The 142,869-nt window shown below is 48.7% G+C and overlaps 2 protein-coding genes and 2 long non-coding RNA genes across 6 annotated transcripts in view; 2 read left to right on the forward strand and 2 right to left on the reverse strand.

Moving 5' to 3' along the window:
- Positions 1 to 7,377: 7,377 nt before the first annotated feature.
- On the reverse strand, positions 7,378 to 79,798 carry LOC125628885 (E3 ubiquitin-protein ligase TRIM39-like). 2 transcript variants are annotated; one of them, XM_075119751.1, is made up of 8 exons: positions 79,629 to 79,798; positions 26,277 to 26,372; positions 18,841 to 19,071; positions 18,509 to 18,531; positions 16,268 to 16,383; positions 12,604 to 12,663; positions 9,607 to 9,735; positions 7,378 to 8,290 (listed from the first exon to the last, which is right to left on the reverse strand). In XM_075119751.1, exons 1-8 carry the CDS (start codon positions 79,755 to 79,757, stop codon positions 7,779 to 7,781), a joined length of 1,296 nt encoding a protein of 431 aa, XP_074975852.1. In that variant the 5' UTR covers positions 79,758 to 79,798; the 3' UTR covers positions 7,378 to 7,778. The 2 variants fall into 2 exon arrangements, with proteins under 2 accessions (XP_074975852.1, XP_074975851.1); XM_075119750.1 differs by lacking the exon at positions 79,629 to 79,798 and adding an exon at positions 27,496 to 27,912.
- LOC142069227 (uncharacterized) lies at positions 19,419 to 25,777 on the forward strand. The gene is made up of 2 exons (XR_012665017.1): positions 19,419 to 20,393; positions 23,282 to 25,777. It is a non-coding gene; the product is annotated as an uncharacterized LOC142069227 (long non-coding RNA).
- Positions 36,137 to 72,883, forward strand: LOC125629185 (uncharacterized). Of its 2 annotated transcripts, XR_012664799.1 has the most exons (4): positions 36,137 to 36,195; positions 51,198 to 51,444; positions 59,402 to 59,459; positions 72,703 to 72,883. It is a non-coding gene; the product is annotated as an uncharacterized LOC125629185 (long non-coding RNA). The 2 variants fall into 2 exon arrangements; XR_012664798.1 differs by lacking the exon at positions 36,137 to 36,195 and having other exon boundaries at positions 50,915 to 51,444.
- Positions 79,799 to 122,311: 42,513 nt separating the features above from the next.
- Positions 122,312 to 142,869, reverse strand: part of LOC142069209 (zinc finger protein RFP-like) — a 20,941-nt gene continuing 383 nt past the window's right edge. Inside the window, exons 1-4 of the mRNA XM_075119720.1 lie at positions 142,480 to 142,869; positions 133,117 to 133,347; positions 130,432 to 130,454; positions 122,312 to 122,747 (exon numbers count right to left, since the gene is read on the reverse strand). The exon at positions 142,480 to 142,869 is cut by the window's right edge and continues 383 nt beyond it. Coding sequence (XP_074975821.1) covers positions 122,312 to 122,747; positions 130,432 to 130,454; positions 133,117 to 133,347; positions 142,480 to 142,809 — 1,020 coding nt within the window. The 5' untranslated portion in view covers positions 142,810 to 142,869. The remainder of the gene's footprint in view (positions 122,748 to 130,431; positions 130,455 to 133,116; positions 133,348 to 142,479) is intronic.

Here is a 142,869-nt window from a genome sequence, read left to right on the forward strand (position 1 = left end):
AAGCGGATTTAAATGATAGGTTACAGACTACAGTGAGTAGTCCTGCAATTTCACATTTGAGTTCCTGGTCCTGGTGACTTATTACTGTTTAGTTTCTCAATTTGTTCCAAAACCTCCTCTAATGACACCTCCATCTGGGACAGTTCCTCAGATTTGTCACCTAAAAAGGACGGCTCAGCTTTGGGAATCTCCCTCACACGCTCAGCCACGAAGACTGCTGCAAAGAATTCATTTAGTTTCTCTGCAACGGCATGGTGCCAGCTGCAGTGTGGACAGACCCCAAACAGGCCGGCTAACAGACGGGCTCATGAGGCAATCACAAAGACAGACTGCTGCCGACACCAGGGCATCCTTGCTGGAATATGTGAAAATATCTGGCTGGGATCAAACAACAGGTCATCAACTGATTTGTTTTCTAAGCCTTCTCTGGGCACATTTTCCAGCTTCCCATCAATCGCAAAGGGCTCTTTTAAAAATACGATTCAGCTGTAAGTACATAAGACTGGCAACACTGGGTCAGACCAATGGTCCATCTAGCCCAGTGTCCTGTCCTCCGATACTGGCCAGCGATAGGTGCTTCCGAGGGAATGAACAGAACAGAGTCAGTGTCAAGTGATCCATCCCATTCACACCCAGCTTCTGGCAGTCAGATGTTTATGGACACTCAGAGCATGGGCACAGGGGAGGGATAGCTCAGTGGTTTGAGCCTTGGCCTGCTAAACCCAGGGTTGTGAGTTCAATCCTTGAGGGGGCCATTTAGGGATTGGGGCAAAAATTTGGGGATTGGTCCTGCTTTGAGCAGGAGGTTGGACTAGATGACCTCCTGAGGTCCCTTCCAACCCTGATATTCTATTCTATGATTTGTGGTTTCTCGTTCCCTGCTCAGCAGCCCAACCCCCTGCCAGAGGCGGTGCCATGATGATAAAACCCCCTTAAACGCCATCAGCCCCTCCACCGCCCAGGGCTTCAGAGACCTGATCTGTGACGGACCCCACCCACCGGGCACCACCCACCTGTGACAGGCACCCAGCTGGGGTTGACAGGAGGAAAAAACCCTCCCTCCCCACACATACCTCCTGCAATCAAGAGCAAGTCGAGAATCCTAACAGGAGTGGGGAGTTGGTGTGCGGGGGGAGAGAAACAGGATGGACTGAATAAAATCAAGGCAATTAAATCACCAAGTCCAACGCCACAATTGAAATGATCAATTTTAATCAACTTTTCCATTTATACTTCAGTAATTTTCTAAGGCCAAGTGCCCACTCAGTGGGCGATAGAACCATTAAAACTTCATGTCCAAAACTTCCCCCACTGGGGGGGAGGGGGAAATTGTGCGAGTGGCCCTTTCCTTCCCCCTTTTTCATTGGGAACGCAGGCAGGGGGAAGATTCCCATGGCAGCCGGGGTTAAGTCCCAAGTGTTCTGCCTTTGTTTCCCAAGTGATAGTCCCAGTGGATAGTCCAGTGGAAAAGGTCTCAGAGTGAATCTCAATTTTCCCTGGCAGAGCATTCTTCTGCAGAGTCCAGCCCCATCACTACATGCTCACAGAAATACCAAGTCCCCCGTCTCCAGACAGACAGAACACACACTAGCCTGCTGGCTCATATGAGGACACCCACCTCACTTTAGTGTAACGCACTGACAGGATTTGATAGCATCACCAAAAATAAGTTTATTAAGAAAGAACAGAGATTTAAATTGTGCTAAACATGGACAATAGAGAAGAAAATTGCTACAAATAAAACAAAATAAAGCATGCTTTATAGTGGCTGGAACTGAACAAGTCACAAACAAGGCTTCAGGCAATTTCTCTCCAAAAAGCTGTACTTAGAGTCCTCAACCCATGTGGCTGGGGGATCCACCTTTCACAAGAGCATGGGCCTCTTTGTCCCTTAAGTGTTGAACAATGAAGCTGTCACCTTTTTTCTATTTTAAAGTACAGAAAACATTCGAAATCTATTCTTTGAAAACTAACCAAGGTAAAGTTCCTCTGCCCTGCTGCTGCGTCTTTAGGCTACAGGCGCCAAGACCCTTCTTTGTCCTCTGGTCACTTTGCTTTTCTGATTGGCTTGATCACTTTGTTTACCTTTAGATGTGAATGTACTTTTATTAGCCTTTGCTTGTAATCAGGTGATGTTATTTTCTCATCCACCTGTTAGCTTGATCCAGGCAGGCAGGTAAATCCACCTTCCTTTGTCTGGGGCAGGCTTGTTTATCAACTACCTCCACAACAACATATTTCCAGCACACACAAAACTCTTCATACAGAACATGTACATTCAGCAAGCAATGACCAGCATGTCACCAGTTTTTATAAAGCACCTTAGAAGACAATGTTTGGATAAACATTTGACAACAGTGTGTTGGGTGTGGTGAATTTGTCAGACCTGCTAGGATTTACTGTGACATGACATAGTGTGCAACATGACTCACAGATTGGGCATCCCGACTTGAACGTAGGGGGTGGGGGCAAAGAGGGGAGCTGAGCAAGTGCCCATATACTCACAGACTGCACCACGAGGCAGCCAGATGAGGAGGCAGATTGAGGTTCCACCACCTTCTTCCCTCCAGCATTTCCTACCTTTGGGAGTCGTGGCCCTGGGCACCAGCACTGAAAGCAGGGAGCCAGGCAGGTCTTAGGAAAGGCCAACCCCCAGGCAGATGGCCTGGAGATGGACTGGGACTGAGGATCCAAAGTGGGGGAAAGTCTCCACTGAAGAAGCACTAAGGAGCAGCAGCTTGGGTAGGAGCCATCCTGTTGTCTGATCCCAGCTTCTGGCGGTCAGAGATTTAAGGACACCAAGAGCATGGGGTTGAGTCCCTGACCAACTTGGTTCATAGCCAATGATGGACCTGTCCTCCATGAACTTGTCTAATTCTTATTATTTGAACCAATTATGCGTTTGGCCTTAACAATCTCCCCTGGCAATGACTTCCAAAGATTGACTGTGCAGTGTGTGAAAGAAGTATTTCCTTATGTTAGTTTTAAACCTGCTGCCTATTAATTTCACTGGGTAACGCCTGGTTTGTTTGTTAGATTAAGGGGTAAATAACCCTTCCTTAGTAATTTTCTCCATACAAGTCATAGTTTTATAGACCTCTATCATATCTCCCCTCAGTTGTCTCTTTTCTAAAATGAACAGTCCCAGTCTTATGGAAGCTGTTCCATACCCCTAATTATTTTGGTTTCCCCTTCTCTGTATTCGTTCCAATTCTTTTCTTTTTCTTGTCTTTTTTTTTTTTTTTTTTGAGATGACGGTGACCAGAACTGCATGCAGTATTCAAGGTGTGGGCATACCATTGTTTTATATAGTGGAATTATCTATCCCTTTCCTAATGGTGCCTAATATTCTGTTAAATTTTGTGACTTGCACTACACTTTGAGCAGAAATTTTCAGAGAACTAGCCACAAGGACTCCAAGATCTCTTTCTTGAGTGGTAACAGCTAATTTAGATCCCATTGTTTTGAATATTTTTTGTATTTTTGTATGTTTTCCCCAAAACCACCTCTATTGACCCCTCAATCTGGGACAGGTCCTCAGATTTGTCATGTAAAAAGAATGGCTGATGTGTGGGAATCTCCCACACCTTTGCAGTGTTGACCTGAATTTTATGGGCTAATGTGTTTACCGCTCAGCACTGATCTGATCAGAAGATACTTTAGGTTCTTGTCCCAGTTCAGGCTACAGGGATAGAGAACACAGAGAGTTCAATATTGTGGGAGGACCTTCCGGGTGTGTGGCAAGGACACTTATACTGAGGACAATACCAACTTGTTAAGATCTTTATTAAAATAAAAGAAAGAAGTATAAATGCTACAAAACACAGAGTCACAAAGAAGTAATACAATTCTATGACCCCTGGTGGTAACATTTCTATTCTAAAAGACTACTAAAGCTAGCATATTCACACCCTTCCCTGAAGACCTGGTAGTAGGAGACAGAGGATCAGTCTTGTCTCTGGCATGTCCGAGGAACTAATGGTCCAGGCTTCCCAAATTGGTAGGGATTAGGTTCAAGTGTTGAGTGGCTAGGATATATTGTGAAACTGAGGTGATAGCTTGATAGAAGATAGGAAAATGTGACCCCTTTGTATGGTTGTTTGCCATCTTATAGGGTCCTGGTACTGCCCACTGTCAGAATCTAGGCCCAACCTACCATGCCTAAATCTTATTTCCTCAACCCCATAAATCTTCAGGTACACTTACTCTACAGGTTAACATGTTATGCCATATACTCATATGTATTAGTATCGATTATCTCATTCCCGAAACCATTACCCCTGGCCTAACTCATGACTTCCATGTTCTGCAGTGTGCCTTGCAGTTACCGGTCTGCTCCAGACTTAAGGTTAGCAGATTCAAGTTTTTTGTTCAGTTCCCCAAAGCTAAGGGGGGCAACTGGTATGCCATTTATCTATGCCAAAGTTTACAAACACTTATACTAACTTACTCTAGCTAATCGTACAGGATACAGGCCTGAAGGTTACTTGCATTACAGCCAACTATTATGAATAACCATGAATAACCCTTATGAATAGCATAAACTGGAATTCCACATAAACAAAACCCCAGAAAATACTATGATTAATTAATAATAGGATATAACAAAATAATATGAATCAAACCAAAAGAAAACATATTACGCAATATGGCAAGCTAGCAAACTGACCTTATGGGCTACAGCAATGAAAACCTATGCAAAGAATATATTTTGCTTCTCTGCAATGGCCTTGTCTTCTGAAAGTGCTCCTTTGGCACCTCGGTTACCTTGTGGCCTCACCGATTGTTTGGAAGTCTTCCTGCTTCTGATGTACTTAAAAAAAATTCTGCCAGGGAGGAGTGGGGAGCCCAGTCTCTCAGTCCTTCTCCCCCCCCCACCCCCCACCCCACTGCCTCTCTTAAGTTGATGGAAGCATTCCTGGTAAGGATGCGCATGACTGACAGAAGGAGAGTAGTGTGGATGTGAATAGTTTGACTTACGTTTGTAGTGCAGACATGCCCTCAGTCTCTGAGGACCTTGAACTGCTTTCACCAAATGCCCACGCATGCCACCACCCCACAAGACAGGTAATCATAGATGCTGCATTCAGAGCAATAATTTTTACTTCAGCAGGATTTTGTTGTTGTTGTTTGTTAGTTTGTTTGTTTTGCAGGGGGGTGCTTATTGGCCTACATTTAGAGAATTAATGATATGGATGGTGGGATGAATTGCACGCTCAGCAAGTTTGTGGATGACACTAAGATTGGGGGAGAGGTAGATATGCTGGAGAGTAGGGATAAAGTCCAGAGTGACCTAGACAAATTGGAGGATTGGGCCAAAAGAAATCTGATGAGGTTCAACATGGACAAGTGCAGAGTCCTGCACTTAGGACGAAGAATCCCATGCACCGCTACAGACTGGGGACCGACTGGCTAAGCGGCAGTTCTGCAGAAAAGGATCTGGGAATTACAGTGAACGAGAAGCTGGATATGAGTCAACAGTGTGCCCTTGTTGCCAAGAAGGCTAACGGTATATTGGGCTGCATTCGTAGGAGCATTGCCAGCAGATCAAGGGAAGTGATCACTCCCCTCTATTTGGCATTAGTGAGGCCACTTCTGGAGTATTGCGTCCAGTTTTGGGCCCCCCACTACAGAAAGGATGTGAAGAAATTGGAGGGCAACAAAAATGATTAGGGGGCTGGGGCACATGACTTATGAGGAGAGGCTGGGGGACCTGGGGTTATTTAGTCTGCAGAAAAGAAGAGTGAGGAGGAGGATTTGATAGCAGCCTTCAACTACCTGAAGGGGGGTTCCAAAGAGGATGGAGCTAGGCTGTTCTGAGTGGTGGCAGATGACAGAACAAGGAGCAATGTCTCAAGTTGCAGTAGGGAGGTCTAGGTTGGATATTAGGAAAAACTATTCACTAGGAGGGTGGTGAAGCACTGGAATGGGATACCTAGGGACGTGGTGGAATCTCCATCCTTAGAGGTTTTTAAGGCCTGGCTTGACAAAGCCTTGTCTGGGATGATTTAGTTGGGGTTGGTCCTGCTTTAAGCAGGGGATTGGATTAGATGACCTCCTGAGGTCTCTTCCAACCCTAATCTTCTACGATTCTATGAATGTTTGTTAGGTATATCTGGCTCTCGTTTTCCATCTCTAAACTCCCTCGCAAAGCTCCCTGATTTGCTAGCTCCTCTGGTAGTTAGGAGCTGCCTTTTAAAATTTCTGAGTTAGTCCTGCCCCTTCATGAAGGCCTTCAAAAATCACAGCTGGGAAATTAAAGGGAAACAAGCCAATAGAACTTTTTGTAGGCTTCATTTACATTAAGTAAATGTCAGGCTTTAAAGCAGCTGAGAAGATCTTCAGTAACCAGAACATAGGGGAAAATGTCCAAAAAATTGAAGCATAGTTCTTTTGAGGAACTAAAATGGCACAAATGTCCATGAACTAATGTATGAAATTAAAGAGTTACAGCTTCACTTTCAGTAACATTTTATAAGTCATCTCTCCCTCTCTCACACTCTCTCTTTCCTTCTCTCTTTACTTTCATTCTATCCATTTTTGCTCATAATCTTTTTTAGCTTTTGTTACCCACCCTGGTTTATTTCTGACTTCTCCATTCTCCTTTAGTCACTGTTAACTGATTATTTTTCTCTCATAGTCTCCATACTGTCCCCCAATTTTACCCCTTCCCCATTTGCTCCCCCTGGGTGTTTCCCCTCTCAAGAATGTTTTCCTTTCACTCTATCCATTTCTGTTTTTCACCCTTTTTCTAGGACTCTCCCTTTATTCTTGCTTCCTCTGCTCCCTCTGGTTAAACCCACTCTGTCCCTGCTTCTTCCAGTGTTCATTCCCTCTGAAGCACCTGGCATTGGCCACTGCCGTAAGACAGGATACTGGGCTAGATGGACCTTTGGTCTGACCCAGTCTGGCCATTCTTATGTTCTTAATTCTCAGAAAATCATGAGATTGACACACCGCTCGCCCCCCCCCCCCCCAAAAGATATTTTTAAAGAAGATTCTATAATGGTTTCTGGTCTGCCTCTTGGTTTTTAATTTTCCCCTGCCTATCCCCTATATCTGGGTGACAAATAGAGACATCCCATATCTACAGAGGAATGTGACTTTGGCCCCTGTTGCAGGAGCTGTCACTGGGGGGCCCCAATGAGATCTGATTAAAGAGTTTTGTACAAAATGCTCCCTGCTGGTGTAGAGGTTCCAGCTTCTCTCTAAACCCCAAATCCCAATTAATTAATTCTCTATCCCTGCTGCCACCACATCTGCCTGTCCCCCAGCCCAGCAATTACTTCTCCCACCAAAACCCTACATCCCTCCCTGCCCCGCAGTGACCCTCTGCTTCTCCTGCAGCTTCAATGGGTCTCCCTTTCTCTCCCCCCCCCCCCCCCCGCCTCCCAAAATCCCTGGTGCTGCAGAGATGGAGGGGGAGGAGATGGAATAAGGAACCAGAGGGTTGGGTACACGGGAGTCCTCCAGGGTCATAGAGACTAGCATGCCTGTGGCTAGGGAAGCCCATTTTTTAATTCCCCCCATGTATTAGTGACACTGTCTGACTGAAGATCCCCAGAGTCCTCCTGGACCATAGAAGATAGCGACAAACAGTCTAAATAGCTCCTTGGGCAATGAGATTGGCTTCTCCATCTTGATTACTTGCTTCTTTCTGTGGTTTCACAGTCCAGACATGAGACCCCAAGGACCCTCCAGGGTCATAAAGACTGGAGTTTGCAAGGCTAGAGAGGCTGATTTCAGGGTCCTCAGTGCAATATTTCACCCCCTGTGTCTCAGGGACACAGTCTGAGCTCGGATCCTGCTCCCACCCAGAGCCAGGGGTAGATTCTCTCCCCAGGGACAGAGGCTGGTGGGAAAGTGAAGATTGGGGCCTTGTTATCAGCATCGAAAAATGTCACTTGGCCCCATTCACAGTCCAGACAAACCTGGATCCTCCTGGGGACCTGGCTCAGGGGTAGTATGGTTGCAGGGGAGGTGAGAGCCTGGAACAGACCCAACCACTGCACAGCCCAGATCCCCACTTCAGGGTTAAAGCTGACTTCTCCCTTCCTCCTCATAGACTCTCTTGCCACTCCCACAGCCCAGAATCCTCTGTCCCCCACCTCCACATCCCAGCAATATATCCCTGAAGTGAATCCCTCAGAGCCAAGCACACAGGCCCAGGAGTCAAATCTCTCTGGATTGTTCGGCAGATGTTGCCTGGTGTCTCCCCATTTCACACTTTTCTGATCCTCAGACAGGATGAGTCGGGGATGAGCCGTGTCTGGATCCAGAATCACATTCACTATGGGAGAGAGAGAATCAGAGTCAGCCCTGGGGGAATCTGGGACCATTTCTCACACTCCCTAACATCCCTGCTTGGCAGTTCCTCAACCTGTGTAATGGGATCCACTTCTGTACTTTCTCATTTGAATATAGAGCCTGCAGCTCCCTGCTCCCCAGCTGGGGCTGGTTCATTCCCAGCAACAGAGACTTGGCAAGGAAGGTAGCAAAAGCTTGTAATTAGGAGAGTCCTGAGGAGGCAGGTACCAACTTTGAACCCCAGAGGGAGTCTCCTCCCATAAATGCATCCTCCACTGCCAGGCCTGGGAGCAGAGATGAAGACGCAGCACAGGGGAAGAGCCAATAGTTCAAGGCCAGTGAGCAGGAAGCAGGAGGTGGCAATGGGTGGGGCAGCCCCTTCCCAGCCCAGAGAGAAGGGAGGTCTGCAGGTGGCAGCACTAGAGAGACACCATCTCCCCAACCCACAAAGCAGCTGCAATGGCAGAGCCCAGCCCTGCCCAAAGGAGAAGAGCCATGGGGAACAGTCTGTCCCCCAGGTGAAATGGGGAAGGGTGTGACAACCAGGAGGCTCTCTCTCCTGACCATCTTGAAGGTAATATTGGAAAGACTTGTCAATGTCAATACAAATTCTCAGATCACAATTAAGGTGGCTTTAGGGCTGGGCAGTGCAAGTGTCTCTGGTTATTGCAGTGTGGGAAAGTTGCTTTCATGGACATTTTCTGTTAATGGAAGGAAAAACTCCCCCAAAGCTCACCCTGGATGTGTGATCCCAGAGATCCTCCCTTCCCTGCTCTAGCTCAGGTGGGAAAGAGTCTGGAGGGGAAAAGGGTCACAGAGATTAGAGCACAGCGTCTCTGATTTACAACACCAGCCTGGGGAGCTGCTTCTCTCTCCTGAATGCCTGAGAATAAGCAGAGATGCCCTGGCAGTTCGTCCCCCTGGCTGCTGAGACTTTCTGTGGTGGCTGCTTTTTCCCTCCTTCCCAGCTGCATCTCCCTACTCTTCCACACCTTAGTGTGCAGGTGGTTGAAGCCCCCTTGGTGCATCAGAGGATAGCCCTGGATGGTACAACCAGACTCAGAACTAGAGTGACTGGATGGAGCCCACAGTGCTCAGCCAGTGCACGGGGCTGCCCACCCTACATGTCCCCTCTTTTGTGTTCCAGAAGGTCAGGACAATCTAGCCTCTTGCTTCTCTTGCTTTCCTCAACCAGGTCCCGTGAGAAGGTGTTTCCCATCCATCCCTCACAGCTGGCCCTCTGTAACTCATCATCGCCTCTTGCACCACAAGCCTCCCCAGCCACCTTTGACATGCCACCTGTATTGGCTGAAGGACATCCAGCTGGTCCATCTCTGTACCAGTCCCCGAGAACATCTGTACATGCTCGTGCTCCACACCATCCACTTCCTTGCCTTTGTGTTCCATCCTGACTCCAAATGGTGGGACCTACAGGAGAGAAAATGAGGAACTGTGGTGGGCCAGCCTGCACTCCACTTTTGTTCCACAGCCCACTGGGGATATTAGGTGGTGTGTCAGCTTGCAGCCCCTTTTCCAGCTCTTTTTGAACCTCTTACTAAAGTTCTGGCTGCAATATTCCCTGCACCTCCTGATGTATACACACCCCATTTGTGACTTCGGAAAGTGGCAAGACCACCTTATTAATCTCCTCCTGGTGATGGCCAAGATGGCCACACATCACTGCAGGAGGACAAATCTGGAGGGAGGGAGAAGTGCTCTGAGACTGTGGCATGTATATCCATTCCCTTTTAAAATCATGTCTCCAGGCACCATTCCCCTGGGCAGTGTTCACTGACTCCTTAGACACCTTTGAGGAGCGATGGATGCTCTCTGGGGTTCTCTGCTTGGTGTCCCCTTCTGGCTCCCTCATTTTTAATTTCTGACCTCTCTCCTTGTCCTGGTTTCTCTTTCATTGTCCCAAATACTCCATTGCTCCCTGGGCTTCATGGTTTCTCCCCCTTAGCTGAGGGGACGGGCCTTTAGCTTTGGGAAGGCGTAGATCCACCATGTCCCAGTACATGCAAATAGCATCTCCCTGCTTTTCCTGCTGGAGCTTCTCCTCTGAGGGTTAGAGAGGCAGGTGAGAACCTGAAGTTGCAGGGAGGGGAGTTAGAGGAGGAAGGTAATAGATATAAACCTGGGGGAAGCTCTATACTGAGCCTGTCCTTCTCTCCCTGGCCTGGGAGAAGAGAAGGGGATGGGTATTGGGGATGATCCACTCAGGCCAGAGAGTGGCCCCTTCTCCAGCCCAGAGAGCAGGGAGGATGTGGCAACATCAAAGAGGGACCATATCTCTAACAGAGGAGAAAGAGAGCAACTCAAATGGGAGATCTCAGCCCAGCCCAGCTGAAGAGAAAGATGGGATGCTGGTGAAGAGCAATCGGAGCGAGCACCTCACATAGGGGAAAGGAAAAAAAGGTGGCAACCCATCTGAATTTAATATTTAAAGGGCTTACGGACATGTATGGAAATGCCAGGGTCAGCATTAATGACATATCTGTGTTGGTGAGGGAGAGTGTATCTACACAGCAGTTTAAGCCTGGGTCTGAGCCTGGGCTCAAGCCAAACCCTCATTGCATCCACACTGCAAATATGCTAATCTAGGGCTCTGATCCAGAGTCCCAGGACCCTGCAGGTCTGGAGGGTCAGAGCCCATGTTAAACTGGAACCCAGGGTCCAAGCCCTATTGGTTTCCTATGTGCATGCATCCGTGGCTTGACTTGGGTGTGGAAGTCTTCTGGGTATATCCTATAGTTCCTGGAGGCGGAGGAGCAGTGCTACAGGCAGCCAGCACAGCATGCCAGACACAGCATTACTACCTGGCCGAGAGGTCCCCCTTCCTGCTCCTCCCACAGTGGTGGTGGAAGTTTCTCCTCCATGGTGGTGCACGGAGCTTGCCTGGAGCAGGGAGCAAAGTTAGGAGGTGGGTCATCCTTCCCTCAGCCATACTGAGCCGAGAGCTCTGTCACTTCTTCTCCCTGCAGGGCAGCTGCTATGGTCCCTGCTCTGCTCACTGGCCCTTACTCCAGGCCCTCCTGCCCTCTCTTGGGCTGCAGGTGCAGGGTCACCTGGGCAGCATGCACTATTAGGGTGGTCAGTGGGAGCCAGCACCAAAACTTCTCCGCAGCATCCCAGAGGTCTGGGGGTGTGGTGATGGCAGGGATAAGGGATTCCCCAGGGTTGCTGGAGCACACTGCATCCCAAGCCTTGGGGATGGATTTTGCCACTTTGCAGCAAGCAGCAGCCAGACTGGAATGTGTGTGTGTCTTCCCTCTGACACCTTCATTTTATGTCAAACTTCAAAACAAACTGAAAAAATCAAGCAAGCAAGCAAAAACTCCTCACCTTCATTGATCATCCTATTTGAAAAATTAAGAATTACAAAGTTTCACTGTAATAGTTTGACACCGTGGAGACTGATGTCCTCATTATCCTTAGGACAGGCACAGGGGCATGTTTTTTGCCAATGTGACCGAGCCTGGAGCTGGAGAACCCAGTTATCCGATTAGACAGTAATTCAGTATAATGCCCTCTCAAATGGAGACAGCCACCAAATGAGCTAATTATGCGGCGTATGTACTCATGTGCTCCTTACGGGCACCCGCGTCCCATCAATAGCACGGCCACAGTTAGGAAACAGGATTGGCAGTCGAGTTTCCCCCCAGTGCAGAAAATTCTTAACCTAGAGTTAAAATGCAATGTTGATGCTCAAGCCCAGGATTCCCTGACAAGAGGTCAGCTGACTCAAATCCCTTACGCTTACATTGCTATGTAGGCCTAGCCTCAGAGTGTTTGTTGGTCAGGGAGAGAGTTTCTGTTCGTCAGTGGGTGCAGGGACTCAACACTAAGGATGGTATCAGGATTGTTTGTGTGATTTCGGCTTGGGAGCTCTTAGTATTTCATGTTTCAGAGTAGCAGCCGTGTTAGTCTGTATACGCAAAAAGAAAAGGAGGACTTGTGGCACCTTAGAGACTAACCAATTTATTTGAGCATAAGCTTTCGTGAGCTACAGCTCACTTCATCCGATGAAGTGAGCTGTAGCTCACGAAAGCTTATGCTCAAATAGATGAAGTGAGCTGTAGCTCAGAAAGCTTATGCTCAAATAAATTGGTTAGTCTCTAAGCCACAAGTACTCCTTTTCTTTTAGTATTGCATGTTTTTGTTTTTATTTTTATTTTTAGGGGTGTGTGTCATGGTCAGTGTTGGTTTGGTTTGTACATTTATCTAGAAGTTCATGAAAATGTTTTCATGGGATTTTCCTCTTTATTTAATGATAATCTCCACCTGAAGTCTCACCTGGTCTGTGTGATCCTAAGGATTTCCCTCTTATTGTCTCCAATTCAGATGGCAGAATGTCTGGAGGGGGAAAGGATAAGATAGATGATATTTCATGCTGTCATATTTGTGACATACTCACTCTTAATTGACATAATTGTATTTTAATTAAGAGAGAAAAACAGTTGAAGAGAGACAGAGACACACCCAGATTTTTAACAAAGGCTAATATGAATCATCCTATTTTCTCTTTCATTCAAGCGACTCAAATCAACAGAACCAATATCCATGAAGCCTCAGAACCACTCAAAGAGACACTATGTGGAAGACAGATTTTCTGTTCCCTCATCCTCCAAACCCAGCTGATTTCTCATTCTCCTTTTGCATTTTGTCATAAGCCAGGCCAGATCCTGCAAAGATTTTAGCATTAATGTAACTTTACAAACATTGGCCTCTTTCACATCAGTGGGATGCTGAGACTTTTCAGGATGAGGAGCCTGAATTGTGAGCTCTTTGGGTCTATTTACTCAGTATATGTACAGAGCTCAGCACAATGGGGCTTTCATTCTGCATAGACTGAAATACAAATAATATTAAAATTATTTCATAAATGCGGAAACTGAGTCAGGGAGAGAATTGGCTCAATGGGCCTCATTCACCCCTGCACTGGTAAAGGGATGGGGGAAACAGTTTGTGGTTCTCCTATTCAGTAGCTGCTGGGGTCAGTGCAGACATTGGCACAGGCTGCGGAAGTCCGGAGGTCCAGCCTGAGTTGCACCTCTGGTCCAGTGGCCCCTAGATGACTTCTCCCGGAGGCAGTGTCAAAGGCACAGCTTTACCCTGGCCACACCCCATTATTCCTGCTCCACCCCTTCCTCCTCTGCCCAGCCCTCAACAACTCCACTCTATTCCCTGCTTTCCCGGGAACACTCCTTGAGCCTGCAGCTGCTGTGGAGGAGCTAGAGACATAAGAGGCTCCTGTGCTGGGAGGATTCTCCTGGGTTTACACCTTCCCTACAGCCCCTTTGGCCCACACAAGCTGCCACACGGGGCCAGAGCACAATGGTGAGCTGGGTCCACATTTCAAAAGTGGCCTTAAATTGAGGGTTTACATTTTGGTGCCAACCTTTAGGCCTTGTCTACATAGTTTTGTCGGCAAAAGGCAGCTTTCGTTGACAAAACAGTGGAGGTGTACACACTACAATGCACCTCTTGGTGACAAAACTCTCCTGCTTTACTGACAAAATATAACCACCTCAATGGGAGGCATAGAGATTTTTGCAGCAAAGTTGGATCAACAAAGTGTCAGTGTAGACACTGTGTTTGTTACGTTGCTGTAACTGGCCTCCGGAAGGTATCTCACAATGCCCACCGTAACCGCTCTGCTCACTGTTTGGAAATCTGCTGCCATTCATCCAGCTATGTAGACATGTGTCCCTCCCCTTTCAAAGCCCCAGGAAGTCCCCCATACACAATTTGTCTCTCTCACATACACACTCCCCACACACACAGTCTCTCTCACGCTCCGCAAACACATGCTCTCTCTCTCTCTCTCTCACACACACACACCCCACACCCTATCACACATGCTTCCCCCACACAAACACACACTTCTGTGGGCTTCTTGTATTAGTGTTAGGGTTACCATATTTGAATATTCAAAAAAGAGGACACTATGGGGGGGGGGGAAGGCGGTATTTGCTCGCCCCACCTGCCCCCACCCCAACTCCACCTCTTCCCCGCCCCCATTCCAACCCCTTCCCCAAAGTCCCCGACTCTGCCCCCTCTCTGCCCCATTGGACCCCCCCCGCTGCTGGCTCCCTCGCCGCTCGCCTCTTCACTGCCCACCGCTGGCTCGCCGCTCGCCTCTTCACCCTCCCCGCCTGCCACTTGCCTCCTCACCCGCGCACCAGCCAGCCACTGGCTCCCTCGCCGCTCGCCTCTTCACCACCATGCCCCACTCGCCTACTCACCCCTCCTGCCGCAGGTCGCTCTGGCTCCTAGGATCAGGGGCAGCCAAGGGGTCTCCACGTGCTGCACCCGCCACAAGCGTGAGCTCCGTGGCCCCCATTGGCCAGCACCAAAGAAAAGCACCAATGGGAGCTGCCGTAGCCATGGAGTGGGGCTTACAGGTGCCGGCAGCACGCAGAGAGCCCTCCCCCGCCAACCCCTGACTCGACCCGACCCTAAGAGCCAGAGGCACCTTCCGGGGGGCGAGGTGGGGAGTCCCAGCGGTGCTTACCTGGGGCGGCTCCCAGGAAGCATCCGGAAGGTCCCTCTGGCTCCTAGGTTCGGGTCAGGTCGGGTCAGGGCGGGGGCGGAGGGCTCGCTGCCCGCTGCCGGCACCTGCAAGCCCTGCCCCCGCAGCTCTGATTGGGCAGGAGGCAGCACGCGGAGACCACCTCTGCCTCTGTGCCTAGGGGCCGCCCACACTGCAGGCTCCTGCCAGCGGGCAGGTGCCGGGAGCTGCCCCAGGAAGCGCCACCAGCCCCGGGACTTTGGTGTGTGTGGTGAGGTGAGCGGTCCCCAATATCGGGACAAAGGGTGTCCCAACCGATGTGGCAAAATCCCAGACGTTTTTGGATATTTAAAAATTCCTCCCAGATGGTGATTTAAGAACCAAAAAGCTGGACATGTCCGGGAAAATACGGACGTATGGTAACCCTAATTACTGTTCAGCAGTGTCAGTTTGGTCATATTATCAAGCGTTACTCTAAAAAGTGATCTAAGATGTGTAACTTTTCAGGCACACACAGAAATCATTACAAGGTTCATAGCACAGTGCAAAGAATCAATGCCAGGTTCAGCACACTACAGCAACACACGTTACTGTGGCTCAGTGTTAAAATGCTCCTTCAAGGCATCCTCCAGCCAAATAGCCCCCCATTGGGCTCCTCCTATAGCCTTGTGTTCAATACAAGCACAATACACAGCACAGCACAATACTGAACAGCAGGGTAGTATCCATGCTTTCTGACAGTGATGGCTGGGGTGCAGGTTGCCAGGGCAGTTGAAAAATAGCTGGCCATACAGTAGGATGCCCATGGAACAATGAGATTGAGAAACCTTCATCATGTGACTCTCTACCTGCCTGCATGAGGCATTGCAAACCCTTCACAAAGCACCTTCTGGCCAGGGGCACAGTGGGATAGCTACCCAGAGTGCCCTGCTGTCTGTGTCAATGCAAAGCTACTATTGTGGATGTGCTTTGCCGACACAAGGAGCACAGTGTGGACATGCAACAGTGGTTTTATTATAGCAGTGGCTGTTTGTTGGCGTAACTGGAATCGACAAAACTCTGTAGTGTAGATAGACAAGGCCTTAGGCACCTGGGGCCCGGAGTTCCTTGGTAATGGGCACCTGCAGATCCTACGGACTCCAGCTGCATATGGGGCTGCTAAACAGCTCTGGAGCACATGCCCTGTAGTTCTGTAGTTGGAAGAGAGAAACCGAGGTACCCCAAATTTTGTACATTTTTACCTTAATGATTGTACCAAAGTTCACAGAGTGAAATAATGTGAAAGATCCTGGCACCTGGGCCCTTACTTCATCTGCTCAGTTTGTCTGCTTTCTACTTGTTATTAAATAGGTACATAATCTAATTGAACCAGCTGCCCAGAGCCCATCTCCACCCATAATCCCAGAGACACACCCTGGTTTCCTTTCCTAGATCCCTTCTCAGTACCTTTGAACTTCCACAGAATCTCCATTAGAGCAATATTTCGCTGGGAGAAATCACTGAGTCTCTTTTCCAGCTCAGGAGAAATCTCCACTGGCTGGAGGAACTTCCCCTTCTCGCACCTGGAGAGGAAGAATTTCATGATATTATGTTTCTTTTAGTGACTCATTATAATTCCTTGCTAGTGGAAGTTGCTGCTCTTATGGGCCTGGAGTTAGAATTCCTCCACTTCTCCCAGTCTCAGAGCAGGCACAGCACTGGCCATGGCAGTGCAACCTTTCCCTAAAGGCCCCATTAATATTCTTCATCTCTGGCCTGGACAGAGCAGATCTGTACATCAAAGGGGAATCATGTTTTCATGACCAATTCACTCCTTCGCCTCCATGCACTAATACTAGTATGTTCCCATATTTCATGCGCACAGTGTTATCGGATTGTTCTTTCAGGAACTAGATTGAAACCTCAGGGGCCCCCACCCCCACCAGTTCCTTCCACACAGGTCTCCAAACAGTCCTGAGGTGGTAAAGACTCTTGATTTCTGCTGTCCAGGGCATGATTGTAACCAGTGCCTTGAGGTGAAAGGCCCATATTGATCCTCAGGGTTCTGAGGCAGCCAATTCCCCGGGGATGTAATATCTCTAGGAAATACTGTAGGCCAGTCTTTCCCACTGAATAGATAATTCAAGAGTCCTGTGTAAAAGGGTGAGGATTAAATGCATAAATGGGAATTACATTCAGAATGTGACCTTGCCCCATATATTTTGCTGCAGTGCCCTGGGGAACTATAGTAAAGAACAGAATTATCAGATACATAGATGAACATGATTTGTTGGGGAAGAGTCAACATGGTTTTTGTAAAGGGAAATCATGTGTCACCAATCTACTAAAATTCTTTGAGGGGGTCAACAAACATGTGGATAAGGGGGATCCAGTGGATATAGTGTACTTAGATTTTCAGAAAGCCTTTGATAAGATCCCTCACTACAGGCTCTTAAGCAAAGTAAGCTGTCATGGGATAAGACGGAAGGTCCTCTCATGGATTAGTAACTGATTAAAAGACAGGAACCAAAAGGTAGGAACAAATTATCAGTTTTCAGAATGGAGAGAGATAAATAGTGGTGTTCCCCAGGGGTCTGTACTGGGACCAGTCCTATTCAACGTATACATAAATGATCTGGAAAAAAGGGTAAACAGTGAGGTGGCAAAATTTGCAGATAATGCAAAACTACTCAAGATAGTTAAGTACAAAGCAGACTGTGAAGAGTTACAAAGGGATCTCACAAAACTGGGTGACTGGCTAAAAAATTTGGCAGATGAAATTCAATACTGATAAATGCAGAGTAATACATATTGGAAAACATAATCCCATCTATAGTTATAAAATGAGGGGGTCTAAATTAGCTGCTACCACTCAAGAAAGAGATCTTGGAGTCATTGTGGATAGTTCTCTGAAAATATCCACTCGATGTGCAGCGATAGTCAAAAAAGCTAACTATGTTGGGAATCATTAAGAAAGAGATAGATAATACAACAGAAAATATCACATTGCGTCTATATAAATCCATGCAAAATCTTGAATATTGCATGCAGACCTGGTCACCCCATCTCAAAAAAGGTTCAGAAAAGCACTACAAAAATGATTCTGGTTATGGAACAGCTTCCATATGAGGAGAGATTAATAAGACTGGGACATTTCATCTTAGAAAACAGACGGCTAAGAGGGGAGCTATGATAGAGGTCTATAAAATCATGACTGGTGTGGAGAGAGCAAATAAGGAAGTGTTATTTACTCCTTCTCATAACGAAAGAACTAGGGGGTCACCAAATGAAATTAATAGACAGCAGTTTTAAAACAAACAAAAGGAAGTATTTCTTCACACAACGCACAGTAAACCTGTGAAACTCTTTGCCAGAGGATGTTGTGAAGGCCAAGACACAAACAGGGTTCAAAAAAGAACTAGATTATTTCATGGAGCATACGTCCATCAGTGGCTATAAACCAGCATGGTGTTCCTAGCCTGTGTTTGGCAGATGCTGGGAATGGTGACAGGGGATGGATCACTTGACGATAACCTGTTCTGTTCGTTCCCTCTGGGGCACCTGGCATTGGCTGCTGTTGGAAGACAGGATACTGGTCTGACCTAGTATGGCCATTCTTATATTTTTATGAAATGTAGAGTCAATACACTCTCCAAGCCCTTTCACAGCATCGTAAAGAATGAGGGGAAGTGAAATAGAGCCACATACCTGCTCAAGGTGCTTCTGACATCCTAGAGAGGAAAGAGACAGAAAAACAATTTTAGTCCCAAATGCTGCCCACTGGGGATCCCAGAGAAGGGATTTTGCAGATATGGGAAAGAGAGGCCCTGTCTTGGCCCTAGGGCCATGGATTTGCTGAGTTAATGTCATCTCTAATATAAATGAGTCTGTAATTCTTCAAAGAGAAACAATAATTCACATTTCAGGAATGCACACACTGAATTACACTGTGAACTCTGACTGCTGGTCTCCAGTGCCCATGATTCAGGAGCTGTCCTGTCCCTGTGTTTGGATCAGGGATGTTTATAACTCAGTCTCACCTGCAGGAATTCACTTGCTGGCTTCTGACACTTCCCCTCCAGCTCACTGATCAAGTTGCTGAGACGGAAAATCTCCTCAGACATTTTAGTGACATTGTCATTCTGTATCTTCACAATCGCCTTTTCCAGATTTTCCAGCTGGCCCAGCAGGAGTTGCTCTTCTTCTTCTAGAAACTGCCGCAGTTGCTGAAATTCAGATACAACCTTCTGCCTCTTGTTTTGTGTCTGTATCTATTTTTTTTAAAAGAAAGAACAGGTAAGGGTTAGAGAGAGAGTCTAGGGTCCGTTCATGGAGTGCTGACTGTGCAGGAGAGAGAATTTCTTTGAAAATTCTGTGATGTCTAACACATGATTATACCCTGTCGTTAGTAGGGAGAGGATTTTCTACCACTTTCCCATTTGTCCCTAATATTTTATCATGGGATGTTTCTATGTCTGACATAGTCAGCACACTGTGTTAAGCCAGACCCAGAGCAGCAGCCAGCAGGACTGAGCACTACATTAACAGAGATGCGAGGGGAGAGAAATAATTAACAATGCAAGAAATGTCTGCAGACTCAGGCAGACAGCACTGCACGAGACATAGTCTGCTCACCTTGGGAGGAGTTTTGTGAAAGACACAAGGGCTAGAAATTAACTCATTAATTGGAATGGAAGCTTAGATTCTACAGAATATTGTTGGGAACACTGGGGCATGGCCACTAGGTAACTCGAGGGGATGGAAGACCACGAGTGTCGATGAAGCCCCCTCGCACTAGGCCCCGGTGTCCTTGGCCCCCCTCCTCCTGCCTGGAGGCACTCGCAGCAGCTCTGCGTGCTAGGCCCAAGTGTCCTTGGCCCCCCCGCCTGGAGGCACACACAGCAGTTATGCTGAGAATCTGCAACAGTATGTTGCAGAGTCAGACTGCCTGAAACTAAGCAAGGCCAAACAGGGGAGATATGGAAGAACAATGCTGAATAAAGCAGCTTTATGTATAGTTTAACAAATGATACAGAGAATCAGGGAACTAGCTGGGAACTGGATTGGCTGGCTATATGGATACTTGGAGCAGCTTGCTATTGGATAAGTATGCTGGGAAAAAGGATGTATAAAAGCCTGTGTAACTTCCTGCTCTGTTGTGCAGGATTTGAGATTTTATTCTCCCTGTACCTTTTTGCAGCTGCAAATAAACTTTTCTGCTTCTCCACCCCGTTGTGATTATTGAGTGTAGCACACCGGGTAACGAACCAACTCAAGCTGTTGTTCAGCCTCTCGGCACTGGGTGCCGGCAACAGCTTTTGGCGTCCCTGGGTGGGCGACGAGGCTGCAATTTAGCCTTGCCCGGACCCCTCCTGGAGGTCGAGGATTGCAGCGAGAACCGACGCCCAGCGCGCACCGGTGAGTTCATCGGGGGCCTCGGAGGAGACGCGATTTGATCGACCCCAGAGGGCACAACGGTGCAACGCACTCATATAGTGGAGAAGCTGTTGTGGACGGCGGTGAAGAACCGGTCCCTTAGACGTGGGGGAGGAGCAGCTGCAGGCCACGGTGAAGAACCGGACCCTTGGATAAGGTAGGAACCTATTAAAATCCGGATTATATGCTCTGTTGGAACCTGGGGACGCCCAGAGTTACCCTGTAGGTATGGGACAGGGACAGAGCTCAAAGGTTAGGGCACGGTGTACGCCCCTAGAGTGCATTCTAGCAAACTGGAAGGTATTTGGTGCGGATCCGATGACTAAGAGCCAATTAAAACGATTCTGTACAGTTGACTGGCCTCAATATCAACTAGAGGACCAGGAGTGGTGGCCACCAGGAGGGTCAATTAATTACAACACGATCCTCCAATTAGTTTTGTTTTGTCAGTGAATGGGTAAATGGAATGAACATATGTATGCGCATTTGTTTCTGACTTTATGTACTCGACCAGATATTTTACAGCGCTGTAATCTGACTCCGACTGGTTCGGTAGCAGCTAATGTTAGTCCCCAGACCCCCACCCCCACTGTAATGGCAGAGCCGGTGTCCCCTTCGGCCCCTACACCCACACCCACACCTTGTAAGTCCCCCATGGTTGGCCTATACCCCTTAATCACCGAAACTAAAGTCGCCCGGTCTGGATCAGACAGGCGTCCTGCCACAACTATGCAAGTTTAAACCCATGTGCCATTCAATCCAATAGACTTAGCAGCTTTTAAAACACAGGCTGGGGAATTCTCAACCAACGCAAGCAGGTTTATATCAGTCTTTGAGGGGTGCCTCAGTAGTCACAAGCCGATTGAGATGACTGTAATATCCTCCTGAGAACCCTGTTGTCTGAGGTGGAGAGGGATCAGGTTACAGCTAAGGCAAGGGGAGCGTCAGCTTTCAAGCGAAAGAAAGGAAGCTATCTGTCAAGTTCCTACCCCAAGTAACCGTAAGCGGCTCAGGGCATTTCTGGGTATGGCAGGCTTTTGCAGGATATGGATCCCAGAGTTTGGACTGTGGGCTAAACCCCTGTATGACTGTGTAAAAGGAGCGGATCATGACCCCTTCTATTGGACCCCAGAGGCTGACAGGGCATTTAAAAGTCTGAAAAGAAAATTGATGGAAGCCCCGGCTCTGGGCCTGCCAGATCTCTCTAAGCCGTTTCAGTTGTATGTACATGAACGAAGGGGGGTGGCCCTAGGAGTGCTTACACAGCTGTTAGGAGCATGGAAGCGTCCTGTGGCTTATTTTTCTAAGCAATTGGATCAGGTTGCAAATGGTTGGCCGGCATGTTTACGGGTGGTCGCAGCTACTGCCCTATTGCTTGAGGAAGCCGAGAAGCTAACATTGGGAGGGGTTATGCAAATCTATACTCCCCATATGGTCCGAGCCTTATTGGATGCAAAGGGAGGGCTTTGGCTCACCCAGGCTCGGATTGCTCGGTACCAGGCTAAGCTGTTAGAGAACTCTGAAGTCACCCTACAGCCTTGCCCCTCCCTTAACCCAGCCACTCTCTTGCCAGAAACAGAGGAACAGAAACATGACTGTTTAGAGATCATAGATGTCCAGTACTCCAGCCGTCCGGATTTAAAGGATGTACCTCTCCCAAATGCAGATCATGAGTGGTACACTGATGGTAGCAGTACTGTAATAGATGGGCAAAGGAGGGCGGGTTATGCTGTTGTGACCCTCCATGACACTGTGGAAGCTGAAGGTTTGCCTGCTGGGACCTCTGCCCAGCTTGCCGAACTAATAGCCCTGACCCGTGCACTTGAACTGTCAAAAGGAAAGCGGGTCAACATTTTTACTGATTCAAAGTATGCTTTTGGTGTGCTGCATGCTCATGCTGGCCTATGGAAGCAAAGGGGAATGCTGACAGCCCAAGGCTCCCCAGTCAAGTACGGGCCCCAAATCCTCCGGCTCCTAGAAGCCATACAACTCCCCTCGGAAGTGGCGGTGGTACACTGTAAAGCCCATCAAAGGGAGGATCAAGATGTGGCCAGAGGTAACGCCCGGGCAGATAGAGAGGCTAAGCATGCTGCCACCCTGCCATCCCCTCAGGCTGAGAACGCCCATATGCATGCCCTTATCCCATCAGAAAGGGAAACTTCCAACCCCTCAGTACTCTGTGGAGGAGAGACAGCTAACTGACAAACTCAGTCTCCGGGAAAAGGAGGGATGGCTCCATTCCCCAGAAGGGAAGGTCCTCTTACCAAAGGGCCTAATCCGGCCAGTGCTGCAGAAACGACATCAAACCACTCATGCTGGCAGGGAAACACTTATCCAGCTAATGGGAAAATACTTTATCACTTCCGGACTCCGACCCCTGGCTGCCCAGGTACAAGCGGACTGCTTAGTCTGCCAAAAGAATAACCCCCGACCGGGACATCCTGTGCCACCAGCTGCCCTAGAACCCACTCCGGGCCCCGGACAAGTGTGGCAAATAGACTTTACTGAGTTTCCCCGGACCCAAGGGTTCAAATATCTCCTTGTTATAGTGGATCGGTTCAGCGGATGGCCAGAAGCCTTCCCATGCTGTAACTGCACTGCCAGGACAGTGGCCCTCAAGTTTGTTAAGGAGCTCATTCCTCGCTTTGGACTCCCCCTGTGGATGGAATCTGACAATGGGACACACTTCACGTCAAAAATCATTCAAAGCATCTCACATGCCTTACAGATCCCCTGGAAACTCCATACACCCTGGAGACCGCAAGCCAGTGGTGTAGTGGAGCGTACCAATCAGACCCTTAAACGGCATCTCTCAAAAGTGTGCCAAGAAGCCTCACTGCGATGGCCTGATGCTTTGCCCCTCGTCCTACTCCGTATCCGCGTTCTCCCAAAGGGTAGATTAGGGCTCAGTCCCTTTGAAATTATGTTTGGAAGGGCATGGCCCATGAATGGCACCCCGGTTCTGTCAGGGGAATGGGAGTTGGGTAATGTTTTTTTGTCACAGTATATGTGTTCCCTGTCTGCTGTTCTCTTGTCTCTTCACAGGCATACCAAGGATTCCCAGCCTCTCCCCTTGGACTCTCCCGTTCACTCCTTACAGCCCGGTGACTCTGTGCTTGTTCGTACCTGGAAAGACGAGCCTCTCCAGGAAAAGTGGAAAGGACCCTATACCGTCCTGCTGATCTCCCATACAGCGGCAAAGATCGAGGGACACAAGAACTGGATCCATCACTCTCGTCTGAAGGCAGTACCTGCCCCCTCGTCAGCAGAACAGTGGACCGTCCAACCTGCTGACTCCTCATCTAGTGAAGATCTCGGGCTAAAGCTACTGTTTAAAAGACACAAATAGCGGGCACCTTAATGCTAAAATGGGCCCACCCAGGTATTGGAGACCTTGGGTTGGGAAGACTTTGGTAATAATTAATTGGGTAACATTGTTATTCTTTGTATTGGTATTTCCAAACTGTGCATATCGGGAGCATAACTCCTTTGTTTTGCTTGCGCACCATGTTGCTAATTTAACAAACCAGACTGATTGCTGAGTATGTGCTCCAACTCCACTATCCCCCAAGACGGGAATGCCCCTTGACATGCTGCCCTTGACCCTAGCAGAATTAGCCACCACCAAAGAGCAGGAAAGAACGAACTCACCGTTCTGGAACAAGACCTCTTTACAGCAAGCCACCTATCAGGACCAGGAGTATTCAGTTGCAGTACTCACTGAGGGAGTGTTATGTTTTACCCGAAACCAATCTGATCCCTATGGGCATCCTGTGGGAAAGAGCTCCTGTGTTATTACACAGTGGGCTGATGGGTATTGGATAAAGACCAACAGGGGAGGCCAACAGTGTGGGTGTAATGGTTGCTCCCCTTTTAGGGAAACACTTACAAATAATCTTACCACAAAAAAGGGGTTTGGAAATGTAACTTGCCGTCCAGTTAATATCTCCAATGTAGCAAGCCAATGGTGGGTTTGTAGTGGTCCCTATGGCGAGTGTAATTTGAACGGGACAATTAGAAATGCCCCCACTTGTACCCAATCAGGAGGATGGGATGCCCCCTTTGGGGCATATAAATTATTTAAAAAAAAACAGCCAAAGCAGCCCTAAATATCCCAGGAATCCCCTTAAGAAACAGTCCTTACTGGGCCCTACAGGGTCACTATTTTGTATGTGGCCGAAAGGCTTACAAGGTGCTGCCAGCCAACTGGACAGGTAGCTGTTATATAGCTCATGGAGTTCCTCATCTTTCCATAACTGCCACACTGCCCAAAGGAAAGATTAGAAATGCCCGAGACACCTCTGTTGAGTCACGAGAAAAGACCCTGCGGCGACTGACTAAGGCATTGGAGGGCAATATGAAAAATGCCCTCACAACCGAGAAGCTGGTAGGGTGCTCTGTCCTGGGAATAGCGCCACTGTTTACTGGGCCAGCCATGGCATGCATAGGCCGCTATACTATAAGGCTGCAGATGGTACTTGAGAAAGTGGCCTTAAAGTTAGAGGACTCGGTTAGTGATTTAGGGTCAGCAGTAAAAACATTAAATAAAGAGGTACAGCAGCTCAGGACGTTTTCCCTCCAAAACAGGCTGGCTTTGGACTATCTCTTGGCATCCCAAGGAGGGGTTTGTGCCCTCATCGGGCCCCGATGTTGTGTATATGTAAATGATAGCAGTTATGAGATCTATGAAAAGGTGGTACAGGCTGAGGCCCATGCCCGAGCCGGAGCACAGGTTGCCTATACTGCCCCAGAGAACGATTGGTTGCAAACCTTGTTTTCAGGCTGGGGTTTGTCGTCTTGGCTTGGTGGTTTATTTAGCCTGCTATTGAAATTTTTCTTTACTGTATTGATTGTATTACTGGTATTATGCTGTGCAGTATCATGTGTTAGGGCCCTTTTGCAAAAGTTAATAAGTCATTCTCTTCAGGGCTATCACAAAGTGCTTATGCAAAGTCATATTGTAAAGAAATAAGTAGCCCAAGTGAGAAAACTCAGAGCCAAGGCTGTTGAGTGTTCTCAAAGGGGGGAGTTGTTGGGAACACTGGGGCATGGCCACTAGGTAACTCGAGGGGATGGAAGACCACGAGTGTCGATGAAGCCCCCTCGCACTAGGCCCCGGTGTCCTTGGCCCCCCTCCTCCTGCCTGGAGGCACTCGCAGCAGCTCTGCGTGCTAGGCCCAAGTGTCCTTGGCCCCCCCGCCTGGAGGCACACACAGCAGTTATGCTGAGAATCTGCAACAGTATGTTGCAGAGTCAGACTGCCTGAAACTAAGCAAGGCCAAACAGGGGAGATATGGAAGAACAATGCTGAATAAAGCAGCTTTATGTATAGTTTAACAAATGATACAGAGAATCAGGGAACTAGCTGGGAACTGGATTGGCTGGCTATATGGATACTTGGAGCAGCTTGCTATTGGATAAGTATGCTGGGAAAAAGGATGTATAAAAGCCTGTGTAACTTCCTGCTCTGTTGTGCAGGATTTGAGATTTTATTCTCCCTGTACCTTTTTGCAGCTGCAAATAAACTTTTCTGCTTCTCCACCCCGTTGTGATTATTGAGTGTAGCACACCGGGTAACGAACCAACTCAAGCTGTTGTTCAGCCTCTCGGCACTGGGTGCCGGCAACAATATGATGTGGTCCTGCTCCTGAGAGAGGATTTCTCAGGGCCGGTTTGTGTAGGTGTGCAAAGACACAGGACTCTTAACACAGACATTCATGCTCATGAAGAAACACAAAGCCCACATTCCCCAAGTCCATGGAGGAAGCTGCCTACAAACAGATGTCCTACCAGGTGCACCTGAAAAGCGAAGCCAAGGGGCCTGGCCCATCCACTTTTCACCACAGACTCAGCCATCTCCCCCTCCTCTTCTCGCCGAGGTCCAGCCCCCCGGCCAGGCTGGAAGCTGGAGCCCGGCCAGGGTAAGAGGCCCAGGGAGCCCAGGCTGCTGGGAAAAGCCATGGGTGGGGGGTCCCAAGACCAGATTCCTGACAGATGGCCCACTGCAAGTCCCTGCAAGTTAATAACAATGGGCACCTACCAGATACTCCAGGCTTTTCCCCTCTCCAGTCACTTTAAATCTCAGAAGCTTTTCTCTCTCTTCCTTCAGAATCTCCAAATGGGCCTGAATCTTTTCCTGAAGAAACAGAAATGATGTTGGGAGGTTTCATTTTGAGAGTGCTTGGGGTGGGGTGGGGGGTTTCCATGTCAAACCGAAGACTCTGTAGGTGACTGTCAACCCTACCAGGTTTATGACATCAGGAACACCAAGGAAATGAAACCTCATTAACAGAGACAGGGAGTGTTTTATATTGAGACTGTTTTGAATTATTTGTCCCCTTTCTCCATAGATTTAAACCAGCAAGAAACTGGAGTCACATGATGGTGAATCAATTAACCTGTTTTTGAGAAGGTTTAACTCACAAAATGATACAAATCCCAGGTCTTATATGCAGCGTTGTATTTGTGTTGGTCCTGGGATATTAGGTGTTAATGGGCCATGGTGGGGAACAAATAAATCTATTTTTGAGAAGGTTTAGCTTACTTTGTGATACAAACAACAGGAACTACCAGGACCATTGAACTTCAGCCCTGAACCCCTGGGGAGCATACTGGTTGGGCAGAACTTGCTTAAGCACTAAAGCAAACCCTGCTAGAGATGCTGATTAGTGTTAAGAATGGCTGGAGTTTGACTTAGTGCTGTTCTAAACCCTTTCAGTGGCAATGCCCTCAGCGTCCCTGGAGAAGTGTCCAGAAGCAGTGGATTCTGGAAGATTTCAAAAGGCTCCACTCTGGCTGGTCCTTGCCCACATACACAATAAAACACTTCAGACTGGCACAGGACAGCTCTTCCCAGGTTAGTTTTGCGGCAACCCAGGCTAATGCCCATGGTGTTCGGCATGGACCTGCGCTGTCTGGAGCCCTTTTGTGTGTGGACTCAAGCTGCTTGGGGTCCACACAGGGTTTAGCACAGTGACCTCCTCTAATGCAGGCTGGCATCTGAATTTAATCCCTTATGGAGGAACACAGGAATTCAGAATCCCAGTGGGAAACCTCATCTCCCTGCTGGGCCTGAGGCCTTTATCAAGGAGTTGCTATATAATTTTTCATACATTTTTTTTCTTCACAGAGCTGAATGATGCAGATACATCAATAGCTGTAGGAGAGAGAGAATATGTGTGACTGGCAACTTGTGATTAAATGAACCTGCAACTAACATTCAAAATTATTTCCCATTAGGCTGGAGAGAAGTTCCCTACCTTGTATTCCTGGGCAGCCTCCTCTATGGGAACCACAGCGTGAGCTCTGTGAGCCTGGGATCTGTCACACACCACACAGATGGGGGTTTGGTCCTCTTCACAGAACAGTTTGAGAGGCTCCTGGTGCTCATCACACACACTATCCCTTCCTGACCCTGTTCCTGCCTGGAAACTCAGCTGTTTGGCTATTTCTACAACATTTGCCAGCTGCCTGTTTGGCCTGAGGTTTCTCTGCTGAGCAGTTTCTCTGCACTGAGGGCAGGATACTTCCGAGTCAGATCCCTCCCAGCACCGGCTGATGCAGCCTCGGCAGAAATTGTGCCCACAGTCTATAATCACTGGGTCTTGAAAATATTCCAGACAGATGGGACAACTAGCTTCATCCTGGAGATTTTCCATGGGGTTCTCTGCGGCCATGGCTCCCTCTGGACAGTGTAAGTGTAAGTTTCACTTTCCTGAGCTCAGAAATATGCCCCTCCTGCAAAAACAACTGGGTGTTTCCCTACCTGGCACTGACTCATGCGGTTTGGTGAGCTGGAAGGTGCCAGCTGGTAACATTATAGCCCCAGAGGCTTTTCTGAAAAATGAACCACTAGGGCTCTGGTGCTGCAACCAGCCCCCCCCCCGTGCTAGTGTGGAGGGTCACTGGGGCTTCACAAAGACACCAATGTCCACCTGTGATGGTGAGCTTGCAGAAGCAGGGTCTGTGTGTTTAAGGAAGGAAATTGTTAAATTCACAGGCTAAAAACTTGGTTAAGTTGGAGAGTTTCCAAGGACTGATTCTCATGCACGCTAAGGCTGTTCTGGTTCAGTGTAAAAGGGCCTTGCAGTGTTGCCAACCTTCAGGATTTTTTCATGAGCTTCATGACAGTTGATGTGTTTGTTAGAACCCCAAGCTCCCGGAAGCTTGTGATTAGGTGAGACTCTGGCAACTTCTATCTAAGCAGAGCCCTTATGCCTACAGCCCTCATAATGTACAAGAAAGTTTTAACATAGTGTTATTCCCCACCAACCTGGGCCCTGGCCATGTTCCAGGCACAAGCCATTTTTGCTCAGGTCAGAATTCAGGATTTGCTTTACACTGTGAGTGAGATGAACACACTCAGTGTCGTGTGTAGAACTCTTCTGTCAAAGGCAGTGTCCTATTGCCAGTGAATGATTTTAGAAGTGTGTAGCCAGGAGTGGGGTAGGTATTCTCTTTAAATCTATATTTCCTTCTATGAAGGAGAAGAGAAAGTGCCGACTGGCACAGCAGGGATCAAAGAAAACCTTTGGGTTCAGCTAGCCCTGCCCCGCTATACCTGCAGCCAATGCCAGGCCTGGAGGGAGGAGAAAAGAAGGGAGCCGGCTCAGCCAGGGGATGACTGGTGAGGGGACAGGAGCTCACTGTTTGCCTGCCTGAAGGGACGGAGTAGCGACTTGCCAGCCAACGCAGCCACTGGAGGCAAGTAAGCCAACGGGAGCCTGCAGATAAGCCCCAACTGTGGGGCAACTGGACTAGTGGGGCTGTGCCCCAAACTAAAGAGACTTTAGAAGGAAGCAGCCCGAGGAAACTGGTTTTGAAGGCCTCCCCTGCCCCCCCGACAGGGAGAGAGACTCATCTCCCCTGTTTAGGGGTTGAACCACACAGGGCCCTGGGCTGGGACCTGATGGAGGGGGGGTGTGGCCCAGATCCCCCTAAGTCCCCTTTGTGCAACTAACTAGCCACTAGTTCATCTGGCCATTGAAGGCTCTATCACACCTTGTTTTTAAAGATTGGGGCTAGGGTGGCCAGGACTTGGCGTAGCTGAGGCTGCCCAGTGCTGGGGGGCCTCAGGCACCGAGGCCATGCTGCCTGCTACTTGGGGGAGGGAGGGGAACGGAGGTGCTGAGGTGGCCTGTCCTGTGCGTGGGGTGGTCAGGGCGGGGGGTGGTGGTGGTTGCATGCCACCCGCCCTGTGCTGGGGGCCTGGGGGGGCACGCACCGCCTGCCCACCCTGTGCTGTGGGGTGGGGGAGCACATGCCGCCTGCTCTCCCTGTGCTCTGGGTTGGGGGGGGCTGGCAGACATGGAGAGGGGGGCTTCGGCAGGGGAAGGGGGTGAGTCCTAGGGGAAGGGGAGTGGGGCTGGCCGGAAGGGGGGTGAAGAGGGGCAGGGGGCTCTGAGAGCCAGAGGGCACTGAGGGGTTAACAGCAATGTGTGAGGGGGCAGGAGGGTGGTGAACAGGGATGCACGGGGCAGGATGGGGCCATGGAGATGTGGGGCTGCTGAAGGGATGCTGAGGGAATACTCAGGAATCAGGGGGCGGGGGAGAATTCTGGGGCTCAGGGGAACAGAGCTGGAATAGAGGGAAACTCTGAGTGGCGGGATAAAGAGAAAGAAAGGGTGGGATGTGTGGAGAGGGGCTGTGGGGAGGCTGGAGGGAGAATATGAGAGCAAGCTGAGACTGGCTGGAGAAGGGAGAGCCGGAGGGTAGAAGGGAGGGGGATGGTGAGAGATAAAATAGCAGCTCCCCCAGCCCATGGGGTAGGAGAGGGGCAGGGGGGAATCTTTTCCCCTAGAAATGGTCAAACAAGCAGGGGGGGAAGGGTGGGCAGTGGACTTCCCCCAAGGGCTCAGAATTCACTAGGCAAATATCCCGCCCCCCTCCACACACACACACACCCTGCTCCCAATTTACTCTTTGATTTTTTTCAGACAGACAGTCTCATTATTTGAGAGTCCAACTCCTGAATGTTAAATGTTTGGGATTGACAGGACAGAACAGGGCCCTGCTCTGACTGATGTGCAGGATTCTGGGTCAAACCAAAGTCACTGCTAGCAACAGCAGGCAGGGAGTGCAACTGGTATTTATTTTGGTTTGGTTCAGTTCGGGTTAAGTTGCATTAAATATGTTCAGTTTCATCGATGGTTCAAGCCACCCAAAGAAACAAAAGTAAAAGTTCAGTTACATGTTCAAATCCTATTTAAATCTCTGTGGAGATAACTTGAAAAAACAGAGCTGCAACTGAAAACTGTTTTAATTTTTGACTATGTATTTATTTTTTAACTTAAACTTTACATGAATTTTCCTAGTGTTTTTGTGTTGTTAAATAAACATCATTTTTTTGATGAACAATTTGTTTGAAAAACCTAAAATAACATCTTGAAACATTTGGTTTGTGATATTGGACCTCTGCAGTAAAAAGATACCTTTGAGGTCTGGAAATTTTCTTTTAACACTCACTTGTGTTGCTGGAACTGCTGGTACAATTTTTGCTAGTTGATACAGCTTGGACATGACATTTTTCTGATGTTTTCAATAGATTGGTATGTTTTCTTTCTTATTGATAAGTGGCTCATCTGCAAACGAATCAAGAATTAGCCCAATCCTTTTGGGGCTTTCCTTGGTCCAGATATTGCTTCCGTTTTGGAGATTTCACAAGCTTCAGAAGAAGTTCCAATTCATCTTTCAATTTCAAATGTGTCTGACATTGATGCTAAGATATAATTATTTCTGACTTCTGACTCAAGCCTATCTGCACCCACATTTTGGTGAAACGAAATTTTGCCCAACTCCATGCTTGCCACCCCTTCTCCTCTTTCCCCCCGCCCGCCCACAGATCTGTTACGGTTCAGGTTCAGACAGTGAAAGAGTTGATTGCTCCCATCGTGGGAAAATCACCAGCCCATTGTGTATTTTGTTTTCATCTCTCAAAATGAAAATAAGATGACTGTATTTTTTTTTAAATGATGAGCTTAAAAAATGCGAAATCTTAATTTTAACTGGACACACACACACTCACACACACTTTTTTTTTCACTTCAGTGCAGGTTCAATCAGTAAAACAAAATTATGGTTCAGGTTCAGCTCCAGTTCCAGTACGAAATCCCGGTTTGAACTAGTTCTCCGAGACCAGATGGGCAAATGAGATCAGCATCGGAGCGAAAGGGAGCTGGCGGCAGCTTCCCCTGGGCCCAGCGCAGGGAATCGCAGCCAGCCCCGCTGGGAGCAGCCTGAGGCCAAACCCTCCCCTGCAGCCAGGATGGCACCGGGGGGCACCTCTCCCTGGGGGGATGGGCAGGTCTCTCTTACCTTCCCTCCAAGCGGTGCCCTCCCCGGGAGCAGGGGCTGGAGCCCGGGATGGGGGGTCCTGGCCAGGCTGGGGTCTCTGCACCGGGGGAGGCTCCTGGGGAGCAGCGGGAACGTTACTGCTGGAAATTCCCCTCTCCCGGCTGCAGCCAGGGCCCCGGGGTCCCCAGCAGCAGCCGCCGGGGCTCGGGGATCTTGCAAGGAGCGTGGACTCCCCACAGCCCCCAGAGTCACTGCAGCGAGAGCGATTCACTTCCTGCTGCTGGACTGAGTGACCCCAGCGATCACTGCAGCCCCCAGGGACAGTCAGGCCGATGCTGATCTCATTTGCTGGGAGCCAAAGGGCTCCCTTTGGCTTCTTTGTTATGTAACTGCTTATTCATTTCTTGAAGTAGACTTTTGCTTGTTTGGGGGCTTTGGGTGGGGTGGGGAGGCTTCTATTAGGAAGCCTATAATGGCTTCTTTGTACTTGCCCATTCATTTCTCTCAGTAGCCTGTTGCTTTTCTTGGGCTTGGTGAGTGGGACTGGGCGGTGCCCCCGAAATGGGATTGGCTTGCTTTGGGCTTGCTGGGAAAAGGCAGTGCAGATTTTTTATCTTGTGAGACTTGGCAGCCTTTTCCAGACTGCGCTGTGGGGACAGCTGGGTCAAGGACACCTGGGGAGTGGGAGCCGGAAAGGGGCTGAAAACGGGCAGGGGGAGTGTGGGCCAGAGGGGACTGAGGCATGAAATGGGATGTGTGAGGGGGCAGGAGGGAGGGAACAGGGATGTAGGGCATGGGATGGGACTGGGGGGCCGTGGGTGCGCTGGAGGGAGGATGAGGCAATTCCTGGGAATCAAGATGCAGGGGGAGAATCATGGGGTGGGTGGGAACAGGGCTGGGAGAGAAGGAAAATGTGAATGGGGGACAGTGAGAAGGGAAGAGGGGGAGAAAGTGTGGGGGGGTGAGACTAGGGGGATGGAGAGAGAGTGACAGAGGAGACTGGCTGGGGGAGGGGGTGAGAGGCTAGTGATAAAGTAGAGGGATGGTGAGAGATCCAATGGCAGCTCTCCCAGCCCATGGTACAGACCGGGGCAGTAGGAGGGGGAGGGGTCTTCCCCACCCAGCAGCCAGGGGAGATTTTGTTTTTACTGGAAACGGTCAAAGTGTTGGGGGTGGGGGGGCGGCAAAGGACTAACCCCTAAGGGCTCCAAAGCTACAAGGTGAATATCCCCACAGAACTCGCCCCCCAACAGACACACTATTGCATTATTTTCTCAGGCCAAAATCATGATTTCTGGGCTCTGGCTTCTGACTGTGACTGTTTGGGGTGACAGGATGGACCAGGGTCCCTCTTGGATTTCTGTGCAGGATTCAGGGCTCAGAGTCACCCCCAGAATAGCAGGGGGTGGGTCCAGACGGGCAAATGGGATCAGTATCTGCCTGGCTGTCCCTGCGGCTGCCCAGGGAGCCCAGTGGGGCACAGTCATTAGCTGCTGCCACCAGCAGGATCTCGGTATTACTTAGGGAGAAGAGGCTGGTGTCTGCCTCTCTCTGGCCTGAAGAAGATCTCTGTGTAGCTCATACACGTATCTCTTTCACCAGTAGAAGTTGGTCCAATAAAAGCTCTTACCTCACCCACCTTGTCTCTCTCTGCTCATGGTATTAGCGCTCTGGAGTTGGTTTCCCTGGGGCAGATGCAGCTCCCTGCACTGTGATCTGGGAACCTGAGCAGCTGCTGCTCCCCCAGTGCGGTCTGTTCTGGGGAGAGACCTTCATTAAAGCTCCCTCCGTGCCCAGCCCAGCTGGGGACTTTCTCTGGTGGCTAGAATGAGACCCCTGGGGCAGCCCTGGGCTCTGCTGACTCCAACTCCTGAGCTGAGACTCCAGATGATGGGACAGACCTGGGGGAAAGTGCTGGGGACTAGCAGGAAAGTGACTGCACAAAAGCCCCCTTTAAGGGACCCACTGGTGAGTTTGTACAAGAGGGGAGAAAGCAGCGCTTAATGTGTGCCAGGGCTTGCCAGAGCTGAGCCCCAGCACCTCTGGGCTTGCCATGTCAGTTATGAAAGTAAAAAAAATTGCTTGAGCCGCAGCACCTCTTTCATTACAGATAAAGCACTGGGAGAAAAGGGAAGGAGACTGAAAGGGGCAGCAGGAACAATAAGTGGAAAAAGAGATTCCCAGGTCCCAACCCTACCTAGATCCATTTGCTGCCCCACTCTGGGAAGATTGACTGTCCTGGGAACAAAGTGAGGACCAGAGAGCAGAAGCCAGTTCGTGTCTCTGCTGAGTCACTGCGGGAGGGATGCACTGCCCTCGAGGACAGTGTCAGGGGAATTCCCCAAAGTGGCTCTTTTGATCCTACTCTTTTCTAGCATTTGCTTCAGAGACTCTTTTCCTGGGAGGGTTTAAAATTCCCACTCTAGCAGTTCGAGTGCAGAAGGTGGAGGCCGACAAGGATTATAAAAATTAATACTGGCCACTCCAGGCTTGTATTACACTCTCAAGTTCACAGCTTTTCTCTGACCTTGGATGGGTTGATGCTGCCATCACCCAAGTGCAAAAAACCCCTTTGAGAACCCAGAAAGGCGCACTTGGGAATTCCTTCCTGTAGGGTACCCTCAACCCCTTTCACCCCCACCCCCTGGGGAAGAGCTGAGAAAGAAAACAAAGGAAATTAGCTGTTGCCACCAGCTAATTAAACAACATATGCACAAACCTTTTAGGACACGAAAATCCAATCCTGTTCTTAAAAAAGGTAAATTTTATTAAAAACAAAAAGAAAGAAAATACATTTGGAACTTAGGCTTTTTGCTAGATTTAAAAAAAAAAACCAATCAATTACAAGGATTAAGCACCAAGATAGCTCTCTTGAGGTCCAGCTTAAAGGCTACAAGCAAAACAAAAGCACCTGGGGTTAGCACAGAGGAGTCCACAAGCCATAAAGAAATAAAAGAGATAAACCTAATTGCATCTTCCTAGACATTTCCTGATCTACTTACATATCTGGGGTTTCAAATGAGTAGTTTCTAGGTATGATCTGATGATTTTTTCATACCTGGCCCAAAGCTTTTACAGCATAGTTCCAGCCCTGTCTCTGCTTCTCCGGACAAGAACAACAGACAGACAAAGGGGAAGTTTTTTCCAATTTTAAAAAGTTCTGGCCTTCCCATTGGCTCTTTTGGTCAGGTGCCCACTCCCTTCCTTTTCCCTGTGCAGGGAGACTTTGTTAACCCTTTACAGGAAAAGCAAGTAGAGAACAACTACTAAGAAAAATGTTATCTGGCTGGCTGGGTGTCCATAAAAGGGAACTTCCCCCCACCCCTTTCATTCATCCCCCCCCCCCACCACCACCACCAAATCACAGATGGTGCTGGCCAGCCTGGTTTAGGTCGGGTCCACACAGTCTGGGATTTTTTCCTGGAGGTTTAGGAAACAGAATTAATAAGATACATGCACCTCTAATTTTACTACTAATCACATAAAGACCTAAACTGTATTTTTCACATTTCAAGGACTACTCTGACTTAGAATACAGGGACATTTTTACCTGGCTGATTCTGGGAAACCTTCCCAGGAGAGTGCATCAGCCACTTTGTTAGAGGTGCCTGAAATGTGTTGTATTTTAAAATCAAAGTCTTGGAGAGCTAAACTCCACTGGATAAGTTTTTTGTTCCTCTCTTTGACTGTGTGAAGCCACTTCAGTGCAGCATGGTCAGTCTGCAGGTGGAACCACCATCCCCAAATGTATGGGGGTAGCTTCTCCAGAGCATATACAATGGCATAACATTCTTTTTCTGAGACTGACCAGTGGCTTTCCCGCTCAGAACGTTTTTTGCTGAGAAACACGACAGGATGGAATTGTTGATCTGGTCCTTCCTGCATTAAAACTGCTCCTACACCACACTTGGACGCATCTGTGGTTATGAAAAATGGTTGGTTGAAGTCCGGGGCCCTTAGTACAGGGTCAGACGTAAGGGCCGCCTTAAGCTGGTTAAAGGCTTTCTGACACTTCTCAGTCCACTGAACTGCATTTGGCTGTTTTTTCCTGGTTAGGTATGTCAGTGGGGTGGCAATTTGGCTGTAGTGTGGTACAAATCATCGGTAATATCTGGCCAAGCCCAAGAAGCATTGGACCTGCTTCTTTGACTTAGGGACAGGCGAATTTTGGATAGCATTTACTTTAGCCTGTAGGGGGTTGATAGTTCTTTGACCCACCTGGTGTCCAAGGTACGTTACCCTGTTTAGGCCTATTTGACATTTTTTGGCCTTAACGGTTAATCCTGCCTCCCTTATGCGCTGGAAGACAGCTTGGAGATGTACCAGGTGTTCTGCCCATGAATCTGAAAATATAGCTACATTGTCAAGGCAGGCGACTGCAAATTCCCCAAATCCAGCCAGAAGGTTATCTACCAGTGTCTGGAAGGTGGTGGATGCATTTCGCAGTCCGAAAGGGAGCACATTAAATTCATACAGCCCTATATGTGTGATGAAGACTGACCTTGGCTGGGTCTAATCAGGGAGTGAAATGGACGAAAGCCCCTTCTGAAACATCCCCAATTTCCTTTCTCTCTCTGACAGGCTGAATATTAACAATTGTTTCCCTCCAGATTGTCCAGTCTTCCAGAGGATGGGGCAGGGAAATGGCTGTGGTGGAGCCAGCTCAGGTAGGGGATTTTCAGGAAGCTGCTGGTAGGTTTGTGCTGTGGTCAGGGTGGGGTGGGGGGGAGGAAATACACAGGGTGAGGCAGGGAGGGGACAGGGTGCAAAAACCCATTGGGACTTGCTCAGGCTAAGGCCTGATTTATGAATAGGCCCATGGGAAGGGGGGGAGTGAACATTCCCCCATTTCTGGAACAGGAAACAACCCCCCTGGACAGGGCTGGGAAAACAGACCAGAGTGCTGGAGCCTGAACCCCTAGCCAGAGACTGCGGTGAAATAGAAAGGGAAGGTGCTGGGATTTGGGTCTCTGTTCCCTGCTTGGAACTTTGCTTCCCACCTCAGCCTGTGCCTAGTAGGTGTCTGCCTAGTACAGGGGTGGGCAAACTTTTTGGCCTGAGGGCCGTATCGGGTTTCGGAAATTGTATGGAGGGCCAATTAGGGGACGCTGTGCCTCACCAAACAGGCAGGCATGGCCCGGCCCCCACCCCCTATCCGCCCCTTCCCTGCTTCTTGCCCCCTGACAGCCCCCCCCCCGGGACCCCTGCCCCATCCAACCCCCCCTGTTCCCTGACTGCCCCCCTGGAACTCCTGCACCATTCAACCACCCCTTCTCCCTGTCCCCTGACCGCCCCCAGAACCTCTGCCCCTGACTGCCCCCAGCTGCCCCATCTAACCCCCCCCCTCCTTCCTGACTACCCCAGGACCCCTGCCCCCATTCAACCCCCCTGTTCCCTGCCCTTTGACCGCCCCGACCCCTATCCACACCCCCGCCCCCTGACCACCACCCTGAACTCCCCTGCCCTCTACTCAACCCCCCTGCTCCCTGCCCCCTTACTGCACTGCCTGGAGCACCGGTGCCTGGCAGAGCTACAACTGCGCCTCCCAGCTGGAGCCAGCCACACCACCATGCAGCTCAGAGCACCGGGTCAGGCCGGGCTCTGCAGCAGCCCCGCCACCCAGAGCATTGCTCACAATCTGAGAAGAAAAATGCAGAGTGGGACGGGAAATGGAGGGTCAGAGTGGGGAAGTTAATTGCCTAAGGTCACCCAGCAGGAGAGTGACTGGGTGGGCAATAGGACCAAAAAAAAAAAGGAGTACTGTGACGAAGTGGGACTGTTCTTAATGTTTCCTCTGAATAGTGTGGGGGTGCCTCAGTTTCCCCCAGGCAGTTCTTAAGTATCTAGGGGGTGGAGTAAGGGTGTATGATCATTGCAGAGCCCTAGAGGGCATGTGTGTGCAGGAGTCTGGACACAGAGAATGGCCGACACCCTGTTTCCTGGCAACTGATGGCCTGGGCCTTTCCCCCCCTGCAAGGTGAGAGCTGAAGGGTTGGAGAACAAAGGAATCAGGTGACCACCTGGCCCGGGAAAGGAACAAAGCCCAGAGGAGGAGGGGCTGGAGGGGGGTTTTTCAGTTTGGGGCTGGCTGGGAGATGGAGTGAAGTGCAGACGTGGTTGTCTGGCTCACTACCCCCCAAAATGGACCCAGCTGAGGGGTCCCGTTCTCTGCACCTGCAAGCTCTGTTTTAGACCATGTTCCTGTCGTCTAATAAACCTTCTGTTTTACTGGCTGGCTGAGAGTCACGTCTGACTGCGAAGTTGGGGTGCAGGACCCTCTGGCTTCCCCAGGAGCCCCGCCTGAGCGGACTCGCTGTGGGAAGCGCACGGAGGGGCAGAGGATGCTGAATGCTCCGAGGTCAGACCCAGGAAAGTGGAAGCTGTGTGAGCTGCGTGTCCTGGAGACAGGCTGCTCACAGAAAGGCGACTGCCCCAGAGTCCTGACTGGCTTCATGGGGAGCAGTTCCAGAGCATCGCCCAGGGACTCCGTGACAACTGGTGGCAGCGGTGGGATGCACTGCACCCCGTGGATGGTGCTTCCTGCAGTAAGTGACTGGGGAGCAGTAACACGAAGGGGGATTGCCGAGGACTAGGCCTGCTGAAGGCTCAGAGAGGAGCGGTTTCGGGGGGCGGTTAACCCCTGGGAGTGTGTGACCAGCGAGAAGGACTGTGCAGTAGCAGGGTTCCCCTGGGGATTGCAGCGAGCAGTCCAAGGGGCGGAGGAGTCTGCAGCTCGACCCTGGCAAAGAGGTGGTGACCTCGAGAAGGGCTGGCACACTAGGGGTTCTCCCTGGAAACCGTGGGGAGCTGAGAACACACGGGCCTGTGAGTCCACAACAACTTGGGAGGAGCGGAGTGATGGCCTGTCACCGTCTCCTTAAGAAGGACATTGTAACCCTGTGCAAAAAGAGAGGGTTGAGCGTTGGAAAGTTCACCAAAGCAGAGTCAATCGTGCAGCTGGAGGAGGATGACCGCTCTAAGGAACAGATTCCTGACCCCAACTGGGGCTATAGCAGGATCTGGGAGCAGCTGAAGCGGGAGCCAGGCATCGCCAAGACTCCTGTCCCCGACCAGACGAGGGTCTTCACGATCGGGTTCCCCATCGGGGGATCGAGACGGACGGGATTGGAGCTGAGTCTGAGAGAGCAAGAGGACTGTGAGAGACAGCGAGAGCCCGAGAAAAAGCTGCAGAAGCAGCAGCAGCATGAGCTGGCGGTGGGGGAGCGGAGAGGCCTAGGGGACCTCCCCGGGGTGAGTGGGGATAGACCCCAGGGGGCCAGTTCCGCAGGGAACCTCGAGACTAAATTGCTGCCCCTGGTTAAGGAGGGGGGGGTGTGTGGATGCCCACCTCACTGCCTTTGAGCAGGCTGGCGATTTGAACCAAGGGGACCCTGCGGAAAAGCCCCGGTGTCTAGCTCCCTTGCTGGGTCCCAAGGCCATAGACTCCGTCAGCCAGGTGGTTGGGGATGTGGACAGGCTCCCACTCCTGACCCCAACCTATATGTCTGTGTGGAGTTTCCTGGGGCCAGGCCCCCGGACCTCCAGTGGGAGCAGAAGGTGATGGTCAATGGGGACACATTCTTGGGGTGGCCAAAGGGCATGGGCTGCATAAACCTTCCCACATGCGGCCTGCGAGTGCTATCGACCACCCCTGACCTAAGGGAGGGCGTGAAACTGGAAGGGCCTGGTGTAACTCCTACCAAGGAATGGGAGAGATGCTGGGGCATCCATGGGAATGTTGGTGGCTTCGAACTTCCCCAGGTCACCGGCTAAAGTGACCCCGCTCAGTTCGATCTCGAAGGGGGGAGAGATGTGACGAAGTGGGACTGTTCTTAATGTTTCCTCTGAATAGTGTGGGGGTGCCTCAGTTTCCCCCAGGCAGTTCTTAAGTATCTAGGGGGTGGAGTAAGGGTGTATGATCATTGCAGAGCCCTAGAGGGCATGTGTGTGCAGGAGTCTGGACACAGAGAATGGCCGACACCCTGTTTCCTGGCAACTGATGGCCTGGGCCTTTCCCCCCCTGCAAGGTGAGAGCTGAAGGGTTGGAGAACAAAGGAATCAGGTGACCACCTGGCCCGGGAAAGGAACAAAGCCCAGAGGAGGAGGGGCTGGAGGGGGGTTTTTCAGTTTGGGGCTGGCTGGGAGATGGAGTGAAGTGCAGACGTGGTTGTCTGGCTCACTACCCCCCAAAATGGACCCAGCTGAGGGGTCCCGTTCTCTGCACCTGCAAGCTCTGTTTTAGACCATGTTCCTGTCGTCTAATAAACCTTCTGTTTTACTGGCTGGCTGAGAGTCACGTCTGACTGCGAAGTTGGGGTGCAGGACCCTCTGGCTTCCCCAGGAGCCCCGCCTGAGCGGACTCGCTGTGGGAAGCGCACGGAGGGGCAGAGGATGCTGAATGCTCCGAGGTCAGACCCAGGAAAGTGGAAGCTGTGTGAGCTGCGTGTCCTGGAGACAGGCTGCTCACAGAAAGGCGACTGCCCCAGAGTCCTGACTGGCTTCATGGGGAGCAGTTCCAGAGCATCGCCCAGGGACTCCGTGACAAGTACTTGTAGCACCTTAGAGACTAACCAATTTATTTGAGCATGAGCTTTCGTGAGCTACAGCTCACTTCATCAGATGTATACCGTGGAAACTGCAGCAGACTTTATATACACACAGAGATCATGAAACAATACCTCCTCCCACCCCACTGTCCTGCTGGTAATAGCTTATCTAAAGTGATCATCAGGTGGGCCATTTCCAGCACAAATCTAGGTTTTCTCACCCTCCACCCCCCCACACAAATTCACTCTCCTGCTGGTGCTAGCCCATCCAAAGTGACAACTCTTTACATAATCAAGTCGGGCTATTTCCTGCATAAATCCAGGTTTTCTCACATCCCCCCCACCCCCATACACACACAAACTCACTCTCCTGCTGGTAATAGCTCATCCAAACTGACCGCTCTCCAAGTTTAAATCCAAGTTAAACCAGAACATCTGGGGGGGGGGGGTAGGAAAAAACAAGAGGAAACAGGCTACCTTGCATAATGACTTAGCCACTCCCAGTCTCTATTTAAGCCTAAATTAATAGTATCCAATTTGCAAATGAATTCCAATTCAGCAGTTTCTCGCTGGAGTCTGGATTTGAAGTTTTTTTGTTTTAAGATAGCGACCTTCATGTCTGTGATTGCGTGACCAGAGAGATTGAAGTGTTCTCCGACTGGTTTATGAATGTTATAATTCTTGACATCTGATTTGTGTCCATTTATTCTTTTACGTAGAGACTGTCCAGTTTGACCAATGTACATGGCAGAGGGGCATTGCTGGCACATGATGGCATATATCACATTGGTGGATGTGCAGGTGAACGAGCCTCTGATAGTGTGGCTGATGTTATTAGGCCCTGTGATGGTGTCCCCTGAATAGATATGTGGGCACAATTGGCAACGGGCTTTGTTGCAAGGATAAGTTCCTGGGTTAGTGGTTCTGTTGTGTGGTCTGTGGTTGTTGGTGAGTATTTGCTTCAGGTGTTGGGGCTGTCTGTAGGCAAGGACTGGCCTGTCTCCCAAGACTTGTGAGAGTGTTGGGTCATCCTTTAGGATAGGTTGTAGATCCTTAATAATGCGTTGGAGGGGTTTTAGTTGGGGGCTGAAGGTGACCGCTAGTGGCGTTCTGTTATTTTCTTTGTTAGGCCTGTCCTGTAGTAGGTAACTTCTGGGAACTCTTCTGGCTCTATCAATCTGTTTCTTTACTTCTGCAGGTGGGTATTGTAGTTGTAAGAAAGCTTGACAGAGATCTTGTAGGTGTTTGTCTCTGTCTGAGGGGTTGGAGCAAATGCGGTTGTATCGCAGAGCTTGGCTGTAGACGATGGATCGTGTGGTGTGGTCAGGGTGAAAGCTGGAGGCATGCAGGTAGGAATAGCGGTCAGTAGGTTTCCGGTATAGGGTGGTGTTTATGTGACCATTGTTTATTAGCACTGTAGTGTCCAGGAAGTGGATCTCTTGTGTGGACTGGACCAGGCTGAGGTTGGTGGTGGGATGGAAATTGTTGAAATCATGGTGGAATTCCTCAAGGGCTTCTTTTCCATAGGTCCAGATGATGAAGATGTCATCAATATAGCGCAAGTAGAGTAGGGGCTTTAGGGGACGAGAGCTGAGGAAGCGTTGTTCTAAATCAGCCATAAAAATGTTGGCATACTGTGGGGCCATGCGGGTACCCATAGCAGTGCCGCTGATCTGAAGGTATACATTGTCCCCAAATGTGAAATAGTTATGGGTAAGGACAAAGTCACAAAGTTCAGCCACCAGGTTAGCCGTGACACCTTATCACGCAAGAGAATGTGATCTACCTACCCGATCACACAAAAGAATGTGCTTAAGGAGCTGATAAGCCTACCTATAGTATATAGGAAAAGCATCTGCAATATCTTGGGAGACTAATCTGAGAGACATACAGTCACATTCCAGGGTGCAGTCCAGACCAGAGAAGGGTTGTGTCACTGCCTGCCCTGCAGCCTTGGGTCCCCCACAATGCTTTGCTGTTGTAGCTCCCCCACTGGGCTGCTCTCAACTAGCCTACCAGCATGCAGGACACACCCTGAGTGTTTCTATGTTGCTTCAGCCCTGGTCTAGTATCTCTGACCCCAACAGCCTCTCAGTAACATGCCAGCCACACTCCGGCTTCCACCAGCCTTGGTTACTACTTGCAGGGTGACCCTACCATATTCTCAGTCCTGAATTTTCCCCAAAACATGTGCTCTGCAATGTCCAACCCTCTCCTGAACAGTTCAGATATTAAGGTTCATTGCTCTTGTACAAAGTAATTATTCAACAATTTGCTACTTTAACTGGAGTTGCCAAACAGTTCAGTTTAAACACAGCACTGGATTGGTCTAGATTAAAAAACAAACAAACAAACAAAACAAAAGAAGATAGGATTTAAATTAACTCACAGATAAGAGAGAAAATTAGAAATGGTTTTAAGCAAATAGATGTAAAAACATGCATCTAGAAGTCTAAAACAATCTAGCAAGTTTTGGTTCAAGGTTTTGTTCGAGAGGGACTTTCTCAGTCACAGTCTTCCAGGCAAGATTATGACTGTCTCTTTCCTTGGTCAGGATCTCTCCCAGAGGCCCAAAGATGTGTTGTTTTAGGTGAAAGAGAGACTGTGTGGGGTTTTCTGCCCCCCTCTTTTATGTGCAGTGTTGTTGAAGCCCAGGATATTAGAGAGACAAGGTGGATGCATGGACTTCTATTGGTGAGAGAGACAAGCTTTCAACCTTACATAGAGCTGTTCTTCAGCTTAAAAGCTTGACTCTCTCATGAGCAGAAGTTGGTCCAATAAAAGATACTACCTCATCCTCCTTGTCTCTCTCTCTTTTATAGTCCACGTGAACCTTTGAAATGAATAGGTACCTTGATGAAGAACAGAAATTTGACAGTAAAGGGCTCTTTAGTTTAGCAGACAAAGGAATATGAAGATACAATGACTGGAAGTTGAAGCTAGGTAAATTCAAAAAACATAAGGCTATTATTTTTAACAGTGAGGATAATTTACCCATGGAACATCTTACAAAGGGTTGTTGTGGATTCTTCATCACCAGAAATTTTAACATCAAAATTGGATTTTTTTTTTTTGGAAATATATGCCCTAGTTCAACCGCAGCTATTGGGCATGGGACAGGAATTAATTCAGGTGAGTCCCAGAGCTTGTTGTACAGGAGGTCAGATTAGACAATCACAGTGTTTCCTTTGGGCTTAAAAAAAATCTATGAATTTATGAATTAATTTTAATTAAGTTGAAAAATTAAGTCCACATTATTCCATTGTTGAGATCATTTTATACAAAGACTGCAACACAGGGTCAATTTCTTAAAGGGCCCAGTTTGTAATTAAGTTTGATTTATAGGCTAATTAACAAATTTGTGAATTCTCAGAAAATTAATTCTTCCCTCGAAGACTAAGTGCTGTAAATTTGGGTAGGGTAATGTATGGTTTCTCAGACATAACAAAGAGGTGGAATTCTCTGATTGAGGTGCCAAACAGAACTCTGCCTGAACAATGATGTGACTACCTCAGCAGTGTGCCCTTGTTGCCAAGAAGGCCAATGGCATTTTGGGATGTATAAGTAGGGGCATAGCGAGCAGATCGAGGGACGTGATCGTCCCCCTCTATTCGACATTGGTGAGGCCTCATCTGGAGTACTGTGTCCAGTTTTGGGCCCCACGCTACAAGAAGGATGTGGATAAATTGGAAAGAGTCCAGCAAAGGGCAACAAAAACGATTAGGGGTCTAGAACACATGACTTATGAGGAGAGGCTGAGGGAACTGGGATTGTTTAGTCTGCAGAAGAGAAGAATGAGGGGGGATTTGATAGCTGCTTTCAACTACCTGAGAGGTGGTTCCAGAGAGGATGGTTCTAGACTATTCTCAGTGGTAGAAGAGGACAGGACAAGGATTAATGGTCTCAAGTTGCAGTGGGGGAGGTTTAGGTTGGATATTAGGAAAAACTTTTTCACTAGGAGGGTGGTGAAACACTGGAATGCGTTGCCTAGGGAGGTGGTGGAATCTCCTTCCTTAGAAGTTTTTAAGGTCAGGCTTGACAAAGCCCTGGATGGGATGATTTAATTGGGGATTGGTCCTGCTTTTGAGCAGGGGGTTGGACTAGATGACCTCCTGAGGTCCCTTCCAACCCTGATATTCTATGATTCTATGATTGTACCAGTGTCTGTATAGTGGAGATAGCATTCCTGAAGAGAGATTATTACCCTGGTCCCTGTACATTGGGTAAAGGGTCCAGAGTAGAGTAAATGGGGTTCTAAGAACCTCTGATCCAGCTGTGGGAGGACTGCCCTGGTGCAGCCTCAGGTTGTCCTGAGAATGCCTTTGCAGGCCCTGGTGTAGAGGGCAAGCCAGGGGCATGGCTATTGGTACTCATAATAGCGCAGCACAAAATCTCACCCCAGTCAACATATAGCAGTAGAAATATTGCTTTTCTTGCAGAATGGACTATTTTCAGTAGCCATTCTTTAGTCTTCTGGGTATTTTTGACGTCAGGTGATGTCTCTACTTATTGGCATTTGTTAACATCAAACCATATCTGTTTCTCCTGCTACGACAATTTTTCTTGCTATTCTCAGGGGTTGCTGGGTTGCGGCTATTATACCTGATTCAGCTGTGTCCCCGTCTTTACCAAGAAAGACTCAAAACCTCGTCTTCACACCCAGACTCCACACAGCGCTTAAAAAAAAAAGAGGGAGACTGGTTTAAAAAAACAGCACACCAAGAAGCTCTTATTTTCAGTCTTTCACTTCTGACAAAGTGCAGTTTCTATAGCTGCTTCAGTACAATTACAGAAATCATTCCCACTCTTGAACCCTAATTTGCTGCCAGAAAATCAGGGTTGTTCTATGTACTCTGTATACTTCAGTTTAATGAACCCCACCCCACAAGATTACTGAGTGGTAGTGAGGAATGGGTTGTGGTGGATTTGCAAGAAAAGTCAGAGGCCTCAATGGGGTGTACCACCACAGTTTACCATTGTGGAAATATCCCAAAGAATTGAATAGCAAATGATAAGCTTTCTATAGCTTCTTGAACCATTCTGGAGAACATAATGGAGAATGATGTCCCTGTTACAAAATTGTACTGTTTGGTTTTGAAAACACATAGGAAGGATGTGAATTCTATAGTTTTTTAGAGCAGTGGTTTTCAACTTGTGATCCGTGGACCCCCGGGGGTCCACAGACTATGTCTAAGATTTCCAAAGGGGTTTGCACCTCCATGTGAATAGTTTTAGGGGTTCCGCAAATGAAAAAAGTTGAAAACTATCATTTTGGAGTAATTCTTACAGAATGCTTACATTTCTATAGACCCCTATTGGTTTAATATCTGTTAACTTTATGGGACTAACATAGGGTGGTTACCTCCAGGGACAACCCCTCATGGCCTCACGGTGGCCCTGCAAGAGGCCTCTTTTTCAATTTCCTTCTTCCAGACTCCCCCACTCACTCCAAGCAAACTTTCTGAGCATAAATAGCCCTTTGTGGGGCTAGTACCAAAGTCCCACAACCATAATCCCGAATTCCCCAGCACAGTCCAAACAGTACATTCAATCTCCAGCAGCCCATCATCAGCTCTGGCATCTCTGATCATGCTCTGGATCTCCAGTATAGCTCCATCCCTGACAGGTGTTGGTCCAACCTGTTCTTAAAAAAACTTCCCATGATGGGGATTCTACAAACTCCTTTGGAAGCCTATTCCAGAGCTTAAATGTCCTTATATTTAGAAAGTTTTTCATGCTATCTAACCTAAATCGCCCTTGCTGCAGATTAAGCCCATTACTTCTTGTCCTACCTTCAGTGGACATGGAGAACAGTTGATCACTGTCCTCTTTGTAACGTCCCACCTCAGTCTTCCTTTCTCAAGACGAAATAGGCCCAGTTTTTTTAACATTTCCTCATAAGTTTTCTAAACCTTTTATCATTTTTGTTGCTCTCCTCTGAACTCTCTTCAATTTGTTCACATCTTTCCTAAATTGCAGAGCCCAGAATTGGACACAGTACTCCAGATGAGGCCTCATCAGTGCTGAGTAGAGCGGGACAATTGAGACAAATCTATGGTCCTTATTACCCAAGTAGCAAACTTCAGAAAGAGGGACCATCCGTTGAGCAAATGTCCCTTACCTAATCAAAAAGCCCTAGGATATAGGAGTCGTGCACATTTTTTTTCAAAGGAATGGTTGAAAATAACATTCCCAGGCATTAGGATCACAGACATAGGGAGGCATTCAAACAGTGAAAAAACAGATCACAAATTCTCCAGTTCTGAATCGTTTAGTCAAGTGCCCAAGCATGTTCTTCAGAACACATTGGGACAACTAAATGTGCAGGAAGAGCAGCCTGTTGTGTTTGCACTGAGATGTCTAAATGGAGTAGAAAGAAACCACACCAGTTTGCAAATGAGATAGTGGCAATTGTTAATTCAAAGCACCCTCCTCTCTATCCAGGTTTTAACTTTGGCTCCAATTTTGCAAGGATTTAGGTGCTTAAAGTGATGTATTAGTCTAGTATGGTTCAGCAATGTGGGTTTTGCCCACATGCTCAGGCTCTAACTGATCGCCATATTTGGGGTAGGGAAGGAATTTTGCCAGAGACCTTGAGGGATTTTTGCCTTCCTTTGCAGCATAGGGCACGGGTCACTTGCAGGTTGCAACTAGTGTAAATGGTGAATTCTCTGTAATTTGAAGTCTTTAAACCATGATTTGAGGACTTCAGTAACTCAGCCAGCGGTTAGGAGTCTCTTACAGGAGTGGATGGGTGAGGTTCTGTGGCCTGCAATGTGCAGGAGGTCAGACTAGATGATCATGATGGTCCCTTCTGGCCTTAAAGACTATGAATCTATGAATTACTGCCCATATCTTACCTACGACACTCTTGATAATACATTGCAGAATGATATTAGCCTTTTTTGCAACTGCATCCCATTGGTGACTCATTCAACCTGTTATCCACTATAGCTCCCAGTTCCTTTTCAGCAGTACTACCATACAGTTTGTTATTCCCCATTTTGTATTTGTGGATTTAGTTTTTCCTTCCTAAGTAAAATACTTTGCATTTGTCTTTCTTGAATTTCAGATCCATTCTTTAATCTGTCAAGGTCATTTTGAATTCTAGTCCTGTCCTGCACAGTGCTTGTAATCCCTCCCAGGTGACATCCTCCACAGATTTTATAAGTACACTCTCCACTTCATTATCCAAGTCATTAATGAAAATATTGACTAGCACTGGACGTAGGACTGACCCCTCTGGGACTCCACTTGATACATCTCCCATTGTGACAGCCAGAGAGATAACTACTCTTTGAACTACTTTTTCAACCAGATGTATCCCTACCTTATAGTAATTTCATCTAGACCACATTTCCCTTGTTTGCTTATGAAAATGCCATGTGGAATGATGTCAGAGACTTACTAAATCAAGATAAATCAAAGAAGGAAATTAAGTTGGATTGGAATGATTTGTTCTTAACAAATCCATGCTGGCTACTCTTCATAAACACTGATTTGCTAGGGGCTTACAAATTGATTGTATAATAATTTGTTTCAGTATCTTTCCAGGTATCGAAGTTAGGCTGACTGGTCTATAATTCCCTGCGTCTTCTTTGTCGTCATTTTTTTTTTAAAATAGATAATACACCTGCCCTTATCCAGTCCTCTGAGATCTCATCTGTCCTCTGAGAGTTCTTGAAGGTAATTGCTCATGGTTTCAAGATTGCTTCAGCTATTTCCCTAAGTACCCTAGGATGAATTTCATCAGGCCCTGCCAGCTTGAATACACTTAACTTATCTTAATATTCTTTAACCTGTTCTTTCCCTATTTGGGCTTGCATAACATGTACCCTGCAGAGGAAGGTTGGGGCCTGCATAGTATAATCTATTTGCACTGCAATTTAGTGGCAGAGGTCCCAATCCTGCAAACACTCATGCAGATAACTTTATGCTTACGAGTGGGCTCATTGACTTCAATGGCATTTTTCATGTGCATAAAATTAAGCAAATGTGTGCCTGTTTGCAGGATCAGGACCAGAGTTTGTAGTAATTTATACACTGGCTCTAATGTGGTTTAGAATCCCCATTGTGAAGAAGGTTCCTGGAACAGTTGTAAAAGAGCTTCTTGTGGCACAGTTCCTGTGGGAGATCCAGTATTTAGTAGCGATATCTTTGGCAAGGGGGTTAAATCCCACTCTTCCTCCTGCATAAGGCTGGGAAAATTCATAACTCCTCTTTGTAATTATTCTTGCATCAGGGAATCTCATCTTGTGTGGAGCCATTTGTCCAAACCTAGGCCTTGAATCTAGAAGGTACTTGCACCTATGATTAACTTAAAGCGTGTGAGTAGTCCCCTTGCATTTAGTGGGACTACTCTCATGATTAAAGTTAGGCATGAGTTTAAGAACTCCTATGAATCACAGCCCTAATGAACACTTGAGAACAGGCACAGCTCTCTGCACCAAATGAAAACAATGAATGGGCCACACCTATCATACCCAGGGTTAAACCAGATAAGACCATCCACAACTGTGTGGATTATAAAGCCATGGTGAATCAGGTCTCCAGGTTAGACAATTACTCCATTCCAAGGACAGAGGACTTACTGGCAGTGTTAGGTGGGGGTTGAAAAATTTAGTAAGTTAGAAATGTTGCAGGCTTACCAGAAGATGAGGCTGAAGGAGGACTGTAAAAAAAAAGAAAAAAAAGAAAAGAAAAAAGTACCACTATAAAACACTCAAGGGATTATATCAGTACCATCAATTACCATATGGAATATTAGCAGCACCTGGAATTTTCCAGAGGGCTGTAAAAATTTGAGGAACCAACATGTTGTAGTGAGGATCGATGACATCCTCATCATAGTTGGAAGTGATGCTGAGCATCTGTCAACACCGGAGAAGGTGCTTCACAGATTGGAGGCAACAGGACTTCACTTAAAACAAAGTAAGTGCTTTTTTGTAAGACCGGAAGTGATGCACCTGGGTAATAGGATGGATTAGAAGGGATTCATGGAGCTCCAGTCGGTATGGAAGAACACATTCATTGCCCTCCACAGCCTGCCATCCACCAATGTGCATTTCCATCTGGCATCTAGGGCCCCCGACTGACCACCCCCAGTAAAGGAACAAGTACATGAAAATATCTGGAATGTAAGTAAATAAATATTTGACTGCTGTGAGCTTTGCAAGTGGCCAAAAGACAAGGAGAATGGAGACCTGACTCTATCTCCCTCTCCCCTCCAAACAAGATGGCTGATGTGGGCACGGCAGACACATCAGATACCAAGGCCATAGCACAGCTGACTTCAATTGACTCCTCTCTGGAAGCGCTGACAGGATGCATGAATGAAACAGAAGGGTGAATATCAATGGTGGAAATTCAGGTACAAGGGCTCTCTGCCCAGGTGCAGAGAAGCCTCACAGACTAATCTTCTCTTAAATCAAAAGTGGCAGACATTGAGCAGAGGTCTTGCTGCAATGATTTGGGCATTATAGGAGTACCTGAAAGAGAGAGAAAGTATTTGTTTCCCATCTCCTTGCAGAAGTGCTCAGTCTGCCGGATGATTTTAAATTTAATTTAGAGAGAGCACATAGGTCCCTCGCTCCTAAGCCCACCTCAAATGCCAAATCTCACACATAGATTGTCAATTTTCTCAGATTTACTGTAGAATAAAAATACTACAGCTAGTTTGTGGGGAAAAAAACTGTTTGGGGGAGACCATAAGATAATGATTTTTCAAGATTGTGCAAAAGATGTGGTTGAACAGAGATCAGCCTTCAGAAGAGCAAGAGTACTTGCCAAGCACTGAGGGCTCAAATATTTTATGAAATTTACAGCTCAGTTCCCTGTCAAGGTGAGGAAGTGAATCTGTTCCAAGAGCCCCAAGAAGCAAAATGTTTTTAAATAGCCTGCAGTGAACTGAGTAGTTGTTCTGTTTTACAACAAGTTTACTTATTTGTTATGTCTGCCCTACTCGGATACATAAGCTTGTCTAGTGACTGGGATGAACTTACTTGGGTTATCTTTTGCTGCAAGCTTTTACTCTCAACTTTTGGGACATGTAGATCAATTCTCAAATGGCTGAACGTGAAACACCCTAGCAGGGGAGTTGAGGGAATACCTCATCCCAAACTGATATCATCAGAATGATGTATGAGCAAGATTAAGTGCCTTTGTTTCTGTATTTGTGTTGGGGGAACTGATGAAACATTTGACAACATCATTATCAAGACAGAACACCTTCTATGTGTTTTCAATTATATAAAGGTCTGTATATTAGCTAGGTACTGACATACACTAAAGGAATCACCAGAGTGTGGTGCAGCTCCTGTTGCTGTGTAGAAATTTGAAAGCTCTGGTTCCACTTTTTAAAATTGGTGCCAGTGGCAGATCCTGCTGTGTCACCCGTCTCACTGGGGGTTCTCAAATCCTGGCAGCTTTACATTTCACGTACTGGAATTGCAAGAGACAGCTCTCCTCCCTGCAAGATGTACGATATCTGGCAGCTCATATGCCTAACAGATGGAGACTATTCATACTTTTCCCCTCTCTGAGGGTTCATTTCAATTTACTTTTGATCTCTAGGGACGTGGTAAATTCTGTAACTGACTCCTCCATTGATGCAATTGCTGTCTCTGCTGATGATCCTCTACTTCTTTGAAGAGCAACAGTTTTGGGCCAGAAAGAACCATGTAGATGAAGTTTGAATTCCTCACTTTTAGTACATCCCCATTTCAAAATTTTTATTGAAAAATAAATTAGCCTGTTCATGAAGACAAATGACCCCCAAACATCTTCTAACAGGCTCAAGCAGGGTGGCAGTACTTAAAATTAAAACACTTACTAACAGATCAGTTGGATGCACCAAGACTGCCAGAGGCTCCAGAACTATGGAGAAATGCTTCATAAACTCCCCAGGGCCACGTCCGCCATGCTTTGCAGAACCCAAAACCATGACTATGATCCAGAGACAGAGACGTGGGCCCAAAGGACCTGGTCTATACTAAAGGTTTCAATAGTGATCAGCCAACATGGATTCCAGGTACTGTCCTAGAGCAAACTGCCCCCTTGTCTTTTAAAGTCGGTTTAAGTGACGTTTGAGTTGTAAGATGGCACTGAATTATATCCGTTTACAGGGTGACATGTGGGTGCCAGAGCCTTTGCTCTTGGGTGATGAGTCTGGAGGAGCTGAAGCCAAGAGAGGATGCAGTTTTGCCAGGAATGCCGGAGAGCTCAAGAGGAGGGTATTTGCAAAACTGCTGGAGCAGGAGACTGGAGGCAGTGGGCCTCTGCCCCACGGCTGCCATGGAGAGGCACTACCCTGTGTAAAAGAGAACAGTCCCAAGGTTTTTAGAAGACTAACTCAGGGCTGCAGATTGAAAGGTGAGCAATGTAGCTAAGTGGTCATCAAGGACTTAACTGGGTTACTCGGAGTATTATGGAGTTGGAGCCACGCTCTATCCCCTCCCTTACCTCCTATTGAGTTAGTGGGTGTTTTACCCCACTCTTTTTGTGTATAGTTGAATAAAGCAGCATGTTCCCAGCCTGCAGTATTGGAAGTAAAGTGTGATTCTTGTGCTCAGAGTGGTTCTTTTTAGGGCTGTCAAGCAATTAATCACTCAATTAAAATTTTTCTATCACGATTAACTGTGGCATTAAACAATAATAGAATACCACCTATTTAATTATTTTTGGATGCTTTTTACATTTTCAAATATATTGATTTCAATTATAACACAGAATACAAAGTGTACAGTGCTCACTTAATATTATTTTTAACAAATATTTGCACTGTAAAAAAAGACCCAACTGTAACACATGATACTGTAGACCCAATTGTTTAATAGACCCAATACTGTTTACAGTATTATGTAAAGTTTACCCAATATAAAATGAGCACTGTACACTTTATTTTCTGTATTGTAATTGAAATCAACATATTTGAAAATGTAGAAAAACATCCAAAAATATTTAATAAATTTCAATTGGTATTATATTGTTTGACAGTGCGAATAAATCTGCGATTAATCACAAATAATTTTTTAAATCACCATTAATTTGTGTGTTAATTGTGTGATTTATTTGAACACATTAAACTAAGTTTTTCTCTCATCTCAGATGTGAGCATTGCCATTTCTGTGCACATTTCCATCAGCTATCCTGCCTTCATGTTCATGTTCTATATCATCATCCTTATTGCAAACTGAGTCAAAGTAGTCATTTAGTTTTTGACAATGCCTAGATTCTCTTTCCCATCCACCTGGGTAGCCCAACCTCATAATTCCATATTGAAACTGTGGCCAATGGGAGCTGCGGGGGTGGTGTTTGCAGGCAGAAGCAGCGTGTGGAGCTACATACCCTTCCCCAGGGGACACAGGAGCATGCTGGCTGGTTCTGGGAGTGGCGTGGGGCCAGGGAAGGCAGGAAACCTGCCTTAGCCCCCCTGTGCGACCACCTGGGAGCTGTCTGAGGTAAGTGCTGCCTGGCGGGAGCCCACACCCTAATCCTGAGCCCCCTCCCAGAGCCTTCACCCCGCACCCCCTCCTGCGCCCAAATTCCCTCCCAGAACTTGCATCTCTACCCCAGGCTCAGCCAGGACCCCCCCTTCCCAAACTCTGAGCCGCTTGGCCTCAGCCCAGTGAAAGTGAGTGAGGATGGGGGTGGGGGAAAACAAAGGGGAGTGAGCGGGGAAGGGGTGGGGTAAATCCTGGGTTGCACTTAAATTCAAAAAGTGATCTTGGGAGTAAAAAGGTTGGAGACCACTGATTTATATAATTAGAAATCCTCTTACTAGGTGTTTTGTCTTCAGTGGGAGTTACAGGTATTCAGTACTTCTCATGTAGCCACATCATGCCACTGAATGTTACACAGAACTTCCCATTGATTTTATTGAGGTATTCTACTTCAAATATCCATGGCACATTATGGTCCAGGATCAGGTTCCAAGTTTGGAAATGGCATACTGAGCACGTGGCATAAATCATTTTGGTTACTTTTAAAATATTAATTATGCATTTAATCATTGTTAGATTAACGCCAACAAAAGAAATGGAAAATACTTGCTGAATATGAATCATGTGAATGAGAAAAAAACAAAAAGGGAAGCAGAGCATACACCTGGGATCATTCTGCCAATAGGAGTCCATAGCTGATAATTAAAGCAAACCACAGAAATTTTTTAATTAAAGAGTGCCTTGCTATACTGGTAGAAGTGAGTCAGACTCAATCGGTAAAGAGAAAAAGAGCAGAAAAATATCAGGTGTCCATTTTTCAGGTAAATAACAAGGTTTTTTTCCTTAATTAAAAGGCCCATGGGAAATGCATCCATTTGTAATATGAAATTCCAACAACAAAATCCAGTATCCTTACATAAGCAGGGCCTGAATGAGCTCTCCCCTGAGATCTAGAGATGAACTCGGGAAAGACTTCAGGAGCAGATACTCCTACTCTGCATAAACACCCTTACTTTGCCTAGGTGTTCACCAGACAGACCTGCTTTGCCAGAGTGATGAGTTTTGGGTTAAAATTCACTTCAGTATTGAGTGCAGGGGTAATAAAATTGTGATGCTTTGGGGTTTCACCCAGACCAGTAAGAGTTTGTGTCACCACCTGCCCAGTAACCCTGACTATTTCTGTGCTGTGCAGCTTCGGCTCAGCGCCCAAGTAGCCTGCTCACAGCACAATGACCTCACCCAGCAGCTTCCAGCAACCAGCAACACACCAACTGCCCCTCCAGTCCCGAGTCACCCCAAAACCATCTCCCTGGTAGTATCCAGTCCCTCTCACTGGACCCTCACAGAAGTTATCCAGTTAGCTGCCTCCAAAGGGAAAGAATACACACCAGCCTGCTAGATTAGCTGAGGATTTTGCCCTTTAGTTTAACATACAACACTGAGATAGTTTTGTAAAAGGTAAAACAAGTTTATTACCAATAGAACCTGGATTTAAGAGATACCAAGTAGAAAGAATAGGGATAGAAGTGGTTACAAACAAGTAAAAATAAGGCTTCTAAGGCTAAAATCTAACTTACACTTTAGATTTTTATTCAAAGTAGTTTGCTCACCAGTCATTCTTCCAGCATGACTGGCCAGTCTTTAGCCAGGATCCAACATGGAGCCTAAAACACTTCATTTCTCGGTCTTCTCAGGGGAACGATGACAAATGGCTTTCCCCCTCTACTTATATCTTCCAAAGTCCATTGACCCTGTTTCAAGAAGCAGGATAGCATCCTTGGGGAGATGGGTGTGGGGGTGCAGTCTCCATCCCCCACCAACATTGTTAAGTGGTTGTCTTCTCCCACTTACTTGCCCGATGGCTTTGTCTAACCTTGCACATAAATGTGCTTTTCATGGTCTTTGGTCACACCTTACAGAATTTACATTGGAGCCACACTCAAGCCTGTGAAGCATTCCTTTGCCTAGGACAGGCTGTGCTTAGGTACTGCAATGCCAAACACATTTGAGGAACATATTTCCAGCACACATCTATAATTCTTTATACACTTCCGGTACATACATCATGCGCTAATATTAACGGCCAGTATATTACCAGTTTGCATGTGACACCTTCCATGGCATGTTATAGATACAGACGACAACAGAGAGTTGGGGAAATGTGCTAGGCCTGATGAGCATTATAGGGTACCCTCTGCAAGTGAGCATTGAGGGTCTCCCTGGGACACAAATGTTATCCTGATTGTATGAGTAAAGGTACTTAACATGCCCTGGGTGAACCTAAATTTAACCTCACTCACTAAGCAGGGGGTAAGGGTGCTGTGTTCTGAGGTTCCACTATTTAGCCCAGTTCTTAATGATTGGAGTGCTTAATGATTGCACCAGGTAGCAAAGCAGTGGGGTTGGGGACAGGTGTTCCTACCTGGGGGTGTAGGCTCTTTAAATAGAGTCATAGACACCATTTGAACCTCCCCCTCTATGTTTAAAGACAAAGCTGATCATACTCATTTAAGAGTCTTTGTTTCTGCTCAGTGATGACTAGAGCTGAAGTCACTGGTGACTGGGTCTGGGGGCTAAGTCTTTGACTTGGTATGAGGACAGTGTTGGAGTGAAAGACAATGCAGAGGTTTCAGTTGCAGAGAGGTTCCCCCCTCCGTGGTGAAGTCACTAAGAACAGGGCTAGGTGATGGAACCCCAGAAAATGTTATCACAGAGGCAGCAAGCAGTGCCAGCAGTGGCAAAGGTGGCAGCAGGGACAGTGGGCAGTGGCAACTACAGAGGGATTGCTAGACCTTCCCTTTGAGATGTGGGAGGTGAACCCACATGAACACACCCCTGAATGCTGGGACTTCACTGACTATGGACAACCAACTCTGAGCAGAGCGCAGTGGAGGGGAAAGGAATAGTATGATAAAGGGTCATTTGTCCCTCAGACTTTTGTACTACAAGGGGGGGAAACTGAGGCAAAGGGGGAAACTGAGGCAACACGGTGGGGTGTTGACTTGTGGTTTGCATACTTTTGCATCATTGTTGTGCTGTTTTTCTGAATTAATGCTGAGTTCCCCCTTCCTTTTAATACAAGTTTCCTTGTGTTGTACACAGATTCAGTGCTTATAAGTGGAGAACTTTCACTTCTTAGAGGTGCCTAGGGTGGTGGTAAGTTTTCCCAGATTGAGTGAGGCTCGAGCCAGTTCTGTTTTGTAATGTTAAGAGGAACTTCTGAATATTGAACCTGGCCTTTGTTGTTCCTGATACCACCTGGCAGAAGAGTTGCCTCTAGAAGACCCAATTTTATAAGCATGCAGAATGCAGCTAGCTAAACTCTAACCTGAGCCAAGGTTCCAATCGCCATCTAGGCTGATTTCCTAGATGCTGGAGACTAGCTGTATACTTACTCGACTCCTTCGTTTTGCTTCAGCCAGCAAGCCCCCTTCACATTTTCCTGCTGCATTCCTAGCATTTGATGGTGCTATGTTAGGGTATAAATAGAAGCAATCAGATGCTCCATCACATGACCTAAAATGGAGTTCAACAGCTATCAGAAAGTACAGTTGGTACCACTTAGTTTTGAAACTAAAACAAGCCTCTCCCCTACTTTAAAAGTTCTCAGGTCTCTGCTGTTGGAAAGGGAAAATAGTGCTGTATCCTGTACGCTGCAGTTGGCTTCTTCTCTATCTTTGCTCTTGAGGCTTTATATACAGTTGCAGCAATTTTTAAAAATAGAGTCAGAATACCTCTTGATATTAACCTATTAATAGATCTACCCCTTGTGTTCTCATTCTCCAGTGGGGGCTTGACCAGGCATAGAAAGACGAGTGGGAAATATGGAATTTATTCCAAGACCTGTCTATCACTATAATATCTGCTCACCTGGAATTTGCTTTTATCTTCACTAAAAAGGAGAAGACTAACAGATGTATTTATGCAGCAGTGGTTAATGAAAGGGAGAAAAGACAATCATCATCTCTGGCTCCATAGAGAGCTATAACGCATACAGGGAGCAGTCTCATTTATCAACAGACCAAAATGTAAAGGGGAGAGTCTGCAGCAAATTAGGTTAAATACAAAGAAAACCAAGAGTATAAATATTAGTCATGCAGGGGATATTGCAGAATCAACATCAGTGACTATTCAAGTTTAGTCTTCATAACCATCTACTGAGGATGATTAAGGATTAATTAAATAACTCCTATCACAATGCAGGCAGATGGACTGGAGAACTCCTGAGGGGGCTAGATCCTGAGGCTCAGAACTTCTCACAATCAGCTGACAGAAGACCCACTCAGCCCAAATTATCATATTATTCTGCCTAGTGCCTGAGTCAACTGAATGTAAGCCAATTGCAAAGTGAGATTCCAGCGGTGAAAACAAAAACAAAACTTAAATCCCCACCCCAGCAACATGCTTTAGCCCAGGGGTTCTCAAGCCTGTTTTTGCTGGAACCCCCTTTGAAAATGTTTCGGGTTGTGATGACATCCCCTACCACCATGCCACCCTTGCTTCTATGCCGCCGCTGGTGGCGGCGTCTTTAGAGCTTGGTGCCCAGCCCAGCAGCTGCTGCTCTCTGGCCGCCCAGCTCTGAAGGCCGCACAGAAGAAAGGGTGGCAATACCGTGATCCCCTACAATAGGTTTGTGACCACCTTTTGGGTCAGGACTCCCAGTTTGAAAAACACTGCTTTAGCCCTTAAATTTATATTTATTAATTTACATTTCTCTAATTCATGAGTGTAAAACTGGTATAAATCAGGCCCCTGGAGCCCTGGAATTCCACTTGACTTGCAGTAAGAGGTTTTTTTAACTTAATGTTATTCAGTGAAATTCACACTAAAAGGAGTGAAGTCTCCCGCAAGACAGTGGAAATGTATGGCTCAAGGACTATAGGTTTCAAAAGGGAATCTGCCCAAGAAATTCTTTTGAAGTGAAGCCAGAGGATAATCAGCAATGTCTCTCATACCCCTGTTGGAATGCAGCAATCTTCTACTTCCAAAACCTCCAAACACACTATAAAAGACTCTACTACAATGACCACTTTATTTGGGATGAGCTGCAGAACTCACTCACACCTTCACCATGTGTGTAAGCTGGCCATCTAGAAAAGCCTTTACGCCATCTCACCATGTATTCTCTCTAAATATACCTTTGTTACAGTGAATATATAAAGAGTGGTACTTTCACTCAAGAAAAATACATTTGGTTTGAATTCTTACACTGCTCTTCAGTGGTAGAGACAGAACAGTAAGCAGCCTAAAGCAATGTTATGTTAGTGCAAGAGTGTCCTCCAGTGGTGACAGTGTTATGTAACTCAAAGGATGCCTACTATAGAAGGATCCAACATGGCTGCCTCCTGAATGTAACATGGATCATGCCTGTCACAATGGTGAGGCTGAATGAATATAAAATACAGGGTTGGATTCTTCATTGCATTTTGTGTAGTCATTTACCCCTATGCAAAGTGACCTCAAATTGGGTATAAGCCACCACCATTTTCATTTTGCGGTATTGTATATCTATTTTACATTAACTTTTCACAGGGGTAATTTCCTACACAAGGAACAAAGCAATAGAGAACAACATCTATATTTTTACTTATTGACTTTAAAAAAAAATCTCTTATCTGTGCTTCATTTCTGAGGGGGATGCAAGTAGAATTTTGCAAAAAAACCCACTGCAGTCTGTAGAACATAATATCCAAATCAATACTGGCCTCCTGGTCCTTTCTGGAGATCGCACAGCTGTGCACAGATGGGACCTCATCACCACAAAGACAAGAATCTCTCTACCTGGAATGTTGAAAGGGGTAGAAAGAATAAACTATGGGGAAAGATTTTTCTCTCTATTCTCCTCACCCTCCATTTCCTTTCCACTATCATTTAACTTTGTGGGTGATGGGCGTTTCCCTTTTAAAATGGGACAAAGGCTGCCAAAACTTACAATTCTCTTCATCGCCAGCTGGCTTCTTGTGCCAAACCACAGCTTTCCACCTCTTTCCCCACTCTCCTCTTTCCTAAATTTGTACGAGTGAAACGAGATCCCTAAATCAACTCCTTAATTCAGGTCCAGTTTAGGTTTATTGTTCCCAATTGTGAAAAAACCTACCGACAGCAGCCAGGATAAAGGAAAACTACGAGGTTCTCTTTGAAGTTTATGAATTCTTCTGTCAGGGGGAAGTTCAGGGTTTGGCCTGCCCTTCACTTGTGTTTAAGATGTCCTCATCTGCTTTCAAGCAACTGTTTGCTTTCATGAGCTCAAGTAAAAGGGGAATCTTACATCCTGGGGCTCTGATTTTAGGGGGGCTATGTTAGCCACCAACAGCTATATTGAAGTAGCTTCTAGGTCTTGCTTTTAAGTGTTAGGGTTTCACACAGGGAATGTGGGATATGGACATGTAAGGTAAACTCAAATCAAACAAGAAAATTGATAGTTTTCGTTTGTCAGCTGAGGGTTGTGAGTCTGTACAATTACATTATTCAAGTTTAAGGGTATTTGCCTGTATTAAAAGCAATGTTATCCAGATGACTGAAGGAGATATTGATAAAATTGCATTAAGCCTTTCTCTCGTTTTGCTGAGATATCTTGAATTTGACAATCTCATAAATGTCTCAGTTTTGTGACTGAAGACTTACTTGCAGGAGCCACCATCTATCAAGGGGGAAAAAATGCTTCTATTGTGATGTGCAGGTCTCCAGCTGATGTGAATTGTCTTGAAGTCAATGGAACTAGACAGTTGACACCAGCTGTTTATACTGAAATATACCTCTGATGTTCATGTGAACTTATCAGGAGGCATTTTCTGGCTTTCAAACTAGGTTTAGATAAATCCCTAGGTTTATTTTGATAAAGTAAATGCCTTTAAACGGGTCATTTCCGCTTTCATTACATATTTTAGATGCATCAGAACCAATCTAATAAAATGGGCTAGATTCCTTGAAGGCTGCAAGAACAAGGTGAGTGTCACCATAAATGGGATATAATAATGATTATTAATGTGCAACATCACATTTTTAGTATTGAGTTAAAGTGCATAATCTTTCATCCAGTTTTGGGAACAGCTAAAATGCATATTGGAGTAACAAGTTATTTAAAATAGGGAAGTGAAACTGTTCCATTGACTTTGGTACAGAACCATGCTAGACACTGTCTGTTGAACCAAGACATAGGCCCCAACGTAAACCAAACCATTTACTGGAATAATGGACATTCACCTAATGATTTACTGGAATACTTAATTGGGAATATTAGGATGGGCTTCTGAAGATATTTATCATGTCTAGCCCCAGAAATGTTACAAACGCTCATGACTGGTGAAATATTGAGATGTGCTCACTGGGCCTGCCAATTGGGGTGACCCATAACTGTTAGGAAAATGGGCTGCATTTGATTGTCAAATGACTTGAAATTGAGCTCAATGTTGATTCATTGAGGGACCCTGGAGGAGGTGCAAGTGGGAGGAGCAACAGATCCTCATAGAGAATGACTGCTTCCAATGCAAAACACTGCATCTGAAACCAGAATTCTAGGATCTGGTCTACAGCCACACTAGTACTTCTGAGCCAACTCACACCTGAGTTTGAGAAAGAAATTGGAGATAGGACATAAAAGGCTGTCCAACTTGCAAGGACCAAACGATCTATGAAGCATTTAACATTCCATCTCTAAGAGGCCTGTTTCAAGAGAACTCCCTTGCCAAGATCCAGGAACAACACAGAGTTATACATATCATTGCGGAAGAAACTTGAACTGTCCTTCCCTATCTGAAGACCCAGTCACTGCCAGCTGTCAAACTGAGCTGGGGAATCCAGCTCCATGAGGCATCTACCTAATAAGTACCAGAGACACTGTTAATTCATTTTCTTTTGAGTAATGGCTCAATTAATTGAAGTTAAGTGTTTTCCAGATGTATTCCTGTGAATATTTATAAGAAAGATTTATTTAGATCACCAATGCCATAACTGGACTTTGTGTGATAAGTGTCAGCAATGACTATTGTACTCTGGGAGAGGTAGTTTTGAATTGAATTGGCATCTTCAGTAAATAAGTTATTGGCTAGAGACCTCAGTTCTTCAACTTGTTGCTTGTGGGCAGATTCTGGAGCCCACATGGAGCCCCACTGACGTCAGTGGGGCACAGGTCAGCCCATGTGCACCAAATTGCAGAATGGAGACCTAAGCTTCTTTGGAGTTATTTGGATGACTTGGCGCAAAGAAAGGCCATAGCTTGGAACTGGCATATTAAATTGGAGTGGCAAATTAGAAAAGGACTTGTATTAAGGATCCATGATTTTATATTGATATTGAAATTACTGACCTGAATAGGTTATGTTTTAGCTGCAATAAGGTACTGCTATCTCAAAAGGTTTGTGATAAAATGTTTATGGAGTCTACATAATGTTCTAGTACTTCATATTCCATTGGGCTATCACCAGCAGGAGAGTGAATTTGTGTGGGGGGGGTGGAGGGTGAGAAAACCTGGATTTGTGCTGGAAATGGCCCAACCTGATGATCACTTTAGATAAGCTATTACCAGCAGGACAGTGGGGTGGGAGGAGGTATTGTTTCATATTCTCTGTGTATATATAAAGTCTGCTGCAGTTTCCACGGTATGCATCCGATGAAGTGAGCTGTAGCTCACGAAAGCTCATGCTCAAATAAATTGGTTAGTCTCTAAGGTGCCACAAGTACTCCTTTTCTTTTTGCGAATACAGACTAACACGGCTGTTACTCTGAAACCTGTCATATTCCATTCATTATTTTAAAACTCTATAAACACTCATTTAACTATTTTTATTTTCCATTCTTTAACTTAGCACTGTAATATTTTGTTTTTTATTTATAAATTATATATAATATATTATATAATAAATATATTTTTATTTATAAATTTAGAAGAATTTTTGAGTCTGTACTTTAGATTGGATTAACCAAACAAACAGCCATGAAAATTAGGATATGGATAATTGATTAATTCAAGTTACTTAACCGATGTGTGTCTAATCCCATATGTAGTCTATTGGTCTTATCTGGGTAAAATGGAATTTAAAAAATAATTTAAAACAGCTACTGCTATTCACTTTCAAACTGTAAGTGTTTATAACAGCTATTAAATTTCTGTATTTATAGAAAAAAACACTTGATAAATATCAAACTATACATTTATAAATATGCCAGTCTTACAGAACTATAGAAATATGGCAAATGCCACGAAAACTATTCATTAAAGTTCAAAAATAAATAATGAATAGGCATATCCTGTCACCAAAATTGAGTGACAGATTAATGAATCCAGGCAAACAGCTCAATTTATTTGTAATACTATATATTTTCACTGAACACCTACTCACAACATTTGTGTAGGATGCATATTTGAAGACATGAGTCTAGCAAAGAATAACTTGCAGAGTAATAAACCTATTGGATTGACCATTGGTCCATCTAGTCTTGTATCCTGTCTCTAGCAAAGTCTAGAACTTAATGCTTCTGAATAAGGTGCAAAAAACCCATAGTGGACAATTATGGGATAAGCTACCTACTGAAATTTCTTCATAAGACCCATCAGTTAGATGTTTTATTCTCAGGAGGTAGAAGAGTTTCTCTTAAAAATAACCTTACATAATGCAATTATAGATGCTTCCATTGCCAATATATTTATTTTTATTTGTTTCATATAAGCTGATAAAAAGGACATATCTAAGACTCTGGGCACCTTAGCACATTAACTATATAATACAGTTGTCAAGGTTCCTTCCCCACTCTGAACTCTAGGGTACAGATGTGGGGACCTGCATGAAAGACCCCCTAAGCTTATTCTTACCAGCTTAGGTTAAAAACTTCTCCAAGGTACAAACTTTGCCTTGTCCTTGAACCGTATGCTGCCATCACCAAGCGTTTTAAACAAAGAACAGGGGAAGAGCCCACTTGGAGACATCTTCTCCCAAAATATCCCTCCAAGCCCTACACCCCCCTTTCCTGGGGAAGGCTTGATAAGAATCATTACCAATTTGTACAGGTGAACACAGATCCAAACCCTTGGATCTCAAGAACAATGAAAAATCAATCAGGTTCCTAAAAGAAGAATTTTAATTAAAGAAAAGGTAAAAGAATTACCTCTGTAAAAATCAGGATGGTAAATACCTTACAGGGTAATCAGATTCAAAACATAGAGAATCCCTCTAGGCAAAACCTTAAGTTACAAAAGACACAAAAACAGGAATATACATTCCATTCAGCACAGCTTATTTTATCAGCCATTAAACAAAAGGGAATCTAATGCATTTTCTAGCTAGATTCCATACTAACTTTCCAGGAGTTGTAAGGCTGCATTCCTGATCTGTTGCCGGCAAAAGCATCACACAGACGGACCAAAACCTTTGTCCCCCTCCTCCAGATTTGAAAGAATCTTGTCCCCTCATTGGCCATTTTGGGTCAGGTGCCAGTGGGATTACCTTAGCTTCTTAACCCTTTACAGGTGAAAGGGTTTAGCCTCTGGCCAGGAGGGATTTTATAGCACTGTATACAGAAAGGTGGTTACCCTTCTCTTTATATTTGTGACAACAGTAATCCCAGCATCATCAAAATAACCATTCCAACAGGAACTCAGCCATTCAGAGCTTACAGGGAGTGGGACTCCCCCCTACCCCTTGAGTATTATGGGGTAACATATACCTCTCTGAATGTTATTGAAACTCTTGGTCTTATGATATCTAGTGGCAATGAGTTTTACAGTTTAGTTATGCATGGTGTAAAAAAGTATTTCCTTTGATAAAGTTACATTTATCCCCTTACAATTTCATTGAGTGTCCCTTGTTCTGTTAGAGAGGAGTCAAATAAAAGCACTCTCTTCTCTGTACATTTAATTTTATACCTCTATCATATCCACTTATTCATGTAAAATAATTTTTAATTTACATCCAGATTTTCAGGCTCTCTTCCTGTTGAAATCTTTCTAAGCTTCTAATCATTTATGTTGCTCATCTCTGAGCCTCCCCACACCATTTCTGATTTTTTTTAAGACAGGGTGATGAGAAATGAATATAGTGGGTGAAATCCTGGCCCAGTTGAAATCAATGGGAAGTCTATTATTGACTTCAGTGGGACCAGGATTTCATTCATTTGTTCAAGGGGGTGTACTAATGATTTGTAAAACAGTATTACCATAGCTTCAGTATTATGTTCCTTATGAATTCTTACATTGTGTTGCTGTTTCAGCAGCCCTTGCACATTGAGCAGAGGTTTCAGTCTAGCTGTTCACACCACCACTTTGGTCTTTTTCCAGAGTGGTTGAAATGAACGTAGAATCCAGTAATTATTTAAATTATTCTTTCCAATGTGAACTACTTTGCATTTGTTAACATAGAATTTTAGCTTCTATCATGCTGTCCTTTAATTTAGCTTGGTTAGGTCCCTCTGAAGTTTCTCAGTCTTCTCTAACCTGAATCATTTTGGGTCATCTGAACATTTTTCACCTCACTTTTAACCCTCTTTTCCAGATCATTAACATATTAAGCACCACTTTTAGTGCAGAATCTCAGGGCATCTCTGTTAATCTTTGGACAAATTGAAAATTGATCATTTAGTCCTACTCTTTTTTATCTTAGCATCTGCACAATATTTCACCTCTCATTCTGTAATTACTTAGTTTCCTTAGTATTTTCTCATGCAGGTGAGGCACTGTGTCAAAGGCTTTTTGAAAGTTCAAATAAAAGGTCATCTCAGTCTCCTTTACTAGCTATTTTGCTGACATGCTCAAAGAATTACCTAGATGAGTCACAATATTTCTTTATAGACACTTTCTTTGTAGGAGTCCATTGTGGTCTTAAATCTATTGATATCTTTTCCTCTCAGCATCTCTTGTGTCAGAACCTCCAACTTGGACAATACCTCATCTTTATTACTGCTAAGAATAGGTTTGAGGAAGGTATTCCCCACAACAGTAGCCTCTGTTGTGAAAATGGATACAAATAAATCCTTTATTTTCCTGCAATGCCATTATTCTCCTTTATTATGGATAGTCCAGCAAACCACTGGTTTCCTTACAACTTTCCTGCTTCTATTGTATTGAAAAGCAGCATTTTTTATTTATTTTTTATAACTTTGGCTACTTGCTCTACAAATTCCATCAGTACCATACTTTTTCATCTTCTTACCCGATCCTTTCTATTACCTTCATTTAAGCTAGATTTCCATTTTCTGAAGCCTGTTTGGCTAGAACAGTCACTTGGGCTTTGCCATTCAGCTATACATTTTTCTTGCCTTTCTGCTTCCTTTCTTTTTAAAAGGTATGCATGTACCTTCTGTGACTCTATTTTGCAGTACTTACGTGACCGCCATAGTAATTCTAAGGCTTTTAATTTCTTTGTAGTTGTCTATAGAGACATTTTGAGTAGCTTCCTTATTATTTGAAATATATCTTTCTAAAGTTTAGTGTCTTGTTGACAATTCTTTGTAGTATGGTTTTGGTGTCTCATGTATTAGTATTAATTTACTGCTTGGGAACTTGCACCAAGATTTTTAAAAAATGGGCACCTAAATTTAGGCTTCTGAATAAGTAGGTTGATTTTCTAAAGGGCTGAACACCCAGTCATTTCCACTGGAGTCCATGCTGGGGCTCAGCATCTTTCAAAGTCAGGCCACTTCAGAAACCTGTTTTTGAAAATATTGGCCTCAAATATGTTGACAGAGGAAATAAAAGCTTTGCAAAAGTTGTGTTTTGAAAGCAGTGTTTTGCTTATAAACTTTTCACTTTGCAGTTCATATAACAATAGAGGCTTTTATTCTTTTCAAGACTTATTGTCTAGCCTGTGGGATATACTGTACAGTTAGCAACCAAAACAAACCACTTCATTGGTTATGAGGAGAGGCTTGTGATAGCACCATTTGTTCAAATACAAAAATAAAAGTGAAGTAATTAATCTAAGGAGTAGTGACAGACAAAATGCAATAATCGCTAAATTTCAATCCTAGTCTTAAAAACCCTAGCAAAGGTGCCAGTCTTCAGAGATCAAGCAGCATCAAGAGCAGACTGCAGTCTCATTACCCGCTAAAGCTTTTTGCCTTCTTTAGGGGCCTGCCTCTGATTCAGTATTCCATCTCAATTCAGCCAAGCACATAAGCATGTGCTTAATTCTCATTGATGTCAATGGGACTTACACACATGCTTAATGATTTGCTGAACAGCGGCCTACACGTAGCTGTGCGAAGACTTCTGTTTGTTCCCACTTTCATATCAGAACCGCAGCAGCAAAGGCCAGGAGAGAGTCACTGTAGTTTATATTTCAGAATAGAGGCAAACATTTGTAGCTTACTCTGTTCAGTATTACAAACTTCGCATATTGTTCACATGTGCTAGCAGCCCTATCAGCGCTTTTATTATTGTTTCACTTGCACACTTGAACCATCCCATCCAATACTGGAGATCGGATCAAGAGTCCTGTCTTTCTGATGGGAGAGCCTTCCAACCAACATTCAGAGAAGGAGGTAAGGACTGCTCTAAAAGTCTATCCCCCACAATCCTTACATGCCAGCAGCAACAGCAACTTGAGCCCAGGGGCTACTGGTCTGCTGCTGTTCCATTTCATTGATAACTGTAGCAGGTTTTCAAGTAACTTGCTATTTATCCAACAACCAAAAACATAACCACAGTCCTCATACTGATTTTACTCTGCTGTCTCCACATCCTAGTTCTAGGACTTTATCATCAGTGCTGATATATTGGGCTTTTGAATAATAAATAATTTTATGTATATATTTTTCTCCCACAGTAATGGATTATTTATCACAACCTACAAGATTCTGAGCAGAATAAAAGAATATTATTGAGTATTTAGAGGTTGTTCTGCTGATCAGCTTGATTGAAAACAAAGAAAGTTAATCAGCTAACACTCAGCAGACCACAGTTTAAAATCTTTTTTAAAAAGACTTCACCATGACCCACTGATCAGCACTGTTGTGACTAAACATATTTAGCTATTTTTATCTAACATCTGGCAACAACTTGTGCATCACTACTGAGGTCGTCAACTGAGCTATTAAGAATGAGGACATTTGCAGTTCTCATAAAAAGCAGGGCAAGGGGTAATGGTGATGTAGTTCTTAACACCAGCACTGAATTCTGGTATAAATCATCATCTTGTCCATTATTTTTCCATAGTTAGAATCTGCAGCAGGCTTACAAAGCATACACTTACCACTACAAATATGAGAGGTTTCCCAGTTGGCAGGAGTGGTCATAAGTCAGTATAATAATCTTCTCAGGGAATAGAGAGAGAAAAAAGTCTATGAGACTGTAAAACATGAGGTGGCTACAGGACCTACAGAGAAAATAATGGAGGCAGTCTCTTCCACCGAGCATGACAATGGAACCTAACAGTGGCATGAGACACCTTCTCAGTGGCGTTGGAACTTCTATAGTCGGCACGCTGAAAGCCCTGTATACAATGGCAAGTACTTCATGCCAAGGCGTGCTGCCCCAGTATCACTCCAGTATCCCTAGTTCCAACACCCCTGCAACTTCTTCCCCTGGTGTAAGCAGCTGGAGAGGATTGCCATGTTCAGCAGGAAAACAAAAGTCTTTTGATGAGGGAGTCTTTTATCCAAGGCTTTAATCTGGCTCTGTTATGTATAGAAACAACAAAACATTCTTACTTAAAAAACATTCAGCTTGGGGTTATGTGCAACTGCCAGGTTATCAGGAGCACCCGGAACTGTTTGTTCGTAGAGGAAAAGCAAGTAAGCAAGATTTTACTAGGGAGGGCTGAGTCCATGCCCCTCAAGGAAAAAACCCATGAATTTGGTCCCACCTCTTTCTCCCACTTCCAGATGCCCTCACTTACTTGATGATCCACTGTGTTAAGCTCGATGGGACCCAATATGTTAAGCCAACATATTTATCAACGTTTCCAAAGATGATGGCAAGACAAAGGTTCACACGGTACACTGGCTCTTGACAAGAGCCTATAGGGCAGGCATGTATTGCTGGTGCAGATCAGATGCTTGGGTATCTCGGGGGATGCCGTCTGCAGGGACTGATGGAAATGGTTGTGCGAGGAGTACGTGACCGAGATCAGGTGGTTGCAGACCATATAATGCAAGCTGTTTGGTCAACTTGCAGTATTGCCAACCCCAAGCATTTAAAAATCATGACTCAAGCCCTGAAAAAACAAAAAACCCAACCCTCCAACCCCAAATCCCACAAGATTAAAGCTCAATTTTAAACTAAAAAAGAAAAGGTTTGGGTGCTTTTTATGTGCTATCTGATTCTGGAGTTTTTGGGTACACTTCATCCACATTAAAGCTTCTCTGCCATCATAAGGGCTAGAAAGTTATTTTTTTTAAGAAAGTAAAGCTGAGGTTCTCAAAATCATTTGGCCTTAGGAGCTAAAAATAAAGTTGTTGGTGTGGCAACACTGATTTTAGAGGAGTCCTTGTGGCAATTTAGAGACTAACAAATTTATTTGGGCATAAGCTTTTGTGGGCTAGAACCTACTTCATTAGATGCATGGAGTGGAAAATACAGTAGCAGGTATATATACACAGTACATGAAAAGATGGGAGTTGCCTTACCAAGTGGGGGGTCAGTACTAACGAGATAATTGAATTAACAGTAGAATACCAAGGGAGGAAAAATCACTTTTTTAGTGGTAATGAGGATGGCCCATTTCAAACAGTTGACAAGAACCTGTGACTGTTAATTGAATTGTCTTGTTAGTACTGACCCCCACTTGGTAAGGCAACTCCCATCTTTTCATGTACTGTGTTTATATACCTGCTACTGTATTTTCTCCTTGTTGTTTTTGCTGATACAGACTAACAAGGCTACCACTTCTGAAAACTGATTTTAGAGATATCAGGGATAAGGCAAGACAGGAAAAGGGCTCTCCTCCAAGGGAAGGCAGCCTGTGAGGTCGGGCCTGTGGTGAAAAGGCCTATGAAGAAACTCAGGAGGAGGTCTTATAGATAAGCAGGGGAAGAAAAAGGACCTCCAAGGAAGAGTAATAAACACTTGAAGGAAAGATCTTGGGGCATCACAATAATGGTGTTCGCTTGAAGCCTGGTGTTGGCATGTGTCCTTGTTTAGGGGCACCAGACTGGAGTTTCCAGATTTCTGTTGCCAGCTCAGCTATAGACAAAGATGTGAGGATACTTTTTATCCAGAGTGTTTGGAAGAAGTCCTTTGTTATTCTCCCTGCAACAACTGCAGTGAAACCGTAGCCCAGGGTGGGACAAGGAAGGAACTGTTTATCCTGGAGAGGGCCAAGATACCGTTTAGCAGGGCTTTCACAGGGCAAGAGATTATTTAGCCTGTGAGGGAATCGCTGAGCTTTGTTTCAGTGGTGAAAGAGACTGTTGAGCCTGGAGAGAGCTGAAGGACTATTGAGCTGAGGGAAGGGAAAATTTGAAACAGTCTCAAGGTTATGAACATTTACATTTCGCTACTGCTATTTTTAAAAATATCTACTGAAACCTAGCATGTTGAAGGCTGTGAAAGGTCTTGGGTTTGAATGAGTCTGAATTCTGAAGCATTCAACGGCTAAAGCGAGTGCAAAAGAGGAGAGGAGATCGACTGCTGGCGGAGACGTGGCCCTAAGCTAGGAAATGAGAGTCCCGCTGCCAGCTCGCCCACAGGCAAGGGGCTGAGCACACTCTGCTTATAAAACCGACACACCATGGAGAGAAACGTGGCTGTCAACGACTTTTCAAAGCCCATCGCGGAGCAAAGAAAGAGCAGCGCCTCCCAGGCCCAATATAAAACTCTCTTCTCCACCTCGGTAAAAGTCACAAAAATACCATTGTTACTCAAAAAACCAAAACAGACCACAACCACTCTCCAAACACAAATGTCCCAATTAAAAATGTAATCAAACTCCGGAAAGACGCTTCTGCCTGGTCTCAGAGAACGGCAGAGGAACAGCGTCCACTTGCAGAGAAAAGAACAAACTTAAAAAAATGCCTCACACATGTTATCTTTAACTCTCACTATACTTACTTCTATAGCCATCAAATTCCTTGTTCCACAGCAAACATCATGTGAGAACCAAGACTAATCAGGAGACTAATCACGCTTTTATGTGGATTGGCTGTTTTGCCCCCAACTCTTCAAAGGTTGTGACCCTACACTGGTTATTTAAAGAAATGAGATTCATAGTGGGGTTTTCAAGAGCACCTACGTACCTAATCCCCATTGGGTGTGAGGTGCCCAGGCACTTTTGAAAACCCCACTAACTGTATCAGTTTTATAAAAAACACTTGAACTAATATAAAAATCAAGAAAACATATCACCAAAACCAAGCTATTATTAATGTTAAACTGAAGTAAAAACGGAACATTACAAAAAACTGAATTAAAATCAAATTGGCAAATTAGTCTCAAGATTTGATTGAAATTAAATAATCATATAAATAAAAGTCATAAAATTAATCCACTTAATACCAAATGTAATCAACATAATCAATTCTAAAGAGGATTTTAAGTAGGTAGCTGTCTGTTTAGTTATAAAACCCAACTAAAGAATTTTACCAAAGTTAATCAAATCTATGATTTACAGCCGGTCACAGGATTGATACTGAAAACAAGTTATGTCTAAGGCCTGGTCTACACTACATGGTTAGGTCAACATCAGCTGCCTTGCATCAACCTAGCTGTGGAAGTGTCTTCACTTAAATTTGGCTCCCATTGATGCAAGTGCCTCTCTGCACTGATTTAGTAACATCACCTCCCCAAGTGGCGTAGAGCTCCAGTTGATGTAACTAGGTCAACACAGAGACAGTATAGACACTGCGTTGCTTACATTGACTATTACTGGCTTTCAGGAGCTGTCCCACAATGCCCCACATTGGCAATACAATCAATACCAGCATTCCTAGTGAGGACATGCACCACTGACACAAGGAGCCAAGTGTATGCACACACACACATGCAATTTAAAAGTGCAGGGGGTGTATGCTGATGTAAATTAGGTTGGCATAATTTTGTAGTGTAGACATGGCCTAAGGCACATCCTCAGAGCCAATTATAAAGCTTCCTTAGAATTCTATTCTTGTGAGATGGGTAACCCTTTCCTCCCTCTTCCCATCAGAGAGATTATGGTCTAGATTTTAGCAGACTACTTAAGCAGAAGTTAGACAACTTTTATTTACCAGAAATTACAGATGACGATCTCAAGTCTCTTAAGACAAACAACCACAGAACACACTTTAGTGAATAATTTTATGAGACAATATTTTAAGCTACTAAACAGAGAACTTTCTGTCACCTTTCTGAGGTGGACTTTATGGTTATTCATACCCACACATGTACACAACCACGCTTTCAAACCCTAACGTTAAAAGAATATAAAAAGGCTGCTATGTCTCCCAGCTACAAAAATATTCAGAAAAGAAAAACAAAATACTTAACAGAAGCTTTGCAAACTCTTCAACTGATGTCTGTGACACATCCCCTCAAAATATAATAAATTCAATTACATAAGACCACTTTTGAATAAGCTAGTACTGTCTTATCTGTGTGAAAGTTCTTAAGAGGACATTGTGTTATCAGTTTAAGGAAAGTTCAACAACAAAATCCTTTAAAAATATTTGACTGAAAAAACCAAACAAAAACAAAAACACCAACAGTCACTCAACATTCATCCATCAGTAAAATTAAAAATAAGTTCAAACAAATAATCAATTTCATCACTTCAGTTTCCTCAGAAAGAATAGAGTAAATGCCTCATTTCTATTTTAGAACTGGGCTATAAGTCAAACAGCTTGTCTTCTGCAATCTTCATCTTGAAGGATAAAAGTTATTGTAAAGCCTCTGAAGATGAAACCCATCTAAAACATAAATACCTTCATATGAAATTTAAGGTAACTATACCCATGAAGCTATTCTTCTCACAACTGTATTCCAGTCCTGTGATTTTTCCATTTTGTAGTTTCAGGAACTCTATTTTTTATCCCCTTGATCAGAAAGTTTGTATGTGTCAGAGTCATTGTCAGAGGACCAGGAAAAAACAAAAATAATCCTGATTCTTGTTTGCAGAATAATAATTCTACACACCACTTCAAATATAGATTGATAAAAAATTCCAAGGTGTACAACACAATTTCAAAATGTATTTTATTCTGTGACTGGATGATTTTTGTGTATCAATGGATTGAGGTGTCAACACACCTAACGTTGGGAGTACATAACACCCACCCACACCATGCTTATAGCTATACTTCTGGCCACAAGCTCTCTGTTTGACGTTGGGCAAGTTATTTAGCATATTTGACTCAGTGTCCTCTCGCTGAATAACAAGTACAACAATATTGACTTATCCACAGCCGTACTTTAAAGCTTACTTTGTTAATATCTGCAAATCCCTCTGAAATCCTCTGATTCAAGATGCTATACAAGTAATGAATTCAAAAATATTAGATGATAAATTTATCTTAGTGAGGATATGTGTAATGTTTCTTTAAAACTGTAGCAGGAAGCCAGAAGGAAAGGGCCCTGGAGAAGTTTGTAGGAAAAGCTCTACAGTGAACCAGAAAGACAGAATAGTTTCAGGGAATAACACTCAGTCTAATAAAGTTCCCTTTTCAGTGTTAAAAAAGATGTACTTTACCATTTTCACATGACAATGCCTCAGTTAAGGTCAAGCCTGTAAAAGGCAAGCCTACCTTCAAGGAAATCATATAACTAACATTAATTGTATGAACATTTTACATTAAATATTTCAACTTGCTTAATTTCATTTAAGATTGAATCAGAACTGGCATGGGGTAGAACATTGGACAGTTTCAAACTCTAGCACATCTCAAATTCAGGATTGCCTCAAACTCTGGATCATTTAAATAACTTCTCCAGTGGGAGAGCACCTGAAACTGGAACACATAAAAAAACCTCTGAGATTATTACAATCTGTGGACCAGCTCAAACTCCAGGCCATCAATTTGAAACTTCATTACTTTAAAAGTACTGAACTGATTTTCCTCACATTTGGCTTGTTTTGTAGATATAATTGAAAAAACAAGCAAGGCTGAAGGTTATAAGTACTACATTGTGATTTACTGTATGCAAGTATAAGAAATTTCAGCTGTGTATCATATTAAATTTTAAAATAACTAGAATTCTATAAGGGACAATACTTAAATATAAGTCTGAGGGGAAGGAGTTACATTTGAGACTTAAGCTCATCATTTCTTGATTATATTTCTCCTGTTGCAGAATTACAGGCAGTTCAGAGAAGAGTGACAAATGATAATAAAGCACCTGGAAAACCTCATCTGTGGAGAGATTGAAAAGATTGGGATGGTTTATTTAGAAAGGAAATATGAGAAAAGTATAATACAATGAATGGTTTAGAGAAGGTACATTTGGGAACTTCTGTTCTCTCAGTCTCATTACTCAGGAACACAGAGCCATTCACTGCAATTAAAGGACATGAAATTTAAAACTGATAAAAGGAAATACTTTTTCACACAATGTTTGATTAAACAGTGGAACTTTCAAAGATTAAAAAAGATCTTACAGAAAAATGCATCCTCAAGTGTGGATTCTTCTTTCCCCTCGTCTGCAAAAGTTACACTGGTCCATGATCAAGGATGGGCCTTACACAGCTGTAATTCCCATGGATGAGGCAGATCAAAGCACAGTGCAGAGGTCAGAGGTCAGGTAAGGATCTGATAGCCTGGAGATCCAATCCAAGGGGACAGTTCAGCAAGGCAGCAGAAGGATCCAAGTAGCAACAAGCAGGCAATGGCTTGTTGGTCAGACAAGGACAGGAAGGAAGCAGGAAGTTTATATAGGGTCACTAGCCAATCAGGGTCAAGATCATGTGGCCAATCAGGGAGCAGGCTGCAAAACCCAGGCTGTTGACCCACTCAACTCTGTAAAGTCCCCTATAGCCTGGTGCATGGCTGTGGTGTGATGGGTAAGGCTGTTTTCTGAGCTTCTAAAGGGCTTTGGTTTGAGACTAGATTACTGACAACAGCCCCATTCCAGTGATAGATTAAGGTCCAATATCTTATATGTCTTCTTGGATAGAAATGTGAGTTCAGCCCTTAGACAGAGGATATTACGGCTTTTCCAAAGGAACACATAACACTTTCTTCCACTTCTCTGAACATACCTGGACTTACAACGTATATCATTTAAATGCATAGAATAGCTACTTTAAGTTATTTTCAGAGATTTCTAAAATGTATTGAAATTGTATTACAATTTTTTATTAAGGTACATTTCTGCTCTTCCGCTGATCACTGTACAGTTGGATTTGTCATACAAAAGCAATCTGGCTTTTTAGACAGGGGGATACAAAAAATAATCCTCTCTTTTTAAACAACTCTCTAAAATACTTTTCCTGTTAAGTATGTGGCGTAGAATCAACCCTGGTTATATGCAACTATATTATATCATATGCACACACAAAATAGGACAAAGTTCATATAACATCAACATCTTACTATATCCACCCATATCTTTCTTTTTCCATAAATGTGACTATTCAGTTGTAAAAGTGAGATGTTCCTGTATTTGCTAATTTAACTTTCCTTTTCTGTTTTTGATGTAACTAACAACCAACCTCTCTACTTTAAGCAGACTTTTACTCAAAAAAGTAGACATGCCAGAAATTCCATGCACTCCAGGAGGATTTTACTTATGTTTCCAATTTACATGGAAGATGCTCAGATACTACACTGATGGGCAACTGTGCAAACCCTACAATGGACAGAGAGATAGATATAATAATTAACCAGATCATCTGTCCACCTTCTGGAAATGTATAGTTATTATTAGTGTAATACTCTTTCCCAAAGTGACATAAAGGGGTTGCTGATTAATAAAAAAGGCAACACATTGAAAAGAAATATGTTTTAACATTTTTCGAAACCTAACAACAACAAAAAGGTATCTTGTAAGGCTTTCATCTTCTAATTACTACTGACTTGAGACTCTATTTCTGTAATTATATTTATGTAACCTGTTGTAATAACTGCTAAATCACAATAGCAGCTGACTCCTATGACTGTGAAGACTACTTAGAATGCTTTCTTTCCATCAAAACAATAATTCCAATAATTTTAATCACCAGATTTCTGCAGATGTTTATTGCAATACAAGTGCCTGATGCATTGAAGTGAATGGCAGAACTCCTATTGACTTCTGTAGGAGCAAGATTGGGCCCTTGATTTTCACTACTGAGATATTTCTTCCCCCATTCAGTTAAAGGAGCATTTCAAGACAAGCATCCTTTGATCAAACGGTTTGGAATCTTTCCCAGAATTACAAGTGAAGCAAGTCTGGTCATCTCATACTTCATTTTATCCCATGCTATATAGATGGTTCTCAGATCCTTCCGATCATATTTTAAAGAATGACAAAAGATTCTCACAACAGTGTTAGGGAAAAAGGGTTCCCCTCCCGTCTAGGGTTAGGAGGGTAGCCTTCCCTGGACTTCTGTATTAGCCAAACAAAACACAGAGTCTTGGCTCTTTGATAAAGTGAGGCACTTTATTGCTAGCAAATACGACAGCTGAAGGGCTCACCAATTCCTTTTCAGAGGAAAATGGTGAAGCCCCGAACAAAGAACAGGGATGAGCTTTTATAGCTTGGTTCAACATACATTGTGATATCTCTTCCAGTTCGAACCGGTTAACCCAGTCTGTTTGAAGTTCTGGGGTAGGTACGAGCATGGAGGCTTATCTGTATAAGGAATTCTCTTCCCAAAAGCAGGGAGTGCAGGTTACACACAGTTCACATTCTTTCTATCCATAAACAAAGTAGAAAGGACAGATAAGCATAGAAAAAAGACAGCAGCGTAGCTTTACATGATTATAGGGTCATTTTCTGGGTTTTTTTTCCTATCAACAGTTTTTCTCAATATCCCTTTAAGAAAAGTTTACACACCAAATTCATGAACATCTTCTTGTTTGGGTCATAGAATCATAGAATATCAGGGTTGGAAGGGACCTCAGGAGGTCATCTAGTCCAACCCCCTGCTCAAAGCAGGACCATTCCCCAATTAAATCATCCCAGCCAGGGCTTTGTCAAGCCTGACCTTAAAAACTTCTAAGGAAGGAGATTCTACCACCTCCCTAGGTAACGCATTCCAGTGTTTCACCACCCTCCTAGTGAAATTTTTTTTCCTAATATCTAACCTAAACCTCCCCCACTGCAACTTGAGACCATTACTCCTTGTCCTGTCCTCTTCTACCACTGAGAATAGTCTAGAACCATCCTCTCTGGAACCACCTCTCAGTTCGTTGAGAGCAGCTATCAAATCCCCCTTCATTCTTCTCTTCTGCAGACTAAACAATCCCAGTTCCCTCAGCCTCTTCTCATAAGTCATGTGTTCCAGACCCCTAATCATTTTTGTTGCCCTTCGCTGGACTCTTTCCAATTTATCCACATCCTTCTTGTAGTGTGGGGCCCAAAACTGGACACAGTACTCCAGATGAGGCCTCACCAATGTCGAATAGAGGGGGACGATCACGTCCCTCGATCTGCTCGCTATGCCCCTACTTATACATCCCAAAATGCCATTGGCCTTCTTGGCAACAAGGGCACACTGCTGACTCATATCCAGCTTCTCGTCCACTGTCACCCCTAGGTCCTTTTCCGCAGAACTGCTGCCTAGACATTCGGTCCCTAGTCTGTAGCGGTGCATTGGGTTCTTCCGTCCTAAGTGCAGGACCCTGCACTTGTCCTTGTTGAACCTCATCAGATTTCTTTTGGCCCAATCCTCCAATTTGTCTAGGTCCCTCTGTATCCTATCTCTGCCCTCCAGCGTATCTACCACTCCTCCCAGTTTAGTATCATCCGCAAATTTGCTGAGAGTGCAATCCACACCATCCTCCAGATCATTTATGAAGATATTGAACAAAACCGGCCTCAGAACCGACCCCTGGGTCACTCTACTTGACACCGGCTGCCAACTAGACATGGAGCCATTGATCACTACCCGTTGAGCCCGACAATCTAGGCAACTTTCTACCCACCTTATAGTGCATTCATCCAGCCCATACTTCTTTAACTTGTTGACAAGAATAGTGTGGGAGACCATGTCAAAAGCTTTGCTAAAGTCAAGAAACAATACATCCACTGCTTTCCCTTCATCCACAGAACCAGTAATCTCATCATAGAAGGTGATTAGATTAGTCAGGCATGACCTTCCCTTGGTGGGAAGGGATCACTTTCCTCTCATGTAAGTGCTTCAGGATTGATTCCTTGAGGACCTGCTCCATGATTTTTCCGGGGACTGAGGTGAGGCTGACTGGCCTGTAGTTCCCAGGATCCTCCTTCTTCCCTTTTTTAAAGATTGGCACTACATTAGCCTTTTTTCAGTCATCCGGGACTTCCCCCATTCGCCACGAGTTTTCAAAGATAATGGCCAATGGCTCTGCAATCACAGCCACCAATTCCTTTAGCACTCTCGGATGCAACGCGTCCGGCCCCATGGACTTGTGAACATCCAGCTTTTCTAAATAGTCCCTAACCACCTCTTTCTCCACAGAGGGCTGGCCATCTACTCCCCATGCTGTGATGCCCAGTGCAGCAGTCTGGGAGCTGACCTTGTTAGTGAAGACAGAGGCAAAAAAAGCATTGAGTACATTAGCTTTTTCCACATCCTCTTGTCACTAGGTTGCCTCCCTCATTCAGTAAGGGGCCCACACTTTCCTTGGCTTTCTTCTTGTTGCCAACATACCTGAAGAAATCCTTCTTGTTACTCTTGACACCTCTTGCTAGCTGCAGTTCCAGGTGTGATTTGGCCCTCCTGATTTCATTCTTACATGCCCGAGCAATATTTTTATACTCTTCCCTGGTCATATGTCCAACCTTCCACTTCTTGTAAGCTTCTTTTTTATGTTTAAGATCCGCTAGGATTTCACTATTAAGCCAAGCTGGTCGCCTGCCATATTTACTATTCTTTCGACACATCGGGATGGTTTGTCCCTGTAACCTCAAGAGGGATTCCTTGAAATACAGCCAGCTCTCCTGGACTCCTTTCCCCTTCATGTTAGTCCCCCAGGGGATCCTACCCATCTGTTCCCTGAGGGAGTCAAAGTCTGCTTTCCTGAAGTCCAAGGTCCGTATCCTGCTGCTTACCTTTCTTCCCTGTGTCAGGATCCTGAACTCAACCATCTCATGGTCACTGCCTCCCAGATTCCCATCCACTTTTGCTTCCCCGACTAATTCTTCCCGGTTTGTGAGCAGCAGGTCAAGAAAAGCTCCCCCCCTAATTGGCTCGTCTAGCACTTGCACCAGGAAATTGTCCCCTACATTTTCCAAAAACTTCCTGGATTGTCTATGCACCACTGTATTGCTCTCCCAGCAGATATCAGGAAAATTAAAGTCACGCATGAGAACCAGGGCGTGCGATCTAGTAGCTTCTGCGAGCTGCCGGAAGAAAGCCTCATCCACCTCATCCCCCTGGTCCGGTGGTCTATAGCAGACTCCCACCACTACATCACTCTTGTTGCTCACGCTTCTAAACTTAATCCAGAGACACTCAGGTTTTTCTGCAGTTTCGTATCGGAGCTCTGAGCAGTCATACTGCTCCCTTACATACAGTGACTAACCAATTTATTTGAGCATGAGCTTTCGTGAGCTACAGCTCACTTCATCGGATGCATACCGTGGAAACTGCAGAAGACATTATATATACACAGAGACCATGAAACAATACCTCCTCGTCCCCGGGGCGGGGGGGGGGGGGGGTTGAGAAAGCCTGGATTTGTGCTGGAAATGGCCCACCTTGATTACCATGCACGTTGTAGGGAGAGTGGTCACTTTGGATAACCTATTACCAGCAGGAGAGTGAGTTTGTGTGTGTGTTTTTTGGAGGGGGGTGAGGGAGTGAGAGAACCTGGATTTGTGCAGGAAATGGCCCACCTTGATTATCATACACATTGTGAAGAGAGTGGTCACTTTGGATGGGCTATTACCAGCAGGAGAGTGAGTTGGGGGGGGGGGGGGGGCGGAGGGTGAGAAAACCTGGATTTGTGCTGGAAATGGCTCAACTTGATGATCACTTTAGATAAGCTATTACCAGCAGGACAGTGGGGCGGGAGGAGGTATTGTTTCATGGTCTCTGTGTGTATATAATGTCTTCTGCAGTTTCCACGGTATGCATCCGATGAAGTGAGCTGTAGCTCAGGAAAGCTCATGCTCAAATAAATTGGTTAGTCTCTAAGGTGCCACAAGTACTCCTTTTCTTTTTGCGAATACAGACTAACACGGCTGTTACTCTGAAACCTGTCATTATGCAGATTAAAAGGTGTCTCTCCCCCCGCCCCCACCCCCCATCAACTTAAACATCACCCTGGTGGCGGAACATTGTTCTCCCGCTGGAGTTACGAGCAGAGCGAGCCCGCCCGCCCCAGCCAGGCCAATGCAGGGTCAGACACCGTCTCCCCTTCACCCGGAGAGCTCCCCGGCCACAGGGCCTGTTCGCGGCTCCTGCTCGCAGCCCCCTGTCGGGTTCCTCAGGTGTGAGCTTCTCTCGTGAAGGCTCCTGCAAAGTCCCCGGCTACCCTGTCCCCCAGGAGCCTGTCCCCCCTCAGCTGCCGTAACACCCCCCCCCCCAGCCACGAGCATGGGACCCCAGAGGTTGGAGGGACCGGGGCAGGAGGCCAAGCGATGCGCGCCGCGCTCTGGGCCAGGCTCCTCGGGAAGGGAGAAGTGACGTCTGCACACGGGGTTGATTTGTCCCCCGAAGGGAGGATTTCCCAGAGAACAGGAGCCCTTTCTGAAAGGCAGGACGTCTCGCTGACTTGGGAGCAATTCTGGGTTTTTTGCTGGGTTTTCTGGCACGTCTAAAAGCTATTGTTCATTTCCTGGAACCCCCCCCCCCCCCAGTCTCCCCTGAACCCAACACCTAGCTTTGGGGGAAACAAAAATATTCAATCTCAATTTGTGGCCGAAGAATGGACACACAATTAAACAGCGGCTGCAGTACACATCGTACGTCATTCACAGACACTGCAGGGCCCTGCAGCCTGCCAGGCTGTAAAAATAATCACAGGGCTGCGATGACACTGGGATCTTGAGAATAACCCCCTGTCTCCACCCTAACCCCAGTCCCTCCATTGCAGAGCAGGGGTGGGAGTCAGGTTCCCAGGGCACTGCTCTGGAGGAAGATCACAGCTTACCTCCTCCAGGGACTCCATGGCTGCAGCAGCCTTTGCAAGGCAGGTCCCTGCTCCATCTCCCCCTCTCTGTGCATTAGCAGAGGGGGGAGCCCCAACTCCCCCCTTCACACAAATCATGTCTTCCCCCATGGCTCGGGCAAGGGAAAGCGCCCGAAAAAGCCAGCCGCCAGGAGAATGAAACTACACAGCACGGGGGAGATCATACACCTTATTAGCATATTGCTTCTGATTGGACAAGGGGCAGGAGTGCCGCAGGGGGAGGAGGGTCCACTTGCTCTGGCCCAGGGCCCCAGGAAACCCCCATCCGCCTCTGCTCGTCTCGCTATTGGCCTAGTTTTACCAGGGGCTGCCTAAAAGCACTGGTGACCTCAGTGCAAACCAACATTCCCGACAGTGACGTCTTCATCTTGCTCTATGGAGTGTACACCGACATGTACATTTCCAGCTGATTTCTTTCATAATTATATGGTAACAAGGAGAGAGTCAGCAATTTTTCCATAATAGTGGCTGTGTGACACTTTTGTATTTTTATGTCCGGCTTTGTAAGCGAATGGTTTTTAAGTGAGGTGTAACTTGGGGTCTGTAAATCAGACTCCTGAAAGGGGTACAGCAGTATGGAAAAGTTGAGAGCCACTGCAATCCTTGGGCGAGCAGGAGCTGGTGGGACGGGGGGAGAAGGGGCAAAGCAGGGCCTCTCTGCCCCGGGCACAGACTGGGGGAGGGTTGGAACTGTGACAGAGTGGGAATTTTCTGTACTATTTTGTATGAATACTATGTGCCTCAGTTTCCCCTATATGCTGCATGGTTAAGTAGGTGGTGGGAAAAGGTTGTTTATCCTTTGTAGAGACCCAGAGATACCGACGTGGCCGACGCCTAGATGCCTGGGCCCTGGGGCCCCATGTCCATGGAGACCCCCAGAAGACAATGGCCACTCCAATTGCCCAGACATTTGGCACCCAGCAACTAACAACCATGGATGGCCCACCCTCTGCAGGAAGCCAGTGGGATGGGACCAGCTGGAGAACAAAGGGCTGAGGAGGAAGGCCAGGGGACAAGGTTTGCCCAGGAACAAAAAGAAAGGGCTGAAGAGGAGCCACGTTGGGGGTTGTTCAGTGTGGGGCCACTGGAATCGGGGACGCTCTCCTGAACTGGGACAACAAAGGGGTCAAAGGGCTCTCGGTTGACGCGGATGGACCATGCCGGAACTCTCTGTTCTAACCAAGGACTCTCTACGCTGTGTTCCAGACAGCTAATAAACCCTCCTGCTTTTACAACAGTGGCTGAGAGCCACATCAGTTTAAGGAAGTTGGGGGTACATTGCTCCCTTTGGGGGTACAAGTCTCCCTGATGTAAGGCAACTGTTGTCCACTTCCTAAAACTCAGTGGGGGTGTTTGGGTTAGCTAGCTCCCAGTACCAAAAGGAAGGGGAAGGGTCAATGGGAAATCAGGACCTTGAGACTGCCAGTCGCCAGGAACAATGGGGAGAGGCCAATGTGCCAGGTCAGCCTGATTGACAGGGCGGGCAGGTTACTCAGGGAGTCAGGAGGCCAGGGGGGTCCCATCCTCTGTGTGAGCCAGAACTGCCTGGGTCAGAGAGAGAGGGGCCGAGCTAAGGAGAAAGCAGGGTCCAAGCTGAGCTGGGGAACAGGGTCGTGCCAGCCAGGGGGGCCAGAAAAGCAGCCCAGGGAGCACGTCAGTGCTGGGAACAGAACCAAGAAGCAGCCAGCCACAAACCCAAGGGAACAAAGTTTCCCTGGAAAATTGTGGAATGTAATTATCACTTGCCATTCATTCTCAACTCTGCCACACGCTTCTCTCTGGAATGGGGGGCTTGGAGAGACAGCCGCATAGACATCTGGGGGCAGGGAGAGACCCAGGGGTGCAGGGAAAATGGGGGTAGGATGGAGGGAGCTGGAGAAAAGTAAAGATACATGGGGGAGGTGTTATGTGTTGGGACAGGGACTGACCAACCCTCAGTACATGCTGGGGGGGTGCCTGGGTGCCATTTCAGATGGGGGGCAACTTTAACAGGTACTACTTAGGCATCTGAAAAATCTAGGGTTTTTTTTGCAGATAACTTGGAAATTAGCTGACAGGAGCACTGTATCTAATTCCTATGTAACTGTAACCCTTCTGCACGTCAGAGTTAGCAGCAACAAGGGCCAGGTTGAGTATCTAGGGGTTTCAATAACGCAACACAAAACCAGCTCGAGCCCCCACCCAGAGACCAGGGACAATTACAAACAACCCCCGGGTGCCTCCAAGAGGCAATACTTCCCCTCTCACAAGCACAGAGTCTGAGTGTAGCAAAAGCCTTTGAATAAAGGAGGGAAACAATGCGGCATTATGCTGGGGAAACACCACCCACGGGATTCATAACACAACCTATGAGCAAAAGACCCACCCCCAAGTAAATCTGGCAGGGTCCTTTTCCCCTCAGGGTCTTGAGCCGGTGAGAAACGTGCAACCCACACCGGGCTCGCTGGGGGAGCTCCAGGACACTGGGGGGCAGGGGCTGGAACCCCCTCCCTCCAGAGCCCCCCCCCTGCCGGAACCCCGACTCATGGGTTGGGCATCGCCGTTTGGCGACCGCTCCCCCTAAGGGGCCCCCTCCCCCTCTTTGAGCTGGGGGGGGCCTCTCTCCCCCCTCTCTCCTCCCCTTCCCCCTCACCGGGCTGGGGGGGGTCCCCCGTCCCTTCCCCCTCTCCTCTGTCCCTCGCCTCTAATTCCCAGGTTTCTGATGCTTGAGTTTTGCTGATGCCCACGTTCTGGAAGGGAAGGAGCTGTCCCTGCCCAGCAAGCCGGACCTCTGCCTGCATGAAGTCTCTGCTGTTTAACTGATTTCAGATTCCTGCCCCTGGTTGGAGCTGAATTCACACTGCTGCGGGGTGGCGGGGGGGGGGGGGGGGGGGACAGTCTCTCAGAGCCCCACAAGTCTTGTCCATCCCAGTGGCCTTTTAACCCTCTGGCTCTCTTTCTGTGCATGCGCAGTGTAGTCCAGGGGTCCTCAAACTGGGGGTCATGAGGTTATTATGTGGGGGTCATGAGCTGTCAGCCTCCACCCCCAAACCCTGCTTCATCCCCAGTCATTATAACAGTGTTAAATATATTAAAGTGGTTTTTAATTTATAACGGGGGGTTGCACTCAGAGGCTTAAAGTGTGGAAGGGGTAACCAGGACAAAAGTTTGAGAACCACTGAAATGGTTCAATTAATTTTTTTTTTTTTTTCAGAAAAATTGGGTGTTTGATTCAAGGCAACCTTTTGTGGAAAGTGTCGGCTTTAATAAAAAGCATTCACTGTCTTCTTGGAAAATTCAAAAACCAAAAATTGTTCTGTTTTCAATCATTCTGGACTAATTTTTTTCTGATTCTGGTAGAAGATTTTCGCAGGGTTGGCCATTTTTGTCAGAAGTTTTTCTTGTTCTAGCCCTCCTGGAGGGGGAGAAAAGCTTGAAAAGGTGACCCCTAAAGGCTCCACCACCAGGAGATCAAGAACAGAACCCAAAGTTGTTTTCAAAATCTCATCTTGTTTAAGCCAATCTGATGGTTTTGGGGAGCTCTGACTTGTGATTTTTGGTCACTGGGGGTTGGCCAAATGGGCTAGAACCAGCTTGGCCAGGATCCAGATGTTAACCCCGGTGTAGAGGGCCCTGGCAGTGGCCCAAACCCAGCAGCTGTGGGGGACAGGAGAGAGATTTGATGTGTTCCCTGAGGTTCAAATTAGCAAGAGAAGCGGCCGGGGAGACGCATTCTAAACTGGGGGATCAGTGACATTCAGGGTGAGGCAACATTGAAAATACTCAGCAGTGTTAGAGTTACTTTGCTCTGACACTCTCAGCCCTAGTGGAGCAGAGCCCCCGGCCCTTCCCTGAACACACCCACAGATACCCCTGCAATGGGGGTCCAGAGCTAGGAGCGGAGCAGGGGGACCCCTGGGCACCAACTCCTCACCGCACTCTCCTCTCCCTGTTCTCTCTCTCTCTTTCCAGATCCAGCCAGCCGGAGCGGGGTGGAAGCTCCTCCCGCCCCACAGGGACCCCTTGCTGCAGCTGTCATGAGTAAGTGTTGGGGAGCGAACCCCTCTCCCAGGCCGGGATCTCGGTGTCTGGGGTTGGGGAATTTGCTGGGGGGTGTCTCTGTTCTGCGCTCTCACAGCCCCGCTTTCCTCTCTCTGTTAAATCTCCTGGGGTGGGATCCACCTTCCACCCCTCCGCTGACCTGCCTGTGCCCCTCTCCTCTCTCTGCCAGGCCCCTGCCTTCGCTTGGAGCTCTCCCCGGGGAGGGGCTGCTGCTGCTGACTCTGCTCTGAGCTCTGCCTGAGGCTGGGGGAGATGCACTCGGCCTCTGGAGGGGTCAGGAACCGAAGGTAGAGAGCATCTTGCAGGGGTTCCTGTTTCAAACCGATCGCTGCACCCAGGGCCTGCTGCACTGGGAGAGCCATTGAGGGCCTGATTCTGGGAGCTGCCTCCTCTGAGAATCGGCCCAGAGACGCCTGGGAACTAGTTCATGGTTTGAGATTGTCTAGCTCAGCATTTGTCCAACTGGGAGTCCTGACCCAAAAGGGGGTTGCAAGGCTATGGCGGGGGGAGGGGGGGCAGGAGGGGAAAAGGGCTACAACAGCTGCCCCTCTCCAGCTGCCCAGCTCTGAGGGCAGTGCCCCGCCCGTAGCAGCCCAGAAGTAAGGGTGGCAATACCATGCGTATGTTTCTATGAGTCCGTACAGTAACTTGCTATGACTGTTTGGGTGTTGGGGGTTGTCATAGCCTTTCAAAGTGGGGCCAGCAAAACCAAAAGTTTGAGAAGCCCGGGTCTGGCTTATTCTGATACCTGTTGCTCCCAGCCTTCCCCCAGCTGGTTTTATAGAGCTGGTGAGGCTCTTCCTCCTCATCTAGTGTCCGATGATAGTAAAGCAAGAGGGAAAAAAGTGATCCAGGCAACTACAGACCCATTCATCTAAGCAAAAAGAAAAGGAGGACTTGTGGCACCTTAGAGACTAACCAATTTAGTTGAGCATGAGCTTTCCTGAGCTACAGCTCACTTCATCGGATGCATACCGTGGAAACTGCAGAAGACATCATATACACACAGAGACCATGAAACAATACCTCCTTCCACCCCACTGTCCTGCTGGTAAAATACAGTGAGGAGATTTATATACACACAGAATGTGAAAAAATGGGTGTTATCATACACACTCACTTCAAATGAGCTATTACCATCAGGAGAGTGGAGGAGGGGAAAGAAAACCTTTTGTAGTGATAATCAAGGTGGGCCATTCCACTCTCACAAATCTTGGGAGACAGGCCAGTCCTTGACTACAGACAGCCCTCCAACCTGAAGCAAATACTCATCAGCAACCACACACCACACAACAGAACCACTATCCCAGGAACCTATCCTTGCAACAAAGCCCGTTGCCAACTGTGTCCACATATCTATTCAGGGGACACCATCATAGGGCCTAATCACATCAGCCACACTGTCAGAGGCTCGTTCACCTGCACATCTACCAATGTGATATATGCCATCATGTGCCAGCAATGCCCCCTGCTATGTACATTGGCCAAACCAGACAGTCTCTCCGTAAAAGAATAAATGGACACAAATCAGATGTCAAGAATTATAACATTCATAAACCAGTCGGAGAACACTTCAATCTCTCTGGTCACTCCATCTCTGACCTAAAAGTTGCTATATTACAACAAAATGACTTCAAAAACAGACTCCAACGAGAGACTGCTGAATTGGAGTTAATTTGCAAACTGCATACAATTAATTTAGGCTTGAATAAAGACTGGGAATGGATGAGTCATTAGACAAAGTAAAACTATTTCCCCATGTTTATTCCCCCACCCCCACCCCCCACTGTTCCTCAGACGTTCTTGTTAACTGCTGGAAATAGCCCACCTTGATTATCACTACAAAAGGATTTCTTCCCCACCCCCACCCCCCCAATGGTAATAGCTCATCTGAAGTGAGTGTGTATGATAACACCCATTGTTTCACGTTCTGTGCGTATATAAATCTCCTCACTGTATTTTCCACTGAATGCATCCAATGAAGTGAAGTGAAGTGCATCCAACTATACTCTTAGCCCAGCAGAAGAATCTGTCCTATCTCGGGGCCTCTCCTTCTGCCCCTGCACTTATTCCCTTCACCTGGGGATAGGTTCAGTTCAGCTACTACCCCTTTCATGGCCATCTCACCCTGGGACAGCCTGAAACTGGAAACCTGTGCTCAAACAGGAACTGTTTGCTAGGACAGGTGCTGAAGACACAATGGAAGAGGAAATCCTTTGGACTGGATTGAAATTATTTCAAAGGAAAGTGAATGAGAGAAAATGTCCAGCGTTACCCTCCTAGCGAAAGAAAAGAATTAAGGTCAGAAAGGACCATTCTGTCCATCTTCTGTGTAACACAGGCCCTAGAACGTCACCGAGCGCTTCCTCCAGAAAACCTACGACATGGGACTGAGCCAGAGCACGTCTTCTGGAAAGACATCTCCATGCATTAGAGCCAGCTGGTCAGAAACAATCTTTCTTCTGCAGTGACGTGAAGTTAAAGGACATGGAGACGAAGAAAACCTCGACTCGGGTTGTTGCTGGAGCTGAAGCAGAGAGGCCAGGACAAACACGGCTAGGGCCCAGGACTGACTATCAGCAGATCTGCCGTTTTCTATTCCTGGCTTTTTGACCATGAGCGAATCTCTTTGCTTCTCTGTGCCTCAGTTTCCACGAATATAAAATAAAGCTAATCAAGGTTCTGTTTTTTTCTCTCCTCTTTTTCAAGGCAGGACACTTAGATACATTTGGGGCCTGTCTACGCTACCGGTCTAGAATGTATTTGTAAGCTGATGACCCCCACATGTTGTTCAGAAGCTATGGATGACACAAGCTCCTAAGGTTGTTTTGTGCTTAGCCCCTATGGCATAGTTGGGCTGGGTGGCCTTTTCTCGCTGTGCTGTGTGGGGCAGGTTCTGGGCACTAGGGATATGAAGAGGCTCTCGGGGACTAATTCTTGAAAATAAATATCAATGAACTGCAACCCAAATAAAAAATCACTGCTGCTAACATTGGTGGGTGATAAAATAGTAGCAGAATGGTAATTAATGATGAGGACAGGGCAGTGACACAGAGCAATCGGATCCCTTGAGAAGCTGGACCCATTCAAAGAAAACAAGTTTGAAAAGAACCAAAGGAAGGGTCCTATAGCTAGCAACAAAGCTCAAACATCCAATGTAGCTGGACGGGGCAGGACATCAGCACTGCAGGGGAGGGGTGGGTGTGTCAGTGACATCACAAGGGCCTTTGGCAGGACCTCAGCCTATTGGACAAAGGTGGTGGGGAGGCGATGACCTCACAGAGAGATCTTGACATCAGCCAGGCAGGACAGGGGCGCAGGACAGGGGCAACCTCGGAGATCCCTGTGGCTTTGCTTCAGCACGTCTCCTTCTCGAGGTCTCTCCTGGAGGACTGAGAGAGCATTCACTTGCACGTACGTGAGCGCAAGGAGGACCCTCTTCGGAGTTTTCTCCTTTTCTTTTTGTGGTTTTGCTTGAAAACAGACGTCCCTGTATAGAAGGTAAGAGCCTCAGAGAGGTTTGGAACCTGTTCAGTCTGATCCATCAGGTGCTGGCTGATTTTTAGGAAAGGAAAACATTAGATTGTGGGGGCAGTATTTTATTTCCGACCTAGGACTTTGTCCCTTAGCATTACTGGGGACATTGGGATTTCTCCTTTTTGTTTTCCCTTTTCCTCTGTCCCTCCTACCTTTCTCTTCTTGCTTCCTTTGTCCTTTTCCTCTGCTCTCCTGCCACCACCAGGAGCTCTGTGTGTGGAGCAGGGGCCGGGGGGGGGGAGGGGTTGTGGGAGGCCCTCACAGATTGGTGAGACTGGACTAGTGCTCCGAAAGTGATCCCCTCGGTGGTGACCAGGGCCATTCTTTGGGCTATTTGATGAGAACCCTTAGCCTCTCACCCCTCAAAGTCCCAACCTTGATTGGCTGAGGACGGGGCTATTGACAGGGAGGAAACTCTGGTCTTTGTTGTTCTCTTTTATGACCAAGCAAATAAGTCACAACCAGTTAGATGTCTGACCAATGTGGACGCTGCTCTCCATTCATTGTCTCGGAGCAGTTCATGATCCTCTCGAACATTCCAATTCTTCTGAAATAATTGCTGAATAATTACTAGGAACAATTGTTGGTCTGTAGCTCATTTGAGAGCAACTCTGCTACTGACTGGCTGCATCAGCTAAGACAAGTCACTGTTCCTTTCTCAGCCTTCATTTCTCCTTCTGTCAAGGACGAATAACAATCCTCTCCCACCTACCTCGCCATGGGTGGATGCTGGGGATCCACTGAAGAGAGTCACTCGGAGCAGTGCAGACTAGGGGGTGTCCTATCACACTGAGCCATAGCAGATTATGACCTAATATTCGATTTCATTTGTATTTTATTGTTCGGAAATTGTGAAGAGCAGCAACTACTTAGCTCAGACTGAAGCATCTCATCTAATTTTCTAGAGCATAGTGTCTCCCCTTTGTGTACGATGAGACAGTTTAATGTGCTGTGACTGACAGGAGATGCTCTTGTTTTGCAAACAAATATTTTTGCAAAGAATTTTCATCCTACTTGTTACGATTTCAAGAAACAAAGTGATTTCGTCTGAATGGATTTTCTGACTGAAAACGGTTTCCATGAAAATGTTCACACCTTATTTCCTGGACTTTATCCCTGCCTCCGGGGGGGGGGGGGGGTTGTTGTCTGTTAGAACAGGAGTCAGGACTGTTGTCTTCTCTTTCTGACTCCGTCACCACTTTGCTGTGTGACACCTTGGGTAGGTCCAATGGGTACAGGGTCAATTCTCTAACTCCAGGCAGCAGTGAGCCTGGGTGAGATAAGGGATGTTAAGGCTGTCTGCGAAGGAGAAAGGGATGTTTCCAGGTGCTGAATGTCAAGAACTCTAAACTTTGCTAAAATGGCTAGTCTCGAGAAACAAGAACTAGTTGGGGCCAAACTTTAACCATTGCCTTTTTTAAAGCCCATTCAGGGATGTGAGTCCCAGAGAGCCATAGAGAGGGGGAGCAACTTGCCCAAAGTCCCACAGATCAATAGGCAGCAATGGAAGCAGGAATGACCCTCCCTCTCAAAGGCAGGCGGACCAGCCATTAGGGCCTGGTTGCAATTGCCAGCTGTGGGAGGGAGTGTGCGGCAGTGGTTAGTGAAGGGGTCCATCCATGGCTCTGAGACTCAGTGTGACCCTGAGCTGGTAGCTGAGGCCCGTTTGCTTAGAGTAGGGTTGGGGTCCCATTGCTCCAGGCCAGCGGGGTTGGGAGGCTCCAGGAAGGTGTGTAAAGTGCTGGGATGTCAGGATCCCGGAGGCGCTGTCACCTCCGCCCTCGGGCCGTGTTCTGCACCCCCCTGCTGCTGGCTGAGTTTCTCCGTCCCTTGGCAATAAGACAGACTCTTGTTTTCACAGCCAGTCGATCGCCCTCGTGTCATCACCCTGCCTGCTGGCTGGGCAGGGTAACTCCTGAGGTCACCATCCTCTCCAGCCTGCCTTGGGCTTGGAGCGTGAGGAGGAGGGCGAGGGACGTCTGCTGACCCTGAACATCCGCCATCCATCATCCCATCACTGAGAGCAAGTGAGTGGCATTCGGGTTCCTCGGTGGCTTCCCCTCTCTGTCTGGGGAGAGGCAGAAACGGGGAGAGACTATCTCCAAAGGGGGATTTCCTTTGCAAACAGCCCCCAAGAGCCCCTCACTCTTAGGCCAGGCAGGGGCTTCTCCAGAGCCGTCTCCAGTGTGTTTGGAAAGGTTCCAGCAATGGGGCTCCCAGCCCTTCCCTTGTGGGACACTGTTCCCCAGGCTGAGAGTCTCGGAGCTGGGCCCGACCCTGTGAGCTGCTGAGCCTGGAAATCAATGGGGAACAGGGAGGGCCCTGGTCTTCCTGTGCCTAAGGTCTTTGTGACTTTGACGTGGGGAATGGTTTCCCAGGAGAAATCCGGACTCCTGGGTTCTCTTCCTTCTCTAGCCTGGGTGGGAGAGTGGCCTGGGACGACAGGAGCGGGCTGCTTGTCCAGAGGAACCGGTGGTGTTTGGGACTGACCCCACTGCTCGAAAAGGATGAGAGTTCCTGGATATTGCAGCAGCAGGGATTATGAGGGGGAACGTTGGGAGCAGATCATGCAATGAACTCCTGCTAGTGTGTGTAGATGGCACTCCCTGCACTCCTGTGGGGCAGAGGGGGCTGCTGTGGTTGGAGCAGTTAGGAGGAGGGACAGAAAAGGCCCATGAGTGAAAGGCTGCCTTGAGCCCAGACTCACCCCTGCTCCCCACTCGGTTCCAGGATGGCCAGGCTCCTGCGGATGTTGCGGAGGAAGGCTCTGCAGGTGGCCCCAGAGTCTGAGGGGAGCAACTGCCATCTTCCCAAGGGGCAGAGCAAGCCCTGCGTCCCCGCTGGCGGGGAAGCAGGTCCCGTCCAGGCCAGACGGCGGAAGTGCCCGGCCTTCTGGAAAAGGACCCCGGCTCCCGGCGCAGGCGCCGAGCTGGGAGAGGCCCCGACCAGGCCCCAGTGGAGCTGGCCCAGGCTGCGGTTTGGCAGACAGGACCCAGCCCAGGAGGGGCGCCGGGCAGGGTGGCTCTGGGGCTTGTTGTGTGGGCAGCAGCGGCCCCAGGAGCCCAGTCCTTGTTCCCATCAGGAGGCCTCGCCCTGCCCGCTCTCTGAGGCCCTTCCAGCCCCCGCCGGCCAGGAGGGGGAAGGTCCCTGTCCCAGCACCGGCAGCTCAGCAGGGGACAGCGGCAGCACCTGGGCCTCTGGCAGCAGCCAGGCCGATGGAGGCCACTGCTTTGTTCCAGGTGAGGAGCCAGGCTGGGCTCCAGGAGGGCTGAGGACGGGATGTGAACACCCTGGGCCCAGACACTCTCCCAGTGATATGGGGGGGGGGTCCCCAGCCCAGGAGTCTGGCCTGAGCCACGCGAACCCCACGGACAGCAGCAGCCGTCACACAGCTGCCCCTTCCGCACGGGGACCTGGGGGTGGGGGTGTGAAGAGCTGCTTCCAGTTGGTCCTTGCTGCTCCGGGCGGGGGGAATCGGCACCTCCCCTGCAGTCCTGGCCAGTGGAGGGGGGCTCTGCTCTGGGCTTCGGCAGCTGTTGGGGGCTGAAGGCATCCCTGAGAGGGAGCTTTGGGGCCCAATCTGCCCTGGGTGCCTGAGGTGGGAAGGGGGGTCTTGAATCCTGCTCTGCTCACCACACCCCTGTCCTTCCCTCCCTGGTGCAGGGACCCCCCTGGATTCGGAGCAGGAGGAAGGGGTGGACATGGCCAAAGATGAAGCTGCTCTCAAGCTCATCCGAGAGCAGCTCCAGTGCAGAGATAAGGTACAAATGTTCCCCACCTGGGCTGGAACCAAGATTGCCCTGTCCCTTCCCAGCATCCCACCCCCTGCCGAGGGTCTTGTCCCTCATGATACACCACCCCTGATGGGGCCCTTTTAAATCCACGATGTGGGACCCCCAAGATGGGGGTGTTTGTCCCACAACAGCCGAGGTCGTCTCCCCCCACAGGCACTGTCCCAGTTCCTGATCCTGCTTGTGTAGGAGTGGTGGGGGATTTGGACAATAGGCGGGCCCCCACAATCCCCCATTGAAGCCTGAGCCCTGAAGCTGGTTTGGGTGGGGCAGGAAGGTCCCTAGCTAACAGGTTCTCTCTCGCTATACCCCACTCCCGGTGGGTCCAGGATGAGGGGCAGCAGCTCCTGTTCCTTCAGGCCATCTACCCCGCATGTCTGGCTGCATGGGAGAGAGGGGAGGACACGCTGGAGCCGCACTGCTGCAAGGCGGCTGTGGTGAAGAGGATCGTGGTGAGTGAGACATGCCATACGGCAGCTGGAGGGAGGAGAGAGACATGGGATTGGCAGGGGTATGGCCGGGCTAATGGGTGGGGGCCGGGTGGTGTTGGAGGGGGCAGCAGAGAACAAGGATTGCTGGGGCTGAAGACTTGGGAGAAGAAAAGGGAGAAATTGTGAGATTGGTCAGTAGTGGGCAGGGGGGGAATTGTGGGGCTGGAGGGCAGCTGAGAGTTGGGGACAAGGAATCACATGGTTCCAGCTCGGTCGTCGGGATGGGGCTGAATGGGGGCAGTTTTGACAGGGAGGAGGAGAGAAGGGGATTGGGAGTGAGCTGGGCAGGAATCCGGGAAGGGGGACAAGTTTAATTGGCAGGAAGGAATCGGAGGAGCGGGAGGTGGTGGGGGATCCTGCTGGCCATGTGGGGCACTGGCTGTGTCATCTCCTCACTGGGAGGTGTCAGTTGGGCCTGAATCTTACACGCTCCTTTGTCTCCTTTGCGTCTCACAGGAGCTCATCGAGGAGCTTCCCGATGACTCGTCACCCAGCGCCGTCCTCGCCCACTCCCTGGCTGCAGTGGGCTACCTCTGGTACCGAGACAGCCCCACCCCCCCACCCCGCCAGCTCCTCTCACCCTAGTGCTGCTCAGGCCCAAGGCTGGGAGTCACCATCACTGTCCCTCCCAGGTCACCTCCCCAGAGTGGCGCCTCTGGCAGAGATGGTGGGGTGGGAAGGGTCACTCTCTCCATGACACGGATCTTGGGGAGGGTCTCACTCCTGGGCTCAGATACAGGAGGGGTAGCAGGCTCCAGGGAACAGGAGCTATTCCTGTCCTGCCACTGTCTGTCTGGGACGCCTTGGCCTTGTCATTCCCTAGCTAAGTGCCTCAGTTTCCATTCTCGCCAGCCTGTGCCTCTATCCCTGTGGCTTGGTGTCCGTGTTGGCGACAGTCCCACCCCGGTACTGCACAGTCTAATACCAGCTCCTCTCTCTTGCCAGCACCATGAAACCTGCCCTGGAGCCAGCCCTAGAGACCCACCTCTTGCGAGCTGCCCTTCACTCCGTCTTCACCCTGGGCACAGAGAAGGACGCCACCGGCATCCAGGTACCTCCTCCTCCTCCATCCTCCTCCTCTTCCAGAGCAGTCCTTGGTCCCTGCTCCCTTGATTCGCTGGAGCTCCAGCTTTAGGGGTGGGGTAGCGGAGATGGAACAAGCTGCAGGGTTAGATCCTTCCCTCCAGCAGGGAAGAGATTACCCCTCCCTGGGGGATTTCTTTCTTTCTTTCTTTCTTTCTTTCTTTCTTTCTTTCTTTCTTTCTTTCTTTCATAAGCCGTGTTTTGCCCAGAAGCCCAGCTTCCATCCAAAGCAACTTGGCTGTTTCATACTCTTCTGCCTACAAGGCCCTCTGCAGAGACCTGCTAAGCTCATGGATCAAAGGTCCAGAGGTCATCGATTCTTGCAAATTGCCTGCAGTGCGATGTGAAGGAGAGAGGCCGGGAGATGTGTTTGGGAGTCTCCCCAGTGCTTCCCAGAGACCCCTCTTCCCATCCTGTGGCAGGTGTAGGCCCAGGTTCCCTAACTCTGACCCATGCTTTGCAGGCTCTGCACAAAGTCATCCCAGAGGTCCTGGATGCCATGCTGGGGAACCTGCTGGCAGAGTCCCCAGACACAGATAGGCTCCACTTCATCTTGGAGGTGAGCCCCATTTTACTGTAACTCTTTGGGGGACTGGTAAGGAGTGACTGGAAGATGCATTTTCTACTCTGTCTTCCTAGCTGGGTCCCCAGTTGGCCGTCCTTGGTTGGGGAGGTCAGTGCAATGCAGTGTCAGGTCCTTCCTTCTTGAGGGACAGAGGAAGGAGCTGGGACTTTGAGCCAGAGCTCTGCCTGGTTCTGCTGAGCACTAAGCACCGGGCTCCTGGCTGTCTTGGGGAGTGAGAGTCTGAAAACCCACCCTTCCCCCACCCCTCCAACACACAGAGCCCATGAGATTCGGGAGATGGTTCTCAGAGCAGAGGCACACGCTCCTTCCTAGAGAAACAGGAGGAGCCCAGGGAATCAGCCCTTTCCTCTGATCTGCTCTGAAATACCTGGGGGGATTGTGTTCTCAGTCACTCCCTACATCCCCCCAAGGATTTTCATAGCAGGGAAGGGCCAAGGATTCAGTCTCCTTTCTGGTGAACTGTTCAGGAATCAGGAGTTCTGGGAGGAGGGGACCAGCCCCGACCCCGAACATTGTCCCAATCGAGAGAGACGCTGACAAGTTGTGACCTGCAGGGTACAAGCTGCGTCCTGGGGGAAAGAATCCCCTTCTAAAGCTCTGCCATCAAGGCCTCAGCTATTCCCCCCTGCACAGAATGTCTCAGGCCCCTGGGGCTGGGGGTGTGGGGGGCTCATTTGCAAAGCAGGTGCACCTGGCCACTGAGTCTGACCTGCCTCCTTTCCCCACAGGATATCAATTTGTGGGTCGTGTCCAGGGTGTGGCAGGAGCGAGCCAGGGCCATCAGGAGCAGCACAGCCCTGCTGAGATACACAGTCACCCTCCCTGAGTTTGACGTAAGTGAGCTCCGAGCCCAGCTTGCTGGCTCCAGGGGGAGGCGGGCTGGCTCCAGTGGGCTGCAGGATCTGCTGCTGCTGCTGCCGGGGCTGTGGCTTAGGAGGGTTCTTCATGGGGAGGCAGAGTCAGAGCAGGACTGAGCTAGGCTTGAGTCAAGTTCTTCTTGTCCTGGTTCAGTGTTGTCCCTGGGCCTTTAAGGGGACCATGCTCCAGCCCCTGCTTGACATCCCAAAGCAGCTCCGGGCTCCCTTGGCAGCAGAGCAAATGAAGGGTCGATCTCAAGCTCCTCTCCCCCAGCATCTCCTGCAGAGGGACTAAGAAGAAGGAGCCCTCTGGCCCAGGGGGACAGGGAGCTGAGGAAAATGCTGATGGAGTCCCCTCTGCTCTCCCTTCCATTAGATCTCAGCCGAGTTCCCTCGGATGGGTCACCATGTGGCCCAGCTGGCTCTATTTGTCAGCGAGCCAGACAAGGACATCAGCCGGCAGGCCAGGGAGGGGACTTACCGGCTATACCAGCTGCTGCTCCAACAGAGGGGTAAGGAACCCAGCTGGGACACGGAACCCAATAGGGGACTAAGAGTGACCACAGGTTGATAATGGGAACCCAGACCATTTCTCTCAGACTGACCCCAGCCGGAGGACAAGTCTCTCTCTGCCTCTGTTCTTCTTCACTCCACTGTGCAGCCACCAATGGGATTGGAAGGACACAGAAACTGCAACCAGAATGAGGAGAAAAGTCTCTCTCTCTCTCTCTCTCTCTTCCAGGCCTGACCATACATGACGCGGAAGATCTCTGGTGCTATGACTGGCACCAGGACAGAAGGCTCTTGGGCTACAAGAATACAGCCAGAGTGGGGGAGGTAAGGGCACCGTGCCAGGGCATGACACAGCTCAGGGAGTGTGGCTGGCTGGGTTCCCTGCAGTGGATGCCTCCTGGAGACAGGAAAAGAGCCCACTCCTTATTTCCAGCTCAGAGTTCCTCATCCAGCAACCAGTGGGACAGGCTGGTGCTAAAGGTCCCACATTGGAACCTCGCTAGTTGCCGTGATTTGAGGAGAATCCCCCGTGGGTGAGTTAAGATAGGATTATGGCTCTGGGTGTCTCTCTGCTCCTTGTCCCCCTGGCTGATCCCCAAGTGTCTGAGAGGAGAGCACTGGCTCAGCCAGTCACGATTGCTTGATCAGACCCTTGTTGAATTCCCTGCACCCTGTAGAAGCAGAGAAAGGAGGTGGGGTTTGCCCAATTCCATTGCCGGTCAGGAAGCAGAATGCCCCAACCTGGGAACTGGGTAGGGGACATAGTGAGCTCCAGAGCCAATATGGACCACATGGGCCCCCCTCATGTCTCCAGACCTGGCCAGGGAATGGCAGAATATCTGGACCTCAGCCACTGTTCCAAAGAAGCACATTGTCACTGAGCCAAGTTGAGGCTCCTTGCTGCACAAGTAGAAAATCAAAGACACCCCCTGGCCCCGTCTCACAACTGTGGTGAGAATATCCAAACCTTCGAACACACCGGAACACAGTGCCCCCAGACTGGAGTCAAAGGTGAAATGGGTGATTTCCACAACATCACAGAGGAGGCCTTAGAATGGCTCCTGGATCGACAAGGGCATCGACAGAACGCTCCTACACAGACGCCCCGTGAGAGAGACTGTGTGAGCTTGTCCCGCCTCCCACAAGCTGAATTGCTGCAGCAGAAGAAAAGTCTCCGAGGAGCGTCTGGGACGGGGACTGGGCCATGAGTCTCCTTGTCCTTCTCAGGCTGCAGGTTGGATTCCCCTTGAAGAAAGCAAGGAGCTGCAGAGGCCACAGCCAGCAACTAGAGAAATTACTTAGCTGGGGGAAGAGACCTCTGGTCTGTCAGCTCCAACCCCCTCCCCCACACAACAGCACACACAAACTCCTCTAGCCGCTGAGGTGCAGGAGATCTCTCTGCTGGAAGCAACACAGGGTCCCCTGTCGTCTCTGTGCCCTGCACAGCAGAGTGGGCCTGCTCACACACATTAGAGATCTATTTCCAGCCCATCCTGGCCCCTGCCAGAAATTGGCTTCCCGAAAGAGCCACTGGAGGCTTTGGTCCCTCAGCATCTGCGACCTTTTAATAAAGGGGCTTCCCTGAGCCCTGGGACCCTGAAAGCCTCCTGGGGAATGAAGTGCCTTGGCCACAGCAGCTCTCTTCCCCGCCCTTTGGGGCACTAGACACCATTGTACTGCCAGGACTTGGAGGCTGGCTCTGGGCAATCTGTTTGATCCTTGTGTCCTCTTGGTTTTAGGTCTTTGGTAAATTTTTCTCCATCGAGCAGAGAAGATCCTTCCTGCGGACAGCAGTGCTGGCCATCCACGACCCCCTGCTGCGTATCAGCCAGGCTGGGCTGGTGCTTGTCTACTCCCTCCTGGGGGAAGCCCAGCAACTGATGGGGGACACAGTAAGTAGCTGCAATCGACTGAGGAGCTTGGGATGGGGCCCAGGGCCCCATTCCCATCCTATCGGCATTCGCTGGCCTGGTAGCAAGGAGCCTAGTGGGGACTTCTGGACTTCATGGACTTCTGTTCTTAGGATGTGGTGCTCTGCTATCACTCCTGGGAAGGACAGGAGAGTCCCCTAAGTGCCCTCTGTGAACCTTTCCTGCCCCACAGAGCTGCACCCATTTCCCCATGGCCTAGTGTCCATGTCACCCGAGCCACCATCGAGAGTTGCTCCCTTCCCTGGCAGCCTGGGAGGCCAAGGACTGACTGGTGATGGTGACTGAGCAGGAAGGGCTGAGGCACATGGGCGTGGGAAGCTGGTCTTGCTGCTGGTAGGGCTGGACCCGCTCTCAAGAGATTGGGAGGATTCAGTCAGCAGGGGTTGCTGACCTGCCCCGTTCACCAGGGCTGCCATCAGCTTTTGTCACTGGGGTGACTTGGGGAAAGGTCTCAAGCTCTCCCCATCCCACTTCACTGCTGCCAGAATCCCTCCTGCCCCCCGCCACCCTTCTAGAGCCCCCTCTCTGCCCTACCTGGGTGGGGATGGAGGTGGGGGTGGAGGAGAGGGTTCTCCGAACTTGAGCGGTGTCCCCAAGTGGGTTGGAGGTGGAACAGCTGTCAGGGGCACTGATGGGGAGGTGGCAGGAGCTCACCCGACAAGGAGGGGGGTTGGCACTGGAGGTCACTAGAGAGGACAGCAAGCCTCCATCCTGGGGGTCAGGAGGGTGAATCCATCACTCAGACATGAGCAGCTGCTGGGTGGAAATGATGGCGCTGGTTCCAGGTGCCCTTCATCCTCCCTGATTCCTGGGGAGTGTCTCAGTCTCTGACATGTTCTCGTTCCCCTGCAGCACGAGGATGTCACAGCCAAGGTCATGGGCCAGCTTCACATCATCCGGCACTTGCACCAGATGCCCGAGGCGCTGCAAGGGCTGTGGCTCATCTGATGCTCTTAAAGGTTCCTCTCCCTGTTCAGCAAGTCCCGCTCCCTGCTGCAGGTACTGCTGTGTCTCACTATAAATGGGGGACTAGTGGAAGCAGAAATGGAGGCCCCTGGCACTCACAGAAACTCTCTCCTCTCTGTGGAGCTGGGTCCTTCCCTCGGCCCCCCAAATTCCTTCATCTGGGCAGGAGCTCTTTCCCTCACACCCACATCCCTCCCCTCTTTCCCTGATCTCACCCCCATCCCATTCCCCGTGCTCCCAGGCAGAGATCTTCCTGCCCCATATGGCGCAGAAGGACCTTTGTGTCAGGGCTACAAACTGTCTGCCCAACTGAAGCTCAGGAAGCTCAACATTTGAGGATGTGAGGATGGGACAGAGGCTCCAGGCTAGCTTCATCTCCTGCCCTTTATTCTTCCTTTGGCCCTTCTCTGGGCTCTCAGAGTCTGACATGAAGAGGAGCCTCCTCCCCCCGTATCTTCTAGGCCCTGGGGTGTGTGACACCCTCCCAGATGGGTGCAGTCAGAAGCTCAGCCACCTCAGGGAGCAGTGGGGACAGGTCCCTTGTCCTAGGAAACCAAGCAGTGGTAGTTCTCAAAGAGGCTGAGAGGGAAGAGCCCGCTCCCTCATGGAGGTAAGAGCCATTGACTTCTTTGGGCATCTGGGTTTCTTGGGGGAGAAATGGGATCCCTGCTGCATAGCCTGGCTGGGAGCTTCCCCCATCCCTGGGACAGAGACATCTCCATCAGTGTGCCACCCTTGTTTTTTTCCTAGCAAGAGGCTCCTCAGAGAGTTTCTCAAACCTGTTCTCCTTGGAGCGTTTCTGGGAGGAGGCTCCCGTCCTTCAGTCTCCAACTCCATCATGCAGTCTCTTTCACCTAACATCTCCGCTCTCCAGCTCCACTTCCTGCAGCGGGAGAAACGGACCTTCAGCTCCCAGAGAAAAGACTCTGACCTCCTTCTGATCAGCAATGGGGTTTCACCATCCCTTCAGCCAACCTGTCAGCTGGGCTGGACCGGATTTGAAAGAGGAGGGTATCTAACAGGGTGGCTTGGCCTATGTCTGCCTAGCCTGGGGCTAGGCCAAATTGATGACCAAGTGAGCCCCACCTGAGGGGACCCAAGTGAAAACAGCAGCAAAAGTACAGAAGCAAAGCGAGCTGTTCAGTAGACGGCCTTGGGCCAAACCCTGGAGTCCAGGGTAGGACTGGCTTCTCTCACCGTCCCTAAGGAAGGGGACATAGAAGACCCTAGAAACCCAAGAAGGGCAGGCCAAAGCAAAATCAGGCTGAGGAAGAACTCCCCATGAGGGTGGAAGGCCTTGTTTCTGTTCAAGACATTTTTGGACTTTGTTTGCAAGGAGCTTGACCCAGGAAGGAGTGGAGTAAAGGACAGTCACCTGGTTGGAGGGCTGAGTTCCCAGCCAACAAAGTGCAAGAGTGAGTATCAATGGGGTTGCTAGCCCAGCGAGAGAGCGGTGACACGAGGCCTGGTCAGCATCTAGCGGTGAGTGAACTCTGGTACACACCCAAAGTGGCTGTGTCTGGAGCCCTGTGTAGCCTCTTCTGTGGGAAGTTCCCATGGGTCAGTGGGGCCGGAATCTCTCCTGCTCCTTTGGTCTCTTTGTGCTTCACACGAGATGTCTGGTGAACTGCCCTTGGACTCTGGGCCCAGCACCGCTCAGAAATTATTCGCTACCCTCAGAGAGACAGGGCACAGCTCAGCTTGTTGGGTAGGCTGGAGACTCACACTTCACTGGAACACACAACACTGAGGTGGTTTGGGAAGCATAGTGACAAAGAAGAGATTTAAGTGATACTAAGCAAGAGAAAGAGACAAATTTCAAAGAGAGAAACAAAACACAACACACTTTGTAGTGACTAAAACTGAATCTTAACAAGTCACAACCTTTGCCTTAGCAGTTTCCAGACTAACATCTCAGCTTTCCTAACAGACCTTCTTTGATGTCCCTGTAGGGTAGAAAACTTCTCTGTCGAATCCGCTGATTTGATTGCTTCGTCTTCTGGTTTCAGACCCTCTGTTCTCCTTCTGGGGTGCCTGGACCCTGATTGTAACATCTCTCTGGCCCAGCCTCTTACACAGATGTGTGCTGCAGCCAGCCCAGTGCAGGGAGCAGTGGGGACAGATGATCTCCTCCTGTCAGACCAAGCAACATGGGTCCCATTGAGGCTTAGATGGAAGATCCCAGGCATCTCCTGGAGGTAAGAACTGTCCACTCTTCTGGGCACTTGGGGCTGTTGCAACAAAGAGGGGGCTCCTGTTCCATAGCCTATTTGTCCTCATGACTGTGTTTTTTTCTTCTCAGAGGATGCATCCGGGACCCTGGAGACTGTTTCATGCAGGAGGTTTGAGCTGGGAGAGATCACTCACTGTCATGACCCATGGGTCATTAACCCGGGTCTGCAGGGTTCCTGGGAGCAGCCACCCTCCAGCATGCCACCTGGAAGCCTACGAAAAACTGCTTAAGCTCGGACTGACGAAGTCCAGACCCAGTTTGAGGCTCCTATTGGCAGAGTCCCAGGGCAGCTAAATGGCCCCCGGGACCTCCTTAAACCAGCAGCAGGAACAAGAAGCTGTCTGAACAGCCGCGCTCCTCCCCGGCTCTGGACTGTTTGTTGGCTGTTCCTGCTCCCACTCCCCAGGCTTGATTTCCTGGCATCCGGACTCGGGGTGACTCATCTGACTTGAGGTTCTGAACACAATTTGGTTTTTTGCTTCTGCTCTTCCCGTGTCCTGACCCAGCTGACTCTCGACTCCTGTCTTGGGAGTGTGGACTCTGCCTCTGACCACTAGGTCTCGGTGCCCATGACCCAGCCATGACACTGACTTTTCTTCAATTCCTCCAATGCCCTTTTCTGCTCTCCAGCTCTGCTCTCCCAGCAAGACACACCGATCCCTTGGCTCCCAGAGTCCTGCTTGCCTGCTAGTCAAGGGCTCAGGGGGAGTGTTTGTCTTGCTTCCTCCCCCACCACAGCTGCTTTTCCTCGGGGACTCTCCCTAGCGCAGAGGAGAATCCGTCCTGGCAGCAATTCAGGAAGTCACAGAAGGGATGGTCTGCTCAGCTCCCTCTGCAATGCCACTGCCCGAGACCATTACGAGTGAGTGCCCAGTGACTGAGCCGGCAGCTCCTTGAGAGACTCCTGGGGGCAGCGTAGTCGTGTTTCACGGTGACGGCGTGGCATTGAAGAGACTCTCCTGCTGTCCCAAAGGGTTTCTGTTCTCCTGCACGGTCAGACCGTGGGGCCAGGTTGCAGAATGGGGAAGAGCTGTTTGGCGATGAGTCGGAGGATTCACCATACAGGTGGCTGCAGCTGCCGAACCTGGAGTCCCTGTGGTAGGGTTACCATGCATCCAGATTTTCCCGGACATGTCCAGGCTTTTAGGGTTTTAAATTGCCCTCCGGGAGGAATTTGTCAAACTCTCCAAAGGTCCAGGATTTCCCTCCCAATGCAGCACTCTGGAGGCCGGGGGGGGGGGGGGGGGAGCTGCACGCTCTGCGGGGGAGCGCTGAACTGTGTCTGGCTCCGCACCCCAGACACAGTGCTCTGAGCCGCAGGGTACGGGGGCTGGGGGGGCTGGAGAAGGGGCATGGGGTCCCAAGGGACAGCCAGGGAGCAGGGAGGGGTTGGATGGGTCAGGGGTTATGGGGGGAGCCTGTCAGGGGGTGGGCATATGGAGAGGGGATGGGGGAGTCAAGGGACAGGGAGCAGGGGGGCTTGGATGGGGCGGAGGTTTGGGGGGAAGTCAGGGGCAGGGAGCATGGGGGATTAGATGGGTCAGGGGTTCTGCGGGGGCAGTCGGGGGACAGGGAGTGGTTGGATAGGTGTGGGAGAGCCGGGGGTCTGTCAGGGGGCGGGGGTGCGGATAAGGGGCAGGGCAGTCAGGGGACACGTAGGGGGTGGAGTTCTAGGGGGGCAGTTAGGGTGGAGGGGTCTCAGGAGGGGGCAGTTGGAGACAGGGAGAAGGAAGGCTTAGATAGAGGGCAAGGTCCTGGAAGGGGGCGATCAGGGGACAAGGAGCAGGCGGGGTTGGATGGGTTGGCGGTCCTGTGGTGGGCAGTCAGGGGGCAGGAAGTGGTAGGGAGGAGATAGGGGGCAGGGCTACCACTCCCCCCCCCCCCACCGCCACCGGAGTGTCCTCTTTTTTGAAAGTTCAAATATGGTAACCCTACCCTATGGGCCCAGCCTCCACTCCTGAGAGTTCAGGCGAACCTCCCCCTGTTCTCAGGGAGTCTTTGGCTTTGGTGGCTGGGCCTGCCTGCCGAGACAGAGGACTCAGTGTTTCCATCAGGCTGCTCAGTTGCAAATGCAGCCATCCAAAGATGTGAAGAATGGAAGCGAAAGAGCAAAGCTGGACCATCCGCTGACCTCCTGCAATCAAGTGAGCCCAGCCTGGGACAGACCAGGGAAAGCTCCAAGGTGGCTGATGGGTTCAGGAATCCAGGGGAGGAGAAATAAATAGTTCATGATGAATCCTACGGGCTTTTTCTTGTGTGGTGAAGGGTTTAAAATGGGTCTAGTTACGATCACATTCAACTTTACAATCGCTGTGTGTGATTGAAGGGCAGGTCTAGAAAGGTCAGAGGTCACTCGAGGAGCTTCAAGTCTCAGATTCTGTCCCTATTGCCAGCTTTGACCAGCTGATCTCAACCCAACACATCCCTCAGGTGGTCGCAGTGGTGAGCTCTTTCCCCCTTTTTCTGGATTAGCCGCCAGCATGGGGACAGGATACATGTGGCTAAGGAAATGGAGAGGCGTGGGGGTCACGTGCAGAGGCATGCAGATAACTTGCAGAGTTGCCTGTTAATGCAGCTCCCATGGGGGAAGAATGGTAGGGTACCGTGCACTCCGGGGCACCATTTCCAATTTTGGTGGTGGTGGGGAAGATAATTTCACCCTTTTTCCAGGGGCTACTTAGGCACCTGAAAACTCTAGTGTTTTGACAGATAACTTAGCAATGAGCTGACAGAAACACTTGCCAGACTCTTTTCCGGGGAAGACAGCTATAAGAATGGATCCAGGGAATGGTTCTGTATCTCTGAGCTGTTTGGACACTTTCAGGGAACATTCCCGATGGAAGACAGAGATTCCCAAAGTTATCCTGGGGAACCCTGAGAGACTTATGGAAAACTAGCAGATCCCACATCTCTGCTGTCACTTTGCACGGACAAACTTGGACTGTCCCAACCTGTTCATGTATTTTACCTACTTTAACTTCTCAAGAACTTTCACATATGAAAGAAAGAAAATTAAATAAATGACGTAGTTACACTGATATAGGGCTGTAGCGTAAACCCGGCCTCAGAGTTGTCCCATTGAAATGGAAGTATTCACAGCAGTAATTAAAGTGAAACATGCACTTAAGTGGTTCCAGGGCCAAGATTAAGGCCACAGCTTATGAGAGGGGCAGACGCAAGAAGAGAAGAGCTGTGCAAAAACTGAAATGCCACTCGGAACTTGGCCCAAACAATGCATCATGACAAATAAACTCATCCTGTTATACAGTAATAGAGCTGGTTCAAAAGGGTTTTACACTGACAATGCAACCTTTGAACTAAAAATGCCACTTTGGATTACATTGACCATTTGAACAAAGTTCCCTTTTTAAAAAAAACATTTTGGATTTCTCTGCCCACTTGAGAGAGAACGTGGAGTTTTTCCCACCAAAACTAAACAAAACTTTGATCATTAAAAACATTTGCAAATAAGTTTGAAGACTGTGGGGGGGGGGGCAGGGGGGCGAGTGGTTTCTTCTTCAATTTTCATGAACCTCTCCACCCTTGCTATTTTTGACCAGTTCTAATTATGAATAAATGTCTGTATGTACATGAATAATAAATATGTCTGCTACTGAAACATTTACAAACAACGGCTCTCATCAGGAGCACTGAGGTCACATTATGCAGAGAAACACCCAGGCCGGCAGGGTTCACATTCTCAAAGACATAAACCGCCCCAGGACGGGAATGTAACACACAACACAGCCTGACTGGCACGGGTTGGTTAGGTGCATGTTTTGCTGTTGCTGGCAAATTGTGCTTTTTTGAGGTGGGGGGAGTTATATTTGAAAGGAGTTCTTCATCCTCTCCCACTCTCAGCCAGGGGTGCCGGAACAGGGGAGACCAGGGCCCACCACTTTTTACTGGCCATAAGTGTGAGCGACTGGATGAGTGGGGAGAGAAGGGAATGGGGGGGGTGGGGGGTTGTTTGGGGGCAAGGGGCGGTGTGAAGTGGGAGCTCAGAGAGAAAGGCTGCGTGAGGGGGGGGCCCAGGGAAAGGGGCAGTTTGAGGGGGCAGGACCTTGAGGAGAAGGGGTGGCAGAGGGGCTGGGCCACAGTTTGGGTGCCAGCAGCCCCCCCACACTTTTAGGAAGCTTTTGCCCATCCTGCCCTCATCCCAAATTAATTTATTACAGTAAGAAAACTTTGAGCAACAAGGAGACTCAGAGACCCACAATATAACTGCCAAAATCCTCACCCGCCCCTGGAGCTGGGCAAACAGAATTTTTTGGTCGCTGGCAATTCCAAAAAAAGAGATGGAAAGAAACTGGTTTCAGGCTGAACAAAACTAACATTTTTCCAAATTTTTGATGAACCAAAAAGCTTAAAAAAAAAAAAAACATCCAGGAACATTTCAAGGGTTGTAACTTTTTGAATTTTTAAAATAAAACTGAAAGACATTTTTAAACAAAAAATTATTTCAAGCTGAAAAATCAAAATGGTTTGTTTGGAAAGTGTCTAAACGAAATGCTTTGACTTGTGAAGAACGGGGGGGAGGGTCTGGACTTGAACAATTCAGCAGACCGGATACGAATTTGCAAACTGCTGAATCTGCATTTTTCACCTCAAATAGGTTTAGATGAAAAGTTTCACCCAGTCTAGTCCCCACCATTGAGGGGCATCGTAGGAGGGATCAGCTCTTCTCGCTGGTTCCCGAGCCCAAGTCTGTCTCCATTTAATGGGTCCCTCCCCCCACTCCAGTTTAGGGTTGCCAATTTTAATTGGATGTATTCCTGAAGATTTTATCACATGACATAATCTTTCATTCAAAATTAATCTTTAATTCCTGCAGACTCCCGGTCACCCTGGAGGATTGGCAACGCTGCTCCAGTTTCCTGGGCCACACCCGTGTCCCCACCTAATGGATCCCTTCCTCTGGGTTCCTGGGGGAAGCGTCTGTCCTCCATTAGCAGGTCTCCTTCCCCATTCTCCAGGGCTGGGTCTTGATTCCTGTTTCTGGTTCCCTGGGCCTGGTCCCCGTCCCTGTCACACACTGCGGGGAGCTCAGATTCCTGGGAATCCTGCCGACTTCCAGGCTGCAGGGAGGGATGAGTCAGCAGCTTCCTGAAGACGAGTTGCGAGTAGGCAAACACTTTTCCTCTACCTTTCCAAAACCCACATCGGTACAGTAAGACTAGCACCCCCACCACTGCCACCACTCCACGCACCAGGAGACGATTCCAGGACGCTGGCTCTGAAACAAAAGCGAGAGAGAGGCCCCATGACTAAGGGACTCCATTAAATCATCCCACTGCTGCCATGAGGATCCCAGAAGATGAAGACGTTCCTGGGATACAGGAAGAGCTGAGCTGGGTCGTGTGCACATGGGCAGCACTCAGAGCAGTGGGAATGAGATCTCCAGGCTCATTATCCCCATCGGCCAACCTGACGGAGGGAGAAAGGTGAGCCCGGCAAAGCAGCCATTACCATCTACCAATGTGATATATGCCATCATGTGCCAGCAATGCCCCTCTGCCATGTACATTGGTCAAACTGGACAGTCTCTACGTAAAAGAAAAAATGGACACAAATCAGATGTCAAGAATTATAACATTCATAAACCAGTCGGAGAACACTTCAATCTCTCTGGTCACTCGATCTCAGACCCAAAGGTCGCAATATTCAAACAAAAAGACTTCAAAAACAGACTCCAACAAGAGACTGCTGAATTGGAATTAATTTGCAAACTGGATACAATTAACTGAGGCTTGAATGGAGACTGGGAATGGATGGGTCATTACACAAAATAAAACTATTTCCCCATGTTTATTTCCTCCCCTCCACCCCCCACTGCTCCTCGGACGTTTCTGTTAACTGCTGGAAATGGCCCACCTTGATTATCACTTCAAAAGGTTTTCTCCTCCCCCGCCCCGACCCCCGCTCTCCTGCTGGTATTAGCTCATCTTAAGTGATCACTCTCCTTACAGTAAAAAGAAAAGGAGTACTTGTGGCACCGAATAGAAACACAAGTAAGGTGCTTTGCATGTTCTTGTCTTTGTTTAATTGTTGTTTCTTTTGCTTTTTTGGTTGCTTTTTTTTTTGCTCGCGAGTAAGTCTGCTGCTGTGAAAAGTGATGTTTGTACGTTTGTTAATATCACGCCTGACAGCAGGAGACTTGCTAGCGAGCTGGGAGGCAGCGAAAAGTGATTCACAAACATACAAATATCACTTTGCACAGCAGCCTTCCTCAGACCCAGCAAGCTGGGGGACAAATTAAGCCCTGGATGGGAGGTGGTCAGGGTCCAGGGCTGGCCTGACCATGAGGCGAACTGAGGCGGCCGCCTCAGGTGCCAGACTGTGGGGAGGCACCACTAGGACCCAGAGCGTAGAAAACTGTGTCTGCTGCTGGGGCATCTGTATTCTCTGCTCGAGATGCCCAGAGATGGGGGAGTGCTGTGCTGGAGGAAGGAGGGCACAAGAGACCTAACAGGCAGGCAGGAGAAAAGGTGAGAGGGAATAGCAGAAAGCAGCAGGAGCTGCAGGGAGAAAGAGGAGGAGGAGCCTCTTATGTACCTCTCTAGCACCCCCAGGAGCCTGGACTGATTAACCCCAGCTTCTTAGGCAGCTTCCTGTTTCCTTCTGCTTCCCTGAACCCACCTGGGGAGAACAGGCAGTCAACTGAAACAGTAGGAGCCAGTTAGGCCCTTAAGACGCTGATATCTTCCCTCACTCAGGCCCTGTTACCAGCCTGCTTATTTGTCCCCTTCAACTGAGTGTTGAAGGCCACTATAGCTTGCACAGAACAGCAGTCATGAGTGAAAGAAGAAAACGCCCCTCTGGGGCAGCACTCAGAAAAAGAAAGAAAGTGAAGGAAGCTTTTCTATCTAAGCAGGAAGGAGCTCTCCTGAGATACACAGACACAAATGTTCACAGTGAGCCTTCCGGCCCCAGTGAGGAGGTGAGTGGTGAGGAGATGTCTGATCTTCCAGTTAGTCGGAGTGCAGGTGACCTGGCAGCTACTGCAGCATCCCTATCTCCATCTCAAATGGATGTAACCATGCACATTCCTGAAGAAAAGTGTAGATCAGAGAAGAGTGTGGTGGAGGCACAAGAAATAGCTGCTCCTGAGTTTAGTTCCTTAAGTCTAGATGATCCAGGATTGTGGACCCCCTTGAGCAGTAACCCGAGGGACTTCCTTGTACTGCATTGGCCTCAACAAGTGAAAAACTTCATGTTCCCCAAAGACAATGAAAAGAGAAGTTTCCATCCAACACTTTACTGGTGTGAAATCCCCAATGGTGACAAAGTGGAGAGGCCATGGCTTATGTACTCAAAAACCCAGAATGCTGCATACTGGTTTTGTTGCAAACTCTTCCCGTCTAATGTTCCAGCCACATTGGGTTCTGCAGAAACAAAGGACTGGAAAAATCTGGCTAGAAATCTGGCATGCCATGAGAAGGCAGCAAATCACCAGAGAGCATTCCATAGGTGGAAAGAGCATGAGATGAGACTAAGGTTAAAGGCCACCATAGATGATCAGCATCAAGAGAAGATTGCATCAGAGTCTCTTTACTGGCAAAATGTTGTGAAAAGGCTCATTGCCATTGTGAGAATGCTTGCTACCCAAAACCTAGCACTGCGTGGCACTTCAGATCAGCTGCATGTGCCAAACAATGGAAATTAACCTTAACTGATCTTAAAATTGTGGAGCTGATGGCTGAGTTTGATGCTGTATTCCAGGAGCAGCTAAGAAGTGTCACCACCCAAGAAACATGTACACACCACTACCTTTGAAAAACAATTCAACATGAGATCATACAGTTACTGGCAACAAAAGTCAAACAGAAGATGGTGGCAGATCTGAAGTCAGCAAGATATTACCCTGTTATTCTGGACTGCACACCTGACATCAGCCATACAGAACAAATGACTTTAATGGTGCGTTTTGTAACAACAACAGAACCTAGTGAAAATGTCCCTGCAATGGTGACTGTCAGAGAGCATTTTCTAGAATTTATTGACATTGATGATACCACAGGAGCTGGTATGACAGATGTGCTTCTTAAAAAGCTGGAAGATACGGGAATTGCGATAGCTGACATGAGAGGTCAGGGCTACGATAATGGTGCCAACATGAGAGGAAAGAACAGAGGAGTACAGACACGGATCTGTACAGTAAACAGTGGGAGGGTACAGTAAACCCTCGAGCTTTTTTTGTCCTATGCAGTTCTTATTCATTGAACTTGGTGGTCAGTGATGCAGCATCAGCTTCTAGTGAGGCTGCTGAATTTTTTAATGTAATTCAAAGCGTCTATGTATTTTTCTCAGCATCAACTCATCGATGGCAAATTTTGAAGCAACATCTGGGAACATCCTCTCTGATACTGAAACCACTGTGTGCCACTGTGACAAAGCGGGACTGTTCGTACTGTTCCCTCTGAATATTGTGGGGGTGCCTCAGTTTCCCCTAGGCAGTTCTTAAGTATCTAGGTGGTGGGATAAGGGCATATGATCGTTGCAGAGCCCTAGAGGGCAGGTATGTGCAGGGGTCTGGACACAGAGAATGGCCAACACCCTGTTTCCTGGCAACTGATGGCCTGGGCCCTTCCCCCCTGCAAGGTGAGAACTAAAGGGTTGGAGAACAAAGGAATCAGGTGACCTCCTGGCCCGGGAAATGGACAAAGCCCAGAAGAGGAGGGGCTGGAGGGAGTTTCAGTTTTGAGGCTGGCTGGGGACATGGAGTGAAGTACAGACGTGGTTGTCTGGCTCACTGCCCCCCAAAATGGACCCAGCTGAGGGGTCCTGCTCTCTGCACCTACAAGCTCTGTGTTAGACCGTGTTCCTGTCGTCTAATAAACCTCCGTTTTACTGGTGGGCTGAGAGTCACATCTGACTGCGGAGTTGGAGTGCAGGACCCTCTGGCTTCCCCAGGAGCCTGCCTGGGCGGACTCGCTGTGGGAAGCGCACGGAGTGGCAGAGGATGCTGAATGCTCTGAGGTCAGATCCAGGAAGGTGGAAGCTGTGTGAGCTGTGTGTCCTGCAGACAGTCTGCTCCCAGAAAGGAGACTTCCCCAGAGTCCTGACTGGCTTCGTAGGGAGCAGTTCCAGAGCATCGCCCAGGGACTCCGTGACAGCCACACAATAGGAAAGTCGAGTGGAGGCGATAAAGCCTATCAAACACCAAATTGGGAAGATAGATGATGCCATAGTTGCTATTATGGAGGATAATGCTATGACAGGAACTGTTTGTGGGAGATCAGTGGCAGAGGGAAATGGAATCACCAGAAACATACATAACTTCAAATTTCTGTGTAGCTTAGTGTTGTGGCATGACATAATGTTTGAAATAAATGTTGTAAGCAAGAGACTCCAAGGTGTTGACCTTGACATATCTGGAGCAATGGAACAACTGGACAAAGCAAAGTCATACCTACAGTTTTACCGCTCAGATGAGGGATTTCAAAATGTTTGAAAAGTGCAGAGAAGTTGTTAGAGGAACTTGACACTGAAGCTATTTTCCCACCCATTCAAGGATACAAGAGTCACCGCAGAAGAAGACATTTTGATGACGAGGCACGGGATAATCCCATCAGAGATCCCAAACAACAATTCAAAGTTGAATTCTTTAACCAGGTGCTAGATTGTGCAATACAGTCAGCTGAAGAACATTTCATGCAGCTCAAGGAACACAGCAGTATGTTTGGGATGTTGTATGATATTCCAAAACTCCTCACTGTACCTGAAGAAGACCTACAACAGCAATGCAGGGCACTACAGACAGTGTTGACACATGATGACATGCGCGATATTGATGCAAGTGATTTAGGTGATGAACTGAAAGCCCTTTCAAGATACATTTCAGCAGGATCAACTCCAAAGGCTGTCCTGGAATATATGTGCACAAAGAAGATGACCCACCTCTTTCCAAATGCTTTTGTTGCTCTGCGCATACTTCTAACACTTTCTGTAGCAGTTTCCAGTGGAGAACGCACCTTCTCCAAGCTGCAGTTAATAAAAACACAACTGTGCTCCACAATGACACAGGAGAGGCTGGTCGGCCTTGCAACCATCTCAACAGAGCATGAGCTGGCCCAGACGGTGGACCTCCAGCAGGAAGCAGTTCAAATCTTTGCAGCCAAGAAGGCACGGAAAGCACCACTTTGATTATTCAAACAGACAAAAATGCCAGTGTTTACCCTGCAGACAAGAAAAGTTACATTTGCTGTTCAGGCATTTAAAAGTTAAATGTTACTTAAAATTTTGGAACAAGGCATTTGAAGTTGTTAGTTCAACGCTACGAACTGCTGCCTCCACAATTTGCGACCTGTAGTTGCTACTGACATCTCTATGCTCCCTTTGACTGCCATGAAACAATTTGCTGCCTTTGCCTTTCCCCATCCTGCCGTCCAGAGGGAGCATTCCCATCGCAACTTGCTACCTGTCACCTTTCCCCATCCTCTACCTTTCCCCATCTCCTGGCCCAGGGGTAACAGAGCGCGATGATGGGGGTTCCCCTATCACAGTAGTGCTACCTCTCCCTTTCCTCATGCTCTGGTCCAGGGGCAGCGCGTTATGACAGACGGGGGCATTCCTGTCACCATTTGCTAGGAGTGTGACATTTCTATTTTAAATCTGGACACAAATAAAGTACCTCTGTGATTGGGAAATGTGTTCTACAGCATTAAACCTCAGGGCGAGTGTTTGTAAAGCCCAGAACGAAGGCGGTGTTATTTCTTTATTAGTCTCAGTCCATTACAGATTAGAACACAGAGTTTAATCTGATCAGGGTTTAAATTCTTGTAGTGTATTTCGCGCAGCCCCCCATGCCCTCCTCCAATATGCGATAAAAACTCCATCGGGGTTGAAAATATTTACCAGAGCTCCACTCCGGACAGCTCCAGCTGAATTTAAGCCCTGAATCTGAAAATCAACCCCCTGTTCGCCTGTCTCCCATTCTCATCCTCAGGGTTGGCTGCGGTGGCCCATGACTCCAACTCCTCCGGTAGCCATGTTGCTCGGGGGTGGCACGGCATCACCGCAGAGGACAGCGTGCAGCTCCTTGTCAAAGCAGCATGTCTGTGGAGCCGCATCAGAGCTACTGCTTCCCTCCCTCGCCTCCTGGTACGCCTGGCGCAGCTCCGTGGCTGTCACATGGCAGTGCTGCGGGACCCTCTTCTAGCCCTTCTCCCCCACACTCCGAGCAATCTGCTCATAGACGTCCACATTTCTACGCTGGATCGGAGCCGGGCCTGCACAGCCTCTTCTCCCCAGAGACCCAGGAGCTCCACCACCCCCTGAGCGGTGCCGGCAGCAGAGCATTGGGAGCCTGGAGCCTGCTCAGCTGGGCAGTTGCTAGGTGAGCTCTCCATGCAGAGCAAAGAGGAAATGGAATTTCAAAAACTCCCAGTCCTTAAACAGGAGGGGCTTGATCCTGTGACCCTGGCTGATGGGCAGCGGAGTTCAAAACAGTGACCAGAGTGGGTCACACGGGGGCATTGTGGGACATCTCCTGGAGGCCACTTAAGCTGATGTAGGCAACGCAGCGTATACACTGCCACTGCGTTGACCTAACTATGTCGACGTAAGCGCTGGACCTCTCTTGGAGGTGGAGCTATTCAGTCGACGTAGCAGGCGAGTTAGGTCGGTGGGAGGTACACTGTAGTCTGGACGCTGACATTATTAGGTCGGCGTTTAAGCTGCCAGACTTCGACCTAACTCTGTAGTGTAGACCAGGCCTTAGTTGCTTAAGTCCCTTTGTGAATCTGAGCCTTTCTTTTAATGTTGCTCAAATCCTTTCTCTTTCCAGTTTCGTAACTTGGAGACTTGTGTAAACAGTAGGGAAAAAATGACACCCAATGAAATCCATTTATTGGCTTTCCGGGGCACAGTTTTAAGGTATGATCTCGGAGGCTGAAGAGAAAAGAAAGGGAAGATTTTCTCAGTGAAAGAATAATTGAACATGAAGATGGGGGTCTTGTTATCAGCATCGTAAAGTGCCACTTGCTCTGATAAACCCTGATCTTTGTGAGTCTTATGCTCAGAGTCACAGAAGTCTGTGGGTAGGTGAGAGCCTGGAATTGGTTCCAGCAGAATCTCAGAGCCCAGATGCCCTCTTCAGGTTTTACACAGAACCATCTCTTTCTCTTCACTGATGTTCTGGCCACATCAATGGTCCAGCTTTCCCTATTCCCCACCTCTACCTCCCAGTGATGTTTCCCTGCCAGGAATCCTTCAGAGCCCAGTGCACACAGCAGAATTAAATCTCTCAGAATTGTTGGGCAGGTCCTGTCATGTGTGTTCATGTCTGACACTTTTCTGATCCGCAGACAGGTTAAGGTGAGGGTGAGCAGTTCCTGGATCCCATGCAACCTCTGCTGGGGACGCAAACTCCGTATGCAGTAGACACTGGGCTTTCCCTACACCCTGGAAGAGACTCACATTTGCTGAGCTGGAATCAGGCCATAGTTAAAGTTACAGCCCCTGCAGGCTATGGTAAGAATTGTAACCCAGCATGCCCTAGGAGTGGTGTGAAATTTACAGGGACAAGCTTGACTAAATGCTGGAGCTAATGTTGTCAATCTCTAGTGTCAGCTACAGCTCAGAAAATCCCCATTAGGATGCTAGCATTTTTAAAAGACAAACTCATTAGAAAGCTAGGGGAAAAGAGAGAACAGTTACACCAGTGAGGCCCTAGTGAGCACTGTGTGGGCAGATGCAAAATCATTAGTCCATCCATCTGCAGAGCAGCCTTAGAAAGACTAGGCAATAGTGAACAGCCATGGGGCAGCAAGACATAGCTCTGCAGGCCCAAACAAACATCTTAAGGCCAATCTGTAAACAGGAGTTTCCTGGGCTCATCTTCTTGGCCCCACTGCCCACCTCCCCTCTTTTCCCCTGCTCGACTTACATCTGATCTAGTTCTCTCTGGATTCCCTTCAGAGAGGCACCTGAGAAAGATTCAGCCATCCCCCAACCCCTTGTTCTGGGGAGAAACAAAGTGAGTGACAAAGCCTTGGGGTTGGGACCAAGTAAAGATGCTTCTTTCTGGCTGGTCTGTTTCAGTTTAATAACCCAAATCCTGCCCATGTGGCCAGTGGCTGAAAGTCCATTGGGGAGCTGCTCAGGGGGCTGCATGAAATACGCTGGGATCTCAGCCTGGTTCTCGGGGTGTAGACGTCTCCATCACACGCCGAGGTAACCAGCAAACTCTCCACTGATCATGCCCCTCTGTGCGAGGCTCAGCGGAGAGGTCAGGGACTCAATGGACTGTGCAAACAGAGCTCCTCTTTCCCCTTTAGAGAGAGATTCACCCCAGGTCAGGGCATAGGACCAATGGCCCAGGAAAGTGTATGTGAAGGGAACTGGTACTGGGACCCCTGCATTGTACAGGTAAGGGGTTACACAGAGTCTCCCAGCTCCCTTGTCTATTCCAGCTGCAGGAGGGGGCATCCTGGGACAGACTGAGGGGGCCTCGGAGAAGCAGCCACCTGGGCCCAGAACATGTAATGTAACCATGGTGGGAAACGGGCAGTGACTGGAGCACCGCTGGGGACCCGTCTGGTTCCAAGGATGGCTCTGCAGAGGGATACAATGTTGCAACAAGATGCAATTTCCCTTCCTCGCTACTCTGAGTGAAGGCCACAGGAAGATCATCCAAAATTCGTCTCGCCAAGCACAACCCTGCAGTGTCCTCCTTTCTGATGCACCCCACCGCGCCCTCCCCTCACTTCCCAACAGGGGGCGATTGTGAACGTGGAACCCCCGCCAGAGCCCTGTACAACACAAACTTATTTCTTGTCCTCCAAGCAAGCCAAAGGAGGTTGCCCTGCCCTGGAAGAGCCCAGCTAGCTTACAGATGGGGAAACTGAGGTACAGAGTCTGTGTCATTCACTGAGCCTGCCCATTCTCATCAGCCACCCCAGTCTCAGCTGATTCTGTGTTATCAGCGCTGCATGTCTGCACCATGCACAGAGCGTGGCTGCTCCCACCCCACTTCCAGCACCACGTGTCTCTGCCAAGCACTAGGCATGACTGTTTGCAGCTCCCCCCGCCCCAGTCCGTGCTATGTCCGTGTCATGCCCCAACTCTGCACGTTCTCAGCGCTGTGTGTCTGCCATGCCCCAAGTTGGCCGGCTGTCGGCTCTCTCAGCCTGCTCGCACTGCTGTGTGCCTGGGACATGCACAGAGCCGACCTATTCTCAGCTACCTCCCCTGCCCCCAGCCCCCGGGCTGGGTGTCTAGGCCATGCTCCAAGCCTGAATCAACTGCACCCTTGTTTCAGTGTTGTGCAGCTGGGCCATGCACCACTGGCCTGTGGGGCTACTTGAGCTGGTAGGTTCATTTCCAAAGGCCGCGGGGTTCAGTGATTGAGGTGTGGGTCTGCTGTATTTGACGGAGACCTGGCACGAAGGTGTACGTTTCTAATGGTGAGAGTAATTAAGCACTGGAGCAATTTGCCAAGGGGCGTGGCAGAGTCTCTGTCACTAATAAGTTTTAAATCAAATTCAGAAAAAAAAAATCAAAACGATTGTCGCGGAGTGTGGGGGAGTCCAGGCCCTGCACCCCTCTTCCTGGGATCCACTGAGACTCTCAGCCAGCCAGTAAAACAGAAGGTTTATTGGACAACAGGAACACAGTCCACAACAGAGCTTGTGGGTACAACCAGGACCCCTCAATCACGTCCTTCTGGGGGAGCAGGGAGCTTAGACCCCAGCCCTGGGGTTCCCTGTGTTCCTCTCCCCAGCCTCCAAACTGCCAACTCAACCCACCCAGCAGGTTCCCTGCTGCAGCCTCTGTTCGCATTCCTGGGCAGAGGTGTTATCTCCCCCTCCCCCTCCTGGCTCAGGTGACAGGCTCTTAGGTCTCCCATCCCCAGGGCACATTCCCAGGTCAACACTCCCCCCTCCCTGCTGAGTCACATCGTCACATCTCTCCCCCCTTCGAGACTGAACTGAGCGGGGTCACTGTGACCAGTGACCTGGGGAAGTTCGGGGCCCCCTCTCCGGGACAGCGCATCCGCTATCAGGTTGGCACTTCCCTTCACGTGGACCACGTCCATGTCGTAATCCTGCAGGAGCAGGCTCCATCTCAGGAGTTTGGCGTTGGCTCCTTTCATCTGGTGCAGCCAGGTCAGGGGAGAGTGGTCGGTGTACACGGTGAAGTGCCGCCCGAAGAGATAGGGCTCTAGTTTCTTGAGGGCCCACACCATGGCCAGGCACTCCTTCTCGATGGCCGCGTAGTGTTGCTCCCGGGGTAGCAACTTCTTGCTCAGGTACACGATGGGGTGTCTCTCCCCCTTTTCATCCTCCTGCATTAACACCGCCCCCAGTCCCGTGTCGGAGGCGTCGGTGAACACCACAAAGGCCTTGTCAAAGTCCGGGTTCGCCAGAACTGGGCCACTGACCAGAGCCTCCTTCAGCGCCCGGAAAGCCACCTGGCACTGCTCGGTCCAGACCACCTTGTCTGGCTTCCCCTTCTTGCATAGCTCAGTGATGGGGGTGGCTATGGCGCTAAAGTGGGGCACAAATCTTCGGTAGTATCCTGCCATCCCAATAAAGGCTTGGACCTGCTTTTTGGTGTGGGGAGCGGGCCAGTCTCTGATCACCTCCACCTTGGCTGGTTCCAGCTTTAGGCGGCCGCTCCCCACCTGATGGCCCAGGTAAGACACTTCCGCCATCCCCACCTTGCACTTCTCCGCTTTTACAGTCAGCCCAGCCCCCTGGAGTCGGTCCAGCACTTGTCTAACCTGGGACACGTGGTCCTCCCAGGTCTGGCTAAAGACACAGATGTCATCAATATACGCCACGGCAAAACTCTCCATCCCCCTCAGGAGCTGGTCCACCAGGCGCTGGAAGGTGGCCGGCGCTCCCTTGAGGCCGAAAGGCAGGGTCAGGAACTCATAGAGCCCCAGAGGGGTGATAAAGGCCGATTTCAGTCGGGCATCTGCATCCAGCGGCACTTGCCAGTAGCCCTTTGTAAGGTCCATGGTGGTAAGGTACCGAGCTCCTCCCAGCTTGTCTAGGAGCTCGTCCGGCCTGGGCATGGGGTAGGCATCAGATACAGTGATGGCATTGAGCTTCCGATAGTCCACGCAGAACCGGACCGACCCGTCCTTTTTGGGGACCAGCACCACCGGCGAGGCCCAAGGGCTGGCAGATGGCTGGATCACCCCCAAAGCCAGCATGTCCCGGACCTCTCTTTCCAGGTCCTGAGCAGTTTTCCCTGTGACTCGGAAGGGGGAGCATCTTATCGGCGGGTGCGACCCTGTCTGCACCCGGTGGACAGTCAGATTAGTGCGTCCAGGCTGGTTGGAAAACAGCTGTCGGTACAGATGCAGCATCTCCCTGACCTCAGCTTGCTGGGCAGGGGTTAGCTGATCCGAGAGGGGGATTGTTTCCAGGGGGGAACCAGCTCTGGTCCCAGGGAATAGATCTACTAAAGGGTCATCTCCCTGCTCTTCCCACTGTCCACACACGGCCAACACCACATTCCCCTTGGCATAATATGGCTTCATCATATTCACATAGTACACCCGGCGGTGGTGCGCCCGGTTCGACAGCTCCACCACATAGTTTACCTCATTGAGCTGCTTGACGACCTTGAAAGGGCCCTCCCAGGCGGCCTGTAGTTTGTTCTTTCTCACTGGGATGAGAACCATCACCGGATCCCCGGTGGCGTAGGCACGGGCCCTTGCCGTGCGGTCATACCAGACCTTCTGCTTCTTCTGGGCTCTGGCCAGATTCTCCCTGGCCAGGCCCATGAGTTCAGCAAGTCTCTTTCGGAAGATCAGGACATACTCCACCACTGACTCTCCATCGGGAGTGGCCTTCCCCTCCCACTCGTCTCTCATCAGGTCCAGGGGGCCCCTCACCCTCCTTCCATATAACAGTTCGAAAGGCGAAAATCCGGTAGACTCCTGTGGCACCTCCCTGTACGCGAACAGCAGGTGAGGTAAGTACTTGTCCCAATCCTGCGGGTGCTGGTTCATAAAGGTTTTCAGCATCATCTTTAGCGTCCCGTTAAACCTCTCCACCAGCCCGTTGGACTGGGGGTGATAAGCTGAGGCCCAGTCGTGCCGGACCCCACATTTCTCCCACAAGCACTGGAGCAGGGCCGACATGAAGTTGGAGCCTTGGTCTGTCAAGACTTCCTTGGGGAACCCCACTCGGCTGAAAATGGTCAGGAGCGCATCGGCCACGGTGTCTGCTTCAATGGAAGCTAAGGGCACTGCCTCGGGGTAGCGGGTGGCAAAATCTACCACGACCAGAATGTATTTCTTCCCCGACCGGGTCGTCTTGCTGAGAGGCCCCACGATGTCCATGGCCACCTTCTGGAAAGGCTCCTCTATGATGGGCAAAGGTCTCAAAGCCGCTTTCCCCTTGTCCCGGGCCTTCCCCACCCTCTGACAGGGGTCACAGGATCGGCAATACTGCCGGACCGTGGTAAAGACCCCGGGCCAGTAAAAGTTCTGTAGCAACCTCTGCCGGGTGCGCCGGATTCCCTGGTGCCCTGCGAGGGGGATGTCATGGGCCAGGTACAGGAGCTTGCGGCGATACTTCTGGGGGACCACCAGCTGCCTCCTGATCCCACAGGACTCTACTTCCCTTGTGGGAGCCCATTCTCGGTATAGGAACCCTTTCTCCCACAGGAACCTCTCCTGGCAGCCTCTCCTCATGGTCCGTACCACACCGAGGTCGGCCAGGTCCCTGAGCTTCCGCAAGGAGGGATCTTTCCTCAACTCGGCCTGGAACTCAGCGGCTGGGGAAGGGATGGGGACCGGTTCCCCCTCAGTGGCCAGGTCTGAGGCCTCAGCCTCTCTGAGCCGTGCCCCTCGGCCCTCCCTTCCCACCAGGGTAGGGTCCTGCGCCTCCGGTGCGGTACCCTCCCCGAGGTCAGGGAGCAGTGGCCCTCGCCGGCTCTGGCTACGGGTCACAACCAGGGCGGTCTGGGGCTTGCTTGGCCAGTCCTCTAGGTCTCCCCCCATCAAAACTTCAGTGGGCAAATGGTGGTGTACCCCCACATCCTTGGGGCCCTCCTTGGCCCCCCATTTCAGGTGTACCCTTGCCACGGGCACCTTAAATGGGGTCCCGCCCACCCCTGTCAGGGTCAGGTAGGTGTTGGGCACCACCCGATCTGGGGCCACCACCTCGGGCCGGGCCAGCGTCACCTCCGCGCCCGTATCCCAGTATCCATTGACCTTCCTCCCATCCACCTCCAGGGGAACAAGGCACTCTCTCCGGAGGGACAGCCCCGCGCCCACCCTGTAAACTGAGCACCCTGAGTCCAGAGCCTCCAGCCCTCTGGTGGAGCTGGCCTGGGGTACTCTTCCCTCCTGAGCAGGTGGTAAACTGGTAGGCCCCCTTTCCTGGGTCGTCTGCCCCTCGTCCAGCTGGGTCCCTACCCAGTTAACCCTGGGTAGGTTGGGTCTGCTCAGTTTGTCCCTGAGCCCAGGGCACTGGGACCGTATGTGGCCTCTCTGGCCACAGTGATAGCAGCTCAGGTCACGTTGGTCCCCTCGAGCGGGTCGGAGGGGCCCGACGCCAGGCGTTCCCCTTGGGAGGGGGTTCTCCCTATTTCCCCGCTGGGAGGCCCCCTGGTGACTCTCTCTCTGCATCGGGGGGGGCCTGTTCTTTTGGGACTCCTCCCGGCTACCCCCTGACCGACTGTTCACAAACTCGTCGGCCAGCTGCCCTGCGTGCTGGGGGTTCTCGAGCTTTTTGTCCACCAACCACAGCCTCAGGTCGGAAGGGCACTGTTCATACAGTTGCTCCAGTACAATTAGGTCAAGCAGGTCCTCTTTAGCTCGGGCCCCAGCTGTCCACTTGTGGGCATACCCCTGCATCCGGTTGGCCAGTTGTAGGTAGGTGACCTCAGGCGTTTTACGCTGACTCTGGAACCTTCTCCGGTACATCTCGGGGGTCAGCCCAAACTCACGGAGCAGGGCCTGTTTGAACAGTTCATAGTCCCCTGCCTCCGGCCCTGTCATCCGGCTGTACACCTCCACGGCTTTGGGGTCCAGTAAGGGGGTGAGGAACTGGAGCCTGTCTGCAGGGTCAACCCTGTGCAGCTCACAGGCATTCTCAAAGGCCGTCAGGAAGCTATCTATGTCCCCCCACTCCTTCCGCTGGGCCAGGAAGCACTTATCAAAGTTCCTTGCAGTCTTGGGTCCCCCCTCACTCACCACAGCCGGGGCCCCACTGCTCTTCAGCCTGGCCAGCTCCAGTTCATACTGTCTTTGTTTCTCCTTCTCCTGACGTTCCCTCTCCTTCTCCTGACGCTCCCTCTCCTTCTCCTCCTGCTCATGTTGACGTTGTTTCTCCTTCTCCTCCTGCTCATGTTGACGTTGTTTCTCCTCATGTTGACGTTGTTTTCATGATCCTCCAGCTCCCTCATTTTCATCTCCCTCTCCCATTCCAGCCGCCTCTGCTCCAGGGATGGGGAGCTCCGCCGGGAGGATCCCCTGCTGGGTGCTGGGGTCAGGGTGCCCTCGGTATTCGCTGGGCTTCCCCCAACCCCTCCCCCAGGCATAGGTAGGAAGGGTCTCGGGATGTCCTCGGCAGCAGTCTGACCCCTCCCAGCCCGGTCAGGCCCCAGGGCCCACGCTGCGTCTGCCGGGCGGCTCCCCTCAGGGACAGGGATCGGGTCATCCAAGCGATCCCTCTCCTCCAACTGGGCAATCAGTTGTTCCTTGGTGGACCTCCCGATGCGCAGCCCCCTCTGCCTGCACAGCTCCACCAGGTCACTCTTAAGGCGTTTAGCGTACATCTCCCTGCTGGCCACTCGCAGGCCGGGCAGCTTCCCACGGTTTCCAGGAAAAGCCCTTAGTGTGCCAGTCCTTCTTGAGGTCACCACCTCTTTGCCAGGGTCGAGCTGCAGACTCCTCCGCCCCTGGGACCGCTCGCTGCAATCCCCCGGGGGACCCTGTTACTGCAAAAGTCTTTCTCTCTGGTCACACATTCCCAGGGGTTAGCCGCCCCCCGAAACCGTCTCTCTCTGAATCTTCAGCACGCCTGGTCCCCGTCAATTCCCCTTCGTTTTACTGTTCCCCAGTCACTTACTGCAGGAAGCGCCGTTCACGGGGTGCAGTAGATCCCACCGCTCCCACCAGTTGTCGCGGAGTGTGGGGGAGTCCAGGCCCTGCACCCCTCTTCCTGGGATCCACTGAGACTCTCAGCCAGCCAGTAAAACAGAAGGTTTATTGGACAACAGGAACACAGTCCACAACAGAGCTTGTGGGTACAACCAGGACCCCTCAATCACGTCCTTCTGGGGGAGCAGGGAGCTTAGACCCCAGCCCTGGGGTTCCCTGTGTTCCTCTCCCCAGCCTCCAAACTGCCAACTCAACCCACCCAGCAGGTTCCCTGCTGCAGCCTCTGTTCGCATTCCTGGGCAGAGGTGTTACCTCCCCCTCCCCCTCCTGGCTCAGGTGACAGGCTCTTAGGTCTCCCATCCCCAGGGCACATTCCCAGGTCAACACTCCCCCCTCCCTGCTGAGTCACATCGTCACAACGATGCTCTAGGAATTATTTGGGGTAAGTGCCGTGGCCTGTGTGACACAGGAGACGAGAAAATTGGTCTAGAAGATCACAGTGGCCCCTTCCGGCCTCGGAATCCATGAAACATCGTCCCAGCTTTGTCTGAGTTCACCTTCTGCAGCCTCTTACCACATCTGCAAAGCACAGGTACCTCCCCCAAGGTGCGATGCCTCAGCCAAGACAAACTGCTGAGAAACCGCCGCAGAAGAGATTGAGTTCTTCTGCCTTCCAGCCCCGGGCCGGCTCCAGGGTGTGCTGGGAGTCTCCCTCACCCAGCCCTGGCCAGGATTCTGCTGGTATTCCAGCCTAGCTCAGTTTTGGAAACAGCTCGTGTTGGGAGGGGCTGCATCTCACGCACCCCTTGGCCAAATGACTCCAGATTTGTACCCCTGACCCTTCCCTCTGCCCTCAGGTGGTGTATCAGGTTTCTAGCCCCTCAGACTGCGAATGTGAACTTAAAGAAAAAGGGATAATTTGGTTTGGGAAAGAAATGCTGCTGCAGCACCATGGTGCGGCCAGGTGCCAGCCCATAATATTACTGCAGTTGATAACGTGAGCTGGCTACTTTATTGCCAGTTTCCTTCTGTTCCTCCGCAGCTGGAAGTTGCCAACAGATTTCTTTCACAGCGAGGATGTTGTTGCTTCTTTTCTTGCCTGAGGAAAGCATCGCTTGATGCTTTGATTTTATTTACTCTTTCCTCAAGCTTTGCTTTTAGAGCTTTCGCTTAAAGTTACCCAGCTGCTTTTCTTCAAGCCCCTTCAAGGCATTTGCTGGTGGGTCTGTCTAGCCTTTCAGGGCAGAGCCGTACAGATCTAGTACCCTTGTGACAAAGTCCAAGACCAGAAGATTGAAATAAACTTTATTCTGTGAATTTACTCATCTGAATCTACAGCATCCAAATAATGAAACAGAGCAAAATAGGAGCATTGAGCTGGGGAATTGGAGGGAGAGGGAAACCCCACTATGGTTTTTATATTCAGAAGTAAAGAGCAGAGGACTTTGATGGATGACCTGAAATGAGTCAGAACTTAGGCCAGGTCTACACTATAAACTTCCATGGGTAGAACCATATCGCTCAGGGCTGTGAAAAATCCACACCCCTCAGTGAACGCAGTCGTACCGACTGAACTCCTGGGGTAGACAGCGGTACGTTGACGGGAGAGCTTCTCCCCTGGACATAGCTACTGCCTCTCAGAGGTGGATTAACTACACTGATGGGAGAAGCTCTCCTGTTGGCATAGGAGCGTCTTCACTTAAGCATTACAGCGGCGGAGCAGCACCGGTGCATTTGTTCTGCTGCAGTATTTTAAGTGTAGACCTGCTCTACCAGAGGCAGGCTCTGCTGTGACCCTGAGAGTGGCTCCTGTTTGGCCAGTTTTTGTGTGCCTGGAGGATCACAGAGTTACAGAGACAGGCATGTAAGAGGGTCGGGAAACTCCATTCACCAGTATAATGCTAAGCAAGTCAGTCTTGTCCTCTCTCATCATTTTATTGTGAGTCTCGCAGCACTTGGTGTTTTTCTTAAAGTCCCAGCAGCTGGAGTAGGTAGATTGCAAGGCAACCTCAGATTATACTACAGATACATTTCCAGCCTTCACATTTGTGTAGCAAAGATTGAAAATCGGAAACAAGAACACCCCAAAAGCTGGGAAACCAGAAGGCAAAGAAAATGACACAATATTTAAAAAGATGTTTCCGCCAATCTCATGATTCTGGGGGGCCTGACACACTTTTTGAATGCTTCAGGCTGGCAAGACTGTGATTAGAATGGCAAAGTGTGATAGCTGTAATTTATATATTACCTATGTCTTTGCTCTACTTTAAATATCTCATATTGAGTGATCCCTACTCCTCTGTCACAGGGATTAACAATATGTCGGCCAGTGAACACATAACGGTATGCTTACCAGTGAACTCAAATTCTACACGCCGGCTCCCAAAGAAGGGGATGATCTTCCCAGGGAAAGAGGATGTGAAAGTAAAGATCGGTTTCAGAGGAACAGCCGTGTTAGTCTGTATTCGCAAAAAGAAAAGGAGTACTTGTGGCACCTTAGAGACTAACCAATTTATTTGAGCATGAGCTTTCGTGAGCCACAGCTCACTTCATCTCTCTGCCAGAAGATGTAACGTCATAAAATGTAACTTCCTCCCCTTCATAATCCAGATAAACCCCAATGTTACTGGGGCTATGAGGTAGGGCCAGAGCAGCCTCAGGGGAGGTGAGGGCCAAGTACTCATTCTCTGTACTCTGCAAAGCCCAGATCCTGTCCTCTGGTGTACGGCTTTTCGCTCCCTCATGTATCACAGACTCTTTGGCAATGCCCAAAACCCAATTACGTTTGTTCCCCACCTCCACTTGCCAGTAACACCTCCCTGAGGTGAAGCCCTTATAGCCCAGCACACAGGCAGCAGGGTAAAACCTGTTCTGTGTCACTAAATATCCCGTGTCTTGGTATTTCTGTATCACACTCTCATCTGTGGACACGACGGAACAGGGAATCCCCAGGTCTGGATCCGGAGTGGCCTGCACTGCACGAGGGGAGAGAGAGGCAGGAGGAGAGTGTTAAGTACCCAAAGCACCTCCCACCCGCCGATCAGCTCCTCCCCCTCCCTCCCAGCGCCTTCCTCCTGCCACGGATCCATTGTTCAGCGGTGGGCAGGAGGTTCGGGGGGGGGGGGGGAGAGGGAGGAGTGGGGGCAGAAAGAGGCAGGGGAAGGGGGCAGAATGGAGCCGGGCAGGAAGAGATGGGGCAGGGGTGGGTGCTTGGCGGAAGGGGTGGAGTGGGGGTGGGGCCCGGGGCAGAGCAAGGGTCAAGCACCCCCTTGGGAACTGGGGAAGTCGGCACCTCTGTGCAGGCTAAACCACTCCAGTGCTGAGAGTGAGAGAGTCTGAGGCCAGAAGGGACCATCAGGTCATCTAATCTGACCCCCGTATATCACAGGCCACCAACTCTACCCAGCACCCACCTAACCCAACAACCAATATTAGCCCAAAGCCTGACAGCCTACAGCTGACCGTGCTATGATGTGCCACAGGCAGAGAAGAAGAGGCCCCGAGGGTCACCAGTGCCCGAGGCCCCCGCAATGCAGGGAAGTGATTTGGTGAGATACCCCCAGATAATCCTGACACATCACCCGCAGCCACATGCTGCGGAGGAAGGTGAAAAGCCTCCCCCTGAATGCCACTGCCAGCTTGACCTGAGGGAAAATAGCCCTCCAGTGCCTTCCCCAATTCCCCCGTGAAAGACAGACAGGGGACCCCATGAATCACTGGGAAAGAAACTCAGAATAGCTGGTCAGCCAGGGGATGTGCTCCCAGAGTCCTAGAGCCACAGCAGCACCCGTGAGGACCCAGTAAGTGAGGTCAGGCTCAGCAGCATGGCTCCTTGCACCCAGCCCAGGCTAACTTGGGTGCTGAGCCCCAGGGTTCACTCTGCAGTGCAGACAGACCCTTACGGGCAGAGCTCAGCCCTGGGGGAGGCTAGGACCATTTCTCAGGCTCCCCAGTAGCCATGGGCTGGCTGGGGTGGGCCCTGAGTGTCAGTCCTGGGGAGCTGCCTGTTGGCTGAAGCTGAGCAGGAAATTCCCCATGGTTCCCGCCAGGCATCAAGGAGGTATTGTTAGGAGGGTGTGAGAAACTGGGATTTTTTGCAATTTTTTAATGAAGCCTGTATGTGCCTCAGTTTCCCAATATGCAGCATTGTTACCCAGTGGGTGATATGGGAGTGTTTGCTCTCAGGGCAGGCTAAGCTGCCCATGTCACTGTCTGGCGCCTGAGGTCCTCAGCAGACAATGGCAAATCCAATTGCCCGGACATGGAAACATAACGATCAGCAACCCGGAGAGCTACGGCCTTCCCCGCCTCTGTGGCTGAGCTGCATCGCCCCGGCTTGGGAACAAAGGACTGGAGGTGGGGGAGGGGTGAAGCGGAAGTTACATGCTGGCTGCAGGAAGCAGTAGGGGGGCAAAGAAGCGGACTTCCTGGGGGTGCTTGACCCTCGCTCTGCCCCAGGCCCCACCCTCACTCCACCCCTTCCCCCAAGTCTCCACCCTACCCCACCTCTTCCTGCCCCTGCTCCTCCCCCTGCCCAAACAGTTGATCATGGTGGGTAGGAGGCACTGGGAGGGAGGGGAAGGAGCTGATTGGCAGTGCCACCAGCGGGTGGGAGGGGAGGAGGGGGAGGATCTGATCCATGGGGCTGCCGGTGGGTGCTGAGCACCCACTATTTTTTTTTCCATGGGTGCTCCAGTCCCGGAGCACCTACAGAATCGGCACCTATGGTGGGGGGCACACCTGGGAGTCTGAGAAAGCAGATCAGATGGACAGGGAGACAGAGCTTGAACCACGGGGTTTGCACTGCAGGGCTGGGCACCGGCTCCCCAGGATGGACTATACTGTAACCTTCATTTCTCTGAGCTAACCAAGGTCTTCCTGTGCTGTGGTGCAGAGCAGGGGACTAATAACCCCAGGGGCTTGACAGTGACGGCGGTGGCTGAGTGTCATTGCAGGTGCTTGCAGAGCTGTGCTGCTCCCTGAGATCACAGAGGGCTCCCGCAGGGGTCGGTCTCAGGTGGACGCACTGAACACAGCTCATGTTGTGAGGCAGGAGAGCTGAAGGCCCAGAGGTCCAGCCTAAGGAGTCGGTGAAGCCACGTGGCTTACCCTGGAGGAAGAGGGGGCTGATGTTGGGGGTCTGGCCCATCGAAGGGGCTCCTCCCAGAGACTGTTCCCAAGCGGGGGCTGCAGCACGAATCCTGTGGATCCGTGGCAGAGGGGATCTCGGTCTCCTCCCCCGATCCCTCGCCCTTGCTGGGGGTGCTCCACATCCAGCAACAGAACAGAGCAGGGGAGGCAGCAGACAGAGGACGTTAACAGGGACACCAGCTTCAGCTTTTCATGCACTTCCATGCTGCCCTATTCATCCCTCATCTCCTGGTGGAAAGTCCCCAGCCCCAGAGTACAGCACATGGGGTGAGAACCCCTCCACCCACTTGGACCAGGAGAAAGTAGCGAGCAGCCCTGCTAGAGAGACACTGGGCTCTCTGGTGCACTGGGAATTCAACTTCTCGGTGGCACTGAATGTCCACACCCGAGGGATGTGTAACAGTCATCCAATGCACTACACACATTTTAGGGAGGGAGCATTGTGTAGAGGTTAGAAGCCAGGACTTCTGGGCTCTCTTCCTCACTCTGCTACTGACACGCCGTGTGACCTCAGGCATGTCCCTTCCTCTCTCTGCAGTCCAGCTTCCCTTTTTGTCAAATGGGCATAAAAGACGCCAGGTATTCAGACGCTGTTGTGGGGGGCCAGATAGGTAACTGTGAGATCCGAAGAGAGCCCCTTCCCCAGCTTCCAGTGGTGCTCATGGGACAAGGATGGGGACACAACACGGTTGCAAGTGTGGTGTTCAGTAATCGTGCTCGGTGCATGATGTTTGAATGAAGCCTTCTTTATCCAGGGTTCTGTATCACAGAGCTTCTGCTATGCTCCTCCTTCCTGTCTGGGAAGTCAAACCACTTAAAGGGACAGTTCCCAGTACCACAGGGAGCACCAACCTCCAGGGAGAGACAATACTCCTTGAACTGACGGATAAATTCAAGGAAGATAGGATACTAATAGCTACTGATGGACCTGTCTTCTGACAGTGGCCAATGCCAGGTGCTTCAGAGGGAACGAACAGAACAGGCGATCATCTAGTGATCCAGCTCCTGTTGCCCATTCCCAGCTTCTGGCAAACAGAGGCTAGGGACACCATCCCGGCCTATCCTGGCTAACAGCCATTCCTGGACCTATCCTCCATGAATTTATCTTGTTCTTTTTTGAACCCTGTTAGTCTTGGCCTTCACAACATCCTCTGGCAAGGAGTTCCACAGGTTGACTGTGCGTTGCGTGAAGAAATACTTCCTTTTGTTTGTTTTAAACCTATCGCCTATTAATTTGAAAAATATGAAAAAAGAAAAGGAGTACTTGTGGCACCTTAGAGACTAACACATTTATTTGAGCCTAAGCTTTCGTGATCTACAGCTCAAAGTGAGCTGTAGCTTATGCTCAAATAAATTTGTTAGTCTCTAAGGTGCCACAAGTACTCCTTTTCTTTTTGCGGATACAGACTAACATGGCTGCTACTCTGAAATTTCATTTGGTGACCCCTAGTTTTTATGTTATGAGAAGAAGTAAACAACACTTCTTTATTTACTTTCTCCACACTCGTCATGATTTTATAGACCTCTATCATATCCCTGCTTAGTCGTCCCTTTTCCAAGCTGAAAAGTCCCAATCTCATTAATCTCTCCTCATATGGCAGCTGTTCCATACCCCTAATAGTTTTTGTTGCCCTTTACTGAACCTTTTCCAATATATCTTTTTTGAGATGGGGCAACCACATCTGCATGCAGTATTCAAGATGTGGGCGTACCAGGGATTTATATACAGGCAATATGATATTTTCTGTCTTATTATCCATCCCTTTCCTAACGATTTCCAACATTCTGTTTGCTTTTTTGACTGCCGCTGCAGTCCTGATTCTCTGCCTTGTTCAGTACTGGCCTTAGCGTGGTCTCCCCGCAAGGGACCTTCCACCAGCTGGAGATGGATAGAGCCCAGCACGAGTCCATGCTCCTGATGCTAGGGTGAGAGGGAAGTATAGCACAGGAACTGGTGGGAGACACTTCCTTAACTCTTTATTTCCCAGTTTTCAGAGGTTGAAATATGGGTTCCTTTCATGTTCTGGGAGAGTACAAGGCACTGATGGTCAACCTGCACTCTGTGTTAATGATGTTTTCCAGTAGTGAAGCTTGTCTTTCCTATAAAAAATAAAAATAGAGCAAATTTCTAGTCCTTATAATTGCTGAGAGAAGCAGAAAAATGTGACCTGAGTGTGCCCTAAAGGCTGATTATTGGACCTAAAAAATGTACCCTACTTTCCAATTGTAAATAGTATGTGCACGTTCATACATCACAAAATGGGAATGGGCGATGGGCTGGATGATTCCCTGTTCTGTTCATTCCCTCTGGGGCACCTGGCATTGGCCATGTCGGAAGACAGGATACTAGGCTAGATGGACCTTTGGTCTGACCCAGTCTGGCCATTATGATATAATGGTTCCTTCTAACCTTGGAATCCATAGCTCTGTATTGGTGGAAACCTCTCTTGTTTGAATTCAAAAGTGTCTTCTAAAAAATTAATCCGGAGATTTTAATTAATAATTGTCGTAGGAAAATATCCTTATGAAAACTTACCCTCTTTCTCTGCCTTGCAGATCAGAAAGTTCAGTTGATAGGGCAGGGTCTCTAGAGCAAGAAAAGATCAGAGGAGAGGTGATTTGCCCCTTTCTTGTAGGAAAATAGCCTCATGAAAACGGGGCTGGATTCACAAAGAAACTTAGGCAAGCTGACGCTTAGCATCACAACACCCAACGCTTAGGCAACTAGAAAGTCACTGTGATTCACAAAGCCAGAGTCAGGCTCCCAGGCAATCTGCACCATAAATGGGGAGAGAGATGCGCCTTGGAATGAGCTTCATAAAAGCCAGCATGCTAGGCGACTCCCTGCTTACGCCAGCCAGTGGGAAATGCCAAGGTGCGGGGGTGTGCTAAGCCCTGGCCCCCTCAGGGAGTTCGGCGACCGAATCTGGGCAGCACCGTAGGCGCCTCCCTCGGCGTGGGATTCTCAGCTGCAAGCCCTCTCTTGATGACCGGCACCTGTGCCATTTTTTTTGGCAAGAAGCCTGGCGGGGGAAGGAAACCCACCTCGCTCGTAACTTTTAGCCCTGTGGTTAGAGCACTCAGCTGGCCTTTGGGAGACCCCTGGTTCAAGTCAAGCCTGTGCCGCAGAGGGAGCAGGGATTTGAAATGGGATCTACCACCTCTCAAGGAGCGCCCTAATCTCTGGGCTGCAGGATTGTCTGATACTGGGTGCCCACATGCTCTCCTGTGGGAGAGGTTCCACTGGGGATAATCAATAATTCATTGGGCCAGAGGCAGAGAGAAATCATGAGAACGTCCCAGGTGGATAGAGCACGCTCTTGGGAGGGATGCCCAGAAGCCTGTCCTGCTGCTCAATTATTTATACACAGTGGATCAGATTCAAAAGGGGCAACAGAGAGGCCTATATCAGACCCCTGTTGGAATCCCTTCTTCCCCTCAGGGGGACAGAGGATTGGAACTGGGGATCTCCCACATCCCAGGTCAGTACCCTAATCACAGAGCTATACATTATAAGTGAGCTCCTCTTTCCCTAGAGCCTGCTTCTTTTGGGTAAGTTCACATATAGGGCCCGAGTCAGTAAGCGTGCTCAGAGCAGGCATTTGAGATTGTGGCCCTGTAGGTGAGTTAGGAGGAGGAACCCCTTTCTTTCCCCAGTTCGTGTATCTCTCTGGGGCTTAGCTGTCTTGGTAGCTGGACTGGAACTGCAGTGCACATGCACAGAGGCAGAAACATAGGTGCCTAGGGGACTTTTACCGCAAAAATAGAGGTGATGAGTAATTTTAGGCACCTACAAGGTTTGGTTGCAGCTGAGTGGGGGTCTTTGTGAATCCCAGTGTGGTCTGATTCTGGGACTGAGGTGCCTAAAATGGCAAGTAGACCCCCTCACCCCAAGTCCTTTTGTGAATCTAGCCCATACCCTTTCTCTCTGCATTTGAGCTCAGTTCATAGGGCCGGGTCTCAAGAGAAAGGAAGGATTGGAAGAGAGGTGATTTCATGTTGTCTTGACTCTGGTGACATTTCTACCGTTAATTAATGTAACCGTGATTGAGAGAGACAAGCTTTGGAGCTTACTCAGAGCTCTTCTTCAGGTCCGTGTAGCTCAAAAGCTTGTCTCTGTCACCAACAGGAGTTGGTCCAATAAAAGCTATGACCTCCCCCACCCTGTCTAATATCCTGGGGCTGACATGGCTGTCGCAGCACGGCATGGAACCGTGCTGTAATTCTGAGAGACAGCCCAAAGGAAAAGACCACAGAACGAGAGGCAGATTGGAATGGGGAGACCTTTCCAGTGAGACCAAACTAAAGTGAAATCATCGTCCAAAATATATCGTCCATCTCCTGCCTTACTCCAACGATCTCAAAGCACTCGGTGGCATTCACTAATTAGCACAACAAGGTAGGTTGGCCATTATTTCCTCCTTTTTCAAGATGGAGGAACTTGAGGTACAGAGTCTGGGATTTTCAAAAGGGCTGAGGCCACGTGGTGGCCAACTCCCATTGACAGTCAGAGAGAGATGGGGCCTAAATCCCTTAGGTCCCTTGGAAAATCTCAGCCATGGAGGTGAAATTCAACATTTTCTAAAACATCTGGCGATTGTGTGTCTCTGAAATGCTGAGTGGCCAATTTTGACACCCAGGGTTGGGTCTGAGACAATCCAAGTGGAGGCCTGGCAAACTGGCATCAGCCCTGAGCCCTCCCCATCCCACCCACAGACGTCTAGCTGTGACGAGCTGAGAACTAATAGGCCAGAGTCCATCTCCTTCCACAGTCAGAGGCACATCTCGATGTGCCATCGCCATATCATGAGCCCAAATAACTGTTAAGTTACCTCTGAATTTCTTCAGAGCCTCCTGTAGACAAACATTTCTTTGGGAAGAGACGCCAACTCTCTCGCTCACATCCTGTGACACAGCCATTGGTTTCTCGAACTTCACTTTCTCACACCTGGGGCAGGGGGGGGAAGGGGGAAACACCCTAAATCTTTTCTTTCTTGAGAATGAGCTACCAGAGGCTGCTCTCTTGTGGGCTCAATGAGAGCCTCTAACTCCCACTGGTGAGACAATTCATCTCCTCACTGGCGTTTTTAAATGCCTAGCTCCTCCAATGGGAGTTAAAGAGAGTAAGGGGTCCACAGGCTGCCCCTCAGAGAGAAGGGCCTAATCTCATGGGAAAGGATGCTCCAGTGGTTAAGGGGTTGCTGTAGGACTCTGGAAACCTATGTTCCACTCCCTGCTCTGCCACAGCCTCCCTGCATGACCTTGGGCAAGTCACTTAAGGCTTGATTTTTAAAGGTGCCTCCTGGGATTTTCAAAAGCACCTAACCAAGTCAGGCTCCCAACTGCCACTGATCACAATGGGAGGTGCCTAACTCGCTTAGCTGCTTTGGAAAACCCCACCAAGTGCCTAGCTACGTCTCAGGTGACTAAATGCCCTGCAAAATCTGACCCTGGGGGGAAAGTCCCCTTCTAGCACCACGACGCGTGAGGGGGAGTGGGAAGGAGTCACGTACCTGCTCCAGGTGCTTTTGATGTCCTAGAAAAGAGAAAGAGTTCAGTCCCAAGTGCCACAAGATGCGGATCGCTCCTGCTCTGCAGGGGACTTGCTTTGCCATCCCTAGTTGAGCTCGAGATGCAGTTCTCTGCAGTTAGCAACTTCAAAAGTCCATTCACAGATTTCGATGGAATGGGACCCCTAAGCACACACCATGACTGTGGGTTTTCTCCTTCTAAATTCTATGGCATTTGCTCAAACAGACTGATCAGACGCATGAATCCTTGACTGCCACATGCAACTGCTGTGTCCAGAGCGTTTGCCTTTCTCCATGTATGCAATTCTGCTCAGCAGTTCTGGAAGCTGGATTCATTCTCATTTCTTAATAGGCCCTGCAAAGAACTTTGCTTTCCTAATCTCTCACTTCCTAGAAAGTGGAGTTGTGCCTTTTATTGCTTTCATATCGTTAGGGCCCTTCATTTTCAGTTTTTATTTTAGTTAATTTTTCCTGGGATTTTATCAGTGTTTATTACCACAATAAAAACAGGTGCAAATCAGTGCAGAAAACTATTAAGTTTTCTGGTTAAATATCGGGGTTTGTTTTGGTGGATGGAAAGACAGGGAGAAAAAGTATTCAGTAGATGAATGCTTTGAATTCTGTTCATCCCTGTGGTTTGCTGCAGAACTAAAACAGAACTCAAAGCACAAGGGCCCCCCTGAGTTTAAGAAAACAATATATCTGAAATCCCCAAATAAAACGTTTCATTTGAACAAACAGGTTACTGGTGTAGAATCATAGAATATCAGGGTTGGAAGGGACCTCAGGAGGTCATCTAGTCCAAGTCCCTGCTCAAAGCAGGGCCACTCCCCAGCTAAATCATCGCAGCCAGGGCTTTGTCAAGCCTGACCCTAAAAGCCTCTAAGGAAGAAGATTCCACCACCTCCCCAGGTAACCCATTCCAGTGCTTCACCACCCTCCTACTGAAAAAGTTTTTTCCTAATATCCAACCTAAACTTCCCCCACTGCAACTTCAGACCATTACTCCTTGTTCTGGCATCTGGTTACCACTGAGAACAGTCTAGATCCATCCTCTTTGGAACCCCCTTTCAGGTAATTGAAAGCAGCTATCAAAAAATCCTCCCCCATTCTGCTCTTCTGCAGACTAAGCAATCCCAGTTCCCTCAGCCTCTTCTCATAAGTCATGTGCTCCAGCCCCCTAATCATTTTTGTTGCCCTCCACTGGACTCTTTCCAATTTTTCCACATCCTTCTTGTAGCGGGGGGCCCAAAACTGGACACGGTACTCCAAGTGAGGTCTCACCAATGCCGAATAGATGGGAATGATCACGTCCCTCAACCTGCTGGCAATGCCCCTACTTATACAGCCCAAAATGCTGTTGGACTTCTTCACAACAAGGGCAGATTGTTGACTCATATCCAGCTTCTCGTCCAGTGTAACCCCTAGGTCCTTTTCTGCAGAGCTGCTGCCTAGCCATTCGGTCCCTAGTTTGTAGCAGTGCATGGGATTCTTCTGTCCTAAGTGCACTTGTCCTTGTTGAACCTCATCAGATTTCTTTTGGCCCAATCCTCTAATTTGTCTAGGTCCCTCTGTATCCTATCCCTACCCTCCAGCATATCTACCCCTCCTCCCAGTTTAGTGTCATCTGCAGGTGCAATTGCTGAGGATGCAATCCACACCATCCTCCAGATCATTAATGAAGATATTGAACAAAACCAGCCCCAGGACTGACCCTTGGGGCACTCTGCTTGACACTGGCTGCCAACTAGATATGGAGCCATCGATCACTACCTGTTGAGCCCGACAATCTAGTCAGCTTTCTATCCACCTTATAGTCCATTCATCCAGCCCATACTTCTTTAACTTGCTGGCAAGAATGCTGTGGGAGACCGTATCAAAAGCTTTGCTTAGAACGATTAGTCTATAAATATTCACCTTCGATAACTGGGCCACACCATTTGCAGTGCATACGCTCAACTTCATCCTTTTCTCCTGTTGTTGTTTCTTTAACCCTTTTGAATACTTCCTTGTGTTCTGAAATGTATTCTGATGTAGATTTTCATTTTCTTCCCATTTTAGTGCGTCAAATCTTTAACCCATTGTCTACTAACAGTTTGAAATGTGTACTTGGTGGGTGTGTGATTTATCAGTAGGTTCAGACGCACACGCACTTCAGAGCTTGCGTGCGTGCCTGTTGGTTTATTGTGTGCATCTGCTAGAACAATACGCTCTTTCTTCAGCAGGCAGCTTTGCATATACACACAGACTAATGTATTATCGGAATACAGAGATCTCATGCAATGTATTGTATTTTCTTAATAAAACAAGTTTTTTGTATATATTTGAATGATAAAAAAGTAGGATGAAAATCAGAAAAACCTCAATAATACTTTTTTGTAAAACCCAGAATTTTTTTGGTAAAAATTGGTTTAAACTGAAAATGAAGGGGCTTACACAGGATGTCTCAAAAAGGCCTGAACCATCTGCCTTTAAAACAGCAAAACTGTTTCCACATTGGAAATATTAGAAATGTCACATTTTGTTTTCCCTCACTTCGCTAAAGGACACACTGACAGTCTCCATTGTGGAGTAGGACCTCTCCAAGAACTTAATAAACTCCAAAGCTAATCAATCAGAATCTCTCCCTTCCCTGGGCAGAGATCTGGGTGTCTCTAACTGTCTCACCTGCAGGAATTCACTTGTTGGCTGCTGACACTTCTCTTCTATCTCACTGATCAAGTCACCGAGACGGGAAATCTTTTCAGACAGTTTGGTGACATTTTCATCCTGTATCTTCACAATTTCCTTGTCCAGCTCTTCCAGTTGGGCCAGCAGGAGTCGCTCTTGCTCATCCAGGAACTGCCGCAGTTGCTCAAATTCAGACATGATCTTCTGCCTCTCAGCTTCTATCTTTCCCTATAATGAAGGGACACAAACAGGAAAGGACAGATCAAGGACAAGGGTTGCCAGATGTCCAGTTTTCAACTGGGAAGTCCAGTCAAAAGGGAAACCTGGCAGTGTCCGGTCAGCACTGCTGACTGGACATGGGAAGTCCGGTTACCCACAGTAACTGGCTTCCACCACCAGAGGGCGAGAAGAGCAGCAGCTGCTGCTGGAGCCTGGAGGAGCACTCAGGGATGGCTCCATGGGGGGGAGAAAAGTACCGGCATCTCCCCCATCCTGCTCCAATCACCCCTCCACCCTGGAGCGTGGCTCTCCCTCTCCCACCCTGCCCCAGTCACCTCCACCGCACCCCTAGAGCTCTGCTCAGCTGGCAGGGGGAGGGAGGTGGAGAGAGCAGCAAGCGACAGTGGGAGAGGGACAGAGGAGTGGGGGGCGGGGCCTCGAGGGAAAGTGGCGGCAGGGCACAGGGCAGGTTCCAGTGCTCAGCATCCGGTTTTCACAAATGAGAAAGTTGGACATCCCAGACTCTCCCCATGTCCCTGATAGGAACAGTTCTTAGAGCCCTCTTTTCATATCAACCTACTACAAACACATGGTTGAGATTTCAGGAGAATATGCCTGACAGTCTCTCAGATGGCCTGAATGACAACATGTTCTGAAGTGCCTTCGGGACGTACGCCTCCAGTTCCCATTTTCAAAAGGTCACTTTGGATGCTAAGAAGCCTAAGTTTCTTTGAAAGTGACTTTTGAAAATAGGACAGCTCTCCCTGCATTTTAAGCCCCTAAATACCTTTGAGAATCTGGCCCTTAACCACTTGCAAAATTGTTAACCCTAGGCTCCGAAATCACTTAGGCACTTCTGAAAATGGCACCCAATCTCTCTAAAATGATGAGTTTTCAGGTCTGAGTGGCTTAGTATATTCTGTTGATCATCTAGAATCTTCCAATAGCAGAAAGGTTGGAAGGGGGGAGGTCTGACTCAGAATCAGAAATACATTGGCAGAGAGTTGTGGAGAAGACTGAAGAAGGAAAGGGTTCTGCTGGTTATCCACATAAAACACCAGTTACAAAACACACCATGCAAAATGCTTCTTCTCCAGCTTTTGCATGTTTCATCTGGCATTCTGTTAATTACACTGTCCCAGAGGAAACCAGTTGTGCCTGGTGGAGATTCAGGAGGAAGATTTCTGAGATACAAAACAGCCACTGGGTGCCTAAGTCCTACTGACAGTCCATGTGAATTAGGCACCTAATCACCATACGTGCCTTTGAAAATCTCCCCTGAAATCAGTGTTTGTAGCTGGATGTGTGGGGAATAAGATCAGTGCTTTGAGTTGAAACTGGAAGCCAGTGGAGGAATCAGCCCAGAGGGATGATAAACAAAGATAAACATGATCACACCCTGCAAGGGTGTCTCAACAAGAGACAAAGTGCTTGAGGTTATCAAGATGATGTTTAAAAAAAAACGTGAACGGTACAGAGCAGAACAGTGGTTCTCAAACTTTTTTACTGGCGACCCCTTTCACATAGCAAGCCTCTGAGTGTGACCCCCCTAATAAATTAAAAACACTTTTGAATATTTTTAACACCATTATAAATGCTGGAGGAAAAGCGGGGTTTGGGGTGGAGGTTGACAGCTCACGACCCCCCATGTAATAACCATGCGACCCCCTGAGGGGTCCCGACCCCCAGTTTGAGAACCCCTGGAGTAGACGTTTCTGGATACCAGGGAATAATGTACGGATTATCAAGAGGAGCGAAGTTCGGTTTCAGATCGAGAGGCGTAAGGAATACATACTCTGCAATATCCCCGATTGGGGGTAAGAGGTTAAGGGGTCAAAGTACAGACATTGAGACATGAGGGTACGTTGTTCATAGAATAGCTATGTTCAGGTGTGGTGTATAATGGGTGGATACAATCATGAGGATGGATTGACCCTCATTTTGTGAGATTTAACGTTCAGTGAGTTTATGGTTCCAGTTCATATGGTCCAACGGACAAAGTCTCTCGGTCCCCAATACATCACAGCTAACCCTGATCGGAGCTTGACCTTGCTCCCAGTTAGCACATTTTATCTCAGTTTAACTGGACAAGGTGAACCCTACACACCACACTAGGGTCAAATTAAACTAGGTTCAAAATGTTTGCCTGTGAGGGCCTTGCACCAGAACAAAGACATTACATTAAAAAGTGATTTGAGGTACATCTGTACTACACAAATGTTGTGGTGGTGTGTAGAGGACGTACACTATATGCACCCGCTAACATGGGCATAAATAGCAGTGTAAATGGCGAGGCATGGCTTAAGCAAGTAGAGTCGCAATATGCCTGAACCCTCTGGGTATAAACCCTACACACAGGGCTCTATACACCCCCAAGCAGGGCCTCCCCCATCTACACTGAGTGTCCCGCTGCTTCCCCAGTGCCAGAGCCTTTCCCCACCACAGGAAAAGGCTCCAGGGAGTGGAGGAAGGCTCCGGCCGCTCCGCTGCCTCCCCCTGCTGGAGTCTTTTATTCACACATGTAGCTACACATGACAGTGTGGACACAGCCTGTTTCTCACTGTGCTGTGTAGCTACACATACCCTACAGGATGCCCCCAGCGGTGTGCCGTGTAGATGTAGCCATAGCTAAATCAAAGCAGTGCTGCGTGTAGACAAGGGCTGACACTCTCCCCACAGAGAGAAATATCACCCCTGACTGATGTAACTTCTGGACCATAACAATGGGGACCTACCAGATATTCCTGGCTTTGCGTCTCTGCATCCTGTTTCCACTCCAGAAGTTCTCCTCTCTCTTGCTTCAGTGTGTTCAACTGGGTTTGAATTTGTTCCTGAGGCAAGAAAAACAATGTTGGGGGTGGAGGGGAAGGTCAACCATCCCACCACCAACCTCAGCCTGGTCCAGTCCACACAAGAGATCCACTTCCTGGACACTACAGTGCTAATAAACAATGGCCACATAAACACCACCCTATACCGGAAACCTACTGACCGCTATTCCTACCTGCATGCCTCCAGCTTTCACCCTGACCACACCACACGATCCATCGTCTACAGCCAAGCTCTGCGATACAACCGCATTTGCTCCAACCCCTCAGACAGAGACAAACACCTACAAGATCTCTGTCAAGCTTTCTTACAACTACAATACCCACCTGCAGAAGTAAAGAAACAGATTGATAGAGCCAGAAGAGTTCCCAGAAGTTACCTACTACAGGACAGGCCTAACAAAGAAAATAACAGAATGCCACTAGCGGTCACCTTCAGCCCCCAACTAAAACCCCTCCAACGCATTATTAAGGATCTACAACCTATCTTAAAGGATGACCCAACACTCTCACAAGTCTTGGGAGACAGGCCAGTCCTTGCCTACAGACAGCCCCGCAACCTGAAGCAAATACTCACCAACAACCACATACCACACAACAGAACCACTAACCCAGGAACTTATCCTTGCAACAAAGCCCGTTGCCAATTGTGCCCACATATCTATTCAGGGGACACCATCACAGGGCCTAATAACATCAGCCACACTATCAGAGGCTCGTTCACCTGCACATCCACCAATGTGATATATGCCATCATGTGCCAGCAATGCCCCTCTGCCATGTACATTGGTCAAACTGGACAGTCTCTACGTAAAAGAATAAATGGACACAAATCAGATGTCAAGAATTATAATATTCATAAACCAGTCGGAGAACACTTCAATCTCTCTGGTCACGCAATCACAGACATGAAGGTCGCTATCTTAAAACAAAAAAACTTCAAATCCAGACTCCAGCGAGAAACTGCTGAATTGGAATTCATTTGCAAATTGGATACTATTAATTTAGGCTTAAATAGAGACTGGGAGTGGCTAAGTCATTATGCAAGGTAGCCTGTTTCCTCTTGTTTTTTCCTACCCCCCCCCCCCCAGATGTTCTGGTTTAACTTGGATTTAAACTTGGAGAGTGGTCAGTTTAGATGAGCTATTACCAGCAGGAGAGTGAGTTTGTGTGTGTATGGGGGTGGGGGGGATGTGAGAAAACCTGGATTTATGCAGGAAATAGCCCGACTTGATTATGTAAAGAGTTGTCACTTTGGATGGGCTAGCACCAGCAGGAGAGTGAATTTGTGTGGGGGGGTGGAGGGTGAGAAAACCTGGATTTGTGCTGGAAATGGCCCACCTGTTGATCACTTTAGATAAGCTATTACCAGCAGGACAGTGGGGTGGGAGGAGGTATTGTTTCATATTCTCTGTGTGTATATAAAGTCTGCTGCAGTTTCCACGGTATACATCTGATGAAGTGAGCTGTAGCTCACGAAAGCTCATGCTCAAATAAATTGGTTAGTCTCTAAGGTGCCACAAGTACTCCTTTTCTTTTTGCGAATACAGACTAACACGGCTGTTCCTCTGAAACCTGCTAAGGAGTCTGTCCTCTGTGCAATTTATATACATTGCAGTGCTGATTTCATTATCTGAAGCTGGGATTTTCAAAGAAGTCTCATGAAGTTGGGTTCTCAACTACCATTGATTTTCCATCTCCCTCTCAAGTTGCTCTAGGACGGTGCTCATGGCAATGTCACAATTGACTCTTGAGAGGTGGGAGATTCAAATCTCTTCTCCTCACCAGGCAGAGGGAGAACTTGAACTGGAGTCTCCCACATACAAGGTGAGTGCCCTACCCCCAGGCTAATGGTTATGAAGAAAGTCTTCAGCCTAGGGGTGACAGTGGATGAGAAGCTGGATATGAGTCAGCAGTGTGCCCTTGTTGCCAAGAAGGCCAATGGCATTTTGGGATGTATAAGTAGGGGCATAGCGAGCAGATCGAGGGACGTGATCGTTCCCCTCTATTCGACATTGGTGAGGCCTCATCTGGAGTAGTGTGTCCAGTTTTGGGCCCCACACTACAAGAAGGATGTGGATAAATTGGAGAGAGTCCAGCGAAGGGCAACAAAAATGATTAGGGGTCTGGAACACATGACTTATGAGGAGAGGCTGAGGGAACTGGGATTGTTTAGTCTGCAGAAGAGAAGAATGAGGGGGGGATTTGATAGCTGCTTTCAACTACCTGAGAGGTGGTTCCAGAGAGGAAGGTTCTAGACTATTCTCAGTGGTAGAAGAGGATAGGACAAGGAGTAATGGTCTCAAGTTGCAGTGGGAGAGGTTTAGGTTGGATATTAGGAAAAACTTTTTCACTAGGAGGGTGGTGAAACACTGGAATGCGTTACCTAGGGAGGTGGTAGAATCTCCTTCCTTAGAAGTTTTTAAGGTCAGGCTTGACAAAGCCCTGGCTGGGATGATTTAATTGGGGATTGGTCCTGCTTTGAGCAGGGGGTTGGACTAGATGACCTCCTGAGGTCCCTTCCAACCCTGATATTCTAGGATTCTATGATTCTTCCCCGGCCACGTTGTGCGGAGCAACACAGGTGCAGAACTCCATCTTGCATGAAACAGCTTAGGTAGCTAAGCCACGCGACTCCAGGAGAGGGGTTCCCAGGTGTGGATCAGAGACAGGCCCATTCCTACACCAAACTCTGGGGGAGTTGGGGCTTAGGGCACACCCCTCTCATCAGTATCTCCGGAGGGCTAGCATGCTGGCTTTTGTGGATGCCTCTCTCCCCCCAAATGCCTAATTCAGGATTTGTTGTTCCAAACTGTACCAGATGACTGGAGGATAGCTGATGGAAAGCCAGCTTTTTTAAAAAGGCTCCAGAGGAAATCCTGGCAATTACAGGCCGGCAACCCCTTGTCTGATTGTCAGATGCTGGGACTGGGCAACAGGGAATTAATCCTTTGGTAACTGCCGGGTTCTGTTCATTCCCTCTGGGGCACCTGGCATTGGCCACTGTTGGAAGACACGATACTGGGCTACATGGACCACTGGTCTGACTCAGTGCAGCCGTTCTTATGTCCTTAGTGATTTTCTAGGTGTCTAAAAGTTAGGCATTGCAGTGCTGAGCATCACAACACCCAAGTGCATTTGGGGATTCGGGCCTAAATCTCCTTTGCAAATGGGACTTCGGCTCTAAAGTCAGTTGGTGCTCTTGAAAATGTGCTCGAAGGATCTTCTTCTGTAATTCCCCGGGGGTGAGGTGTTGCAGAGCCACAGAGAGGATTTAAAAGCACAGCTCCCGTTCATTTCATGGCAGCTGGGCATCTCAGGCCCCATTCTCAGCCCTGCTTACTTTCCTTCTATGCTGTATATGTCATGCTGCCAGGGAAGAGAGAGGCCTTTGGGGGCACCAGACCTAATATAAAAAGAAAAGGAGTACTTGTGGCACCTTAGAGACTAACCAATTTATTTGAGCATGAGCTTTCGTGAGCTACAGCTCACTTCATCAGTCACATCTGATGAAGTGAGCTGTAGCTCACGAAAGCTCATGCTCAAATAAATTGGTTCGTCTCTAAGGTGCCACAAGTACTCCTTTTCTTTTTGCGAATACAGACTAACACGGCTGTTCCTCTGAGACCTAATATAGAGACCTAGGGACTCTGTCTAGAACAGCCCTTTGCATCCAGCGAATCCTCCAAGTGCTGCAGGGCAAAGGGTTGAAGTTGTATCCATTTTGCAGCAGTGTAGGGTAGGGTGCCCTGCTCCCATGCAATGACAGAGAAAACTATATGAAGAAAGCTGGACATCACAGACTTAAAGCTGAGCAACTTAAAGGGAAGGGAGTTTTGGTAAGAATGTTTAACACACTTTTAAAAAAACTAGTACACTAAACTCCGGTGCCTAATGAACACTTGGGAGAAAGAGACTCCTGGTTAAAAATCCAACACACTCACAAGGTGCATAAATATTGTGCTCGATTGTTCGGCATGGGGGAAAGGGCTTGTTCAACATGGTCCTGGGAATCAGCCATTTTCTTCCTTTAATCTTATTGTGGCACTACTAGAGCCCACTTCGTCCTTACAGCTAGCGTGGCGTACAGCACAGCGGATTCTGCCCCGAGGGGATTGCTCTGTCCAACAGGCTTTTTGGGCTTGGGCTTCATGGGCCCTAGAATGTTGCAAAACTTCAAAGGTTGTATGGGCAGGACGTGAGCCACTGGTTCAGGGAGGCTAACCCCCAGTCCAGCCCCTTCTGCCAGAGGCCCCCCCAGACCAGCCACAGGGGAAGAGCTGCAGATCCCCGTCAGGAAGCAAGAGGGAGTCTGGGGGTGGATGGGGCCACGCAGGGCTGTGCCTCCCCTGGCCCGTCATACCCGTCGCCCATGATTTCTGCTTCAGGAGCAGCGAAGTGACCATCCCGGGAAAACGGGAATTCATCATCCTGGTTTTTCCTTGAGGAAAAAGTTACGCAGATTAACCTTTGTTTCTTAAACAGAAATCTTTCAGGGCACCTTCTGCGACAGAAAGTAGCAGAGAACAAACTCCTTGAGAACACTGCTGACCATGTGTTATTTTCCTGTGGCTCGCCTGAAAGCAGCGGTCATCAGCTGTGAAATGCTCAAGCTGGGCCGCTACGCCTCCAGTCTGCAGCTGTGCTGAGATGTTGGTAATGTGATGGTAGAGAACTGCATGACAGGAGTGATGAGAGGCGGTGTGGTCTAGTGGCTAGGGTACTAGGATGGGCATGGGGAGGCCAGGGTTTAATTCCTGGCTCTCCTACTGAGCTGCTTTGTGAGCTTGGTTAAGTCACTGCCGCTTCTGTGCCTCTGTTTCCCTCCCACTCCTTTGATTTGTCTCCGAGCATGCCCACCAGATCAGGCCCCGTAGAGGAGAGAAGCAGAATGCCTGGTTTTCCCCAGCTCATGGATTGCTCTGGGTGTGGCCAGGAGACAGGCAGCCAGATGCCATGGGGGGCAGCTGTGCACATGCCCAGAGACAGAAACACAGGCACTGAAAGAAGTTGTACCCTGAATACACAGGCACTGAGTGAGTCTGGGCTCCTCCATAATGACAGGTTTCAGAGTAGCAGCCGTGTTAGTCTGTATTCGCAAAAAGAAAAGGAGTACTTGTGGCACCTTAGAGACTAACCAATTTATTTGAGCATAAGCTTTCATGAGCTGCAGCTCACTTCATCGGATGCATAAAAGTGGATTATCATACACATTGTAAGGAGAGTGATCACTTTAGATAAGCTATTACCAGCAGGAGAGTGGGGTGGGGAGAGAAAACCTTTTGAAGTGATAAACACCCATTTTTTCATGCTCTGTGTGTATAAAAACATCCTCACTGCATTTTCCACTTTTATGCATCCGATGAAGTGAGCTGTAGCTCACGAAAGCTTATGCTCAAATAAATTGGTTAGTCTCTAAGGTGCCACAAGTACTCCTTTTCTTTTTGGGCTCCTACAGGAATTCTGGGGATTGCAGTGGAGCCAAAAACTGGCATTTAGGTGCCTAAACTCCAGATTTATCCACTTAAATCTGGGGTATAGACACCTTAAGTACCTTTCAGAATCCCCAGCCTTTGTCTATCTTGACTGTTTACATCAGTGGTCCCCAAACTGGAGTGGTTTGAGCATTAGCCTGCTAAACCCAGGGTTGTGAGTTCAATCCTTGAGGGGGCCATTTAGGGATCTGGGGCAAAAATTGGGGATTGGTCCTGCTTTGAGCAGGGGGTTGGACTAGATGACCTCCTGTGGTCCCTTCCAACCCTGATATTCTATTCTATTCTATGATTTGAGGGAGCATGGCAGGGCCAAGACCAGCCCCCACAAGGGGCAGGAAGGGAGTGCCACTCAGATGTGCTATGGCCCCCTTGGCCCTGGCTCCTACCCCAGCTCCACTCCCAGCCCCAGTCTTGACCCTGGCTCTGCTCCCAAACCCAGTTTGAGCCCCCGACTCCCGGCAGCCCCACTTCCAACCCCAAGACACCCCCACAGCTGTGGCCCCAGCCTCTGACTGTGGCCCCACTCACAGCTCCTAACCGCAGCTGCGGGTGGGGAGCCATAGCCAGGGTAAGGGAGAGCCTGAGGGGAAAAATTTGGGGACCACTGGTTTAGACTGTCTGTGTGTTTGTACAGAGCCTCGCACAACAAGGGCCCTGATCTCGGTGCCTTTAGAAGCTATTGTAATAAAAATTGCAAACATGCCCAAACCGAAGTAATTACCCTGCACAGCAGATTCCTACCTTGTAGGCCTGAGCAGCCTCCTCTGTGGGGACCACCCTGTGAGTACGGTGAGCCTGGGACTCTCTGCAGATCACACAGATGAGCATTTGGTCCTGGTTACAGAAGAGTTTGAAAGGCTCCTGGTGCACCTTGCACCAACTTCTCCTGCTGCTGTTTGGAAACTCAGCTGCTTGGCTATTTCTACAAAGTTCCCCAGTTGTCTGTTCGGCCTGAGGGTCCTCTGGGGAAAGGTCTCTCTGCACTGAGGACAGGAGACAGCTGTATCCGATCCCTCCCAGCATTGGGCGATGCAGGCTTGGCAGAAACTGTGCCCGCAATCTAAAAACACGGGATCCTTATAAAAACTCAGACAGATGGAGCAAGTCGCTTCATCTCGGAAGCTTTTCAGAGGATTCACTGCAGCCATGGCTCCCTGCAGACAGTGTCACAGGGATCTAAGATGTGGCTTAACCCCAACTGGGCGTTT

Source organism: Caretta caretta, chromosome 14 (assembly GCF_965140235.1).
Source record: "Caretta caretta isolate rCarCar2 chromosome 14, rCarCar1.hap1, whole genome shotgun sequence".
NCBI lineage: Eukaryota > Metazoa > Chordata > Testudines > Cheloniidae > Caretta > Caretta caretta.

Bases quoted from the DNA above. Each gene is read 5' to 3' on its own strand.
- LOC125628885 (XM_075119750.1), bottom strand. From the start codon at position 27,912: ATGGCCGCAGAGAACCCCATGGAAAATCTCCAGGATGAAGCTAGTTGT. The intron at 19,072-26,276 runs GTAGGTGCCCAT...TAAAAAAAATAG, and splicing joins GGAAAAGCCTGGAGTATCTG to ATACAGACACAAAACAAGAG. The intron at 18,532-18,840 runs GTGAGACTGAGT...TTTCCTCTCTAG, and splicing joins CAGCAAGTGAATTCCTGCAG to GATGTCAGAAGCACCTTGAG.